This window comes from Spea bombifrons, chromosome 1 (genome assembly GCF_027358695.1).
Source record: "Spea bombifrons isolate aSpeBom1 chromosome 1, aSpeBom1.2.pri, whole genome shotgun sequence".
Lineage (NCBI taxonomy): Eukaryota > Metazoa > Chordata > Amphibia > Anura > Pelobatidae > Spea > Spea bombifrons.
In genome coordinates this window covers 11,215,226-11,359,404 of record NC_071087.1, presented here as the reverse complement: position 1 = coordinate 11,359,404, position 144,179 = coordinate 11,215,226, and the positions used below count along the sequence as shown (strand labels likewise).

The 144,179-nt window shown below is 41.4% G+C and overlaps 1 protein-coding gene across 4 annotated transcripts; it reads right to left on the bottom strand.

The window, feature by feature from the left end:
• Window positions 1-68,179: 68,179 nt before the first annotated feature.
• Window positions 68,180-128,478, bottom strand: FGFR3 (fibroblast growth factor receptor 3). Of its 4 annotated transcripts, none has more exons than XM_053458182.1 (18): window positions 128,371-128,478; window positions 126,770-127,007; window positions 104,984-105,247; window positions 102,685-102,741; window positions 87,542-87,711; window positions 83,819-83,942; window positions 82,525-82,715; window positions 80,305-80,455; window positions 76,643-76,830; window positions 75,198-75,346; window positions 74,988-75,109; window positions 73,981-74,091; window positions 72,903-73,093; window positions 71,140-71,262; window positions 70,438-70,508; window positions 69,469-69,606; window positions 68,883-68,988; window positions 68,180-68,700 (listed from the first exon to the last, which is right to left on the bottom strand). In XM_053458182.1, exons 2-18 carry the CDS (start codon window positions 126,933-126,935, stop codon window positions 68,536-68,538), a joined length of 2,487 nt encoding a protein of 828 aa, XP_053314157.1. In that variant the 5' UTR covers window positions 126,936-127,007; window positions 128,371-128,478; the 3' UTR covers window positions 68,180-68,535. The 4 variants fall into 4 exon arrangements, with proteins under 4 accessions (XP_053314157.1, XP_053314158.1, XP_053314159.1 ...); XM_053458183.1 differs by having other exon boundaries at window positions 75,198-75,343; XM_053458184.1 differs by lacking the exon at window positions 80,305-80,455 and adding an exon at window positions 78,927-79,071.
• Between the last annotated feature and the right edge of the window lie 15,701 nt (window positions 128,479-144,179).

Below are 144,179 nucleotides of genomic sequence, written 5' to 3'. Positions count from 1 at the left end.
AAGTGCCTTATACCCCCTATATGCCACTGTGCCCCATGATATGCCTTTTAACCCTCTAAATGCCACTGTGCCCCATGATATGCCTTTTAACCCTATATGCCACTGTGCCCCATGATATGCCTTTTAACCCTATATGCCTTTTAACCCTGTCTGGCACTTAGAGGGTTAAAAGGCATATTATGGGGAAGAGTGGCATATAGGGAGGTTTAAGGCATTTCAGGAGGCAGAGTGGCATTAAAGGGGTTAAAAGGCATATCAAAGAGCACTCTGCCTCCAGAAATGCCTTACACCCCCCATTTAACACTCCCCCTCCCTCCTCCAAACTTACCGGTGCTTCTGAGTTGGGGGGGGGTTGTATCGCGTAGAGCTCTACACGCAGCCCGGACTAAGCACCGGGGACTCAGAAGCACCGGTAAGTGGGGGGGAGGGGGTTAACACAGGAGGATCCAGGTCCTCTGCATCGCTGCGGGGCATCTGGATCTTAGTCTCATAATCAGACCTATTTGAGGTCTGATTATAAGACGACCCTGATTATAAGACGAGGGGTATTTTTCAGAGCATTTGCTCTGGAAAAAACCTCGTCTTATAATCGAGCAAATACGGTATGTATGTGCGTCAAAAATAGGCAGAGTCACTTAGATGCAAACAAAGGTAAAACATTTAATACGAACAAAAATAAAAGAAGAATATAAAAAGAAGATAACAAAAATAATACGAAACAAGTCTTACAAAACCTTGGAAAGGAATTTAGTTGATGGCATCTGTCCTATGCATTCCTGAGGATGGAGGGAGGGAGTGTTCGGACAAGAAGAGTCTGTGGATGGCAAGTACATCTCTCCTCTACCTCTCCTCTCATGCCTCTCGTACACCAAGCTTATATATCATTTGAAAATGATGTCAGTCTATTGGTCTTCACCTAATTAGGTGTTCAAACATGTTCACTTAGGTCTTACACGCCTAAACCCTATTTTAGGTGGTCACTGTACGTATACTGTAATGCCCTTTTAGAGTTACAACTATACCATGCATTAGCAAGCTACTATCCTATCTATAGAATGCCTGTTCAGCAAATCCTTCATTCCATATTCAAGGTCAAGGAAACCTTGAAGCTTATTATTGAAACCTATTAATATATCTTAATTATCATTTATTTATGCCCAATAATTACATATCTTTGACTATTGCCTATACTAATAATTTCATATGGTCCTTTATCATATTCTTAAGGTTAGAAGAGATGTTAAATGTGTTAGAATATTTTACACATACTCATTCACACAACCTCCCCCATCCCCTTACCTTCACTACAGCTCTCGAAGCCGCTCACAGACTTCAGCAGGGAGCCTCCCTCGTTCTCCCCACAGAGGAGGCAGGACTGGAGCAGAGAATAGACCCTCCCACAAGTAAGCAGCAGGGCTCTTGTGATCCTGGCTGCCGATCTCACGCGGGCCGCACCTCGGGCGGCATGTTGGACGACCAACAAAGTCGCTGGTACGGACATTTAACTTAGCATAAGAACTTATTATAACTTCGGACAGAATGCTGCCCTCTGTTGGTTAGATACATTGAGTAGCTTAATAAGTTATTATGCTACTCAATGTAAAACCAACAGAGGGCAGCACTTTGTCTGATTTTTTTTCTTTATTCTGCATAGCAACTAGTGGTAAGGGGCCGTGCGAGTGAGCCTATTGGTCGCCTGCACGGCCCTTTACCCTACGGATTTCTGCTCCCGTTATCCAACGCAGCATCGCAGGGGTTAACAGGAGCGGAAATCAGGAGTTAAAAAGGCCGTGCAAGTGAGCCTATTGGTCACCTGCAGGGTCTTCCTCTGGCATCTACCAATTGGTGGATGCCAGAGGAAGACCCTGCAGGTGACCAATAGGCTCACTCGCACTGCCCTGTAACCCCTGACGACGAACCTGCGGATTTCCGCTTCAGTCAACTCCCGCGATGCCGTGAAGATAAGGTAGGTTAGATGGGGAAGGGACCGGGGAGATAGTAGACAAAGACGAAGACGATCACGAAGATTCTTCGCGTGTGTCTTCGTCTTCGCCTACGTTTTACCGGCACTGTCTTCTCTTCTACGTGTTCGTTTTCATGTTCGCCCGAAGACGAATGCACAAGTCTAGTTTTCAGCCAAAACCTAATAATAGATAAAAGAGAATCCTAGTAAACACATAATTGCCATAAATGTCACTTAATGAAATTAATGCAGCGCTTGATACCCCAGTGTGAAAAGGCAATTCTACCCTTAGACTCAAACCTGGTTACCTTTAGCAACAAGAACTGCATTCCAATACTTTTTGCTCAGCCTGTCACAGTGTTGTGAAGACGTTCGAACAATAACACACTTTTTAGACATTGTTGGTGTTGTAAGGATAAACTACCGTATTTGCTCGATTATAAGACGACCCCCCAAAATCTAAATATTAATTTAGGAAAAAAACAAAAAGCCTGAATATAAGATGACCCTATAGGAAAAAATGTTTTACTAGTAAATATTAATTCATGTAAACAATTTTTTCATATTTAATAAAAGCTATGATTGAGAAAAATATATATTTTTTTTATTTCCTTTTATTTGCCAACCTGACCCCCCAGTTATGCACATCTGCCCCCAGGGTTGCCACTCTGCCCCCAGAAATGTCTTATACCCTCCTATATGCCACTCTGTCCCATGATATGCCTTTTAACCCCCTAAATGCTAGAGTGGCATATAGGGGGTTAAAAGGCATATCATGGGGCAGAGCGGCATATAGGGGGTTAAAAGGCATTTCTGGAGGTATATATATATATATATATATATATATATATATATATAACTGCTAACAGCAATCACACTCCTATCAAGCCAAGGCAGCCAGTACATGCTGGAACCTGGGGATGATAGGAGTGTGAGTACAGCCTCCCTATGCCATGCTACCACCACCACCCCCCTTACACATCCATGCTATCACACACACACTCATTCACAAACATTTAAATACTCATTCATTCCATTAATCACACATACTTCACACATTAATCACAAAAACCCTCCCCCACCCCCTTACCTGAACTGCAGATCTCTCACTCGAAGACTTCTGCAGGGGCCCGGCTGTGCGAGCAACTTCTCTGGCCCCGCCCCCAGAGGAAGGAGGGGGAGGCAGAATTATGTGACACTCTGCTAGCTTCCTGTTCTCCTGCTGCTAGAAGAGACGCTGCTCGCGACCAAAGCACCGCTAAGCAGCCTGGCCCCAGCGGACATTTCTTGAGGTCTGATTAGAAGACGACCTCGATTATAAGACGAGGGGTATTTTTCAGAGCATTTGCTCTGAAAAAAACGTCGTCTTATAATCGAGCAAATACGGTACTTGTGCATTCATATTCGCACAAACATGAAAACGAACACGAAGTGTTCAGCCCGAAAACTGAAGAAACAAACGTGGCGGCGACAAAATGTACACAAAGACACAACGCACAGAATCTTCCAGTTCGTCTTCATTTACTAATCTCCCTGGTCCCTTCCCCATCTATCCTACCTCATCTACGCAGCATCACAGGGGTTAACATGAGCAGAATCTGTAGGTCCGTGCGAGTGGCTATTGGTCGCCGGCAGGGGCCTTCTCTGGCATCAACCAATTGGTTGATGCTAAAGGAAGACCCTGCAGGTGACCAATAGAGCCGCTCTTATGGACCTTTACCTCCTGGAGCAGGGAGAGCATTGGTCTCCCCAGGCGAAGTTTAATCGCCAGGAGTTAAATGTCTCTACGAGCGACTATATTGGTCGTCGACACTGAGCTCCTCTGGTATCAATCAATGAAGGGCAGCTGCCCTTCATTGGTTGATGCCACAGGAGGCTCCTGCCGGTAACCAACAGCGTTGCTCGTACGGACCGTTACCCCTTAATGTCCAATGACGTCAACGATTGTCTCCTAAACTTCAATGGTGTTGCTGAAATGCCATTGATAGGGAGCATACCACGGTAACCCTGTATTAACCCCTTCTAAACAAAAAAGGGACACGAAGAATGTGCAAGAATATTCGCCCGAACCGAAAAAAACACAGAAACTGGCGAATATTGGTGGAATACGAAGATTTTTTACCCCACGAAGACGAACATGAATATTTGGCCCCAAGTGTAATTATCAGTGTTGTATACTTATGATGTTGTCACACACATGGAACATACATTTCAATTTTTTACAGAACGCAAAGTCTCAAGACTCAAATGTTTTATATTTTTTATTCTACCTTAACTTATTATCTATAACAGTTTTATATGCTGCAGCACTTTTATCACAAAGGGACTTTTAGGTCACTTTTTTGTTGTTTTGTTTGCAGCTGAACCACGTCCATGTTCATCTCTCACAGGCACTGATGACATCCGATTTTTCTTGAGAGGTTTTATTCTGGAAAGCTCAAGGCGGGCACGTGGCCTTGGGCAGCGCTAGGGCAACATCCGGTAATCTGGAATAAATGATTAGTGGTTCGTAAATCGTAGGTGTTAAAGTTTGTGTATACGCATTGTGCTATTATACTATCAGATTAGTATTCCAAGTAGAAGGATAGACGAAAGGTGTCTCTAAGGACCAATGGGTGGAAGGGGAGATAATAGCCGGCTACAATGCCATGAAATAGTGTAATAAATAATCAGTATAAATTCGAAATACGGTAAAACATTTACAGCCCAGGTGATGGCAATTGCAGTGATTGTGCAGAGATACACATTTGTTCAGGAGTCAGTAAAATAATGTTTGATTATTGGAATTGTAAAGAGTATTATGTTACATGTAAAGAATAATACCTACCCTGATTAAGTCACGTTCTCTTTCGCCGATGGAATCGTAGCGTCTGATACAGTCACGGGCTATTTCACTGAAGGAATCGTCGTAGGGCATAATACAGTCTTGAGCCATTTCCATGATGGAATAGTTGTAGCGCATGATACGGTCTTTGGCTCTTTCAATGATGTAATCTTTGAAGTCTTCCGCCTTTTCACCGATGGAATTATAGCGTCTGATATAGTCTCTGGCTTTTTCAATGATGGAATCGTTGTGGCGTCTGATACAGTCTCTGGCTCTTTCAATGATGGAATTGTTGTAGCCTGTGATCCAGTCTTGCGCTCTTTCATCGATGGACTTGTTGCAGCCTGTGGTCGAGTCTTGGGCCCTTTCAATGATGGAATTGTTGCAGCATGTGGTCGAGTCTTGGGCTCTTTCATTGATGGAATTGTTGCAGCCTGTGGTCGAGTCTTGGGCTCTTTCAACGATGGAATTGTTGCAGCCTGTGATACAATCTTGGGCTCTTTCCCGGATGGTATTGTTTTGCACTGGGAGCTCAGGCCGTTGAGATGGTAAATTTGGCTGAAAGGGCAAGTAGCGTTGGCATCTGCAAATAATAGATGAAGATATGAGTTTGTGAAAGGGCAAGATAATTGAGTTCTTATGTGACGGCTGTAACTGTGTTCTAGGATATTGTCTACATGTGAAAAGAATGCCAATACGAAAACCAGGGTATTACCCCAAATATAATAGTGATAATATGGCACACAGGGATGCCGCAAGAACACTAAGAAGCAGGGAAAGTTAAATAAGTTTAGTCTTTTATGCTTCAAACTCAATTTACCTTTTGTCCTCCTCGTACAGACTTGCACTCCCTCCGAAGACGGCTGCTCCGCTTTTATCGGGAGACACCTTGGGGGCAGAAGGCACCAGCGGACGTTCCGCACCACGTTGGATATGAGGTGGGATCAATGGGCTGTAGTTATAGAAACAAATGAACATCAAAGCCAAAGAAAAATCAGGTCAAGCACTATTTTATGATCTTCATTTTAGTGAGTTGAGTGTTTTAAATAACATTGTGTCTGTTAAATAGTTAACTATATTTGATCAAAGTATTTACCTAGGGAATCGGGCACGAAGTTTCTCCCAAGGGATCGGTGTAACCAGCCTTCTTTTTATCTCTCCTTTGCCTTTTTTCCTGTTAAAGATGCAATCGTAAAGTCTCCCTGGTGTTTTTGGGTCTCGATTGCAAGTCAGGACACTAAATGAAAAAGAAAAAAAAGATGATTGTAAAGATGAAACCTGTTTCTGCTATAAAAATCTATATATGATCTATATAATCCGAACGTTTGGGGGCAATTTGACTTCAGAGAGAGAGAGAAACTGTTACAGAGCATAGAAGATTTAAAGCTCTCTTGGAGCAGAGGACACGGCGGGCATCCTGTTGGAGAACAATAACTGATGTTTTTAAGGATTAAAAGCTGTACATTTTATAGGGCATGAAGGGGATCCTGTGATGATTGTTGGTGAACTCTATTAGTGACTTAAAAGCATCTCATATTTCTATGAGCTGCACAGAAAGTGAGCGATGGACCTTTACAGTGTAGGAGTCATTGCTCTGGATCTGATGGCGCTATATAAAACAATAAATAATAATTATAGTAATAGGAGTTAAGGTTCTCTTTTCCAAATATTTCACCCCAACATGCTTCTCTCTTACCTGGCTGAAGGAGGTTGACTAGATGTTTCTTTCAGATGGTATTTTTTGTGGCGTTTAGCATATCTCCTTATGATGACACGAGGCTCATTTGGAATAAATCGCCTTATAATCCAATAAACTAACAGAAAAAAAATGAGTAAAGCATCCTCCATTCTCACAGATTAGTAAACAACTCTCTCTCCTCTCTCGCAAAATGTGAAAGTCAGGCTGAGGTGTCTGTGTTTGAGCAGAGAGACCTCTGACATCACAGAGAATTCCGGAGAGCAGTAACATTGTGACGTAATATGTGCAGGAGAAGCTAACTGCCGTATTTTTGAATATCAAGAAAAAAAAGGAGGCAACTCATATGTATTCCTATAAATAGAGACGGCGGATACTGGGTCCACAGTTTGAGAATCTACCTCTAACAACTCCTCTTCTGCCTGCGTTGGATTCCCATCACTGACCGCTGAGCGGCTGGTGCATTCAGAGGGGGACAGCGCCGGACACAGGGTGGACACGGGTTCTGATCGGGTTCTGATTGGGTTCTGATCGGGTTCTGATCGGGTTCTGATTGGGTTCTGATTGGACAATACACGTTGTGTTACATTTGGGTCAACAAGTAAGACAGCATAACATCCATTTGTATCAATTTAATCATAAACGCAAATAAATTGTCATCAATCATCATTTTAATTTTCATGAATTAGTATTTATAAGAAATATCATTCCGTTTACATCGATGAGACAAACAATCTGAAGAAGTGGTTTTTAGGTCTGACATGTTGGTGTTTGTGTTGGGTCTGCAATAAATGGAGATTAAAGTGTTTGACTCTTATTATTTTTCCGGTGATGATTTTCTGGCGTCTGACTTTACTCGCTTCTTAGCTTCGGTTCTGAGGCTGCCGTTGGCGCGATGCGTTTCCCCCGACAGCTTTGGGTGAAACCCGGAAAGTTCCCAGGTCTGCTGATCTGTGATAATAATATTATGTTTTATTTATATAGCGCCAAATGATTTCCGCAGCGAGGAATCATAGTTTTTATTAAATATGAAAAATAGTTTACATGTGCGTTAATATTTACTAGTAAAACATTTTTCCTATAGGGTAGTCTTATTTTCAGGCTGGGGCATAAAATACACAAGGGGGCCAAAATACAAAAGGGGCAGTTAATGACAAAGCAGTGTAGAAATATTAGAAAGTAAGTGAGATAAGAGACTAATTTTTGATATTTCTTAGTCACCTTATACTGATATGTGTTTCATAAGAAAAATTGTTCCCAATCCTCCATAAATTGTAGCAATAAGTATAATTTGCTTTAGACTGTTGCCCTTTAATGTTGAAATAGCTTTCTTTGCATCCAGGGACTACACCTTCTCTAGAAACTACAAACAGACTCCTGGACCTTTTGTGCTTCTATGGGGACCGGGAGCCGGACCGGACAGAGCAGGACCAACCAGATGAAATGGTAAGTCTAGAACACGGCTTTGGTTTGGCAATCTATCCCCGCTTCTCCGTGTGGTCTGCTTGGTGCTTGTTGTAAAGAAGCTTCTAAATTGCTTGCCATATGTAATTCTGTAGCAGCACAATTTTACCTCTCCTTTTTTGTCTTAAGGAAAACGCAGAAGAGGTCAGAAAGAGACCAGGTCCTTTCCGAAGAACCTCTGAGGTTGTTGGATCACGGAGGTAATCAGTTGAATGTGATATCTAGACTGTGTGCTTCTCAACTAGCATATATAAAAAAACATTCAGTGTACCATAGTACTCAGAGCAGTGGCGTCGCTAAGGGGGGGCAAGGGGGGGCAATTGCCCCCCCTAGGTTATTCCTTGCCCCCCCTGTTGCCCCCCCGCCGAATTTGTAACCCCTTGACTGCCAACGACGGCATGGTGCCGTCGCTAGCAGTCCCAGTCAGGTGCTAACGACGGCACCATGCCGTCACTAGCACTACCTTACCTTGATGGAGGTCTGTGGACCTCCATCACCACCTACCCCGGCGATCTGCCCCTCAAACTGAAGGGCATCACCGGAGCCACCCGATCTGCCCGGTGACGTCTCGCGCAATGACGCGATGACGTCACCGCGCAACTTTATTAACAACTGACAATTGTCAGTTAAAGAGGGATGGGGGCATGCTGCTTAGATGCCTGTATCTCAGGCATCTAAGCAGATACATACCCCCAACATATACCATTGGAAAGGTAATCGCCTCAGCTTTCCAACGGTATATAGATTGTAAAAAAATAATAAAAAATATTAAGTAAAAAAAATAAAAATGTAAAAAAAATGATTTGGGGGTCTCTAAAGGCAGATAAAAAAGATCAAAATTGCCTAGAGACCCCCAAATTAAATTATTTAAACATAAAGTAGTTTAACTTTTTTTAAAAAAAAAGTTTAAGTATTCTAGCTTAATGATCACTGTGGTAGCCAATGTTACCACAGCGATCATATAGCTATAAAAAGTCACATTCCCTTTATAAAAATGGCCGATACTAATTTTTAATCCTATGATCCCTTTGATCATGGGGTTAAATTTAGCCAACGGCAGAGGGAGGCAATTTTTGAAATCCTGATGAACTGCAAATATTATTAAAATCAGCCATTTAGCCTGTGCGGTACGTGAGTAACCATCTCATCCCTGCAGCGCCTTGCATTTTTACTGCAAAACTTATTTTTGCTGTAAAAGTGATTTTTTTTCTCCCTTTACCATCATTTCTTTGGGATTGTAAGGGGAAAGAATGGTGTGTGCGTCTGTGAGTGAATGTATTTAAAGTATGGTGTGTGCTTCTGCGAGTGAATGAAAGGCGTGTGAATGGTCAGTAATTAGGGTTGAAGCCTTGACGTGGCATTACTGCTCACGTAAGAGGTTGAATTATGGCACAAAAAGTACATATTTGCAAAAACGACATCCCTTGGCGCATCAAATGAGGGGCTGCATGTGTTTCTAGTACAAACCTGGAGTGCGCAAGACACAAATGAACATGTCGTTATGGTTAGAAAAAACATATTTTCTAGCCAAAGCGACATATTCCATCATTATTTGTGCACTCAACTTTTGTCCTAGAAATACATGTAGCCCCTCATTTGAAGCTCCAAGGGGTGTAGTTTCTTAAAATGGATGAATTGTCTGAATGAGGGAGAGCATGAGTTAATATGTGGATGAATTGTCTGAATGAGGGAGAGCATGAGTTAATATGTGGATGAATTGTCTGAATGAGGGAGAGCATGAGTTAATATGTGGATGAATTGTCTGAATGAGGGAGAGCATGAGTTAATATGTGGATGAATTGTCTGAATGAGGGAGAGCATGAGTTAATATGTGGATGAATTGTCTGAATGAGGAAGAGCATGCGTTAATATGTGGATGATTTGTCTGAATGAGGGAGAGCATGAGTTAATGTGATTGTGTGTAACATAGATGTATAATTGTGGAAGGGCAAAGATGGCACTAGCAGGATGTTTGAGCCTTGGGGACCAAGATGGCACAGGCAGGGTGTATATGGGACAAAGATGGCAAATCGTATGTGTGTTATCTGGGTGTGCAACCTGTGATCTATCCCTGTAATTTAGGGGGTTTTAAATATACCATTAATGCCGTGTTTTTATGTGAATTCCAATTGATCTATACCTGCAAAGCTGGGTTTCTGTGTTATTCTGTAGATCCATATCTGCTATGCTATGTTTCCATACATTATTTATGTATACCTGCAAATACAGGGTTTGTATGTCTTGTTCAGTTGATTAATACCCGCAATGCTGTTTCCATGTATTTATTTGATCTATACCTGCGATGCTACGTTTCATATATTATTATTGTATGCCCGCAAATACAGGATTTGTATGTCTGATTCTGTTTATTTGATATATACCTTCAGTGCTGAGATCACAAGTGAATTTCAATTGATCTATACATGCAAAGCTGGGTTTGTGTGTTAATGTGTTGATCTATACCTGCTATCAGCAGCAGGGTCTAATATTTATATATATATCGGCAGCAGGGACTAATATTAATATATATATCGGCAACTGGGGCTAATATTAATATATTTGGGCAGCAGGGGCTAATATATATATATCAGCAGCAGGATCTAATATTAGGCCCTTAAATCATTTAGTGCAAAAGTTAAGGTATTGTGTTGTTTAAAGGATTTCAAGGATTAGTCGTACTAAATTGTGGCTTCAGGCTTCCCATGTTGAATGATCAAGTATTGTATTGTCCAATAACAAAAGTATCATTCCATAGCACATTACTTTTGGCAATATATATATATATATATATGTGTGTGTTTTTTCAGTGGTATGATTTAATGGTCAAAATTATTAATGCCCCCCCAGTTTGACTGTGGTATCTTGTGTGCCCCCCCTATATATTGTTTCTAGAGTCGCCACTGACTCAGAGTATGCGAGTGTGTATCTTCATGTTATGACTCTAACATTAAACTTCTCACAGGTGTCGCTGGCTACATACCGGTAACAAAGGTTTTCAAGTATAGCCTTGTCTGTGAAATCTGCAGGTACTGCATTCAACCATGCAGGTCAATGGAGCCAAGCTTACTAATCACAATTAAATAAAAAATACAAATAAAAAAATGGTAATATGTCAAAATAATCCCCCACTGTCAAATATATATATATATTGTATATGTATTTTATAAGCAAGTCCTACAATTAGCACAAAACATGGAAAGAGTTAAAATATTGGCAATGCCCATGGGGTGCTTAGTTTAAAAACATTTATGATTCGATGGGGTAAATCAAATTGGCTTCAAAGATGTCCTACATATGGGCACAAACTGACCAGATGTCCAAATGCCAAAAAATGTGCACCTCATAAAGGTATCCGTGTGCCTCCCAAATAACCCAACAAACCCATGCGGGGGGGAGTATCACTGTACTCAGGAGATGTTACTGAACACATATTGGGGTGACATATACTAGGAGCGGTAAAATCACACCTGTAGTAGAATGTGTGTGAAAAGAAAATACAAAAAAAATTACTACCCTGAAGTTTGACAAAGGCTGATGGTAGAATTAGTGCATGGAAAGGGTTAAAATACTAGCATTTGAAATACCCTGGGGCGTCTAGTTTTCAAAAATATATGGTTTGATGGGGTAAATTGCATTGTTCGGCTTCAAAGATGTCCCAAATACCACATGGGGCAGAATGAATAAAATGTGTGTGGGTGAACAAAACGAGAAAGAAGAAAATTACAGCTAAACAGCAACACTGAAAAATGTTTAAAAGAGTCTTTGTCCCAACGTGTACTACAAGTACTGTCATTAAGGGGTTAAACATTTTTTTTGGAGTATTGATTACAGCTTGCTAATGAGCTCTAACTAGGGTGGCCACATTTAGGACAAAAATACTTTTCACATATTTCTTACATATGCAGCAAGTGGGGCGACAATACTAATTGATGCATTTTTTATTTATTCATCGCACATGGTGGGCCGGCCAGCACTTTAGAATGGCTACTCGTCAAGAACCCTAATGTATGTGTGCCCTGAAAAAATGGCTAAATGCGGTCCCTGTATGTAGCGTATAGTGTAAGAGATCTGCTATTATGTTATTTAATGTACCTACGTCGAAATTTCACTAGGTGGCGCTCCAGGACTGCTCTACAATATCTATGGCTGTAGAATAACTACTTGTTAAGTAATCCTAAAGAAATGCCTGCAAGCAGAGAAGCAAGTCTAAAGAAATTGCACGATGGGGGCACTCGTAATGTCCATGGCGCTCTGAGTCTAAAGATTTGTGGTAAAACGTGTAACTACAATGATTAGTCTCCTGTCTCTCTGCCTATCAGTCACACATCTATGCAGAAAACAAAAAAGTTAAATATTCCATGTTGGAATGAAGATCAGCTCATGCTTGCAATTATTATTTATTGATTTATATAGCGCCATCGTGTTCCGCAGCACAGTACAATATGAAAACAGGATATAGTACTGCATAACATAACATTTTTTTTCTGTAAGTCTGAATTGTTAAGCGGTCCCTGCCCAAATGAGCATATAATGTAATGTACAATTTCCTTTTGTTACATCTGATCAACTAGAGTTATGTACAGCCTCTGTAACCCCCATTCCGAGTTAATGTTGAAGCGGGTCTTTATTTTTTATTTTTTGTTGTTCACATATACACGCACAAACACACACTTTCCCTAGAGTTCTTTGTGCACTCCACACACGTTTGTGTTATATCTTGGATTGTCCACTAGATGGAGCTCTTTTGTAAAGGTGGCTTCTGAGATTTCTTATAGAACTATTTCTCACCTCATCATGAATTTGTGGCATATAACGTTATAATAATAAAATATGGGACCGTAACCGCCCTGTATCAATTTATACAACATATCAATTTATACACATGTTAGGAGGTTGTGGGTCAAGTGGTGATGCCAACCAATATAATTTCTCCTGTTCTGAAATAATTTGTCATTTTACCGGCTTCTTGCAGAGAGGGACAGTGAGTTAAAGAGCCACTAAACTTTAAAAATAAGTTATTTTTATTCACTGTTGGAATTTTTTACAGCTGGGTTCAGATGCCACGTGATAAATGCTCTTGATGGTAGACAAGATAGGTTTCTATATATTATATATATATATATATATATATATATATATATATTACTTATTTAATCTGTAAATATCAATATAAGTTTATTTAGTGAAACAAATTGTGAAACCATTGTTTTGCGGTGATTCCTGCTTCCTCCTATGTTGCATTTTATATAAAAGACATGCGATGAGCTTCAAAGTGTGCAATGTCACATTGTCTTATTCCTACCTGTATAGCATAACCTGCCTTTGGAGTTTAGAGGTGGCTAATTAATGCACTAAAGTGAAACCAGACCTCCCTGAGGACCAGGAGTAATAATAATTGTTTTATCTGCCCGGTTAGAGGAGTCTTTAATTAGTTCAGGGATTAAATAATTATGATAATGTTATGCCTCTCTGTTTAATCAAGCGCCTGTAAATGTGCATCAGGAATGCTAATTTACCCAGTTTATGCTGGTGATGGGCGTCCTGAAGAAGCTCCTTCACCATGTCCAACCCCTGTCCTCAACAAGGAGCGGCAAGTACTTGCGTCTGAAAATCAGCTTCAATGTTTATTGTTGCGTTAATCTTTTTATTTGTTTAGATACCAACATGATGATGAGAGATAGAAGCACCCATAAGGGATGGTGGTGTAACCGTGTAACCAGACCCTACTTATCCCCAAAACTGTATGTAACGTCTTCTTCTCATTATCCATCTTTTTTTTTTTTCTTCTAAATGGTTTTATCTTTACGTGTTTTAAAATAATTTATACTGGGTATGGCATGAACAGATATAATGGAAATCCAAAGAAAACCATGTTCTGAGGTTGGAGAGGAAGCATTTAGGTATAAAGGTAACGCAGATATAAACTTACAAGCAATGTAAATGCCGATGAGGTTCCCAAACACTCCGGTCGTTATTCCTCGGATAAACACCTCACATTGGGTCTTATTTATAAAGAGCAGTTCCAGGGCAGCTCTAAAGGTCGAGTAATCACCATAGAAAACCAATGGAATGTTCCTGCTGATTTCTCCACATTTAGCTCTGAATTGGGCTTCAGCAATGTTGCTCCACGTCCTGAAATATTCAGCGAAGCTGCAGTATATAGAATCGTCGTACATGAAGTAAAACCAGCTGTCGGACTTGGACCTGCATGATCATCTACTTAGAAGAAAACGATCCTCAGGGATGGACCTGTTACCAGGTGGACCCTAGAGTTACAAGTTCAATAAATCGCTTGAAGTCCACTTTTCTACTTAAGAAAGACCCCCCCCCCCGCACACACAAACAATTTAGTGAAAATATAACACAATGCTACCTTTTTGATCTCATGGATGTGTGGCGGGAGTGGCAGGAACATATATTAATAAACTTTGGGTTTATTTACACCTTGATTGGGTTCCAGATTGTCTAGGCCAACCAGTCCATGGGGACAACAGCCCCTCTGCGACATAACAGGCAGCCAACTGCCCCAGTCATAGTGTCCTCGAAAGACAGGGCACCCGCTTATTATCATATCAAGAAGGACAACGATGGTGGTGAGGAGCGGGCTGCTGGATCCACTGGCTCAGTCCTACCGCAGAACTGAAGATATGGTACTGAGTCTGTTATTATTTTTTTTGGGTGGTGGGGGGGTGCAGAGATCAGTTCCTGATATAAATAATGGATGGAAAAGTTGGGAGTTGAAAGAAAAAAATAAATAGTAACCTATATGGAGATAGGCTAAATCTGGAGATATTTCTGTAAGGTACAGTTAATACATAGAATTCAATGCATGACGGAAACCTAATTTTCTCCCCATAATCAAGATATGCCGCCTAGTGAGTTGGTATGTCTAAAATAAATAAATAAATAAATAATAATAAAAAACCTTTTTCCCATAAAATTAAAATCTATATATATTGTCCTGATGAAAGTCAGCAATGACTGAAACGTTGATTTTGTTTGAATAAAGAAAAGTTGTTAACTTGAAGACCTGGAGTGCTCACCATCCTTTGAGAGTGATATATATATATATATATATATATATATCTATATCTAGATATATAGATATATATATATATATATATATAAATAATTTCCATCGGGATAATTTGTGTTGCAAGCTGAACTTCGTATATAAAGAAAAAGGAAAATAATTAATGAAACATACACTGAATTTAAAAAATCACTGAATAGTGTTATCTAACGTAGAATTTCTGTTTCTTATTTAATTTTCTCATTCCTCGCTTTTTTTTTTTTTCTTATATTTTTTTTATATATCCTGTTGAGTCACATGGCTGAACATGAATGATTGCTTCTGTAAATAGTGAGAGGCATTTTCAGCACTCGGGGTCAAATGTAGCACAGAGACGTGATTTATAAGATATTATTTGCCTCCATGTACAAACTGAGCAAAGACAGGCGGCGGTGGGTTAGCGTAATATGAATGAATCCAGTCTGTGTTCTCAATAAACTCTGTCTTCTTACACTTACACGGAGGACTTAACTGGCTAATATTACGAATGTTTTTATTACACCCTCGTATCACTCATCGGGAGCAGCCTGCCTCTTAAATCATACTTACGTTAATTAAACCAATAATGGAGCATAGTGGGCAATATTCTTATACCTAAACCAGTCCGCTTTAATGGTCTCCAGTAAAAAATGTTTTTCATTCATTCTGATAACAGCCCGTATGTCTTCATCTAGAATGACTCCGCCGCGGGATTGAGGAAAGCTGGTTTATATGCGTAATAAACGTTATTCTACTCTTGTACCCCCTGTTTGATTTTGAAATGTTTTTTATTTTTTTATTTTAACTTTTTTTACAAGACAAGTTAAAACCGCCATTGGATTCAGTGCTGCTTGCTGATGATTATTAGAACCATTTAGTCCGTCTAGTCTGCCCGTTATCTCTGCTGTAAATAAACTGTTCAGCATAGCTTCATGCTTATCCCACGCAGGGTTAAATTCCCTCGCTGTAGTAACTCCTGGGAGGCTGTTTCAGTTATCTACCACCTTCTCAGTAAAGTAAAACGTCCTTAGATCTAAACATCGGGCACTCTAGTTTTTAATTATAACCTCATGTTCTAAATTTCTCATCCTTTGAACTCAACGTAAATGTTTCTATCACATCTCCCCTCTCTCTTCTTTCTTCCCAAGTTGTACGTATTAAAATCTCTAAGTATTTCCTGATTTTATCCTGCAAACCATTTGCCATTCTTGTAGCCCTCTGAACTCTCTCAATGTATCAATATCCTTCTGTAGATGGGGTCTCCAGTACTGTACATAATCCTGTAGATGAGGTCTGGCCAGAGATCTGTATAGTGATAGATCCAGCGCCTTCTTCCTGCTACTAACGCCTCTCGCTATACAGCCCAGCACCCTGCTCGCTTTTTTGTTTACTTATAATGTGTATTTTTTTTGACTGCGTTTAGTGTGCTCTTTATTGTTTGAAGCATTGTAACAGTAATTTAGGTTAAAAGGAGGCTCAGGTCCATCAACTCCAATCCATGTATGTGCAATTCATCCAAAAGGAGGGCCAGAGGGGAAGCTGCCATGAGCCCAGGCCTATCTTAAGGACCCTCGTCAGCCTGGAGGTGGAGGCCTGGGCACATGTATGCCAACCCTTTCGCCAATCTCTGGCGGATTCACCTTTGAGGTCTACGTCTCCCCTTACCCTTGTTATTAATCTGGCTGATGGTGATGGGAGTTGTCCATTGAGGCTCATCCTTTTATGTTATGTTATAAACAAGTAATAAATCAGCTAGCAGCATGCTGGCACTTTAATACCCCTCGCCAGTGTACTTTACCTTGGTGGCAAGCAGCCATATTGGGCTACCAACTCCATGACTGAGATCAGATATTAATTTTACTCGTTTTTGGTAAAAGAAGCACGCCTTTCCTTTTTAATGGAATTCTCGTCGTCTCAAGAGGCGATCAGCAGCCTCTCCTACACCACAGAAACATGGTGTGCATTTTGGGGTCCGTTCTGCCAACCATGTATCACATATGTGGGGTTAACCAGTGTTTTCAGCAACATCAAAATGTATCTAAAAACCTTAATATGCAGGCTTTTATTAGTCGTTCTAATGGAATTTATACAACTGGAAATCCAGAAGGACCTAGAACAGAATGACATTTACCTATGAAGCGGCTAACAAGGGCAGCTTATGTTTCATGACAATGGAAACTTCTAAATAGTGTTATACTTGGCCGGAGTACATGTAACGTTGGCACTCATCGCTGTGTAAAAAATGTACAGTAAAATAAATACAATGTACCGTGGTAATCATCATTAATAAAACATCCACTCACAAGAGGAAAAAGCCCATTAAAAAAAATTAAAAAAAAAACAGAAAATTACAGCAATTACCAAAGCACATATTTTCTAATATGTCAAATTTTGGGGTATAACGAATCCTTAAAAAAAAAGCAAATGTAGAAATAATAGATTGAAACTATGTCCGTCTCCTCTGTTGGCAAATGCCGGTCTGTCTATTCATTAAGCCAATGTTTTTGGTGGAGGTAAAAATCATTCCCTGCCAAAGAAAAATATTTGAAACAAAACACCCCGGACCCCAGAAAACATTTTCTCTATTTCACGTCAAGCCGCCAAATTTCAGAAAACATCTGTTTTATGTCACTATGGTTATCGTAACCAAAAATGTTAGCAAAGTATCGTTGGGGGCTTGTTTTCCGCTTACCTAAGGGCTTCTGAGAAGAAGCACTTGTGATGCGGAATTTCATGTGTAGCGCCTCGGAGGTCTCCTCTCAATTATACAGGTTTTGCACAGGTATGGATTTTTGCCTCGTGTTCAACCAATGGACGGAGCAGAACGTTAAAGTAGTTGCTCGCATGATATACCAATCATACAAAGGGCTTTAGAAATACAGATAGCACCACAAAGGCTCATTAAGAGTACTGAAAAGTAAAACGCAGGGATTTAGGAATATTAATAAAAGGCCACTAACTAATGACCTTTGCCAAACCCACATACAACCAAATAAAACCACAATATGGAACAAGACGGTGTGGGGAATATAGGTTTCTGTTTTTCATCTTATGCCACAGCTTCTTCCATAGCTGCCAACATCCGACCTGCTGCCGGGACAGAACGTGGCAATGGAAAGATGTGATGGAATGTGAATAGCGAATGATTCTGTCCACCACAGAATGCTTCTTCATTCACATTCCATCACATCAGACGGAACTGTCAAGTGTTTGGACAGAACTATAGTTCTTTTCTCTTTACCTCGTCCTTATCTTCCAGTCCTTCTTCCCTCGTTTTTACCCTTTGGACATATCCATAGTTCTTTTCTCTTTACCTCATCCTTTTCTTCCAGTCCTTTTTTGCCCCTTCCAGCTTCTCATGCCCTTTCTCCCTATCCTTCCTATCCCTTTATTGTTTTTCTTCTTGCACGGCTCCTTATCACTTTCTACTTTTCGCACATCGATGAAAGGCAGGGCAAAGACTTTTCAGGATTCCACGAATGCTTGACAACTAAATAAAATCACCCTGAAAATCATCTGCACTTGATGCTTTTACGCATTGTATGCTAGAAAATAGTCAGATTGGACGTGGACCAATTAGGTGTCCATTTCTGTTTCATTCAATGACTTATTGCATAGAAATGCGGTTCTAGGTCCATTGTGAAATAGGGTTTGTTTATTGTTACCGTTTAAATACATGTATCTTGAGGTTTTTCCAAGCAAATCAAAATAACTGGGTATGAACTGTTCCTTGGAGCGTCACTTGTCTGAATATTTATTTAATCTCTTTTTGTTTTTGGAACCGGTTTAATATTGCAAAGAAACAGAGGGGAGAGTGAAATGAATAGACCCCATTGAACAAGTTTTTGTTTTCACGTCTAAAACAGGACTACAGAAAGATTTAACATAATAAGCACCTCGGACTGTCGGCTGGAAATTGATTTTGATTAAAAATAAAATATAAATACATCTGAAAAAATAACATAAAACGCTGGCCTCGTATGGGGGTACCTTTCATAACCTAAAAAGGTTTAGTCCAATAAAAATACCACTTAGGTATTGTTATGAACATATTTCATAAGAAATGCAAGAAATCTGGAATTTATGCCTCCCTTCTTGGCCACAAAATAGGACAAAAATGTTTCGGATGCGTGATCCTTGAGTTTGGACATCGCTGATATTGCACAAAAGGTCTTTTGTTTCTGCTGTGTAAGCAAAAGTATCGCCGTGAACTCTTTTTAGTATTAAAATCAGAACATATGGCGGTTCCAAAATATACCAACCTGCAACAAATCATCAATCATTAGATCCTGTGAAACCTTTTAGGAGGATTGTAAAGAAAGAGATATATACATATACAGTATATCGACACACAGAACCAAGCTGGGGATTTAAATCAGCATTGACAATTTAAATGCCCTACATGCCATCGCTCGCTGGATTGCCCTATTGAGTCATCAGGCTGCTGGCGTGCCAGTTATCTTTGGGCTGGTGGGGGAAATCTCTGTTGTAACCGGACAAATACACTATGAAGCACTTTGCACAGCCTCCATGGTGACCTTCATCCCCGCCATACATGCATCGTGCTGGGATTTAACGTCAGCATGGTAGATGCCACCGCAAGCGGTAAGCGGTACGGGGCAGCCAAGATACGTCTCTGCTGCATTCTGTCACTCGCACTGGTTTTTAAGCCTGGGACCGCACGTTCTGTATCACGAGCAGCATTAAAGATACACTATATGGACAAAAGTATTGGGACACCTGACCATTACACCAACAGGGAATTTGATGGCATCACATTCTAAATACATAGACATTAATATGTAGTTGGTCCCCTTTTAAAGCTATAACGGCTTCCACTCTTCTGGGTAGGTTTTCCACCAGATTTTGGAGATTTTCTGTTGGAATTTTTCCCATTCATCCAGTAGAGCGTTTGCGATGTTAGACGAGAAGGCCTGCCTCGCAATCTCCATTCCAGTTCATCCCAAAGATGTTCAATGGGGTTGAGCTCCCTGTTGGTGTAATGGTCAGATGTCCCAATACTTTTGTCCATCTAATATAAATACATTTGTACAGTTTACCAGCTTGGCTTTGCAGTTTAACCAGCGAGAGCCCCTTTGAGTGTGACCATGGACAAAGTGTTAGGCTCAGGAGCTGGAATGCATTATGCAAAAGTAATGAAACTGTAGACTAATTTTAAGCCTTCATCAAAAAGGCACAGCCTGGCTCAATGATCAATATTATTAGTCTTAGATTTAATTTCTGTTTAACCTTTTTATTCTACATTTATTTTCTGAAGGTCACTAGACCTTTCGTGTCTCCTTGTCTGATCCGTTAATTTAATATGTATTTGTAACATCAAGGAATGAGTCATGAACGCAAGCAATCGCGTGTTATTTGGGGTCCATTGTGTTCTATACTCTCTCTAATACTGAAAGTGAAGGTGACATCATTGTAATAGACAGCAATAATAATTGCTATGATGAAATTGGAATCGCCTGTACAAAAATAAATGAGAAAAAAAGTGTTTTGGGTGTCTTTCTGCTTTTTGTATTATTTGTATATATATATATAGTGTATATATTAAGATATGGGTTCTCAGCTGAGTTACGGACTAACAATGTCAAATATGGGAGAGGATCTGGCTTGTTCCCCAGTTCTATACACTAAGCCGTCTGTACGTTATTGTGTTTACACATTGAAACAGATTTAAAAGAAAGCATTTGCATTAGGGGCATACATTGTATGTATAATACATGTATACAAACTAACATTACAAAGTTTGGGGTCACAAATCCAGCACAGACGAGGTTAATGTTGTAAATGACTATTGTAGCTGGGAACGGCTGATTTATATATAGAGGCCCTTTATCACTCCCATTACTCCTGTGTTCCAATGGCAGTTTAAAATAATTTTGAATATATATATATATATATATATATAAATACTCACTGCCTATTAAGAAAAACACACAATATGTTCTCATAAGAAGCAACAGAATGTGGCATTTTAGGCCATTGGTCTGTAAGTGGCATACTACACTTTTGCAATGTGCGGGTATGGGTGGCAATAGAGGTATGTGTGAGGTGCCACTAGGTACAAGGCTTGCCGAATGGCCAGTGTGGGTATTCTGATACCTTCAACCTACCTTCTCAAAGGAACCATCTTTTTTCTCAATCCATGAGATCTCTAAGATACCGACATCTCCACATGGCCTCCATTACAATCAAATCATCCTCTCAAGCAGTCCCTCATCTTCCGTCTCATTCTCCCTCCACCTCGTGATAGATCGTAAGGATGGGAGCAGGGCCTTCTTCTCCTGCAGTATCAGAACATCTAAACGTTAATCATATTGTCGTATAAACGTTGTAGTTACTTCTCTTTTGTATTCATGGGTGCTTTACAAGTATAAAGTATAAAGTATAAAGTATACGTATAAATGTGTTATTGAAGTCATTGCTACATGGCTTTATTTAGATCAGAGAAATCTTCTTCAATAAGCAAATTTACTGAAATACATCCAGGTAACAGTTTCCGTCTAATGAAATAATTCTTCATGGATGGAAACCATTCGTTCCATCTGATTGTTATTAGAAATAGATATTGATTTTCTAATTGCATGAATGCCCTTAGTAGAAGAAACAAACACGATAACGCCGCATGGTATCAGACTGGGACATATGTAACCTTAACCTATTTTCAGCTCCGATAACATGAAAGACAAGCGAACCCAATAACACGGAGCAGAAATCTAAAGCAGCCGCGCGCCGAGCGCGCCAGCCAGTGAGTGACAAAAAGTGAAATGATGGGAGCTCCTGGGAGACGAGCCTTGGCAGAGAGACGAGCTCTGTTCACATATTGAAATGTTTAGGGCCTCCGATGGGTGTCTAGGCCGGCAGGATAACGTATGTGACCTTGGGCCCCCCCCCTTAAAAATCCATACACACATATATGTCATTTTTCTTTGACAAAGTTTTGCCTTCACATTCCGCTGCAAACCCAGTGAGTGAAAAGATAACAGAGCGCTCCCGGTGTCTGTAACGTCTGATTTACGGTCTACAAGGCTGATTGGGAGGACAGCTAAAAAAAAACAAAACACAGAATGAGATCCGTTCCATAAAACTAGACATTCAGTATGAGTTTCTTGAAAAGTAAGTGGATGACCTCTTTTAATAGGACCTGAACAACTGAATAACATAAAAAAAATAAAAAAAAACAATATTATTACTATTATACTTTATTTATAGAGCGCCTACAACTCCCGCAGCGCTTCTTACTGTCCGTACATTCAAAGGGTCTGACAGAACCGACACGCTGATAGACTAAGCTCAAAAGCTTACAATCTAGAGGGGGTAATAGTTCCTGGGCTTGCTGCCGTGTTAAGGTGTATTGTTGGTAATATGTAAAACTGCTGATGGATACATTTTAATAATATTATTGTCATCGTTTAGCTGTATTATCGTCCACAAATCTGAATCCATTGGCTTTGTCCATTACTTTTACAAGGTCATTTTTAATGTTTGCCATTATTTATATTCAGGATATCCTGTGTTTATTCAAAGCAGGTTGAACTTCCCGTCATGTGTGGCTTTTGTTTAGGTATACCGAGTATGTAAAATCCGGCTTCTTAAAACTAATTAAATTTACCATTGCGTAGGACTTTAATATACACTAATACCTCGGTCAGGGAATTAATGTATAAACGAATAAAACAAATCTTTGTATAAACATTTGGGAGGAACATTTAGGAATTATACACATTAATTATATACCTTACAGGGTCTACGCACTTTACAACCATTCACTGACTTCAAAAGGGACAGCAAACATGGCCCTCAAGGACTGGAGTTCTATATACCAAGGGTGTCCAACCTGCGGCCCTCCAGCTGCTGCAGGACTACATCTCCCATACTCCTCTGCCAGCCATTTAGCTGAAAGAGCATTATGGGAGATGTAGTCCTGCAGCAGCTGGAGGGCCGCAGGTTGGACACTCCTGCTATATACCAATGCACAGCTATATATATTTACTAAAATCCATAATAACGAGTATGGAAAATGATGCAAGCTTCATTTTCATGTAAATTCTAGTTTAAAATTAAGGCATAATGTACACAATTTTCATAATTTGGTCTCTCTACACCACCGCAATGTATTTGAAATGTAGCAATCAAGATGTGATTGAAGTGCAGACTTTCGTTTGATGAACGTCTCACAATTGGGTGAGTGGTTTAGGAATTACAGCAATATTCATGCATAGTCCTCCCAATTTCAGGGGCTCAAAAGTAATCGGAAAACAAACAGAATCATTAACCAAGTGATCATTCTTAATAAATGGCTGAAAGCACTTTGCAGTGAATGACTGCTCGTGGTCTGGAACCCATGGACGTCACCAAATTCTGGGTTTCCTCCCTAAGCCTTTAATACAGTTGTCTTAAGTTGTTTGTGGGTCTTTCTGGCTTCAGTTTTATCTTCAGCAAGTGAATTGCAGGTTCAATTTGGTTGAGGTCAGGTGACTAACTCGATCATTGAAGAATATTACACAGCTCTTTGGCAGCCTTCCCGGTATGTTTTGGGTCATTGTCCATCTGTACTGTACTTTGAAGAGCCTTCTTATCAGTTGTGCAGCATTTGGCTGTATCTGAGCTGATAGTATTGATCTACACACACTTCAAAATCCATCATGTTACTTCTGACAAGAGTCACATCATCAATAACCACATAGTGGCCCTCTTCCGTTGGCATCTATACATGCCCATGCCATCACACTGCCTCCACCATGTTTCACAGAAGATGGGGTTTGCTTTGGATCATGAGCTGTTCTTCTCCTTATTATTTATTGTTTTATATAGTGCCATCAAATTCCGTAGCGCTGTACAATGGGTGGACAGAACACAACAAGTAGTATGTAACATAACAATTTGACTTACAGAGACAACAGGTGAGGAGGGTCCTGCTCATATAAATAATCCCATTCGCAATCTCACAAAAGATTTATTTGATCTTTCGGTTTATGAATCTGTGACCTTTCTTAAGGCACCATACATCGAGGTTTCTAATAATCCTCTGATTTCATTTCTATGATACATGACAACATATAACTCCCCCATTTGTTAGTATTTTCTGCTAAGAGCAAAGACAAATATATACAATGCATATATCTAGCAGTCCGATAATCAAGAAGATCTGGAGATCTTCTAAAGTCACTCTGAGGTGTGCTTATGGCCACAAACTAATCAATGATTCTAGAATACTCCACAAGCTGTGTTGTGATTTCTTGTGTCTTCGTGATAGGGAACATCTCAACTTTGCAAGTTGGCGTTCTACCATAAGGAATCCCAAATTTGCTGGGTTTTTTAAAGTTAAGATAAAGTAGTTCAGCTTTCAGGTTGGCTGAGTTGATGCGAGTTGTACTTAGAACTTGGGAAGGGTTGTAAGAGCTGTCGCCAAGCTGCCCCTTAGGTGACACACCACTTACCAAATTTTCAAAGTGCAACTCAAGTTAAGTTGAGTCGAGAAGTTGCGAAGAAGTTATTTGTAAATCTGGTGGACAAGGGAGCACAAAAATTCAAATATTTGAATTTTATTAAAGCGGAAAAAGCTGATAACGTGAAATATTTGAATAGATGTTGCTTTGTGTCGCGCTGTTTGCCCAGTCCGGTTATTCTTAATATTTGGTAGAAAGTAAAACAAAACATACCGCAGCCTAAAGGTTATAAAACTGTTATTCTTGTAAGATTTTAGTGACAAGTTTAACCTTAATGTTTCCATTCCTTTTTATGAGCTTAGAAGGAATACTTGCAGGACATAACATACAGCATGTAATAAAACATATGCTTTTTTGTACATACAGAGAGGTGATTGTAAATCACTAAAACCCCCTTGCGTCAACCAGTGGCTCTTAAGACGTACATTTCTGCAGAATAAAGGTCAATGTGTCACTTACAACGTATCCATAAACCTCCTTATAGATATTATATATATGTCTGTTACCGGTTATATCCAGTAATGTTTAACAAAACGTATTTATTGGCCTTTTTTTTTGGTACAGTAAATTAGCCTGGGCTCCTCGGGAAGGAATACTCTGACAAGCTATATGATGTTGTGAATTTAAACACTTGTGGGCAGCCATAAGTCACATCGGAAAGCAATTCACAGTCATATAACGATGAAAAACAGCGGTAAAAATCCCAGCCGAAGCGGTGCTGATGGGCTAAACTCTGCTTAAAAAAACATTTGTCACAGGAACGTCTGGTAACGAATAAGTAGCCCTATCCATGTCTGTGCAAAGTTATCTATATTACATCTAAATATAAATAAATATATATTTCTATAAGAGAAATCTGTCTATCTGTCCTTTTAATGCTTTATTGTAATGGCTACAGGTAGAATTTGATTTAATAAAAACATTTTCTTGGCTCTCTGTGGTTCTAGCATTTTATTCTTAGTGTTATACCTTTGTTTCTTCTACTACCCGTAGACCATGCTAATAGTTATTTTGCATCCCTGTCCAAATGGACAATGGTTAGACCCCGTGACGACAGCTACTCATACCTGGAAACTCTATGGGTTTGACCCAGAGTCTCCGGGCGAGGCCCTGCTTCCCTGGGTCTACAGGTCGGTGTACACGTTCACTACCTAGCCACGTTCTGCCTACTCCTCACTCACTTTGCCTTTTCCCTGCTCAGTTCTCTCCCACTATAGGTTCTCTATGGCTAGACCTGCCCCCATACACAGCGAGCCACGCCCACCAAGGAAGCCACACCCCCAAAAGAGGGAGAGCTCTGAGCAGTCGACCCTGGGAAGCTCCCTGTGTGCCAGCAAAGTCAAAGGTGGTGTGCTGATCCATTGAGGCACCACCACACAACTTACAGGACTACAAGGATCTGCTGCTAATGTCTTGGTGCCACCTTCAGAGGTCTAGTGGAGTCCATGCTACCATGGATCCGGGCTGTACACAATATTAGGCAGGTGGTCATTATGTTATGGCTAATAAGTGTATTTGTTGATATACATCCTTTGTGGAGACATGACCCCAGGACTTAAGAGGGTCACAAAGTTTTGTTTAATCGGACTGTATTAGAATTTAAATATTAGAATGCATGTTCTTTCATGAACTGTGTTTGTCTGTGTTGAGTGGACAGTATTTGCTCTGTGTTGCAGGATGGTTAAAGAACCATTCCTAGCCACTCACTATTTATTATTAATTATCTAGGTCAAAAGTTGACTTGCTATAAGAAATTTACCCATGTTCTACCCATACAGGAAACATATTTACATTACGAGTATATAGAACAGTAACTACCTTATGCAAACTCTCTTCTCACTCCTACAAACACTATTATGTGAGTCCTTCATAGTCTACAAGTTGGCAAAACGGGACAGGCAATTTTTGGCCAGCATTGTCTACAACTCACAGTTGGTCTTCAACCCGCGCTTCAGTCCTTTGAGTTGTAGTGAAGTAGGATAGCTAGATAGATAATTAGCTGCATTCAACCAACTATTTCCAAAGAAAAGGCAAAATGAATAAATAAATCTGTTCCTGCTTTAAAAGTCTCATTGGATGTCAAGGCCATTTGAAAAGAGTTTGGGATGTTGGCACACAATTTTATCTCTTCACTCAAAGGTGACATGTAAAAATACTGGGGAATGTGGAGCGAATTACCAGCTGTCATATTGACATGATGATGAGAAATATCACCTAAGTTCAAAGGAAACGTTAGGATCCCAAATGGAGCCATGTGTGCCTGAGAGACCATCAGAGGTGTCCGATACATAAAGCTTCCCTGCCCATAAAATACATGCCAATTTTGCTATTATCTGATTGCATTCACAACACATATCAAGTTACATTTGGAATGCTCTGTGCTCAGGGAAACCACATTCTGACTTCTAATACATGTGGAAACATTTAAGACAATAGACTACAATTTTATTTTTTGGAAGGGAGGAATGATGCCAGACCCGAAAGCCAACAATGCTATTAATTTGTTTTTTTAAGACCCCAAATAGAAAGTCTTGGTTCCACACCTCGCTTAAGCCATTTATTTAAGACATGGTCACACAGGTTTTCTAGACGCTATGACTTTGGAACACAAGCATAATATTAGTGTGTATTTGTCACACCGAATGTTCTAGAGTGTAGTGAAACATTTATGGAAGGCGCTGATCTACAGCAGCACCCTTTATATCATTCTAAGACAAGGGTGTCCAACCTGCGCCCCTCCAGCTGCTGCAGGACTACATCTCCCATAATGCTCTTTCAGCTAAGGGGCTGGCTGAGGAGTATGGGAGATGTAGTCCTGCAGCAGCTGGAGGGCCGCAGGTTGTTCTAAGGCTACCTTGCATGTACCCTGAGAAGATGACTTCCCCATGGTGGACTGGCTGGATAAGAGCAGAGATCTGTGGTTCTTCAGTACAGATATCCATCTGTCACCCCTCTTACGCACCAGAACGCGGCGTTGCACAACATTTCATTTTGCTTTTTATGAAAAATGTTTTTTGTTCTTAAATATCTGTTACTGTGATCAACAGAGTAGTGCAATAATACAATATCATTCTTCATCATCAGGAAAAGCCCTGTATGCTTCAGTGGCCACATGATGACTGTGCTGATAGCAGACGGCGTGTTTTACTTCAGATACAATGAGATTTGTTTAATTCTGAAACACTCATAAATTCCTTCCAGAAGCTCCGCAGTATGATAGAAAAGTATTTCTGTTAACAATATATATACTGTATATACACTACTATTCAAACGTGTATTCAACTGTTTTCATGGAAAACAAGGACATTTCTGGCTGTAACATAATTGCAAAAGGGTTTTCTAATGATCAATTAGTCTATCAAACTTAAACTTGGATCAGCGAACACAACATGCCGTTGCAACACAGGAGTGATGGGAGTGGACCCCCCTGAACCAATAGGGAAGGGGGATACTGCTGGCCTATGCAGGAATGCTTTGTGTCCCTCTCATTCATTGGTCATGTTTACAACTTTGTATCAAGCAGGTATATGAACAGTGGTGGCATTCCCTCACTTTCTTTTCAACCAGGCAGGGAGAAGATCTGGAACTTTCCTACCCTTCGGCCCGGAATGGATTCCATAGAAGGTATTTCCGCAACAGCGGCAGTGGTGGCCCTCTTGGTGAATATGATGGTTGTATGGTGGCCCTCTTGGTGAATATGATGGTTGCATGGTGGCCCTCTTGGTGAATATGGTGGCTGCATCTGCCTGACGTGCTAACTTGGTCATCAGCAGACATGGACTAATAATCTGTTTAGTCACAGCTGCGGTTTGTGGTCACCTTGCTAAGAGGACTATATGGTGTCCGCAACTGCGGAAATTGGGAGAGACGAAGCCAGCGTGGGCTGAGTTGTGATTCTGGTTTGAAGCTCTTGGTGTATCCGTTGGGTGTTACTGCCCGATGTGCTAAATCAGCCATCAGCTAGCAGGCGGTAAATGTCCTCAAGCTGGCCTGGCAGTGAATGGGTTCAATAAAGCTGGGGCCGAGCCCTGGCCCACATATTTGCGTTTGGTGTCTTATTGGGGAAGAGTAAAGTTATTTTCGTATATCTGTATGGATGCTATAGGTGTAAGCAGTCATGATAAAGGCCCTCTGTACACCTATGAAGAGATTCCATTAATAATCAGCCGTGTCTGGCTACAGTAGTCATTTACAACATTAACCCCGTCTGTGCTGGATTTCCGACCCATTTCATGCTATTTCAATAAGACAAAATTCGCTTTTCTTTCAAAAACAAGGAAATGTCCCCAAGTGACTCCAAACCTTTGAACCATAGTGTTGAACTGGCCTCATAATTTATATGCATGCAGAACCTGTAACTCTTCATTCTGTCAGTTTACAGTGTAAAGGAGTCTTATAATCGCCCCAATTTATTATGATTTCCAGAATCTTTCCTTATCTACATCACAGACAGTTTTGCATTTCTTAACATTATGTTTCCAGGTAGATCTCCAGAATGTTGATAGTATTGGTATTAACAGTCATTTAAAGGGACCAAGTTACAAAAATAACAGCGTAAAAAAACGTTCATTTCTAAAAACTTTTTTTAAAACTGTTTTTTGGAGATTGTTTCTGTTTGTCGATTTCATTATGTATCGGTTTCAGTCTAACCTCTCCAAATAATTCCAAAGTGATAAATCTGAAACAGTGTCATCCTGATGTTACTGAAGTACGAGTTTCTATCAGAATTAGGACCAGTCAGAACCAAAGACTGAATATCAAAATAGTTTTATTGTAAATGTTGGAATTTTGTCTGAATCAATGTAACGTTGCAATTAACCCGTTTTGCTTAACAGCAGATTGGTTATTTTTCTTGCTAGGATCAAAAGGATGAAATATTTGACAAGAAAATAGACATTCTGACATGATAATACCTTAAAGTATGGGCCAAATTGTACATGGAAATAAACACAAAATAACGTAATTGCTAACTTTGCACCCTTTTGTGTTTTCATTCCCCGGTGCTTGTCACTTAGTGAGTTCCATAGACTTGATTTGGCAACCCTATTTATTACAAGAGTCCCTAGAGCTTAAAGAGACAAACATACTCATAATTATAGTTATCTTACTGCTAGTGCGGGGTAGGACAGTGTGTCCCCGACAGGAGAAAGACCGCCGGTCTCCGACGAGTTCTTCGGCCTCCAACCGTTTCCCCCCTGGTATTGAGGCTTTTGGGTTCGAGTAGCTGTGGGACTTGATCTTCCAAGACCGTGGCCTAACTACAAGGGTGTAGATCAACCAGGTCTTCAGCCAGGAGTCTGTGACCAGGGAAGCTGGAATTAGCAAGTAACAACCCAAAGTCAGGTAGCCGGAATTCAGGATAGTCAGGGTCATGTCGGCTCAAATACGTTTTTATGCTCATCTAGCCCGTAGAGTGTGGCGCTGAAACCCAGCAATTATTATTATTATTTATTGTTTTATGTAGCGCCATCATATTCCGTAGCGCTGTACAATGGGTAGACAGGACATAACAAGTAGTATATAACATAACAATTTGACTTACAGAGACAACAGGTGAGGAGGGCCCTGCTCAAAGGAGCTTACAATCTAGAGATCCACTGGGCATTAACCAGTGTGCCAGGCTATGTAAGGTGCCGGAATAATTCAAAATAATAATATTTTAAAGTAAAAAAATATATGTTGCCTCTATTGGGAAATCTCTTGAAAAAGCAATTACCAGCCCCCCCCCCCCCAAAAAAAACTAGGGGCAGTTTAGATGAGTACATGTAATGATACTTGTGGGTAACACGTTTACTTTTGTAAATGAAAGTTTTTAAGGGAAAGAAATAGTAACAAATGTTTTAACTTAGCAAAGTTTCTACGAAACTCCTTTGTACTCGCCAGTATTGTCTTTTTTGTGTATTTTCCCCCCGCTTTTGATAATGGACTCGAGGCACATGGATAGTCATACGTCATTCTCTGTATCATTACTGTCACGCTTTTGATATACGTTCTAGGAACGAGCCATTTTTTTTTGTACATTTTATTTTCGTCTTCCGCCGAGACAAGGAGCAGAAGGTAATCTTTTGATCTATCTTTTCAATATTAGAAGTAAGCCTCCCCTACAAGAGCAGGTCCACGCTGGCTGCCATCCAAGCCCCTAAACTCATACTGAACTCGGAATCCGAGGGAAGAAAATGAGAAAATGATCGGATGCTTTTGTCCTGTCAAGGTTAATTATAACAGTATGGATTATTCATTCTGTGGAACTCTTGATGCTGAAAATACTTTATTAACATCTTCATAAAGTGATAAATGCGTGTATTGTCCGCATCAGATTGTGCAAAATGGGGAGACAATTGAGTGCCCGGAATTCGTTAAATCCTTGCAGCGAATCAGATATTATTTTTATAAATGATGTTTTGTGAAAACAGAAAGAATACAATGAGAAGCTGGCAGCGTGGCTGGAGAGCACCTCTGGTCGCATTTGTAATTCTCATAGAATAGTAGTAACTGTTCAGTCATCAGTAACTTAATATAGGCTGTGCCCAGGGAAACGGCTGAACAGAGGGACGGGGGGCAATTAAAGCCCCCCGATCCCCCCGGCTGCCCTTATTTAAAGACCACTGACAGAAGCCTTTTTTTGGTTTGTTCCACATATAGCCCCCAGAATCACAAGAGCTTTAGGCAGCATTTCTACCCTGACTCTATCCTTTCTGTGCTTCCTTTATGTAATCCGTTTTGGCCAATCGGTATTTTTCAGGGATTGTAACAATTGCGGAACGACTTCAGTAAAGTACATACGTTCATATCCATATGTACAACACAACATCTGGTGGGCATCTGCCAAAAAATAAAATAATCAAAGATGGGACAATTGAGACGCAGGCTCATGGAGTAGTCATACTATGTAGTTTCCAGTATGCGATTGCATTGCGATATTTATCTGTGCTTGTTCCCAGGCATGCCCAAGTGAAGCACCCCACCAAAATCCAGCACATAGTCCACCTGCTTTTATGAGCCTTGGGGAGTTAGGTTTCTTTTGCCTATTAAAGGGGGGCATAGATATGTTATCTTATGGCAAAGACCTCCATGATTTGGTCTCTGAGGAGTTGACCGAGACGTGTAATAAAATACATTGATAACAGTGACCTGAGATTAAAAATTCTCTCAAGAGGATGGCTAACCCATCTGATGAGTATATTGTCTCAGACCTGTTTACTTTTCTATGTGTTAAGTTTCTTGATCTGTTTATACATCCACTTCGCTTCACTTTTAAAATTCTGTTCTTTCTTTGCTGTTGAACTACTTTGTTACCTTTTTAAATTTAACGTCATGGTTTTATTCTTCTTTTTTTTTTTATTAACAATAGGAAATTTTGGGACTTAATCGCATTATCGTCAAAGGCTGTAGGATCCAATCACTCTTACGGGTAGCTATGTAAATAGGTTAAATAAAACCATGCGCTGATATGATTATCGTGCAGCACCAAAAGCTGTAAAAAAAATACAGTTTCTGTTCTGACAATGATATATATTTCGCTAAACCAGGCACTTGCTGCAATAAGGAAATGTATCCGAAAATGTAATTATGGATAAGTTCCTGTTGCATTATTAATGTTTATTGGAACTCGGTCTAGTCGGTTGCATGAGTTATTGGCTTTGGACTTCTATTAAACCTGCAACAGCTGGAGTCCGGCATCTGGAAAAGGCCATGGGAAGAGCGAGTCTCACTTTTTTTTTTATGTGAGGCTTATTCTTGACGAATTGAGTCAGTGAGGTCTGTTTATTTATATTTAGAAGATCAATTCTAGTACAAAAGTTCGAAAAAGGGAAAGCGATGGAACATGATAAAATTTACATTTTTTCTTATTACCGATACTCATTACAAATAATCCTCAGTTTCTCTTAAGAAAGACAAAGATGACTACACGTTCTCATTGTACTGCATTGATCTTCAGTCCTCAAAGGCAACTTGGCATGGGGTTGGTGATACGAGTTTGTTTGGTTTTAGCAGCATTGGGAGCTGTTAATGTATTTTGTGTTTGTCCAGGTAGTGTCGCAAGGGCAAATAAAGCCTTCATGCTGGCCCCAAAACATATGAGGTGACTACAGTTAGTTTGGGCTTCATATATAATCCCTAGAGCTGCTTCATATTATCTATCATACCCAGTACCTGGAAAGCTTTATAATGCCTATATTTCCTCTCAATCCTCTAAAATATCCTTCTAAATATCTCTCATTTACCTCCTTTACATTTACCCCCATCTCTTGCTTCTTCCATTCTACCTTTTCCATTCTCACAATTTGAATACCTTTCACCCCCGCCCCCTCCCTTGACAAATGTCACCTTCATTCATCCCATCCTTCTACATGATTTGAATCAAATGACTACCATTTCTCCCCTCATCTATGATTTCCCACTAATTCATACCCCAAGCCACCTTTCAGCTCATTCTGTCACACTCACTCATCCCATGTGTGCCCCTCACCCATACAATAACCCCCAGGTTGGCGGTAGTATCCTTGTGCCTGTGGTCAAAAGATAGAGCGAGGCGGACAAACAGCCCACGGAAGTATTAATACTTAATACACACTCGGAGAAAGGTGATTATAGAAGTGGTGGACACAGAACCTTAGAGTATATGTGATGTGAGTAGGAGGTCTAAAGCCTTTGAGATTGGTTCTTCCACCTCCGTCAAGGTCACTGGAGATTAATAAATATAATTATTTAGTCAAAGCAAGATAATGTGGTTTAGGGGAGATATTTGTCCCCTTTTTGCCATAATTTGAGTGGAATGTTATCTATTCCATTGTCCATTGAAAAGTAAGCCTACATCTCATGTTATTTATAACACTCACGCGTTGCACTAGTGATCTAGTAAGATAATGATCACTAAACATGATTAAAAACTGAGTTTTTTTACCAATAAAAAAAACACCTTTGTTATTTATCAATTTTACTAGAGGGCGAGTCTATTTGTGCTCGGTAGGCATGTAGCGTGTGTCGATTTGTAGAGAGAGAAATCCTCTGCTCTGCACACAGCTCGTACTTTTCCTGCGTACAGCTGTCGGCACATCTGGCGTACAGGTGCCAGACACTGCGGAAGCCTCTTCTGTCCCCGAGGAGGCCCAAATTCTATTCCTGACAGTGCATGCGCTTAACAATAAAAGTATGTGTGTGGGGGGAACAGCGTCAGACTCACACAGTGGTCAATAGAGGGCTTGGAAGCAGCTGCAAACACACCAAAATCTGCTAAAAAAATAAATGCAGACACACCGACTTATAGAGAGATTTCAAGATGAAGACAGACGCTGAAAAGAAAACCCTTTATTATTATTATTTATTGATTTATATAGTGCTGTCCTATTCCGCAGCGCTGTACATTGGGGCTGCGTAGGGGCAACCGAGTGTCAATTTATACCTTCAGAGTAAATAATACAATAATACATCTGCTTCGGTTTATTTACTTAACAAGCAAGAGAGCTCAATTAATGTTTGTCTAAGTGGAACCACGCCTTTAAGGAAACACCAACGCAGCTTCACATTTTGCATTTTAATTTATTATATTTATCTAGCCTTATGACGAACTGCTGGAGAGATTTTCATGATGAACAGACAGATAGATTGCCAAATCTGGGAACTTTTGGGCTCCGGCTACCTGGAGCCTACCCTTCCGTGATACGGCCAGGAGTACCCGCCGACATTAGCGGGTGGTCCTGTTGACCCCGCTACCGCGACCCGGAGGATACAGGTCGACCCGAAGAACCCCCGAAACTGGGAGAGTTCCCAGGTATGTATATTGCATACAGGGTAACACATGATTAGTAGGCATCAGTAGGATCTTGCATACCAACACTATGTGGCAAAAAGTATGTGGATCCCCCTCCTAAGCCACACTCATTGCTAACAGGTGTATAAAATCAAACATTGACAGTAGAATGGGTCATACTGCGGCCCAGAGGATTCTGGTCTTGACCCGGAGAAGAGGTGCTCACCAAGCAATCTCCAGGCCAAACCCGGAGAGTTTCCAGGTATGGTGATGGGTACGGGATCTGTAGAGCACAATTTGAAACAAGGCCTTCTTTAACTCGGGAAAATGTATGTGATAGCATAGATGTAAATGTGTACGTGTTTGGGGAGCAAAGGTGGCACAGTCAGGCTGTTTGGGGGCAAAGATGGTTAGATTCCCAAGGAAATGCTTGCCCAGGGTCCAATCAACGATAGAAGCCCTGATTTGTAGTTAGGATTTGGAAGACTGTGGGGTAATGGGAGAACATTCCGCTTTACTGAAAGGGTGGTAGATTCTAGCATTGGCAAAGTTAGTAAAGGAAAGCTTGGGATGTGCATAGGACCATCTTAAATAATCCATACATAAAGGCTGATTGCAAATGGGCTGACTAATACCGTATTGGCTCGGATATAGGCCGCCCCCTAAAAGTTTGGTGCTTTTTTAAAGAAAAAGTTTTTTTATAGACATGCTGCCACTCCCCCCCCCCGAGATATGCTGCCACTCTGTCCTCCCCCCCCGAGATATGCTGCCACTCTGCCCCACCCCCGAGATATGCTGCCACTCTGTCCTCCCCCCCCGAGATATGCTGCCACTGTACCCCCCGAGATATGCTGCCACTGCCGTCCCCCCTGAGATATGCTGCCACTGTCCCCCCCGAGATATGCTGCCACTGTCCTCCTCCTCCTCCCCCCCCGAGATATGCTGCCACTGTCCTCCTCCTCCTCCCCCCCTGAGATATGCTGCCACTCTTCACCCCCCCCGACTTACCAGAGCAGACTCCCGGTTGTCTTGCAGGGGCCGGCGGGGGACATCTACGCAATACGCGTATACAACTTCCGGTGCCGGCACTCAGCGGATGTGCCGGCACCGGAAGTTGTATATGTGTATTGCGTAGGTGTCCCCTGCCGGCCCCGCAAGACACCCGGGAGTCTGCTCTGGTAAGTCTTGGGGGCAGAGGTAAAACGCATCGTGCAGACATTCACCGGCTGTGGCGATGCGCGTAAACAGCCTCTGCTGCCGGCACGTCTGCACGATGTGCTTTAACAATCTCCCTTGCCGGGACTCCCCCCGTGGAAAGTGCTGGCAGGGGAGGCTGTCTGAGCGTATCGGAGAGTAGGATACAGGTCCCCTGCACCGCTGCGGGGGATCTGTATCCTAACCCCGCTGCCTGCCCGGCGCCCGGAACTGCATGTCCCAGGCGTCGGGCGCTAGACCCCGAATATAGGCCTATATATAGGCCTATATTCGAGCCAATACGGTATGTTCTCTTCTGCAAACGCAATCTATGTTATCATGTTTCAAAGATAAAAAAGTAGAGGGGTATATTTATACTTTAAAAGGCAGAATCATTTAACAGTTCTATCACTTTATCTTCTGCGCTCTTCCTCCTCAGCGTAGGCTTTGACTTTAAAATATCTTCTTGAATCATTGACACACTTGAGCTTAAATTTCCAGATTCTTTTTTTTTTTTTTATGGTAACCGCATTGTTCTCTTCTAAACGTTAGTGATGGGTATTAATGCGCATCCTATTGCAACACTGAAAAAACATCCCCTGCTGTTAGGTCAGCACCGGGGTTAAAAAGCCGCCTCCCGTGAGCAGTGAGACAACCAGATACTTGCTGGTCCCAAAGAGACTAAGTGAAGAAGGATGTTCTTCGAGGAAACTGTCAGGGAAATGCAGCTACTCTTACACTCAACACGCCGAGCACATGTCATAACGATTTTTATCAGGAAACATGATCATAAACATCTGTCTCTCGTAATAAATTATCGCCTAAACCCACAACTATGAACCTTGGCGATTCTGGCTACGTTGACTAAATATATAGTTTGTGATTGAGCGTAAAATGGACATATTTCTGCTAAATAAATACATTTTGCACATTTGATTAACAGCTTTATATGTTGTACAGAAATATTGGAATGAAGCTGAAACCTTGAGCATGATTTTTGTCCCTGGGGGGTCTACTGGCTCGCATTTATAACAGGGCTGGTATCCAGCAAGGAGCAACCGGGGTGATCGCTGGGTTTGTAGAGGTCTATCTGGCCAGTATCATCCCTGCCAACAGTCACGCATTTACCAAGACAGTCCTGTTTTAAGGTCCTGTCCCACACACAGCCTAAGCACTGGTAAATGAGCTCCATACTACCTGTGCTGGGTAGCCTAGAACTCAATGCTGCAGGGTCACTGAGAGTATGTGGCCTCGCCCCCTTTAGGCCCCGCCCACTTTGTCCCGGTATCCAGGAAGAACAGGAGCATATACAGCTGGAAGCGCAAAGACTGGTGTTTAATTAAAGATCCTCTCCGGCCCCTATTTTTATTTTAAACGCATACTGAAATCCCTTTTGTATGAACCCTAATACGTTTTTTCTGCATTTAAATCAGTGTAGACATTCTGTAGTTATTGGGGTTAAAAATTAAACTTCTGTCGTATTTAACTCTCTCCCTGGCTACCTCTACTCAAAACGGGGAAGCGCGCTCCAATCTGCTTCCTGAACATGCTCCGTAGCGTTCCCATTGAAATCGGTGGGAGTAGCGGCAGCCAATCACATCTATCCTACCTGAACATCCACGCCCGACTAGTAAGAGGTTAAAAAAAAATGTCGCGATTAAAAGGTAAAAAAAAAAAATATTTTTTCATTATCTCTCTCACCTTCAAAGGTTCTGACCCTCAAAGACCCTCAAAACATAAAAAATATAAAAAATTCGTATTGAGAAATATGATTGCAAAATGGGTTAAATCCTTTATTTATTGGAGTAACATTTAGTACTAAAGAGAAGACCTCTTCTCGTCTTAATCAAGTCACATGGTATTGTATGGTTTATTTAGAAGTGACCACATGGCATAACGTCATACGTTTCAATTGAACCCCTAAAACAAAAAAAACCCTATGCCGTTTCTCCTCTCCCTTCCTTCCTGGCCCTCGCTGGCTATTCCTTTCTTCCGCCGCTCGCCCTATCTTTGCCGTCTATTCTTTTGGCTTTAGACAGCAAGTTCACAATTAAAACGAGCCGGTGCACAATCCCGTGAATGAATCCGGCTATTATTTCCGGATTGAATACCAAACCTGTGCAGAAGAGGGGGGGACCTTTTGTCCTTTCTCCAACTGCCAGCTTCCTAATGCAAAGCCGAACTCGCCGGGAATGCGCGGGGCGCTCCAGCTGCGAACAATTACTGCATCTGGCCTGTGTCAGACACCCTTCTCCAAACCCCGCAGGAGCCCAGCTTTACAAACTTCCGACACCTGCTAAGAAGTATAAATCGGATACTTGATCATTTGACCTTTTTTTTTTCGAGGAAAGAACTTACAATTTGCTTGAAAAGTTTCGGTTGTTTTAAAGGGACAGCAACAAGCGTGTCACGCCACACTGGCATTTATAGGGTTACGTCACTTCTTGAGTGTCATCTACAAGGATGCTCTTCTCTTCTTGCCATTTGGGAGACAGCTTCCGGAAGCTTTGGCCGCGGTGAAGCTGCCTTTGCATGCTGGGATTTGCACTTCTTAGCCTTTGGAAAGGTTTCCTGAGATGTGGTTCACAGCAGATGGAAAGTATTCAGAACTTGCAAAGTAAGCCCATTACTGAAAATGATAGTGATTGAGTGTTTTATCTTCCCTGATCTCACAGGGTTGTGTAGCGGCGTCGTTATCACCGGTGCGAAATGTGTCGTCACACGTGCAATGGACTCACTAACTGTATGTGCAGTCTCACGATGGAGTAAAAAACACAAGAGGCCACCGGTATACAACCGATCTCACCATACAAACCATGCACATACTGAGCAACAATTCACCGTCGCAGGCTAGGGCATCGGGGAGTGTATGCTTTCCAACCACTGGGTGATAGGCGCAGTTAACATGACTTTTTCATTAAATCCAGGACTGATGGCAGCTATGGAGACGACTTTGGAGCGCTATTTTCATTCTATAGGGGATGCTCTGTTAACATTTGAGTCAGTGGCGTAACTAGAAACCTCAGGGCCCCGGTGCGAGAATCTGTTAAGGGCCCCCCCAACCCATCTATCCCTTTCTCACTCCCTACCCCCCCTTCTCACGATCTCCCCTCTCCCTCCCTAACCACCGTTCTCACGATCTACCCTCTCCCTCCCTACCCCCTTCTCACAGTCTCCCCTCTCCCTCCCTACCCCCTTCTCACAATCTCCCCTCTCCCTCCCTAACCCCCCTTCTCACAATCTCCCCTCTCCCTCCCTACCCCCCTTCTCACGATCTACCCTCTCCCTACCCCCCCTTCTCACGATCTACCCTCTCCCTCCCTACCCCCCCTTCTCGCGATCTACCCACTCCCTCCCTACCCCGCCTTCTCACAATCTACCCACTCCCTCCCAACCCCCCCTTTGTAGTTCACTTACCGTCAACTCCTGTATTGGGAGCGTGAGGCATTTGTCTCGGGTGCCGGCGCTTCACTGCTGAGCGCCGGCATATGATGTCATATGCCGGCGCTCAGTGTGAAGCGCCGGCACCCGAGACAAACGCCTCACGCTCCCAACACTGCACTCTGGGCAGCGCTGAGGCAGGCGGCGGCGACGGCGGCAGCAGCGGCAGCAGCGGGGAGCAGAGGCATTGTGGATTTCTGTAAGTCAGGGGTGCCCAAGAGTTGCCGGGCGGTCGTTTTCAGCAACCGCTCGGCACCCCTTGGGCCCCCCTGACTGGCAGAACTCCAGGGCCCGGTCGCAGTCGCGACCCCTGCGACCCCGGTAGTTCCGCCACTGATTTGAGTGTTACATGAGCTCGTTGGAGCAGGCTCCTCCTCATCTGTTTCTGTAAGTCAAATTATTATCTTATATACTTGCCCTGTCTACCCATTGTACAGCGCTACGGAATATGATGGCGCTATATAAAACAATAAATAATAATAATAATTATATACTGCTGTAATAAGTATAGACAGGAGAAGAGATCTGATAACTTCTTCAACCGCAGATCTGGAAAGACGCTTTCATACGGGTATGGCTGATGTAACATTCTAACATACACGCAAGTGACTGCTTACTCATTGCCCGCAGATGCATGGAGGGAATCTGCAGAATACTAAACTTCTCCTAAACATAAGCCATTTTTATTTATTTTTCCTACTGGTTGGAGAATGCTCCGAAAGTACGTGAATGCGCATTATTTGCAGAAAAAAGCTACCTAGGACATTAAACTGTCCCTGTAAATATTCCAACTTTCTGTCTTCACTTTTTCTTGTAAAAGGGTCTCCCCCAACAGATTTCTCCTACAAGAAGGGCTGAACTGGCCCAAATCATTCCATCATTGAAACAGAATGCTTTAACTCTTCCCAACTCCAATAAATAAACACCAATACTAAAGATTAGTCACATTTTAATTATCATTTAACATAAAATTCCATATTTTATCGCTCAACATTCTAGAATAAAGTATTTCTGCTTTATTACAGCGCCCGAATCAACACTAACAGGTTTTCCTTTTTATTAGTTGGGTTTTAAGCCAAAGGTCAAGAGATTAAATCACATTACTGTATTTTATTTTTTGGTATACGACTTTTCTCAACTGCCATTGAAAATGGACCATTTTCGCACTTTATTTACTTAAGCCAGTGTAACCTTTTTTTAAGCGATTATGTAACAATCTCAATGTTAAAGATTTTGCAAAACTGCATAGAAGTATCTACATTTCTTCTGGTCCTGGACTACAGGGGTCTGTTCCAGAAATCAAATAATAATCTGGAAATGAAAGCCATATTCAATAATGTTGCAATGCATCATTAACATACTCATACTCGAGATTAACATACTCGAGAACTCTGTTATGGAGCTGCAGCTTCTCCTAAAGAGACTTTTTTTTCTACAGGTAAAGGATTCATATTTACTTTTAGCATAAATATGAAGCCGGCACTGAGAAGTACATCGACCTGGTCCAGCATTTAGACAAAATCTGTATCAATCCGATAGCTGGCACTAGGGAAGCCTCTCGATCTATAGAACGTTATGTACTCGGACTGTTTTGCAGAAGCCTAGCATTTCGGATTCCCGACACGCCGCAGCTGCTCTGGTAAGTGTGAGAGCAGGAATGACTCAGTCCTCTAACACATGATGTAATGCGATATAAACAGGTTGTAATCATAACAATCTTGGGAATTTGTATTGATTTATTCACACAAACCACTCTGCGCTGCTCATGGACAGCTGTAAAGCGTGTTCTCCTGGTTGTGCCAAGGAGTCGCTGCCCAGAGGAATCCGCACTTTATACTCAACCCGTGGATGACATGACTTGTTAGCCTATAACTTCTACATGCACAGCCATCATGAAGAAGACACTGGCTTAGAGTCCTTTGTGAGCAACTTCTCATGGTTATTCATTCTTACGTATTCATCAAATGTTCATCCTGTAAGCCATGCACCATTTCAGTAGCCCTTTCTTGGACTCCCCCAAAATATTATTATGCTTTTGAAGATGACAATATTCTCAGTGATGTATTTTAGGTAAGAAGGTAAGAACCATAAAATTATGTAATCATATATTGTGAAACATGTGTTTTCTGATGGTCTTAGGTGACCCCTGTGAAAGGGTCGTTCGACCCACAAAGGGGTCACGACCCCTAGGTTGAGAACCGCTGCTCTAAGGTAATGCCCCAGCCTCTCACCACCTCTCACCACAAACTTCCTCCCCAGCTACCGTTCCAGTCTATGGGATATGATGCCATACCCTGGAACTCTGCCTCAGAACGACAAGCAGAGTCAAGTAAGAATGCATTAATGTGTCAGCTATAAGAGGGATCTCTGATATCCCCAAATGGCCCATAGAGAGACTGATTACCCAATAGGGCTATCTCCCTGGGGTTTTGTTCTAAAAGTAGCCGCTACCTCCCAAATCTGCCACCCTAAGCCTAGGTGACCAAAGTCAGTACTTGCTGCTTAATATTCTAGTTGAGATCTGAGACGCTGTAAATTGACGCGATTACCTGCGGTTTTTTTTGCTGCTAATACCTCTTCATCTACAGCCATGCTGACCTTGGAAATAGAAACATAAAGTTTGAGAGGAGACGAGCCGTTCAAGGTCCATCTCTTCTGTAGGACCCTGCTGGCTTTGAGACATGAATTTGAATCTTAGATCTCAAACATTTCACACCACTAAAAAAAACGTGCTGAGTCTACAAAAGAGGGGCAGCCGTTATATGTGATATAAAGGAATTCACGTGCAAAGCTGATCACTGTTGGAGCATTAGATAGGGAGCTTGGATATCCATCTATATTCATTTTTCTATGCTTCATATGAAACCGATTCTGTCTGAAGATCTTCATGGCTTCTATGATTCTGTTTATTCTTCTATCTCCTCAAACCTCGCCTTCTAGATTCCTGTGTGAGATTTAGTAACATAGGGATCCCTCACCCTCCGCAGAAATAATTACTTAATTACCATCTATGAAATCTACTTTAATCTTGATGTGTAAACTGTGAAATTTACATCTAATCTACAAAGAGTACATTTGTCAACCCCGCTAATTTTCCATAATCTAAAAAACGAATTGGTTTGAAAATATAGGCTATTTTTTATTTTCGGAGAGGTCTTCAAACATTTAGTGGACATCTAGGACCCCTCATCCACAAAAAAAAGCGAAAGCCATAAACATGAGTTGACCTGGTTGTGTGATCCGCATATTAATATAATGTCGGGACACGCTTAATTGGAAGGTCGAGCCACCGTTTGCTCTTGGAGAATCCTTTTCTGATCTTAGAAGATGACACTCATCTTCGCGCATGAAACTAGAGAGTCATTAAATGAAATGGTAATTGGGGACCACTGAACAGAAAATTGAACCGGGGGAAATGAAAGGGTGTTTTTTTTGCCCTAATTGTGGCTTTTGGTGGATACCCCAAAATATCAGGGTATGCATGGGGGTGTTCGAAGAAAAGCAAAAGCCCTATTTTCTAAAATAGGATGCCTTTATTTTAGACTCATTCTCAATGCATTTGAAATCTATTATTTTCTTGCATCTCTGACCCTGGAAAAGACACTAAAGAATATATTAATTCTACATTTTATTACTTTTGTCAAAGCAGCCATCAAACATTTAAAACTCCTTTTTTTTACCAATAATCAGGATAAGTTTGTTGATTTTGGTGTGAAATATCATCCTGATATGGTATTCTATTTATGATATGGTATGATGACGTGATGGTAATAAGGTTGCATTATCCCTTGGTCTTTGGAGATATTAACTTTTAGAATTCCTTTGTACATAAACCACCTTGAGTAAACTTGAGTGGTTCCATCAATGAAATGCATCCTCTGTGGACCGTTTTAAGGAGACCAGCGGCACAATGACTTGTTACAATTAACCACGTTTTAAGAACTTTGAAAATTGAAACTGGAATCTTTCACATGACTTTTCACATACATGCGGGACGAGATTTGAGAATGAATACATTTTTTTAAGGTTTCGAGCTGTCTTGATGTTGAGTGTGTTTTACCAAATCTGACACGAGGGGGGAATACCACAGTAATTTGTTACATTGTAATGTCCCTTTACGTATTGCAGGGTTGTAAGTGATGTGTGACCATGATTCAGTCTGACATTCGTCTTGGGCTTTAGTTGTTCTGTACAGAAAGCATCTTCCTTCTGAAAGAGAAACTTTTAGACTCATGCTTGGCCGGTCATTGGCTGGCGAACTCAACCCAAAGGAAACAAAGCGAGCGGAACGAGCCGACAATGGAATTGGCATCATTCAGCCAAGTGGTGTAACTTTCCGAGGTTCCTCCTTCAATCCTTTCTTGTATATGTATCCTTTTTTGGATTTAAATAGTTGTGTTTTGGATTAAATTACATTATTACAAAGACCTTGCCTAGTATAATAGCCATGAGAGAGGATGTCATTACAGCTGCCTTCGATGGTCACACTTGCTCATCAAGGAGTCTTAAGACCATCAAAGATCAGCGAGCCCCTTGCACCACAGGCACCTATGTCCAATGGTAGACCCCTGCTGCATTCGTTATTCCAATAAATGATCTTATATTAGTTTATAGTAATAGGGAGATGTGAGAATAGTGCTGGATGTATTAAAACAGTGACATCAGAATTCCACTTTGTTATATGTTGATGCAATCAGTAGCTTATTATATAACATAATTCAGATCTACATAAAACGTTAATCTCGCAGTCTGCACGGCTATAGATCCGGAGCCAACAATATTACGGCAGAGAGGATTTTACATAGTGATCTACATGTATAGAAAAACCCACATTTCTACTCTGTTTTAGGGGCAAAATTGGATTAGGGAACATGGGATTTTAACTTAAATTGATTGTTAGACTTTTTTTTTTTAGTTGAACAGATGTGGAGGCTCTGGGGAAATTTCAGAAATTGGATGTCATCGGTCAAACTGCATCGCAGAAGCATAGAAAGAAACGAATGGTCCTTTTTCATTTTTGGAAATCTTTTTTTTTTTGAAGTGTTGAAGTATATGTGTTTCTCTGCTTGAGAATGATTAATGTGTTGAGATATATTAAGAAATGGGGTCTGTGTTATACTTTGTGGAGTTTTAGATTATATTTGAAGCACCTGGAAACAATGAAAAGCTTAATTTGTACTGAAATTGCGGGGGGGGGGGGGGGTTGTTGTAAATCCGAAAAACTAAACCTATCAGAATAGAGATACTGATTAAATGAAAGACCAGTGGCTCCAATATACTTATATTTGCAGCAAAAGTAGTAACTTTATCAAGAAATCCTGAGTGTTCACCTACCCGTGATCTCTATAATTTTTGAACCTGGAAGCCTCTTGGAGATTGGAACATGCCAAAAAAATTACAAAAATATTTATGCTGCCAATGTTGGCAAACGTCCTTAAGCAAGCTGTGTATTGTCTCGATAATAGTTAAACGTGTCTGCATTTGCAATGCTTTGGCTTCACGTTTTGCCTTCTGACCATTAATGGAGTCCAGAGAAGGTTTAAATAGTTGGAGAGACTCAACGTCCCACTGATTCAGCTACTTGGTAAGCAATATAGCCATGAAAAATTAGACAGGACTCGCCACATCTTATTGGTCATTATGTTCTAGCAGCAACCCGGGAATCTGAATGTTTATGCCTTTTATGCTTTTTAAGGTTGTGCGCTCCCCTATTTTTGTATATTTACTAATGCCAGCTCAGGCTAGTACTGCCCCCTAGTGTCTGACGTTTGTTTAGGGGGAAAGTGACACTGGATATACTGCAATCACGCTGGGGAAATGGGAATTAAGGGACACCCTTGTTGCTTCCAGCTCTAGAATGTCACGGCACCAAATGCTTTATAGGCACAGTATAGGCAGGACTGTCGGCAGCATGCACATAAATGGGAGGGGTTTCGCCTTGACCACGCCCCATTTCCCTCCATTAGCATGCTGTAAATATCTTCCTAAAGTTATATTATATACAGTACTTCAAACTGCTTTTATCCGTCTTTTTTAGTTGACATTTAATATGCCTGAAGAAGAGGTAGTCTCAGAAGCTTGCAATCTATTATACACCAGCCAATAAACTAAATTTCCTTACTATACATTTGAGTTCCAAAAATGTACATTTTGTTATTTTCCTTACAGGGGAACAAAACATTTTAGATGCCTTTTTCTACAACTGACATTCCTCGGTACAAATTCCGCTTAAAAACAAACCGGATCTCAGACGCATGAAGAATGCAATAAAAAGCAGTCTTATTGTTACCTTACATTAGTTTTGGGTGAAGGTTAAGCAGTCGAGCTGGGATTTCTCCGAATAATAGCATCTCTAACAGCAATTTGAAATATTGCTATTTCCATCCGGTTTATAATTAAAAATAACAGATGTTCACTCTGCACATACAAAGCGTACTTCATTCTTTCAGCTAAGCAGTCATTCATAAACCAGTCAATCTCCCCGCAGTAGTTAATTGTATCAATAGAAAATCTACTTTAGTGAATTCCAGCACGCTGCTCATTTAGACCCATGTGAGTCATAACAGCAAAATGGAACAGCATGGCTCTGTTTTCATAAAGGCAGAAATCGACGTGAACCCGCTGGAAACACACCGCCAGATCTCAGAGTGCTAATATTTTAAAGGGGTAAACATTAATGGCTGCGCGTTGGACTGTGTGTGACAAGAAAGAAAAAAAAATACACAAAAAAATATATAAATTAAAAAAAATAATAATAAAAATAATAAATAAATAAATATATATATATATATATATATATTATACATGGGTTCTAACACATAAAATATTTTTATAGTCATAGAAATATGAACAATTACTAATTTTGCTTTTTTTCTCTTTACGAATGAATATTTTTTCAATTATTATTATTATTTTTTTTTAATTCTGATACTCAAAGATCTCTTTCAGTTGTACCATTAATCCGTATTATTTCACTTTTAAGTTTCAACAATATTTATTAAGGAAGAGTTTTGGCTTCGGAGACTTCATCATCATCATCACATTCTTGGAAGAATTACGTATTAATACAGTAAAGTAACTGCCAACTTTTCATCGTTCCATGTTATATAAATAACGGCCCCTTGTTTCATATAACCATTGGGCAATTGTTTCTTAGAAAGACGTCGTAGCCTGATGTGTCTCTGCATCTCAAGGCAGGTTTGGGATGGGCTGGAACTTTCATTTTTGTTTTTTGAGAATGTTTGTCTTTTTAATGAAAATTTTCTCAAATTTCCACCTGCCTGTTGAGAACGCATCAAAATGCTGAGTTTTTTTTTTATTTTTTTACAAAACAATGTTTTCTGCTAGTTGTTATTTTACACTTCTGTTACCCCATGTGAAATTTAGATGTGCAATATTTTCCATAGTAGCGGTGCTGTGTTTTTTGTGCATGTTTTACTTTTTGGTCAGAAAGTTTAAAAAAGTGTGCAAACCACATACCAGGTATAGTCGAGGACGCTTCCAATATTTCCTCTTTGGGACTACATTCATAAATGATAATGCTTTTTGGGATGCAGGTGGGTAGGTCTACTGACGTCGGTGGGAGGTCCTGCTGACATCAGTAGGGGGTCCACTGATGTTGCGCACAGGGGGAATCCCCATGCACTGAAAATTTGTAAGGTTTAGGAGGGGCGAAGTGGACGGGTGTGGGACCCAACGCCGCTATCGCAACCTGTAGGTTCTTCTTGGTGACCTGGAGACGAGGCACTATGACCAGAGTCACCAATTACATATTTATTCATGAAAAGTCCCAGTAAATCCCTTCTTCTCTAGCCATGTTTCATAAAGCAAAAGCGTCCATCTTCTGGCAGGGGAGGGCTGACAAGGTGGGCACATGGGCAAAAGAGGGCTGATTTGAAGCTTTTGGACCACTACCAGAAGCCTTCTCTGTGTATTTTACTTGCAGTTCCACATATAGCCACTAGAGTCTAGATTGAAAAGGGTTTTAGGGAGATTCGGAACCTTGATGGAACGCTTTCTGTGCGCTCTCTGTGCTTTATATGCGCTAGTTTTGGTAGGTTGCACAGGAATGGAGGTTGCCATCATTAACAAAATGTCTCTGGACATTATATTACTGGGGTTCTAGCGTAATCCCCGGGCTGAATGGTGCCAGCCCTCCCGGAAAAAATAAAATCTGCTTATAACCATAGCCCCATCGCCCCGGGAGAGGTGGAGCTCTGGGCAGCCAATGGGTAGTGCCCGGCTATGCTCATCAGTGATGTCATCTTTAACATATCATAACGCGCGTTGGTATGGCCACTGCAATAAAACATAAGCACATAGCTTAACGTTCCTTTCCCAAATGAATTCCACTTCTTGAATGGCCACTAATTCACCAATTTAATTAAAGCATTTGAATCTTTTTTTTTAATTGGTGTCGAAAAACAGGAAATAGGGGGCGGCTGAGCTCCAAATATTGAACGCTGACATTTCTTACGTGTGCCTCTGTTGTGTGATCCAAATGTTGGCACATTCTATAGACAGATGTTTCTGCACCGCTGATTAATGTCAGGTTCGTTTTCGGTGACAAGTCCGAATAATTAGGCTCTCGACGACTATATGGTGTTTGGATACACAGTGGTTAATTTATAGATTTGAGATCCAGTTCTGGCTTGAGTCTAAAAGAAATTTGAGACACTTTCGGTTGAATTGTGTGAAGTGGTGACAAGGGTGATTGGACATGCAAAATCAACACCCCCATCCATACAGCTGTCAAAACCCTTTACAAAGCAAACAACAAGAGATCTTGGAAAGAATCATTAGAACGTTTACTTAACAAAATATTAAGCGATACGTCTTCATCTGCATTAAAAGTGCCGTTCCTCTCAGAAAAAAAACATTCATTCCAAATAAACCTTAGCAGAAATGTCATTTTTTTTTACACATTTTTAAAGAAACTTTTTAGACTCAACAATTCCTTAGTTGGTGTCATGTGACAATAACGCATTCCCTTAGGAATGAAGCAACACTAGGAATCGAAATTGTAAAAGTGTTACATTTTGTCGAAAAGCACTTTTTAAATATATTTCCCCCTCTGTACACAAGCTCAAAGAAACTATCGTATAAAGTGATGCTCAGGGATGGTTTTAATACCGGGCCGCTGACCAATCACCAGACTGTATTGCTGAGCCCCCAATATGATGTAAAGAATGCATAGCGCCAGGTACTATGGAGGCTGGACCTACAGGTCCTACAAGAAGGGCTGCCAAATGTTTCTTGGAAAAGGTTAGATTAGAACATCCATGAGGTTATTAGATTTCAAGGGAAGCTTTCATCATCCGATCTTTATTGTTGGATTTATGTACATGCTATTTATTATCAACATCTCTCTTCGCTTAATTAATTAGTTAAATTGTATCTTCCTTATTCTTCTGTTGTGCTGAATGCAACAACTGACAACAATCACAATAACTTCACCGTGGAACTGTGAGACTCCTAAGAATTTATTGTTTGAGGGTTGCGTCTACAGTCAGATAAAATGTTACAACGTTCTTCTTTCCACCGAGGGATCATGGGAGAAGAAGGGAAATTTACATGAAATGTGCAAAATGATTGGTTTTGCATGTTAGGCAGGTTCTTCTGGGTAATGAGCTCATTTGATCAGGGCTCTACTTACATTTTTTCCTATAATCCCAAATTGTTGAGTAAAACACTCATTTTATGTCCTATTTAGCCATTCTACCTCTCTGCGGAATACGATGGCGCTATGTCAACAAATAGATAACGGTATCAAACACATTACAACACTAGATCATCCACAATACCTCTAGGCAAGCATTCACTAAGTGGTACGCCGGCCTCATGTCGACTTGATGATTCCATTTTGTCTCTGCAGATGTCCTGCAATATTACCAAGTACTAGATTTCATGAAACATGATTTGTTTCTATATATTTTGTATCCCTTCATTTTTTTTTTAAATGTAGCGTGCGGCCCGCAGGTCTCGGAGCCTCTTAATCTCTCCCCAAATACGTGCCTTGGCTGTTCACATGGGAACCGCTAAAACCTTTCTCCGATAATCCAATGTAGGATCCTCACCTCGAACGGCACGATCCAAGGAGCCGCGCTGTCAAAATTAAAACTCTAATAGTTTGTTTAAACTAATTATTAAAGGTGTTTGCGTAGCAAAAGGATCCATCCACCTCCTTAACAAAAACAGAGCATGTACCGGTTAGAGAAACACCGGATTAATCAGCCTGCGGATAAAACCCGTGGCTAGAAACTGATAGGCAAAGAAGGAATGTTTTTCTTCCTTTCAAAAGTGGGAGTTCATGTTTTGGGAACTTGGGATCTATATTACACCTTGCCTGTGCCAGCATTAATTAAAAAAGAATTAATCCTTCTCTTTTCCCGAAAAACAATTTATAAAGCAATTTTTTTTGCTTGGCATGTGTTATATGATTCCCAACAACTTGATTTAATGAGACGGTTTAATGTTTCGGATCCTTCCTCTATGGAAGAATGTATACTAAAGTAGTCTGTGAGTATGTTAATAGTCATTCTTCCAAGAAAAAAAACAACTTTTTTACAGCAGTTACCTGACACAGAAGCTGTAGCACTGCTGCTGCAGCTGCCCTCCTTTACCATGATCCGACTATTCTTATGAGTGATGGGCAGTTTAAAATCAATGGGAGCGCTTTCCTTTATATATATTTATATATATATATATATATATATATATATTCTGGAGGAGGCTCCTTGTACCCATAACCCCACCTGACCTTGATCTGCCCCTGTTCATATCCCTTCATTAAAGTCGATAGGATCAGGGTGGAAATCCACAGATTATGATTGTAATTAACATATAGATACATATAGATATTTAACCTAAAGCCATTATATAGAAAGAATATATAAAACTCATAATAGAGACAGAAGGCATAGTGTATGGATTATTAGAAGTCACTGGATCGGAAACAGAGAATTATTTTTATTACTGCAAAGTCAAATATAATTCCATAATTCCTAATCAAAGAATAGGTGCAAACTTGGTGCAAGACACCGCTTCTGTGTTTAATACCAGACACAATGAAAGTCGGCTGCTTCAACCTCCTCTATACCGCTTTTATGAGCATTGTCAGAGATGGACGCAGTTGTAAGAAACACCAGGCAATGAAGAAAATGTAAAAATACTAAATAAATTTAAATATCAGATGTAACTCATTTTTAATGTATTTCCCTCAACAACGTTTACTGTAAGTTACTAAATACAACACTTCAATGCAAAAAAATATATGCAATGCCAAGTAAGTTGGGCTGTAGAATAGATATCCATGTATGCGTATTTACTATTGAGTAAAAATGTGGTGCTATAGTGGAAAATAAAAATAAAAATAATAAATAAATAATCTTGGAGCTCAAAATGGCCCCAGTAATCTTCCCCGCCATCTGTGGCCCAAAAGACAAGTGAGAAAGGATAGGGTCTTGGGCTTCCTTCACAAGTGGTGCTCATGGATCACAACAATGACCTTAATTTCCCTGCCAGAGGGCCAGTGGGAGGCTTAAATCTTCCCCAGGGACCACGGGATGCCATATGCTTCTAAATCCGAGGGTTGGACCGGCCTTCCTCCGGAACAGGGTGGCCCAGAACCAATACAGGGTGATGGCTGCCAAAAGACCAGGGCCCAAAATCCTCTGCAGAAAAGTCATCTTGGAGCAACGTGTCCTGGAACCCACTATGTCATGTGAAATGAAAACATTTTAGTGAAAAAAATACAAAATGTGACTCGCATTCAGATAATCTGAAAATGATGATGCTTACGGTGAACAAGAACAAAATAAAATTTAGATATATTTGTCCCACGCCTGTATTTCTCCACCTACAATTCCTGGGGCTACTTCGAAACTTTGCATTTTTGCCTTTTTGGAGCAGGATATTTTTTAGGATGTGACCACATCGGCATAAGTGTATTATATTATAAACAAACTATATTCTAATTCATTAGGATTCTAAATAAATCTTTCTACTTATATAATATAATATTACTGAGAGAAAGTAGAATTCAGTAATGCATAGATATTCACTTTTTGTACATTTAAAACAAATCAGCTCCCTTTGATTCCCGAAGGGGTGAAATATTTAGTCCCTGTTGGTTGTAAATATCTAGCATTACTGTTATGATTTTCAGTATAAAGTTTCATAAATCCATATGTTTATAATTAATTCATGATATTCAATCTGTATCTCCATTTATTGCAATGGAGAAGCGGAACCGATGATAAACGCTATATATATATAAAAAATCCCAATTATTTTTAATTGGGGATCTCTATAGACCTTTCAGAGAAGATTTTTTTTTTAATTCGTATTTATTTCAAGCTATAAACAAAAAGTAAATAATTGTAAACGCTTACCAGTAGTAAAAAAAAAAAAAAAAAAATTAAGGGGGGGTAGAAGAAAATTAATATTTGATTATTTTGAGTAGTGTTGGATTTTGTTTAGTTAAACACAAAAATGTGTTGGTCACATAAAGAATAGGGTTTCTTCTTAGATAAAACATTAACTCAGCACTCCATAACTCATAAGACACCTACCAGTGCCTACTTTTGTGTCACATGATAGTTAAGGATGCCCTAAATAACAATGAATAAGGCAGAATTTTAAATGTTTAAAGAATGATTTCTGGAAAGGCTTTTGGTATTTAGTAGTATTGGAAATTATTTTCTAATGTAGGTAGATAGAACAGCTTATAAATAACTTTTTTTAATGGTCCCCAATCCTAATTTCTATAATTGTACAGCATATATGTGAATGGGAAAGAGTGTATGTTTATGTATGTATGTATATATAAGTGTGTGTATGGTGTCAGAGTAAGTGTCTGTGTGTGTGTATGTACTGTATGTGTAAGTATATGGTGTAACCATTAACCCCTTAACGACAATCCCCGTACATGTACGGGGTTGCCGTGCAACGGGTTAACGACAATGCCCGTACATGTACGGGCTGCCGTTAAATAGCTGCATAGCCAAGTGAGGCTGACCGTGGATCCGGGGAGGGCAGCCCTTGGCAGCCCTCCCCGGAAGAAAAATGACCGCCGCCGCACCGATCATGAAAGATCGCCCGGCTAAAACAGCTTAGGAAGCGATCTGAATCGCTTCCTAAGCATAAATGGTGTTACTGACATGCCTCGATATCGAGGCATGTCAGTAACACTACCCCCCTACCCCGATCACCTTGTGATTGCTCCGAAGAGCAACCACAAGTGCCATCCTGTAAATGACGTTGCAGTCATTCACAGGATGGCATTAACAATAGATTTGAGTTCATAGAGCCCAGCTCACTAATGAGTGATAAGTAAAAAAAAAAAAAAAAAAAAAAAAAAAAAAAAAAAAAAAAAAAATTAAAAATAAATAAAAATAATATGGTAACATATAAAAATCCCCACTGTGACCAAAAAAAAAAAAAGAAATGAATAAGCAAGTCCTAAAATTCTTTATCTTTACAAAAATTCCAGCATGGAAAGAGTTAAAATATTGGCATTACAAATGCCCATAGGGTGTCTCGTATTAAAAAATGCATGAGTGGATGGGATAAATTGAATTGGCCGGGTTCAAAGGTGTCCCAAATATGGGACATGGGGGCAGTAGGATCAGATGTCTAAATGGCCAAAAAATACACACCTCACAAAGGTGGCCTTTTACCTCCCAAATAACCCAAAAACCCATGCATGTGGGGTATCACTGCGCTCAGGAGATGTTACTGAACACATATTGGGGTGTTGTGTGACAGGGACATATACCAGGAGCGATAAATTTATACCTGAAGTACAACGTGTGTGAAAAAAATACAAAAAAATGTACTACCATAAAGTTTCACAAAGGCTGGTGGTAAAATTAGTGCATGGAAAGGGTTAAATTACCAGCATGTGAAATACCTTGGGGTGTCTAGTTTTTAAAAATATATGACTTGATGGGGTAAATTGCATTAGCCGGCTTCAAAGATACCCGAAATGGCACATGGGGGGAAGAATTACCAGATTTGGAAAAAAAGGTTTTGAAATAGCAAAACGCTACCTGTATTTATTGCCCCATAACGTGCAGAAAAAAGCAAAAAAACATAAAAACATTGGGTATTTCTAAACTCAGGACAAATAGTAGAATCTATTTAGCAGGTTTTTTCATTCGTTTTTGCAGATGAGTAAAAGTTTTTTGTTTTAAAAAGTGAGAAAAAGTAATTTTTTAACAAAAAATCCCCATATTTTATCATTTTTTTATAGTAAATTAGATGATATGATAAAATTAATGGTATCTAAAGAAAGCCCTGTTTGTCCTGAAAAAAACAATATATAATATGTGTGGGAGCATGAAATGAGAAAGAAGAAAATCACAGCTAAACAGGAACACCGAAAAATGTTAAAATAGCCATTGTCCCACAATATACTACGAGTAAAAACCCCTATTGTCCTTAAGGGGTTAACCTTAAGTTCTCCACTATTGTTTATCACCGGAAAAACTTTACAGAGGAACAATGAGGATGTAAACAATCTATCGCATTAGAGGCTCAGATACAGTTTGCTAAAACAATGCAGGTAAGATCACAAGAAATGTGTTCCAGCTTCATACTTGGGATTCCAATTCAATATTTGCCTTGGGATCATGGAAAATGAGAAACAATTTATATGATACTTCCTTACAGTGCATTTAGTGTTGGCGGTTCTGGAGTCAGCGCTGGAAACTATGAAGATACAAGTGACATAAATAATAACATTTTCATTTCTGGACTCGATTACGATTTTAGGGACAGGTCCTCTACTTGCTGTAAAATTATTTCCTTACAATAAATATGTCATATCTATCTTTAAAGGGGAACGCTTACATCTCTTACATCTCTGTATATAAAATATTGTGCTGTTTTCTTTTTTAAATAAGTTCTGGTTTTTGCATGATATAATATTTTAAACAGCTACTTATTATATCAGCCATTTATATGTGTGACAAATCTTAGCCCAATCTAGTGGACAAACCTGCAGACGCCTTATCAGAACCAGACACTGACAAATAAAAGTCTATCACCAGGACTTCATTAGCACAGCCATAAAGAATCAGCTCGGCGTTGTGTTTCAGAAGGGAATTCACCCAAAATATCGCATGACTGAGAACAATGATGGCCTCAAAGACATTTATTGAAACCAAATGAAACAAAATTAGCTTTCATTCAGTGCTTAACGGCATTACTACTGTATATAGAAAAATAATGTATCCCCCTTTAAAAGACACCCCCATTTTATCCTTCTGGTTATTATGTGTTGACCTTGAATCTAATCGCACATTCGTCTTCATACTTACCAAATACTTAGACTTATATTTTTTATGAAACTATAAAAATTTGTCAGCTATTAAACGGGCCGTTTCCCCATTTTATCGTACCTCACTGTATTAATAACATTCACAACAATAACTAATATTTCAAATTCTACATTTAAGGGGGAAATTTAGTTATTGTTGAAATTTTTAGGGCAATTTTTTTTTTTTAAAAGGTGTTTGTTTTTTTGATGAGTGACACCTGCTGGTTAGCATAGATAACTGCCTCCGATACCAAGGAAACTTTTTATTTTACAGCATTAATTACGGGCGCAAGAGACAGATTTGGACTTTTACTGCTACATTCAGCCATACTTATGTCTTGTTTTAAAAAATGTAAACAAATATTGATAATTATTATATTATAATATATATTATACATACTATATGTCTATACTGTGTATATATGTGTGTGTATATATATATATATATATATATAGGAATTTGGCCAATAGTACATCCTATATCCTGAAACCGTAACCTAATACAATGTTAAGAAAGAATATTGTCGTAAAAGCAGTTTTCTTCCTTCTTAACGAACCCAATTAAGCCTCTCATCCTGTTCAATTCCAAGCACAAAAAGTAAAATAACTTGCAGAGGAAATGTTTTTCACAGGTACAGTTACATGAAACTCCAGAAAATAGGTATAGCCATCAGCTCTGATTAAGGAAATGGTTATCGTATGTCAGCTAATCAAGCTGGAGTCTACGACTGCGGTTGATTCTTCCAGGAACACACGCATCATTTCAGGAACGCACACATCATTTTTAATCGTGAGCAGATTTCCAAAGTAAATGTCCGTGTAGCCTGATCTGGTTACTGCGGTTAAAACACATAAACACGGTAGCACTTCCTGGGATATAACTAAAATAGCGTGCCATTACGACGGTGCTCGACGGAACCAGTGAAGATACTATATCTTTTGAAAGTATACACGGACTGCCCACAAGGCAACATGGGATTCTGATTAGGGTCCCTGACTACACTTTGAGGGCCTTGTCAGGGGCCGCAGCAAGCATTACAGTAATGCATATTGATTATGGGCTCTCTATTATGAATGAATTCTAATGGTGCAAGCATGATGAGCGGCATAGTATGGGAAAGTACCCTCTGATATCATAGTCCAGCTAAGAGTATCATGCATATGCATCAATGTCTGGTCATGAATGGACAATCTTCTTCTGTATTTTAGGAACAATAAAGCAGATTGGAACAGAGTCCATCAGGATGTTTAGTGCTTCCACCAACCCAGTTGCAAGAGTGTATCGTAAGCCCCTGTAGTGCTGAGGCCAGACCATTCTAGGAAGCCCCCCTGAGACTTTCCTAGACACATTGAGGCTACCACTGACTAGTCAATATTTATAACCAGGCAGGGGCAAGTTGTTTGCTGCTATATCCCTGGCTTATTTTTGTGCACCTAGGGCTTATTTCCTTTATAACTGCAAGTAATTAAGTTGGGATTACACATTGTCAGGGTCATCAACGCTTATGCTTGAGCTTGAGTTGTTGCACTTCCAACAATACCTAACCTTCTTTGTTACGGTACGAAGACAAAGATCATGTATGGATCCAAAAACAATTCTCGAAAGGGGACCTGGTAACTACGTGGAGTCACGTGACATACGCAACATACGTGACACCCTACACTCATGCAACCTTGATACAGATGTCACTAAATCTACTCCCTTTGCGATTATGGCATAAGCCCTATTGCCCCTCATCTGGGTCCGTCAATGATGAGTATGGAATCCTACAATCCACCGTAAAGGCATAAATAGCCCTGTCTGGAGAATATAAAAGGTATTCCTAGAACACCCAGGTACTTTAAGGCCTACTGTGGTCAGCATGCAAATCATTTTTTCCATCGGCCAAGTATGCCAAGTACAGAGTTGAAGGCAGGACAGGTTTTGCGTGTGAGGATAGACCTAAATAAAGTATAATTGGCCTCTGAATTTTAAAATACATTTTTCCTTCAATAGGACATGAATAGAACCAGCAGTATTTTTTGGATAGCCCCTGGAATTCTGAGAAGACACCGTGTATCTTTAAGCAATTTATTTTTCCCCTGACCCGTTCTCTCCGCTAGAAACCGAAAACAGGCCGCCCATTAGATCACCGATCTTCCTAAAACTTCCATAGTGAGAAACACGTGTTTTCAACCTAGAGCATGTATAGAAATTGTAGACAGCGCATGTCCTTATCCATGCTATTCTGCATTTACTTTGTATAACTTAACAAATTATAACTATAATAAAAGAAATCCCCCCCCCGTTGCATTGACATCTAGACAGTCGTAATAAATAAGAAACCCAAGAACAAAAAGGAATCGATCGGCGTTCACCGCTAAATAAGTGTCTACGGATACAGAAGATGTTTAGATCCTCAGCCTGTCGTTGGGAGCGTATAGACATTATTATCCAGACAATTTAGCACTTTGTTTCAAGTACAAGCAATGCATGGAAATGCCGAGTTGTTTTTTTTTCTTTCCCTCGTGTGTTTTTCTATTAAAGACATATTATGGAGCCAGAAAAGCAATGGCTTCCCCTGCCGGTCTCATTTCCTAAAACGGGGATTGTGCTCATAGAGCATGCCCAGTTCCTGAAACACAGAATGGTACAATTGTGCGTGTGTCACGGCTTTGACTAATGAGCACGGCCTGATCACACAGGTTCTTTCTTTGGCTCCTTGGCATTCCAGGCAGAATTATGTACTTTGCGCACACATATATGCCAAATACTTGCGACAGACCTCACAGTCCCTTCTTACCTTTATGAAACCCCATAACTATCGCTAGGCTAAACAAACAGGGATCAGAAACGTATACCCTATTCCGCATCATGAAATAATCATGCTTGTATTTAACGTATAATTAACCCCTTAAGGACAATGGGCGGTCCCTAAACCCATTGAAAACAATGCATTTTGAGCCCGTACATGTAAGGGCTTTGTCATTAAGGGGTTAATATGGTCACCGTGCCATCGGCAATACAAAGTAGCCTGATCTACAGCGATTCTTCAGAAAATATACGAGGCCAGGTTCCTAGGAAGAGAAAATAAAGATGATTTATTTAACTTCCCTTAAAATAGACGTGCAGTAGGGTGACTTTCTTAACGTGATATTCTCTGTATGTAGGAATCGATTATATTCCGAAGACTGTCTATAGGCTGTATATTTACAACGCTCCTAACATTCTACTGCAAGCTTCAACAGAACCTTGAGGCAGAACGCTGGGGCATGATGTCATACTGGGAGCTGTGACCTCAATCCATGTTACAGCTTGGTGGCCCAGTAAGGGAAGACCCTTTGAGCTACTTAACCAGCCCTTGATCCTCAAAGCAGCAAAGTGGGACAGCTCAGTGGGACAACAGGGCAGTGCCCAAAAATCGGGAATGCCCCATGAATAACAGGACAGTTGGCAGATATACAGAACCATAAGAATGCTTGGGCAAAATAGATAGATAACGGGTATTGAAAAAATTATAGTAATTGGTGTTTTCTCCTACTGGCATAATGTCCTCCTGCTATAACGTAGCAGATAAATTATTCCGCATCGGTCGTTCCTGTATGGAGAGAGATCTGGACGTCTACATCTTATCATAAAACACTCGCCATTATTTAACAATTACTCAAATTATTAGCGGGAAAAAAAGCCAATAAATCGCACAAAACATTTTTTTGTCATTTATTTTAAATCGGTATTCTCAAACATTTTGTGGGATTGAATCATCATTAAAAAAAATTGAATATTTTTATTTATATTTATTGAAATGAAAATTTTGAATAATTTTCTTTGAAATAAAAACCAAATTGCGATTTGCCGCTGACATACCATGAATTTGAATATGCCATATATAATGACAATGTTATTTTCCCTGGATTAAAGCCACAATGTAAAAAAAATAAAATGGTACTTTAGTACTTTTGCATTTTTAAGTCAGCATACAGCGAGGTCTGTTCTACGGTTTGTAACCACTGGGGATTTTATTTTTATATGTGTTTTCTTACCTCCTGCCAAACAAAATCCACAGTTTCTGGAATTAAAGAATTAAACTAATACGTGTCTCGGCATAACATTAACCCATCGTCAACCAGCAGTGACAAAAAAACCCGCGTAACCCCTTGAGTGCTGCAGGTGTACGTCTGGCGCAGGTAGACAGTATCATCGCTCACATCGATGGCTACGAAACAGGGGATCATGTCCTTTTTCTTGTTCTGAAAAAGGGGTTAAACAAAGAGCAAGATTAAAGAAAGCGGGACCCCCCCTCAAAAAAAAACAAAAAACAACCATACAATCCAAGATCACTTTGAACACGAGGAATCACGTTTCACGACTGCCCAATTTTGGCTCGTAGACCTTATTTCCGAGTATCATTATTTGCCTTGGTACTTTAGCTTCGGTTGTCGGAAAGCCCTTCTAAATTGGCCGTTTCCTCTAGATGTACGGTGAGATAATACGAGCCTCTTTAGAAAGAAAAGAACTTGGTCGTCTACTATTTTCAGTTAATAGGGGCATTGCGGAACGCTAAACCTATTTGGAACCCCGGAACATTCCCATCTATTATCTAACGACCCCAAATAATTTACTACTCCGACAGCGGAAAGACAAAATTTAAACAATTTCGATTTAATGAAATAAAAATATTTAATGAAAATTAACATTTTACTGGAAGATATCTTACTGGTGTTCAGGGGCGTACCTAGAGTATTTGGCACCCGGGGCGGATCCTGTAAGTGGCACCCCTCCCCAAATGTAAAGACATCTACAAAATTATGTTGGCAAGAATATTTATTGCACCAATTTGTAAACTGTATGTCAACCGTAAACAACAAGAAATCTGAAAAAATAAATTAATAACTTATAAGTAAAATAAATATATTTAAATAACATATAATAGTGCTTTCTTTAATAACCCCCCAAAAAAACAACAAACACAACAAGTTTCTAAGAAGCCCTAACAAATGAGTGACAAACATTACAAATTAAGTACTGGCTAAGCAGCTATAAGACACTATAAACTAAAAAAAATTCTGATATTATAATCAGGAGTCACCATAACATTGTTATAGTGGTATAGCATGACACCTATCACTATATACTGAGCCAGGCAGTGACGGTGGTACAGCATAATGCCTATCACTCTATACTGAGACAGACATTGACGGTGGTGCAGCTTAAGTAATTTCATTATATATTGAGGCAAACATTACAGTGAAACAGCATAACTCCTATCACTATACACTGAGCCAGATACTACAGTGGAACAGCATAACACCTATCACTATAACTGAGCCAGATATTGATGGTGGTACAGCATAACCGCTATCTTTATATACTGAGCTAGACACTTATAGTAGTACAACATAACTATCATTATACACTGAGGCAGACATTGACAGTTGTGCAGCACAACTGCTATCATTATATACTGAGACACGCGCTGACAGTAGTACAACATAACTGTTTCCATTATATACTGAGGCACGCGCTGACGGTGGTACAACATAACTGTTAATATATACTGAGGCCCACATTGCCGGTGATACAGGATAACACCTATCACTTTATACTGAGCACACATTGACGGTGGGGCAGCGTAATCCATATCACTATACATTGAGCCTGACATTTACAATAATGCAGCATAACCCATATCACTATATACAAAGCCATTGATGTGGTGTAGGCCTACCACTTCAGTGTCTGGCTTAGTATATAGTGGTAGGGGTTATGCTGCATTATTGTAAATGTCTAGATCGATGTATAGTGATAGGGATTATGTTGTACTGCCCTCAACTGCAGATCAGGGGAAGACTGTGAGAGTCAGTACAGCCTTCCCTTTTTCTGACTGCACCATGACATTGGGAGGTCCTCTCCCCGTAATCATCCCCAAAGTCCATTTGTCCCCTACGTCACTAAACCACAACTCTCTTTTAATTACTCCCTGTAGTTCAGGTATAGATCAAATAAACAACACATGGAAACAGCACGTGCAACTGAATAAGACATAAATATCCTGTATTTACAGGTATACATAAATAATGTATGGAAACATAGCATTGCAGGTATAAATCAACAGAACACACAAACCCAGCATTGCAGGTATAGATCAACTGGAAATCACTCAGCACTGAAGGTATAGATCAAATAAACAACACATGGAAACAGCACCCCAGGTATTGATCAACTGAATAAGACATACAAATCCTGTATTTGCTGGTAAACATAATGTATAGAAACATAGCATAGCAGATATAGACCAACACATTAACACACAAACCCAGCTTTTCAGGTATTGCTCAATTGGAATTCACATAAAAACTCAGCATTAAAGTTATAGATAAAACACCCTAAATTACAGGCATAGATCACAGATTGCACACCCCAAAGCCAGCGTCCACATTGCCCACATAGAACCTGACCAGCACCCTGCGGTGGGGGTGCAAGGCCTCTGTCTCCCAGCTCTGCCACTGTACGGAACAGTATAGAGTGATGGGAGTTATGATGTACTTTAGAGCATAATTATAATGAAAAAGACATTGGAAATGGTACAGCATAACACCCATCACTCTCACACACTTACCAATCCACACTTACCAATCCACAGATTCCACACATACCAATCCACAGATTCCACACATACCACACATACCAATCCACAGATTCCACACATACCACACATACCAATCCACAGATTCCACACATACCACACATACCAATCCACAGATTCCACACATACCAATCCACAGATTCCACACATATACCAATCCACAGATTCCACACATATACCAATCCACAGATTCCACACATACTAATCCACACATATACCAATCCACACATATACCAATCCACAGATTCCACACATACCAATCCACTCTCACTGTCACTCAGTCTTAATGAATGATTTCCTACCTTCTTTTCTACTTCTTTTCTTCTTACAGCAGTCTTTTCTTTTTACAGCAGTCTTCCTCTTCGCTCCTCTTCTTCTGTCTTCTTCCGGGTCAGAGGGCACTGTGGGCGCGGCTTCAGTGCCGCCGGGGTTTGTTGTCAGATCCCGGCGGCACTGAAGCCGCGCCCACAGTGCCCTCTGCACAGCAGCAGTTGCCGCGCGGATCGCAAGGGAGCAGAATCGGAGGTCTTTAACAGACCTCCGGCTCCCTTGAGTGATTTTAAGCCGGTTCAAGGGAACCGGCTTAAAATCACTCAAGGGAGCCGGAGGTCTGTTAAAGACCTCCGATACCGCTCTCTTGCGAGCCTGCTCCTCCAGCGGCGGACATTACTGTCCGTCTCTGGAGGGGTGCCGGCAAGTTGGCACCCCCCTGATGAGCGGCACCCGGTGCGGACCGCCCCCCCCGCCCCCCGCTAGGTACGCTACTGCTGGTGTTAATGTTACTTTTGTAATATTATGCAGGATAGCAAAAGTAGATGCAGAAAATAAAGCATTAAATAATACAGTTTAAAACATCACCTGTACGTTCTATGATCAGATATCCAGCCACTTATAATGATATAAGTGGCTGGATAGGACAGGCCGTACGTTACATTTTTATCCGCACTTACCGTGTGGCTGGGCATATCTGGCTGGCGGCTGCCCACTGTGTATGGGGTAGTGTTGGCTGAAAGCCCATCGGACATTTGCCCAGTGTGCCAGGCGGCCAGTCTGCATCTGGTATACACAACGCAGAGAAAACGGGGCCCTTGGGCAGAAAAGCTCACAAAGGCCAGACCTTTACAATGCATAATTAGTGCCGTCAAATCCCCCCAAAATTCTGAAAACAAAATTGATTAAAACTGTGAATTCTTTGTGACCATAGAGACCTTTTTGCCCTTTATCTCTCCCAACAAACAAGGCACGAGAAATGATTCTATATGTTAAAAAAGTATGATATTTTTTATTATTTCAAACATTTTAATTTTTTTAATTAATATTTCTTTGTTGTTTATTAATGCTTTATTATTCTTGATAACAGAGGGCTGAAATGATCTATTATCACTAACGTTGTATTTGGATCGTGTCGAATGGGAATATGTTTTAAAAATATATATATATATATATATATTTTTTACACTAAGCAAGAAAAGAGTTCTACAAAAGCCCTTATATAAAATATATTATTTTATTATTGTACAAAAACTTATTAATAAAAAACATATATAAAGTATTTCATTATATAGACAACAGAGGTTGACAAGGGGAAGTGGTGGACAATATGGGTAAGGAGCATATTGCTCTTAGGACAGTATTCATATCATTGTAATGAACTGTATACTTTGCATTAATGTCGTTAGTGCTTTATATATTTATCAAGTGAAGAGGTGCACTCCATAGTGAGTATTATTAATTATGCACTTTTTGATGGTCATATATTTGATAGATGCACTCTATACAGAGTAATATTCAATTACATCTAAATGACTCAGCACTTTATGATTCTTATGATGATTTATATGCACTTGAGACACTTTATATATATATAGCCATATTTCCTCCATGTGCTCTGATTTTCTTCTTTAAACCTCTGTTGTCTATATAATGAAATACTTTATATATGTTTTTTATTAATAAGTTTTTGTACAATAATAAAATAATATATTTTATATAAGGGCTTTTGTAGAACTCTTTTCTTGCTTAGTGTAAAAAGTTTATAGGAGTTGCCCCCTTTTTGAGGATGAGATCCTTATACATGCCACAATATTTATAACATTATGTTATTTGTGAAGAGTGTGGTTGGATTCTTTTGTGTTATATATATATATATATACATATATATATATATATATATATTTTTTTTAGAACATCCCGAAATTTGTATTTTTGTATAATTTGCTTTCAAAAAGCATTATTTTTTTTAAGGATTTTGTTTTTATTGTAAATTAAATCATGTAATATTTGCAAAGATCTGTTTTTGCTAATTGTGGAGCGGAATAAACTTTCCATTAGGCTTCATAGTAAAAGGTTTTTTAAAAAAAATATAAAAAAATAATTAACATTAACAACTTTAATTCCCTGTTCAAAAAACAAGTACTAAGAGCAAGTTATTTCCACCCATCTGGATATATATATATACACACACATATATATACGGGGGCAACATCAAAAAATCCAGAAAACACAAAAAAGATAAATAAACTCTCATTGAGTTAATATGCGAGAAAAGTGTTTTTCTGTAAACTTTTTATCAGACAGTGTAGGAATAGCAAATCCATCCGCTTCTAAGCAGAAAATCAAATGGTTTTAAAACATCAATACCAATTAGCTCATGAACGTATCGCCAAGGAAAATCAATCTACCTTCTGTTATCTACCGACAGCGGAATTAACTGCTCATTTTATTGACTTTGAATATAAATCCAGCAATTTTAACCTTCGTTCTCTATCCTAATTTTACTGCCAGCCTCTCACAAAGCGTGATACCCCAAATCACGTATAGTCACAGTTTTTAAAGCAAGCAGTATTATACATTATTAATATCAAGGTATCCTTTCTCTTTTTTACTTTATGCTCGTTTTCCAAATGCATAACCTTGCATTTATCTATATTACATTTAATCTCCTACGGACCTGCCAGGAAATACGTCAACGTTTTATTAAAAAAAAAATTGTTTATTGCTAATTTCCTCCAATTTGCTTGCTCTGTCTCCGTTTATGAACGAAACTACTGTTAATAATATGCTTCCACTGTGCTTGGCCTCAACTTACTTATTAGGTAAGATTTTCTACACCATTAGCACTATCGCTACTTCTTCCCGATAACGTGCGGACGTAGCTCTTGTAAACAGTGTGCATGAACCCCTCGTGTTGATAATTATATCAAAGTATCACAACATTATCATACATTACACCTGCCCTTTATTATCTGTCATACTAAATAGATACAGCTATCATAATAAGACCCCAGGCACAAGCATACACTTCTCATCAGATGAGATAAGGAGTTTCTCCAAGCCAATGCGGTCTGGGTAACTGGGGCCAATCAACCTTCATGTCCAATTTATGATAGACATTCATCTGTTTATATATTGTATTATATTTTATATTATATATTATATATGGCTCTAAGTTCCTTAGTGATTCTCAATCCAGCTCTCAGTCTTCCAAGTTTCCAATTTGTTTTGAGCAAACCCGGGACAGTTGTTGGTCCACCAAGGTGAGTTGATGGTAACTTTACATTGTAACAGAGTGAATAGTAATGCAGCTGCAACCGATCTCTCTATAGAATGGATATTAACCCCTTAATGAAAAAGGTATCATTACCTTTATGTACGGGCTCAAAATGCATTGTTTTCAATGGGTTTAGGGACCGCCCATTGTCCTTAAGGGGTTAAAATCTGAAAAGGGCAAACACGTCATATAAATATTCACTGGAGCTTACAAAGGTTGATTTGGGTAAAGAGGAGTCCTTGGTTCTTTGTGTTTGGTAAAAATGTCTAAAACAGCAAAGTCTAGAATATGAAATAAAAAGACACACGACATAATAATTAAAAAAAAAAAAAAAAGAAAAAAGAAAAGAAAAGAAAAAGGTTTTGGACGATGCAAATTTTAATTCAATTCCTAACCGACAGGGTCAGGTTCCAGAAAAGAATTCCCACTCCGTATAACAAGTTATATTTGTCTTTATTGTTTGGTAAAAGTTAAGTTTGCCATGTTAACAAAAATAAAACAAAAAGATTAAAAAGCAGAATGGTACTGGGTTTGGCATTTATCTCACACACCTCCACTACAGCAGCATCAGTCAAACACATATATTACTCAAATAAAACCGATCAATTTTTCCCCCTAACAAAATTCAGCTAGCGCATGATAAAAAAAAAAAAAAAAAAAAAAATGAAGAATGCAATTTCAACTGTATATAAAATGTAAGAAATTTCCATTTGTTTCATTTTTGAAAGATAGAAGATTCAGGCTATAAAACTATATAAGCATTCAATAAGAAAATGTTACATCAGTGTCTACAACTGGTATATCTTGTAAAAACTCAATAAATTATATATAATATTTATAACATCTAGTACAATCAATGCACACATTTGCACATTTTTATTTATTTCATTTGTTTTTTTTTTTTTAATTATTGGAAAACAATGCAACTTGGAATGTACACAATTAGCAGATATCTGTAAGAAAATATTTTTTAAATAAAAAAAGTCAGATTGGTTATAAAATGTAAAAAAAAAAAAACAAAAAAAAAAACCCTTCAGATTTACTGCAAAAAAAAAAATTGTTTGAAAAATGTATCCTCCCTCTATCAGTAAAAAACCTAATATGGCACATAAGGGGAAAAATAAAATAAAAACTCTTAAACCAAAAGTAATTTTTTTTTAGAAAAGCACTCTGCTCAAACATCTGCTATTCTATCCTGATTCACTCGCTTTCTGCGCATGTAAAACTATAGCTAGAAATATAAGTTCCCCGTGTATAAATGACCAGTTTGTAGGTCTGTGATAGAAATTGATAAAATTTGCGATATTAAAAATGAAATTTTTCAGCAGGATTCTTTATAACTCATTTTATTAACAACCTGTTCAGTAAGTGCCGAAGAATTATAACAGATTCCTTGCTTAAACAATCCAAATTCTGAGGCAAGGATTCTCAGTTTTTGTATAAGAGAAATTTATATTTTAGCTACCAAAAAAAAAAAAAAAAAAGAAAATTCAGATCAAAATAAAATGGTTTAAATATTAGACATTTTGTTTTTTCTGCTGCTTCTAGAGATCCAGGCAAAAAAAACCCCCCAAAAACATTATATGGAAAGATGAAAAAAGAAGGTAAAGTAATTATTCTCCCCCAGAAAAAAGGAAAAAAAGGTATTATTAATATTGGCCACTTTGTGTACTGCAAGAGCATCATTTTTCATTGCAATCCAGGATAAAACCAACTGAATGCCTCCTAATAGGTACAAAAAACACCGCAACCAGCACAGTAGCCCCATTTTCAATGTCACCAAACATGTTCAGTGGGTATCGATAAAATATGATGATCAGATGCCCCCTTTAGCTCGGGATTCTCATAAAAATACATCATGCAGGGCAACAATGGTAAATCATGCCCCACAGTATATATTTTTAGATTATCCCTGGTTAAAGAGAATATCTGGTTACCATTTATATACAAGGCTGTTTTGGTTTATAATTGTTTTTTTTTTAAAAGCTTTCCATATTTCAGAATTGGACAGTTTTTAATAGCCTTGGGAATCGCCTGTTAACTTATTTTTTTCCTCCCCAGGAGACGGGGGAGACACACATTGCTCAGCAAATGAATGCTCACCCTTCTATCATTCCAATAAAAGAATCTCACAATGAAAATGCCAATTAAAAAAAAAAACAAAAAAACTATAAGATATCAACTTAAGAACTTGTTACTGTAAAAATAGTTATTTTCGATCCTGTACGGTTTGCTTCAACAAAAATGGGCAAATATATACATAAAAATGTACAATAAGCAATTTGAATGGTGGCGGGTTAGTGCTGTTTAACCCGCCAGCATTAAAATACAATTATTAAAGGGTAATATACATTTTTTTATTTAATTTTTTATATTTTTTTCTCAAATATTCTGAATGAATGCACAAAAAAAAATAAAAACAATAAAAGCAGAATATAAAAAGGTATTTTTTTGGCTGTTAATAAGTTAAAACTTAAAATCTGTGAATGTACGATGTTTACAGTAAGGCTAAATCTATTTATGCCATAGAACATATATGTTAAAGTCTATAAATAACTTTACAAAATATACAAGTTCAACAAAAATACAATTTTTAAAACAAAACTGTGACCATATATATATAAAAAAGGAACATATGTATTGACCAGATCAGTGTTATCCCAGATTGCAATCATTTTATTAGCTGTGAAAAGGCAATTCTCTGAGAATCTCTGTGAGTGGATTAGTATTTGAAGATAATTCTGTATTTTTAATATATATATATATATAAATATATACACTATATATGCGAGAATATATACAATGTGTTCCACACCAAATCTTTTTGAAATGAATCGAAGACTTCTGCTAAATTTAGGCTCCCGTTTTAAGTTATGTAATTAAATGGAGTTAGGAATATGATAAATATATATATTTTTTTGTTTGTGCAAGGAATAATCTTGCTCATTTTAGCTTCTTAGAAATTCAGAGTATGCCGTTTTTCTTTCCTGATAAGGAAAGCAGAAAACCCTAAATATTTTTACATAAAAACTGTGACATGATTCATCATCTTAATATCTTTTATAAAATAAAAGAAAAAAAACCCCAAAAAACAATGTTTCTGGTCTGTGACGGCCATTTAAATTTTACCTGGCTTCTGATTGGCTGAGAAGCCGCATAGTCAAGTCTCGTAATTTTTACATAGCTATTGGATCTTCCCTCCATGTAATATGTTACATTAACTCCTAAAAGCATGTTATTCAAAATATCCAATCCTCACCGTTACGTTTCCTCATACGTCATGAAATCGACCCAATTGCCTTCCCCCCCCCCTGTTTTAAGTGGTTTCCTAGTCCACTAAAACACATTTTTTTAATAGAAAAATGATGCCGTTAAGTGCTGGAATGGTGAGCAATACATTGTAATGAGTTGCTCGACCCTAGAACACCAAATACATTTAAAGTGGTTGGTAGACTTGGACGTTTAACTTACCAGATCTTTTAATTAAACTATACTAGCATGCATGCCACAACGAGTGAGCGAACGCCACAATGAGTGAGCGAACGCCACAATGAGTGAGTGAACGCCACAATGAGTGAGTGAATGCCTCAATGAGTGAGCGAACGCCACAATGAGTGAGTGAACGCCACAATGAGAAGCAACGGCTCTTCATGGCGTGTTCTTGCTGGGCTTTTTTTTCTCTACTTAACCAAATTAGAACGATAAGAAAGGAGAGAAAAGAAAATCAGACGAGTAAAAATAAAAGTCATCAGATGCCCAGAGGCAAGAAAGCCTTTAAGATCCACTCAAAAAGGTTCAGGAGCTTGCATAAAACGGACATTCCTATAAATCTATTTTTGTACATTCGTTACATTTGTGTTTTCCTCCCCAAAAACTGTCTTTTCGGTTTTGTTTTCCTTTGCATCGCAGGCACAGGATGGTTCTCAACAGTGGACCTCGGAAGGCCATTTTGTCAGACCCCCCTTTTCAACATTGTCTTTAAAACATATATATATCTTAATTTATATATATATATTTATGTATCTTGGCACAAGATTAGTTCCTTCGGGCCAAAACAGTGCTTCTTGACTTCGTGAACAGCAAGTAATCTCTTCGGCTCAAAAACGCAATCCATGTCATGACCTCGGCGCTCTTTTGAGTCTACCTTCCACCCGCGTTGTTTCATTTGTTTGTTTACTATTTGCCGGAGTTATGTTCGGATCACACCGCTGTATTGCTGGTGTTTGGGAAGACACGGTTCGTCGGGAAGAACGTCGTGCGCGAAGACAGAGTCGTCCCCGGAAGAGCAGGTGCTGTGACTGTCCTGGCAGGCGGGGGAATACTGCTCGAACGGCACCGAGAGGTCGAGGTACTCCTAAAGCAACGACAAAAAGTAACACGCTTTAGGACCGGCAACGCGGTCTTATTCACAGAACAATCATTTATTAGTATTCTGGAATTATCCTAAACATTTAAGATGTTTTTTTTTTGTTTGAAGGGGAGAGAGATGTAGTGGGGACAGGAAAGTCATAGGTCGTGTAAGACAAAGATACTCACATCAGTAGATGTTACAGTGAGGACACGGTCAAGGTCTTCAACCAGCTGCTTGAAGGTTGGCCTTTGCGATGGGACTGCGTGCCAGCACTCTCTCATTATCATGTAGCTAAAGAGAAGGGAAAATCATTATTATGGAGGTCGGGTTTATGAGAACTCTGTCCATAGATCCAAGGAGCCAGCAGTTTACAGAAGCAAGAAGACCTCGCTATTGTCATTAAGGTCGATCTTGGACTTCCCGTTGGCCACGACAATGATATCTGAGCATTACCGTCCACAGCCTCCCTGTCTGTATCCAAGCTGTTGCGCCACAATGGATACAGATTTCAGAATGATTGTATTACTCTCACACATGGAATAGTAGCGTTGAGGCACGGGTTCATTTCCAAGCGCGCCCGGACCATGAATGATAAAAAGGTATCAAGGAGGTGATTTTACGATTACAATATATCGGCAGCGTTGTGTTTAGTTAGCCGGAGGTTGCCAATCCCCGGTGTTACTTTTTATAAACGCTTCCCCCAGTATCGGATCCTACAAGACAGAACCACATAAAGGTAACCAGCCTGATGAAGAGCTCAATATAACTTACAGCTCGTGAGTGCAGTTTGCCGGCTTATCCATCCGGTGTCCTTCTTTTAAGAGCTTAAAGAGTTCTTCTACTGGGATCCCAGGGTACGGGGAACCTCCTAGCGTGAATATCTCCCACAAAAGCACTCCGAACGACCATCTGGGAATTGAAATAAGAAATTTAAAATTCACAAGGGATGTCCCCCCTCCTCTTTTTTTCCAGCGAGTTATTTGTATGCAGCCATGCGTGGCTAACATAGCCATCAATGGCATAACTAATTGCCAGTGCCATTTTCACTAGTTACTTGAGAAAAAAAAAAGGGGGTCCTGGTCCTGGGTCCTGAAATTGAAATGAGCATTTAATCAGATGGGTGACAGCCCATCCGTTATTCCCCCCCTATTCATCGTTTGGGGCTTCCAGAGGCTCGGCTCAATGGAACAAATCTAATTATTAACGGTTAGATTCACAGAGCTGAAACAGAGCACCGCGGGGCATGAATACAGCAAAGTGATACCGACCTTGCGCTTACAATCAGGAATATGCAAGTCAATGAAAATTAATTAAGAGATAAGGCTCCTGAATATGTTATCCTGCGACGAGGACCGTTCTAGATTGCCAGGCAGCACCTGCAACCTTCCAAAGACCAGGAATCGTTGAACGCGTTCTTTTCTAACCATCTTTTTACGAGCCGGCGTTTATATGATATCTTTTTCACATACGCTACATCATTCCATGACTTCACAACACCTCTAACATTTTATTTAACGTAGAATTCAAAGTGATCTGTTTAACGCAACCCAAATCTTCTCGACGCACGAAAAGCTTTGCCCTCCTGTAATTCTATTGTAAATATATAACTCGCATTCGAATCTATTCCAATCAGCAAACCCACTAACGCTCAGAAAGACAGCAACACGTCGTGTTTTCTCTGGCAAAGTGCTTAGCGCTGCGCTTCTGCGTTTATACGTATCGGGAAACGTTCATGCTTACACATCGCTCTGATGAGTGTACACCCGGTCGAACAATGCTTCTGGGGCCATCCACTTCACGGGCAGCCGACCCTGTAATTGGGAAGATAAAGCAGACTGTTCCATCAGCAAATTCGTGCAGCCAGATCGGCACCGGCCCATCCACTCTGCTAATCCAGTCTCTGGCACTGCCTCCGGGCCACCGCTGACTGCAGCTGGGCAAAGAGAATGGCCGTCGGGTAAACAGATTAAGCCGCGAAGAAATGGCTTCACTCTAGCTGGCTCAGTTATTAACCCATCAGGGAAGCCGTCTATTTGAAAACACCTAGAACTCTGTTTTCAAATAGGGCAATTTATTATGTTTGGGGGTTTCAAAAACGGACCCTCAAAACCATAACCAACAGCTATTTCTTCCCTCGACCGATCCCTTTAGCCAGAAATATCTAATCGTGATCGTGAAATATTTTACACTGAAATCATACGTGTGAACAAAAAAACTACAATAAATACACTTTAAACACCACAAACGTGCCGCACGGAATTTTGAATAAAGAAAGGATATTTAAGGGAGGCAAACACGTTGTTGGATTATTATAAACAGGGCTGGTGGGTCCGAGAGCCCAAACCCCAGAGAATTTTGAGATGGGTTGTTTCATAGCATTGTTTTGGTGATAAAACGGATAAAATAAAGCACGGCGTATTATTCCGAGGGGACGACACTCACGTTGGTTGTCTTTTTGTAGTAATCGATGTTGTGAATATCTCTGGCTAATCCAAAGTCCGCAATCTTCATCACATTGTCGTCCGTTACCAACACATTCCTTGCCGCGAGGTCTCGGTGGATGCACTGAAACAAACGCAGGCGTTCAATTAACATCCGAAACAAGGCTGCTTGGGGTCAGACAGAGGAATTAACAGAGTTTTCATTCTGTATACGATCAGGCAACAAATAAATTACTTTGAAAAAAACGTTAGGTGAATAAACCCGATTGTTCTTCAGTGGTACAGAATTACAGAGTCATTCATCCGCAGAATGCTGAACCGTACGGTACGACTGCCGCCATATTGGTTCAACCTCTGGCCAACCGGCAACGATGAGATCTCTTGTTACACAGAGATCTAGAAAGTGGACGGCAGATAAGAACCCCTCGTCTGCTCGTTCTTCCTGACCTTAATCAGCCTTTGGTCTCGTCTTAGATTCAGGAAAATTTGATGCCAATCCCATTCTTGTCCAACTTAGCATCTCCCACATCAGCAAGGAGGCTGTTCCACTTATCCACCACCCTCTCAGTAAAGTAAAACTTCATTAAATCTAAGCCTCTGATCCTCTTGTTCTAATATTTCTCCTCCTTTGAAATAAACGTCTCTCCTGTGCTTTGTTAAATCCCTCTAAGTATTTAAATGTTTCTATCACATCTCCCCTCTCTCTCCCTTCTTTCCGAGCCGTACATATTGAGATCTTTCCGGATAATTTTACCCTACATTCCCTATTTCACCATTTTAGTCGCCTTTATTAGCCTCAACAGGTAAAGGAATCCATTAGCGACCTTCCGATGGCCTAAATTAATAGCTTCGCATACCGACTATCCCAACATAATGCACATTAATAGAAACAGAAACATAGAATATGATGGCAGATTAGAGCCATCCGGCCATCTTTTAGCTGTATGCCTATCCCATAGATGTTTAACGATTACACTCTAATGTCTATATAAAAGACAGCACAATTCTCAACTGGCATTTCATTTGTTCTTCAGTGTAATTATTTTGAAGATATTAGGTTTATAAGGAAGTTAACAGAAAGTGAAGATCAGCCAATGAAGATGGCAAAACCTGCATATTCATTCATTTATTTCCTTTCATTCATTCATTTCTTTCTTGAACTCCCCTCTTTTCTCCCTTAAAGGACGGACGGTGAACAACAATAGAGGAGTAATAATTATAAGTTAAGGGGATTCTTTAGCAACGTGAAGGATTTGGAGTACATTAAGCAACACCTTGGCCACAAAATACTTGGAACATTAAACCCCCAGGATTGCTCTGTTAAAGATTAGTCAGGAACAAAAGCACCCAGTATTTATTCCGAGCGAAACGCCAGCGACATATGCCTTTATTCAATGTCAATGGCATGGCCTACCATCTGAGAGGCTGCCATAGAAATGTGAATTTTGTAACTCTATCCGCTGTAAGCTTTATTTGAAAGCGGAATATAGCGTTGGGTTTCTAGTCCGTGCCGGGAAATCCGAAGACGCAGAAACCAGAGAATATGATGGCGGATAAGAGCTGTCTGTCCCCTCAAGGACAACCAACGTAAAGTATGAACAACAATACACTTTGAGCGTCTCTGAATCTCGTTACTATTAATGAATATGTGAAGCATTGGGGGTGCATTTACTCTACGGAGACTACATTACTTTTGGGTATATCACACATCCGTGCCCGACAGATCGAGGCATTAAATCGTACTCAATAAGGTAAGGAGCTCACTTTTTGGGACGCCAGATATTCCATCCCACGGGCGACCTGGTAAGCGCAGGATACTAAATCTTTGAAGGTCAGCTGCTCGGTGGGGATTTTGCACGTATCGAACGAATAATCCATTCCCGGCGGGCGCCGCGCTCGAAGATACTCCCTCAGGTTTCCTTTAGACGCGTATTCAACCAAAACATACAGGGGTCCTAAACAAAAACAAAGTAGCAATAAAATAAACTAATGAACGTACCTTCAGTTATATAAACGCTAGATTATCATACAGACTCCCCAAAACAGGGCATGTCTTGGGGTAGTTTAAACAGCCCCCTTCGTCCGTTTAAGAAAACAGAGTAATCTGTACATCTTCTTTTCCAGAGTCATCTCAGACTTTGCTTTTTCACCGGGAGGTTAATCCTTCACACACCGAGGGTTTTCTCCTGCATGGATCTCCGTTAATGACCGATTCTCAGACCCAGTGGATCGGTTTACCCAAAATTGTTTGGTTTCCTAGGATTTGGGAGATGTGAACAACTCTGAGGCCAAACCGTATCCCCCTCAAACCCCCCGGCCGTTACTTATTCTCTGGCGAGGCGACGCTGAGATCTGCCACGTTCTTCCTGCACTTCACCGGCAGCCACCTCCACCTCTGACAGGCTAATTTATTATATATTACATCCGTTCTTTCAACATTACATTATCCAACAAATAAGCTGGACATAAAAACCCTAAAAGACTGTTTGCAGATTTACTCATTTCTCTACTGTTCAGCTGTAATATTATATATATATATATATATATATATATATATATATATACACACACACATATATACATGAAGGTACACTAGAGGAAGCAAAAGAGAGAGCATGTTATAGATGGAGAAGGATAGACCATGCCCTCTCAGTAGTCTTCCTGCTCAAGAACTAAGAATTAATGGCGCGCCATACATGCTTCAGAAGATAAAACAGTGAGCCACATTCTTATACAGGGCCCTTTAAATTGTTCTGACAATTTCCATTCCCACTCTCCTCATCCTTAGCCATGCCGATACATTTCCTCGATAATTAAAATAAGGCAGGACTGACGCGCATACCATCTTGCGTGCAAGCGCCCAGGAGATTTATGATGTTTTTGTGTTTTCCGATCATTTTCATCATTTCCATTTCGGAAACCAGGTCCGAGAGGTCTTTGTCAGTAGCATCGTCTGCAGGCAGAAGAGAGGAAAACTGGATAAACGAGGCATAAGGACCACGGGAATTCTGAATGGATCAATTAGCCTAATAAATGGTCCTTTAACTTTCGGATAGAATGTTCCATACTATATGAGCTGGATTAAATGCTGTAGGATTTATTTATCCCAAGTACCTGAATAGCAACACTCCCATAGATTGCAATGAGAGAAGGGTTAAAATAATGTGCCTTTATCTCAGTTAATGAACCTGGGGGCCAATATAACGTTTTCTATTTTTTTTCTTACAATCAATGGGATTTGTTATTCTAATCCTCGTAACAGATTTACAGCCACAATGGAATCCAGACCACTAGATGTAGACGTAAGACCCAAAATTCCTATCGGAAAAGAAAAGTCGCCGCAAAAAAGTTCCAAAGTCCCAACAGTGAACAAAATGTGTGCCTGAAAGCTTATTCCTTCATAATCCAAAATATAGAACGATTAAAGTACCGAGTGGCGTCCAGCACTTTACAAAATAATGATTTGTCAAAATTGGAAGATTCTTTTTTTTTTTTTTTTTAAATTAATGACAAATTGAAAGGAATAGATTGCGGAAAAAAAACTTGTATCAAGAGGTCCATGACCCCATTTTTCTTGGTTAGTACAACTACCGAGCAGAACAATGATCTGCTGAATTGTGTTTCTCAAATAAGCTAGAGCATGGGTGTCCAACCTGTGGCCCTCCAGCTGCTGCAGGACTACATCTCCCATAATCCTCTTTCAGCTAAGGGGCTGGCTGAGGAGCATGGGAGATGTAGTCCTGCAGCAGCTGGAGGGCCGCAGGTTGGACAATCCTGAGCTAAAGAGTCAACTGATTATAACCAGAAGATGAACAGAGATTTCATTGTACTCAGTATGACGAGCTCTACCTTTAAGCATCTTCACAGCTACAGTTAAGGCTTTATTGGGCTTTTCCTTATCGATGCCTATGGCTTCAGCCATCACCACCTGGCCAAAGCATCCTTCTCCGAGTGGCTTCCCAAGCGTCAAACTGAAATAAAGAAACTTGTTGACTAATTGTGTGAATCTTTTATAAGGTCTCACCTCGCCGCGTTCCAGGGGTTAGAAACCTTACTCACCGGGACCTTGGCAGCTCCCATTTGGGATCAGACGGCAGGCCGAGCTCCGACACGTTGGCCAGCATGGCCCCATCGCTGGAAGACAGATGGGTAATCCTCACCAACGGTGTGTTGGAATTCATAGAAGAGTTGGATTCCAGAGACACCTGCTTAAATAAAGCAAGCAAAAAGTGCATTATTGCCGACAGCTTTGCTGTTGAAAACTCAATCAATCAATCAATGAGGGGGTGTAAAAAAAAAATAATTAATAAGCAACAAGCCAAAAGAATCTTGAGAAAGTAAAAAAGCATCAGGAACCTCAAGCATTCTAGCAGCTGTAGACAAGAAACCAAGTATTAGACGGAGGACGCGCACTCTTAATAATAAGAGCCGTCACCCTGACTCCCAGAAGGCTAATCAAGAGACAAGAACTGCCACTAACGGGGCTCACTGGATATATACAAATAAAACTGATGTATGTAACAAAAAACATATTAAAATGGGTCGTGTATAACGGTTAACCATGTACTACCTGATATCTTTCTAAGAAAGACTACAACCAGTCTCTTAAAGAACAGCCAGAGAGCACAATAATACTTATTCTTGACCTCAGTCCAGCGACGTACCAATCCAACCTCAATTTATGTCATTCCTCTTTGAAAGCAGGCTTTAAATTGGACAGTGTCCTTCACACACATCCAGCGTGCATTTAAATGTCATTAAGATCATTATCAGGCGTACTACAAACGTGTTCTGGGAATCAATTCCCTCCGCGGTAAATAACCAACACATTCCAACATGTGTTCCCCGTCCTCCTGTCCCGCAACGGAATCCGAGCCTCTTAAATGTAACAATGTGGGACCTCTGGGATTTCACTCAATGCCCTCCTGTCTTGTATTGTGTGTCAGTGACATGTAATCATTTCTCGTTCAAAAGCAAAGAAGAAAAAAAAAATATACAAAACTAGGAAAAGGACTACTTAGCGGGCCTAGCAGTTCCCGGTGAGAGCTAGAACTCCAAGAAAAGAGATAAGGAAAACACACTAGACACGTTTACAAAGAGATGCTATATTTCAACAAATCATTTCTATGATGAGATAGAAACCAGATTATTTTTGCGGAGATTGGTTTGACTTTCCATTAAAAGTAAACATTTTTAGAACCTGTACGCATCTCCCAGACCCCCAACTGTCGCCCCACCAAATCTATAGATGAATAGACAAATCTACATCTCACATCTTCAGAAAATCAATATCTTTCGCCTTGTACCCTAAATAATAGGTATCCTAAACCTAAAATTGCCGTCCTTAAGAAAACTCTGAAAATACACAAAACACTAGAAAAAAAGATAAAAAGGTGAAAAAAGAATAGTTTGATTTCAGTAAAGATAAGGAAGTTCCAAAGAAAAGAAGCAGTGGAGAGGATAGGATAGGGTGGGCTGGTAATCTTGTATCTACTTTCTGTTACCTGTCTCTTCAGAGGGAATTTGGAGACCTTTTGCACGGTCGGCGTGTTGATTGCCTTCTTGGAGGGGACTTTCATTCGGTACGTGATGATGATGATGATCAACAATATTAACACTATGGCGACTGTGACAACTATGAGAATGTTGATGGAACTGGAGGGCGCCGTATTCACTTTCTCCACTGGCTCTGCTACAAAAAATAGAAACAAATCACCAAAGATAGCGTGTAAAGGCATCGAGTATGATGCGTCAAGAATTATTATTTTTTTTAAATGTAAAAAAAAAAAAAAAAATGTATAGTTTGAAAGCTTCTTAAACCAATTCCATTCATCCCACTTTATAACTGAAATCACATTTGTTTTGTTTTTTAATTTAAAGGGACATTAGGTGTCCCTCACAAGGGTCCAATTGTTGGCAGATATATAACAGATTACAGCAATAATCACAGACTGGTCTAGTATGGCTGCTAGAATTTTTTTGGACTTTTCATTTTTTTCCCCCTGTATCAACTAGAAAATCTGAATTTGTCCCCTGTTTAAAATTTGTTTTCAGAAAAACAAAATGAAAATATGGCCCTTTATTTGAGATAATAATAATAATACATTTTAACAGACAGCTGCTTCTAGCAAGACTGCCGAATGAGCCATTTAGAAGTGGATGCTATATGTCTAAAAAGTTACCTGGCAACCAACAAAATGTTCCTGCTGATTGGCCAGTCCACAAATCGCCATGGTGACTACACATAGCCCCTATAACATGAATTCTCGGCCCGAAAACAGGCAGAATTCACGGGTGAGCAGTTTTAATACAGGATTTTTGAGGCATTAAGTAGAAAAACAAAAAAAAAATTGCGTTTTTTGTGCGTTAAAAGCTAGCTTTATAGCTTTTATTACAAGATGAACTCCACTTAAATAGATTACTGGATTAGCAGTGCTTTAAAAGGGATAATGGAATTTGTTTTAGAATACTAATGTAGGTATGTGGTTTAGGATAATCATGTTTAATACAATAAGAGTTAATAAAACAAAATACGAGATATTTAAAACAGAGCAATAATAGACTAAACAGATACATTAAAGCAAGAAGTAAAGTCACACCATAGCAAAGTTATTAACCCATTAAGGACAACGCATTTTGTCGTGAAGGGGTTAAAGAAGAAGACATACAGGAAAAGGAGAGAAGCGTGCGGCTCGTCAGAAAGGGAAACTGTCACCGTACCATGAGATCGATGGAACGAGGGGCGAGAGATTTTAGGGGGCATGGTTGCCATGAGTTACGGCATTTGAAGGTGTATAAAAGTTTGGGGCATTGTAACATGACTGCCGATACAGCAGAATTCTGATGTAAACACGTGAGCAGCTAATGGCTTCAATATCAGCGATTTATATTACTTTTTTTTTTTTTTGAGAATTGTGATAATTTTTTATAAATTTTCCTTTTAAGATATTGCCGCTCTTACTAGCCAGAGCCGGTTGTGCGCAGTCGGTAGTGGTGAATGGATCGTGGATCTCACGGCGTGGCGACAGCTTCCCCGATATTTGGGGAAAAAAGGCAACATAAAACATTTATGACGAGTATAGCATGTACAGAAATGCCAAAATCCAAAGTCACACTGTCCTATTTATACGGCTAACAGCAAGCTATTATTATTTCGAGAATGACACATAATGTACATGTGTGCCTATATTACATATTATATACATATATATAAGCGCATGGGGCTATAAAAGGATATGGTCCTTTTTGATATCATGAACAAGGGGACTTTGGAATACAACTCCCATAATCCCCAGCCCTAAATCTTGGATTTATCATGTTTTTTTAATTCCTTAGATTTTATTTTCCCAAGATACTAAGCGAAACGGTAAAACTCTCGCTCTCCGGTATATCATATATATAATACGATATGCGTTATATATATATATATATATATATATATAGTATATATAATGAGCGTGTATTGATGTTTAACAACGTGTTTCTAAGGCAGAACTAATGAAAACTAAAACCTTTTCGAACAGTGAGGTGGTCCAGAAACTCCTGCGTAGCCTCAGCTGTCAGCTATATAAAACAGGACCGTAGCATGATCGAGTAGACAGACGCCTAAAACATTATTATTTTTTTTTTAAAGCATCAAAGGAACGAAGTTAAACAAGCCTGACCGGTAGCTATACACATCGCGTCTACTTTATTCCGCAGGACGCGGGACTTCAGTTTGGCATTTCATAGGTACATGGTACATAAATCACCGAAATCAAAACACGGAGGAGAGCAAAGACGGAATACCTGGTAAGACCGTCAGCCAAGCAGTGTGATAGGAATAGCCTATAGAATTCCCAGCAAGGCAAGTATATTCCCCAGCGTCCTCAAAAGACACATTGCGCAAAATCAGTATCTCTACATCCTTATCGGAGGTGTAAACACCCGTAGGCTGGAAAAAGGAAAAGAGAATAAAAAGAAAAAAAAAACTAAAGTAAAAAACCAAGGGACAGATCGGAACACACAACCAAAGTGGGGAGGAAAAAATAAACATGGCAGGAAGCAGAGATCCCAGCAAAATGCATTGACGCTAGAAATTCAAGAATGATTTGAAGCAGGGAACACCGACTATTATCACCTGTAAGAAAGGCAAAACGATAAAGACACCAGAAACCCGTCACCAGGCTAGGCATACTCTGTCCCGCCAACGAGGCATGCAAGCAATTACGGTCTGAAAAATGGACCCACAACGCAGCGTTGGGAGATGGTTAGGGGGTCATCAGCCCCTTCCACTGCAATCTAGAGCGCCCCCTTCTCACTGAAGGGTTAATGAGGAGACGTAAGCATTTGGGGGGGTTTAGATGAATCACTACACTAGTGTCTCCTCGCTATGGGGTCACTGCCGCCTTACGAAGCCAAAAATAAAACTATTTTCCTAAATTGGTAACAGGGAAGAGCATACACTACTGTTCAAAAGTTTGGGGTCACTTAGAATCTCCTTGATTTTGGGGGGGGGGACACATTTCGTCCATAACATGAAATGGATAAGAAATCCAGCGCAGACGGGGTTAATGTTGTAAATCACTATTTTAGCTGGAAACAAGTGATTTTTTTTAATGGAATATCTTCATGGGCGTACAGAGGCCCTTATTCACTCCCATCACTCCAATTGTAATTATGTTACGGCTACAAATGTCCTTCTTTTCCATGAAAACAGCTGAGTGACCCCAAACTTTTGAACAGTTCAGATATCCGTTCTGAATTGGAAGCGTTAACCAAATTGTTCTTGTGGGAATGCCACAGATCTGTCCGTGGCGGCTCAAACTCCTGGTACAGCTCATAATAGCCCCTTTTGATCAAAAAATTACAGAATGCGTTATCACCCCCCCCCCCCATCCCCCGCCCTGGACTCTGAAATGTGCTTTGATGCTGACTTTGTTCCAATACCTGGTCGGCCTTGGAGGGACTAAAAGGTTTTTCGCTGGTTGTGGGTATTTTTCCATTGCAATCCCTTCAAGAATTTGATTTTGATGAGGAAGAAAAAAAAAGCGACACAAAGGGTCATCCTGCGACAGTCTCCAGAGATCCCCAAAGTCGTAGAGCGATTGCTTGCGGTCTCCCCTTTCAATTGAGGGAATCACCGCTGCAATGATTTGCAGACCTTGGGACAGAGTGTATGGTTTACCTGCCGTTGGTTTGTTAATATGGAGCCAAAAGGATGCCTCGGCAAGGCCTATGGAATTGTTGGCTCTACACAGATATTCCCCTTGATCTTGTTCTGTCACATTATATAATTTTAGGCTACTATCAGCCTCTGCCGTGTTGCTGATCTTGGACTGCAAGGATAAATAAACACTTGAGCTTCAGTAAAAACAAAAGAATGGTCCAAGCCAAGATGGCGTCTCGAGCGTAACTTGATACCACGCCTTGGCCCTACACAGAAGAATGAGTGATCGCATAAGCTTTCGGGACCTCAAACATATCTCCAGGTAAAACTATTTGGGGGAAAAAAAAGATTTCCGTGGTCTTGAAAGCTTAAGCGACTCGTTCTTATACAAAGACACACACATTGCACGTCATGGGATTGAGGCTTATATTTAGTGTGGAACATTTTGACGCTAAATAAATAGAAGAAAATATGAATAAATTCTCCCTCGTTTTTTGAAGGATTATGCAACTTTTAAGGGCCCCATGTAGTAGTAACTCCAGCAGCCACGCATGGCAAATAATGGCACTTTCAGAATATTAGGGTTAGAAAGGACTGGGGCTATAATGAAAAGCACCATCCACCTCCTTTCTGTCTGAAGGGTTAAATGAAATGGCTCGGTTAGAACCTGCGAACTCGGGGGAGACTCCGCCATTATTAATTATTTACACGTTCGTTTCTTCAGCACAGGGGTGTCAAGCTCCGTCCTTAAGGGCTTAAACTCTGTCCGTGGTTTAGAAACTCTCTAAGAGTCTAATAAATACCCAACGCTGTGTTTAGTGCGATCATGGGGGCTGGATTTTCCACCAGGGACACTAGGCATTTAAATGGAGGGGCGTCAAAGGGGTGGGGGCTTAATGGTGGTCTTTCTAACTATACATAATTCCTGCCCTGGTTTTACCAAGCCATGCACATATCTAATCACATATAACCTCATTTTGCTCTAGCCCCCCCCCCGTTTTACCTTCGTAAAGCGCTGGATGGCGATGCCTAGTGGCCCCCACAGCTCGGGGTTTACTTAATATTATACTTTGTAATAAAGTTTGAAAGAAACCACTGACTTGAGTATTACAAAAAAAATGACAAAATAATATTCAGATAAAAGAGAAGTTAAAACAATGTTAGAAAATGTTCATTTTAAACAGTTTTTTTTGCACATGTAACATTTTAACCAAAATGTAACAAAAACAAACTAAATACGGTACATATTTTATGTTAAGGTTTCTCGGACTGTTCTGTTGACAGGGCGTCGGGAAATGGATTTTACAAGCGGGTCGCAACTCTCTCCTCGCTCGGCGAATGCTGTTTCAATTATCAGGATTCGGAAAAAAGGGATTTGGAGACAAAACAGAAAAGATTCTGCTCTGCAACTATGGCGGTCCTGGCCGTTCATAAATTACCAGGAGGTTTTTTTTCTCCCCCCACATCGGCAGAACGGACTTATATCGTGCAGGGAAGGGTGTTCTGTTAGAAATAGGTCACGAGCCTCGCTAAATCATCAATAAGATACAGTATGGCTCCTGTGTTGATATTTAGCCTACGAGGATCTGTAAGGACCCCATCCATGGAAAATAAATAAATGGAGTTCTGCAGACTCTTCTAGAACGCCAAAAGAGTAGTAGCCTGGGAAGTGTTTATTGCCAACGTACAGCCAGACTCGAATGGTCAACATCAACAGACATTTCCTGCCCATAAACAAGTAGCGGCGGACAATTTGTCATTAGTGAGAGACCCCTAAACCCCCTATTTATAGACCTTTACGTTCTGAAAATATTTGATGATTAACCATTTCAAGTCAGGGAGGGAGAATTCTGTATTAGCCTTTTTTTAACGAATACTTGTAGAATCGTTCAACCTTTGTCACCGTTATTAGCTATTACATCATATGTGTGATTTTTCTGAGGTCATGCATTGCTCTCTCTTCTGACACTGAAAGGACTAAAAAAAACCTTAAAAAGGACCATAAAGAAATGAACTTGAAAAGCTAAACTGAGTATTTTAAAATTTATCAAAAAAATAGAATCTGAAGTCTAAAACGCCCTTCATCGAGTCAAAAGCAATGCTTTATATGCCAGTCACTTTTGTTATTTTAAAATCCAGATTCATTACACAAAGGTGTGTCTCATAACTTCTGAACACTCTTTGTGATGGACTCCGAACGCGACTGTCACTCCGCTGAAAGCGAGATCTGTCAATTACCTGCAGGATGGAGACGTAAGGGTCCCCGTCGGGTCCGTACTTGCTGCCGTTAACTTCCACGTGCTTTAACCACTGTATGTGCGGTTGAGCGTCGCTGTAGACCTTGCAGCGGAATTCGACATCGCTCCCGATCACCACGGTCTGATTGGCTGGTAATCCTGCCTGGAGGATGGGCCGATGGGAAGACCTCTCTACAAATCAATCAAGTCGGAGATTTCAGTCACACAAAGTGATTAAAAAAACAAAAACAATGTTTCATACCCAATAACAGTGATTATGAACTATAACGCACTTGCTGTAACAAGTAACTCTTTACAACATTCACATCTTATCTAGGTTTGCTAGATAAACCATTGTCTTGCTGCATTGCGATAAACAATAGAATGCTGTCTCCAAGAGAGTTCCATGTTAGGTTATTATAAAAAGTGAAGCACTTTCTTTCAATGTAACATTATTGGGGGGGTGTAGAGGAATCCAAATTAAAATGTGATCATAAAATTCCACTTAGATAAACAAAACAAAACAAAAAACTACTGCCAGCACACAACGAGTAGTAGAATTGAAATGGGTTACACATAAACACACGTGTCCTGTACTTGTATGATATCACACTGATGAAGCGGTATCTGCTACCATCGGCGTCTTGGAAAAGAACTACAAAGGTTATTTTTCCCTTAATTACATTAAAAAAGTCTGCTTTGCTTCCCCCTTAAAATGAACTATTTGTGAAACAGACTTTGCCAAGTCTTTTGGCCGGTTCCTTTACCTTTCGTTGGACCCACATGAAAGACTCTCCTAGATGTTGTTATACGTGAGCTTTTGAGACCTCAAAAACCCGTTCTTCTGAGGAGACGTTGTGCCAGTCGGAGCTCGAGCACAAACATTTCTGAGGACCTTGCAAGCTGGTCCAGCAGTAGACCTTATAACATGCCAGCAACATCATTATGCTCTGGACTTGGTTATCCACGGCCTACTGCTGCCAGGAACATGATTTCCTTACCCAACCTTAGCAGAAAGAAAAAGCATAAACAGCTCTACAAACAAACCAGATATTGTGCGGCTAACGCAGGTACACAGGAGACCTTCAAACAAGTAATGGAGGACGGGAGGGTCATAAACAAGGCAAGTCTTCACAGCCCCTCATGCGGATGAATGATCCGGTTTACATTTCCATTATGAAAGGACTATATACACAAGATGGTGCTCCACAAACGAGGCTTGTGTTCTACTCTTGACGTTCTTAGAGGCCCTTTCCTGTCTGTCGGCCAATAGAAAGAGCCCATTGAAGACTCACCCAACACATCAAGCTGATACGTTTGTCGGATGCTTCCATACTTGTTCTCGACCACGCAAGTGTAGTTTCCCTTGTCCGACGGCACCACGCTTTCCATTACAAGGCTCCACTGTTGGTGTCGAAGCTGAAAAAAAGCCACAAATGGATAAGAAAAACATTCTTTACCATTTTGTTTCATTATGAATAATGAAATTCAATTAACAGCCTTAGAAATATTATAAAACCTGTAATGCTGCAACAGTTACCCTCTGGGGTATAACTTTAGAAGACGTGAAAAGATTCTTGAGAAGAATCAGTGGTCTGAATCTATGTTGATAATTAACAAAAATTGTATTCCAAAAAACTGTTACATATCACAATGTTTATAAAAGCAGCAAGTCTTATCTTGTATATCTTAATTTTTTTTATAGGACGTCAACTGATGCTCTAACATCCTCTCATACACATTTTCTCTTGCACTGAAACAAAATTGGGATATATTGGGAAGTTTGTTTTGAGACCAACTGTAGAGTAAAGGTAAGTGCAGCCACATGTCCAAGGAACAGGTCAGACCAAACATCTACAAGATCAGCACCCATCTCGAGTTAAGACATGGACGTGTGCAATAAGGTGATGGTGCTTAAAAGATAAATAAGTATGGCACATTGTGCCCCCAACCACAACTTAAAGTTTCTCCCGGAACCTCAGAGGTTTTGATTCGGACAGACTCACAAAGCAAGAATTCAGCGCATGCCCAGCGAATACCATTCAGAACACACCCGAGGCATAAATATTGGGGATTCCGTCACTCAAAGTAACACAGGTTATAAAGACCCTCTTCCAGACTACCTCACTATAGATATGCGGAGGTTGGCGATTTGTATACAGGTGACCAAGTCATGGAATTTTTACTCATGGAAGACATCTGATTGCCAGTAATTAAGTCAAAGAACCGGTAAGGAACTGTTCCGATGTCGCCCAACATGACCTACAAAGGCACATTCCACATTCTGATGTACGTTCTGTTTTCATGTGGCTTACTGTGCTCCTTAGTGACAGGCGTGCATCTCTAATTCATTTCGGTCCTATCTGCTCTTTGAAGAACTTTAGATTCCCTCAGCCCTTGGAAACGGCCCAAACAAACCCCTGTTGATGTTTAATCTAACGGCTAACACGGTGGATCCGAGGACCGGCAGAGCCTTGGGCCACTGAATTATGGGAAGTCTGTAGGGTTTATTATTCCTCCGTTGCTCTGCACTCCTTGGAAACAAATATAAACGCTCACGTTTCAGATCTTTTTTTTCAAGGTCAATTACTGTACCTGGATTTACTGTGATAAAGATTCTAATGAGGATTTACATTTTTAATGTTATTTGGGAGATTTAAGGTAAAATACCAGAGAATAATCAGAGAAAGAGGACCCTGCATGCTTACAATCTAGCAGGAACGTGGTATAAAAGAGGGAGAGAGAGCGCGTAGACGGATGTGGCGGTTGCGTTAGTGGCAGATAAGTTCTATCGGCAGAGAGTTTCACGTCTCTGAAGAAGTGGGTTTTGCGATTTCTTTTGTATGTTGGGAAGGAGGGTGGAAGCTGAAGGTTCGGTGGATGTTAGTTTCAGAGGTCCGGGGGCAGCGCGAGTGAAGTCTTGTAAGCGGGGAAAGAAAGTTGATAAGTGATCCTTAGTCCATGGGAAGAACGTAAGGATAGAGTAGAGAGTACTTTCTGGGAGTGCAAATATGTGGGGTATTATAATGAAGTGTCTTGTTATTCACTATGAAGCCAACAGAAGCAAAACAGTTCAAAATTCAGGGATCACCTGTATGAATTTAGACACTCAGAACATACATAGATCAGTCAGAAAGAAACAAACACTGATTAATTCACCGGTACTCATTCATTCACTGGGAGGAAAACCTCCCTAATGGGAACACTTACAGGACCAACACGATACGAGGGGCTGCGTTCCATATTCTATGATACAATGCGTCTTTTTTTTTTTTGTTAGCGTTTAAATAAGTTTCCATAATCACCGGAGATAACGTTACCTCATTTAATGAAGCCAAGCTCCCTACTAGTACATGCGATGTATTGTTTCGTCTACAATGAATACACGTTTACCGGCATAATAAATAGCGAGAATCAATTAGTCCGCAGTAATGTGCCGTCTGTGTCCTCCGATGATTAGATAAGGGAGAGACATTTCTAGACGGCTTATCCTCTTCCCCCCCTTTCGCTCTCTCTTCCCTGATAGGCAGTCAGAAGACGCTTTGTTTAGACATTCCTCGAGTCTTAAGAGATCTTAAGAAGAAAGTGAGAAAGAAAGAAAAATATTTCCACAGCCACCTTCACTTTGCAAAGCGGACAAGGGAGGTCAAAGGTCCGGCATCACGTGCCTACAAGCTGACCATGGCTGACCAGGCGCCAGACCGCAGACCTTCACGGAAACAGCCGGGCTAAGTCCATAAGACAAGACACTTAACCCTTCAAGGTCCATCGTCTCATCTACCCTCTGAAATAATAACCGAGCAACTCATAAGCAAGCAGCCAGTCTAAACGACTCAACTGAAGAAACACTCAGTTTGATGACCAAAAAGAACATATGGTGGCAGGAGGACAATTTTCACAATCACTTGATGTGCTTACAAACAGGTGAATTCCAGAACACTATACCCAGGAATGGCCAGGGCTGGAAAGGCATCTCAAACGTACCACGTAACTGAGACACTAGAAGTAAGTAAGTGAAATAGCCAATAATATGAAATAACTGTGTATACGGAGGCCATGGCAGTTAATATGAATATGCAGAAGTTCAAGATTGTATCAGGAATGAAACTCTAATCTCAGGGCAAATGGGCAGGATCACAAAGTCTAGAATGGACTCCTATTATAACCAGTTTCTCATAGAAGAAATCCCCTGCTTGAATGCAGGTGACAGTTTAGGATATCTTTACATAGTTACAAACTACAACAGTTCCCACCAATGCGGTGTTAGAGCTTTTACTTATGACACAAGAAACATCATGATAGGCTATTAAAAAGTTAACAAAAACAAAGTCCTAGGCGACATTTACATATAAAAAAAATGTCTCTTCCTTTATGCTCTGTCCGTGGTCTCTCGGACTAACGGGACCCCCGAAGAAACTATCCACGCTGCCTACACGGCGGGGCCACCCGTGTGAACTGGGAAAGGCGTACGAGGGCGTCCTTTTAGAAAGTAAAGCCCGTTCCTGTAGGTGGCTGTGTTTGGCAGCGCTGTGATGTGTGTGTGTGTTTAGAGGATTATGTCGAGCCTGTTGGCACCAGATACAATGTACCTCCTATCCCCATCACGTGGATCATGTGACCAGACTCTGACCTGAACATTCCGGAGTAGCCAACTTTTACATCCATACCGTCAGAGCATGTGAACGGATTAATACCAGGAATACTGCGGCGGATCGCTCCCAACGGTATGTTAATCAATCTCGAGATAATCTCGGATTATCACAAACCCCCAGCATTTAGAACGGCTTTGTTGAGCGGTTAGAGGAAAGGGCGAGGACCGGGCCTTTATAGGACTTTCTATGCCATTATGTGCCCTACTGGTCATTGGAGTAATACGAAAATATATTCCATTTACACAATTTATGAACGCCATTTATAATACAAAATAAAAATGATGTTTAACAAAAAAATAAGTTAGCAATAAAGAATAAACCCCAAAATAAAGTCTGTTTTACGAGCGCAATACCAACATCACGTACTTTAATGCCGCCGATGCGATGTTCGCCTTTGAACTCCTTCCCGTTCTTCAGCCAGTAGATGCTGGGCGTCGGATTTCCGGCGGCCGGACAGCGGAAGCGGATGGTGCTGGCGGCGGGAACCGCAGTGAGCTTCTTCTCCATTTTCTCAGGCTGCGTCCAATATGGAGGCTCTAGGGTAACAACAAATAGTTTGTCATGCAATGAATTACCAAACACTTAATACCTACAAAGGTATAAATCAGAACCCGACTAGTTAATTATCCTCACCCCCAGCTCAATGCATATTCATTTCCAACATTCTCATCCATTCTACCACCACTAAGACAGCTCAACCATGGCAGGCTCCCTCCATTTGCCCCAATGACACCGTATATGTAAACTGTATGACACTGCGGAATATATTAGTGTTTAATAAATAAAGAGTAATAATACTAATCTGAAGTTTTAGCATAGGGCAGCACAGCGATCCTCCACGAACGTTAACACTTCTATGACCGGTTTTGTTAATAATAATGATAAAAATAATAATAATGAAAGATAATAAAATAATAATAATAAAAATCATTACAACAATAATAATTATAATATCTTTTAATATCAACTTAATGTACAGCGCCCCCTTTATATCCTTACGCACCGGTAGTAAAGCAGAGATACTCTGCCATACGAGTATACTACAAATATTTACACATTGTGCAACGGAACTTATCGCACATTTTATTTACCGTCCTCCTCTGGCACTCCTAACGCCTAAGGACAATATTGATATAAGGTAGCTCAATTCTGAAATGATAAGATGCTGGATGCTAAATATTAGAGTTTCGCAGTAACACAAACTACTGAATTATAGCCAAAGCCTGGTAATTAGAGCACATCGGATCATACGGCGGCCATCGACAGCAACATCGACCGAAATGCTTAATAACGCAAGAATTTCACCTCCCACCCCAACTGACCAAAAACCTCGTTGCTAAAGTATTCAAAATGTACAATTTATAGAGGAACGCATCCTATGATGAGCAATGAAACGCGATCGTGTAGCTTTAATGTGCGCGCGTTCTAATTTTTTTTTACGTCTTGGAAGGCTGGCTGCGACTGGGGGTGATGACACGGATAACATATTTGCGCACTTGCCAGGGGAATGAAGTCCTATCAAAGGGAATTACCGCCAATGGAAAATACTATAAAAACAAAAAGCGCAAGAAGAAGAAAAAAACTGATTGGCAGCGTGCATTCGGTGGAGTTCATAGGAATCTGCCCTGAAGCATTATGGGAGTTGTAGTCCAAAGCTGTTAGGGGTGCTAGAGATTGCACTCTAGCCTTTGTACAGCGCCACGGAATATGATGGCGTTACACTAAACAATGAATAACTTAACTGCAGACCATTTTTTTTTTTTTTATTTTTTTTATTTTTTTTTTACGGACTTGTTATTTTGTACTACACCCGGCACACTTTCACTTATTTTTAAATTTTAAGGGAAATATTTTAAACAAACTATATTTCAAAGGCGAGAACCGCGTATCTCAGGATAGTAAGTCAAGGGAGAAAAATATTTTTCCTTTCCAGATTGTGTACTGAAGCAGGGATGGCATCTGGCTAGGAATGATGGTGAGATTATACCGTATATTGCGCATGCCCGGCTGCCCTCCTCTGCGCACACCGACAAGCGCTGCCGGAAGTATCATTTACTATTGATAAGCCTGTTCGGACTTGGGATAAATCAATATTTAGAAATGCCAAGTTATTGAGCTGCAATGGAAATCCCTTTTTCTTTTCTCCCACGATACAAACACCTATAGAACACCAGTTAGAGTTCAAATGTTACTTCACAGAGAGTGTGGTGGATATGCAGCACAGTCTCCCAGCAGAGGTGGCAGAGATGTACGCAGCGAGGGAATTTAAACATGCCTGGTACAGGCGTATGGTTATCCTGAATCACTGATCAAGGTCTCGGCCTTTAAATCTGGAAAAACAGCCAGTCTATGGTTCAGCTGTAAGATTCTAAGTTATGGTCGCCGACCAAAAAAAAAAGCACAGATAAGAATAAATTAATGATTTAAAACAGAAAAAAAAAACACAACAGTCCACACCCCTTAACTTATACATATCTGCTTCAACTTAAATGTGATCTTCCCTATCAGTAGACGTTAAGCCGTCTCTTCAAACACACTTACAGGAACAGAGACCTCTGCCCTTTCTCCTAGAGCCGCTATTAATAATACGAAGCAGATACTTTCTCCCGCACCCCAGACACGCAGCCACAGCGTTCCCGATAAACCGTCGCTAACTTCTACAATCTGACGGCTACATTTAGAAAGATCGCTGCCTTTCAGGGCCAAGAAGCTCTGCCAGCTCGGTATCCACGTGAAACAAACAAGGTTTTGCGGAACGACACTAATGGTTTTTCCGCCGAGCTTTCATCCTTCGAACATCGCTTCGAACACACAGGAGGAACCCTTTAAACACGGGCTCCGTGCTCTAATAAAACGAGGCGGAACCGGCCGTTCCTCGGGTCGGCCACCGAGCATTTGGTCAACGCATTAGCCCACACACCGGTAAGCTCCGACGGCCACGCGCGCGCCCTCCTCCTCCTCTTCCCCATGTCAGAAATTTATGGATCCTATTAGCCACCATGTATTTAATACAAAAATAGATTTATGTTTGCATTCCTGTTTTCCCTCATAAAAGCCCAGAAACACCGGGACCATCTGCCACCTGCCAACAAAAACTCAAAAGCAGATGGTCTACTAGCAGCGAGAATATTCCGTAAATGATACATTGTATAAGCCATTGTTGGGCTCGTACGCTCCTCTCATGCACGTCGCTGATCGTTCTTCGCGTTCACTCCATTCATGACACGGGGATGCGCGTAAAACCTTATTCCACATGATAGGTGCTTTTATTTGCCGGAATCTCTCGCTATATTTTTGGCAAGTCTCCCGCAGTTGGCTCTGGCACAGGCTTAACAACACCCCGCTGCGATTGGCGAGCCAGCTCTTACTCATCCAAACCAAGCGGCTCTAAGAGGTACATTCTGCTTGTATATACTTTGAGTGAGCACTGCAAGCATAAATAGATTGTAAGCTCAAGAGACCAGGGCGTTCTAGGGTTTTTTTATGGCGTCATTAGCACCTTTTACTTTTAAAAGCCTGCGTTCACATTAGCATCCGAGATAATCGCATAACTCGCTTATCATGGCAGGAAGATCATCAGTAATAACGTCATTAATCAGTAGACATATCCCTTTTTAATGTTTCGAATGTCACTGTGAGTATACATTGTAAGCCCGTGTAACTTATTCTGAATTGAAGAACGCAAACAATATACTAAAATAAAAGAAAATAAAAAATTAAATTAAAAAAAAAATAAATAAATAATAAAAAAAAATAAATAAAATCGAAAAAAAAAAAAAAAAAAAATTCACAACCAGAACATTTTTATGTTATGTTAAAAATCCCTTCTTTTAAGACAATGTATCTTTAAATGTACTACTTTATATTTAAACACTTTTATAACTAAATGTTGCATGACAAACCTCATTTCTAGTATGATATTTGTTGGGAAGACTTCTGGAATTACCGTATATATTGTAGGGGACAGCTCACGCATGGGGCGGCAATGACAGTTTCACACAGGTTTCCAACGTAAAAGCGCGTTTATTTAGATGTTGTAGTCACAGAGCACCTTGTAAACAAAACAAACTATAAGCCTGTCCGGCTCTAACTAAACAGCAGGATACCTCTCTAGCAGCCTAAGGTCTGTCACAAAGCAAAGTAACCAGTTCTGTATGGGGTAAAGCTTCATACCTGGTGGGCTGCAGCGCTGGCTGTAGCTGCTCCTTCATTCAGGTTCTCCCTCCCCTTGCAAAACAGCCCTCTCTTTTAAGGCTTCCTCCCCAGTAACGAGCTTAGGAAGCCTCACCTGAGAGCACCTGGGTTTGCTACCATGCCTGGCTGAGGTAACCAGGTGAGATATATATCCCATCAACCACTCTCCCATACACTTTACCACATATCCCCCCCGTCGACTCCAGACCAGAGGTCTGGACAGCGTCAGCAACCATACAGTACACCCTGGACAACGCATCCGCATTCCCATGTAACTTCCCTGGTCTATGCTCCACTGTAAATCTAAAGTTTTGCAAGGAGAGAAACCATCTCGTCACTCTTGCATTCCTCTCCTTATTCTGTTTCATCCATGCCAGAGGAGCATGGTCAGTTACCAACACGAATTCCCTGCCCAGGAGATAATATCTCAGAGACTCCAACGCCCACTTGATGGCGAGACACTCCCTTTCCACTATGGCATAATTTTCCTCGGCTGGGGTCAGTTTCCTACTCAAGAACAGCACTGGGTGTTCTTCCCCATTAACCACTTGTGACAAAACTGCCCCCAAACCTCTAGCAGACGCGTCTGTCTGAACCAGAAACGGTTTCCTAAAATCAGGGGAAACGAGCACTGGCTGGTCACACAGGGCAGACTTCAGACTCTGAAAAGCCCTTTCTGCCTCGGGGTTCCACTTTACCATCACTGACTTACCACCCTTTGTTAAGTCTGTCAATGGTGTGGCCATGGAGGCAAAATTGGGCACGAACCGACGGTAGTACCCGGTTATGCCAAGGAAAGCCCTCACTTGTTTCTTTGTTACTGGCCTAGGCCAGTTCTGTATCGCCTCAATCTTATTGATCTGGGGTTTAACCAGCCCCCTACCAATGATATAACCCAGGTATCTTGCTTCCTCCAGACCCACTGCACATTTTTCAGGGTTTATGGTTAGGCCTGCATCACTAATGGAGTCTAACACGCCCTGTACCTTACCGAGGTGACTTTTCCAGTCAGACGAAAAAATTACCACATCGTCCAGGTAAGCAGCGGCATAATCACGATGTGGTCTCAAAATCAGATCCATCAGCCTCTGGAAGGTAGCAGGGGCCCCATGTAACCCAAATGGCATCACAACATACTGGAACAGGCCCTCTGGAGTGGAAAAGGCAGTCTTCTCTTTAGCCTCCTCAGTCAACGGTATCTGCCAATAGCCCTTTGTAAGGTCAAGTGTTGTAATGTACCTTGCCTTCCCAAGCCTCTCAACCAGTTCATCCACTCGGGGCATGGGGTACGCATCAAACTTTGAGACCTCATTTAATCTCCTGAAGTCATTACAGAACCTCCACGTCCCGTTGGGCTTTGGGATTAGCACTATGGGGCTTGACCATTCACTAGTAGATTCCTCAATAACACCTAATTCACGCATGCGCCTGACCTCCGTGGATACCGCCTCTCTACGGGCTTCTGGTATCCTGTATGGCTTCAGGTTCACTTTACTGTGAGGCTCAGTTTTAATATGGTGTTTTATGAGGTGGGTACGGCCCGGTAGGTCCGAAAACTTGCGTCTGTTTTCCTGCAGGAACTCCCTCACCTCCTGCTTCTGGGGCACTGACAGTGCCTCTCCTATTGTTACTGGGGGAACTGGTTGCCCCACTTCTTTGACCCCTGCCTGGGTCGCCCCCAAAGACTCCCGCTCTTTCCACGGCTTGATCAGGTTTACGTGGTAAACCTGGAAGGGTTTTCTCCTGCCCGGTTGATGGACCTTGTAGTTCACCTCACTCATCTTCTCTACAACCTCATAGGGACCCTGCCACTTGGCTAAAAACTTACTTTCGACGGTGGGCACTAAAACCAGGACCCTGTCCCCAGGATTAAAGGCCCTCAACCTGGCAGATCTGTTATAAATTCTGCTCTGGGCCTCCTGCGCTCTTTGCAGATGCGTTTTAACTATAGGCATCACCGTCGCTATTCGCTCCTGCATCTGAGCCACATGTTCAATAACACTCTTATATGGAGTGGCCTCGGTCTCCCAAGTTTCTTTGGCAATATCTAACAAACCCCGTGGATGTCGGCCATAGACTAACTCAAAGGGGGAAAACCCTGTAGACGCTTGGGGCACCTCCCTGATAGAGAACATGAGGTAGGGTAATAGACAGTCCCAATCCCGACCATCCCTTTCTACCACCTTTTTTAGCATATGCTTTAGGGTTTTGTTAAACCTCTCCACTAACCCGTCTGTTTGAGGGTGGTACACTGAGGTACGGAGGTGAGTGATTTTAAACAACTTACACAGGTCTTTCATGACCCGTGACATAAAGGGCGTACCCTGGTCAGTAAGAATTTCTTTAGGGATCCCCGTGCGAGAGAACATGTAAAACAACTCCCTAGCAATATTTTTGGAGGCCATGTTTCTTAAGGGTACCGCCTCTGGGTACCGGGTAGCATAATCCAAGACAACCAAAATGTATTGGTGTCCCCTAGCAGATTTGACAATGGGCCCTACCAAATCCATGGCAACTCTCTCAAATGGTACTTCAATGATGGGAAGTGGCACCAAGGGGCTACGGAAGTGTGGTGTTGGGGCACTCTTCTGGCATGTGGGGCATGACTCACAATACCTTTTTACTTCTTCATATACCCCAGGCCAATAAAACCTTTGGAGGACCCTCTCTTGTGTTTTATTAGTCCCCAAGTGCCCCCCAAACACATGGTTATGGGCTATGTCCAGCACCAGGTGTCGGTATGGTTTTGGCACCAGAAGCTGTTCCACAATTTCCTTGTTAACTTTGGTGACCCGGTACACTAGATCCCCATTCATGGCAAAATGCGGAAATTTCTGGTCAGCTTCGGGTTCCTGTGGTACCCCATTTACTACCGTGACATTTGCCCGTGCAGTTCCCAGAGTGGGGTCTCTCACTTGCTCGGTCCCGAAGTTACCCCGAGACATTTCTAAATCTAAGACCTGTTGGCCGGGTAGGGAAGTTTCTTCTTCTTCCTCCCCAGCTAACACCTGCAAGGGGAAAGAATCTTCACTATACATTTCAGGTGGGCCTAGATCCTTTTCATCATGCCCCTTACTGGTATCATTGTTCCCAATGGCCGTCTCACCTGACCCATTATTTACAGGGAGGGTTACAGACTCTGCCGGAGTTTGTTCCCCAGCTGCAGAAACGTTCCCCCTTCTCCACAACTCCCAGAACAAGGGGAAATCGCGGCCTAAAATAACCGCATGCATAAGTCTTTTTACAACTCCGACTTCGTAGGTCACAGTTCCAGATGGGGTCACCAACTTAATGGGGGCCACAGGGTAAGCTACAATATCCCCGTGGATGCATAGCACTCTTATGTGCTTGTTCGGCACGTAGTCCATAGTCACAAGGCCAGCCCGAACCAAAGTCACCAGGCTACCCGAGTCCAAAAGTGCCTTCACGGAGCAGTCACCTATCTTCACCATACAAAAATGCGGCTCAGTCTCTGATTCTGGAATGGCTGCACAAACAGGTTCTGCAAACAGGGACTGACGCCGACTAGTGTCACACACCATGGGCTCTGAGTTAAGAGGGCAATAGGCGGCTATGTGTCCCCACTCATGGCACCTCCAGCACTGGGGGGTCCCTGGCCTCCTTAGTAGGGAGCCCTTTCTAGGATTGTGGGGTCCCAGGGGTTCAGGATCAGTCTTTTGCCCTTGCCCAAACTCTAGAGCCCTGCTCTCTCTCACATTTTTCCATACACCTCCAGCTGGAACTCTCTTACCCAAAGATGTCGCGGGTCTGACAGTCTTGGAAGGTGTTGGTGCCGCAGGGACCTCACGGAGGAAGTCCTCGGTTGCTATGAACCTTTCCACCATGTTGACAAGCTGCTCAGCAGTTCTGGGGTCTCCATGCCCAACCCACCGTTGTAGCTCCGCCGGGAGGGCGCGGAGGTAGTGGTCCACTACCACCTTTTCCACAATCTGGGCTGGTGTAGTGGATTCTGGTTCCAGCCACTTGCGTACAAGATGAATCAGATCATACATCTGGGACCTGGCAGGCTTGTCCATGGTGTATTTCCAACAGTGGACTCTCTTGGCCCGAACAGCGGGCGTAACACCCAGGCGAGCAAGGATCTCCATTTTTAGTTTTGTAAAGTCCCGGACATCCTGCTCCCCGAGGTCATAGTAGGCCTTTTGCGGTTCACCAGTCAGGAAGGGTGCAATCACTTCTGCCCACTCTGCAACTGGCAGTCTCTCTCTCTCCGCCACTCTCTCAAATACGGTGAGGTATGCCTCAACGTCGTCGTCGGGTGTCATTTTTTGTAAGCCCCGCTGAACGGCCCTCCTCACGTTAACAGTCTCAAGGGGGCTTGCCTCCACTTGTTGGGGCTGAGCCACAACAGTCTCTCTGAGCGCAGCAATCTGCTCCATTAACAGGCGATTCGTTTCCTGTTGTTGGGCCATAGTCTGCTGTTGTGCATGTTGCTGGGCGTGAAAAGCCTCTGCATGAAACTTCCGTTGCTGTTCCAAGGCCTGCTCATGTCTCAGGTTAGCCTGTATCAGCTGCTTTATCACTTCCTCCATTGTGCCGGATGGGCCTTACAGTGCTGCAGCCTTCACTCAGGACGTATGCTTCCGGCCCTTTAAATGTCCACAAAATTCAGATGCTGTGTTTTGTCCTGCCGTTGCTCCTAGCACCACTGTGCCCGCATTCTCCACCAATTGTAGGGGACAGCTCACGCATGGGGCGGCAATGACAGTTTCACACAGGTTTCCAACGTAAAAGCGCGTTTATTTAGATGTTGTAGTCACAGAGCACCTTGTAAACAAAACAAACTATAAGCCTGTCCGGCTCTAACTAAACAGCAGGATACCTCTCTAGCAGCCTAAGGTCTGTCACAAAGCAAAGTAACCAGTTCTGTATGGGGTAAAGCTTCATACCTGGTGGGCTGCAGCGCTGGCTGTAGCTGCTCCTTCATTCAGGTTCTCCCTCCCCTTGCAAAACAGCCCTCTCTTTTAAGGCTTCCTCCCCAGTAACGAGCTTAGGAAGCCTCACCTGAGAGCACCTGGGTTTGCTACCATGCCTGGCTGAGGTAACCAGGTGAGATATATATCCCATCAACCACTCTCCCATACACTTTACCACAATATGTAATTGCTAAATGATACATTTTGTAGATCAGGTTAAAAATAGTTATTGCTATTGTCCCAAAACAGGTAAGAGTGTGGTGAGTGATTAACCCTAGCGGCACCAGAAAGCATTCCCATTCCCTTATATCAACTATTACAGTATCCACAAGTGGGGCAGCACTCAATTTAACCTTTTCATATCCTCTGAGCAAAGAGAAACCGCAAAATGACAGCGCATTCTTGGTAAGGACTCTGCAATGCATCATGAGGTTTCTGCAACATTTAAGAAAGGGCTAGAATTCTGTAAAGGATGCTAAAATGTTACTAGAGGGGAAAAGAAAGACGGTGATTTATGCCTCGTAGCCGGGAGAGATGAGCTCTTCTCTCCGGGACTGTTAACGCATACCATTAATCAGAGGAGTTACCGGCCTACAGGAACGTGTCATGGAAAAATAGCCATAACTCAGGTTCGGAGAATCCGGACTAGAATATATAGGTATCTTCCAGCAAATGATATTCCGACAGCAGCCATAAATTACAAAGTTCAGGGGCCGAGACACTCACAGGAGTTATCACGCCTGTCACTCAGCCTTATCGCTCTGTAATAGTGCATTAGGGGTATACAAGGAGTTAAAACCACTCCAACACTAATGTATGTAGAGCAGAACACGTCCGACATATATTGTTATCTGGGAGCTTAGCGTGTACAACAGCTTTGTACAAAGTCCCTGTAAAGTGACGCAGAACATACATATACGGGGCATAATATAAGGATACGCAGGCATAACGCGTACACTCAATGGTAAAAGAGCACGCCGAAGAACGTCACTCGACCAACACTCAAGCACCCACTGACAAGACAAAGCTCCGAAGCAAACGGGGCAAAGAAATAAATAAATCTGGCTCCAGGAGAGCCGAGATCGTCGAATCGCAGTGGGAATGACAATTCGGGATGAAGGGTTATGAGAAAAGTCCAAAGGCTGAGAGGGCATGAGAGGAGGACTAGGTATTGTTTCTCCTCCTCAACATTGTCAATGATTGAGTAGTCTTGGATAGTGAGTGTAGGTGAAAAATGGGGTGGGGGGGATGGCTGTGTCAAAAGCATGTGGGGGCAGAAGAACGGCGCTATGGGTTAGTCCTCCTCCCCAATGCAGTGAGTTATAAAAGTCTTTAAGCCAACGGAGGGCCGGCCTGTGCCAGTCTTGGACCTGTTCCTCAGGATTATGGAGTAATTACAGAAGAGACTGATGGTTTGTAAACCTGTTTTTAGGAATAAAATATAGATTTTTTTTTAAATTTATCATGGAGTTCATTTTTTTTTAATGTGTTTTTTTGGCGAGGCATCTCAAACACACATTCTTCCGTTACGTGCCCTATTTCCATGAAGGCACAGGGAAGCCTTGGACCACTGAGTCACTGTTTGCTTTCGCAGGTCTGTAAGGAGTCTGCCAGCGACCGGTACAATGGACGAAATACAGGAAGGGTGCAGGTAAATAAAAGATATAACCGTCTCCGAGAAAAGAAAGCGGGGAGGGCCGAGACGCAGCCTTTGGAATGTCATTAGACGGCAGCGTTGGCACGTAGTGGCCGCAAGGCCAACAGAAAGAGTCACTCTCTAGAACCGCGGCTTCTACGCACACAATGCAGGGAACGTTACATCTAATTTATCTTTATTTGCAGAGTATTAATACGGCATTCTTTGACAACGGGCCAGGGAATTTTTTTTTTAAACAAATGTTTATAATAATTTGCTTTAATTTGCTTATATAGGAAGATAAATAGAACAATTCTACGATTCTAGAACTGGAGATTGTGGATACCTGTATTCTCCACGCGTTACGCTCCAGTTGGTGAATACTAGCACAGGAGACACCTGCCCTATAGAGGAGCCCGCGGAAATAACATGGCGAGGCTGCGACGGCCAAGACGAGCAGCGACCCTTTTAGCGAATGTGTCTCTTTTCCCAAACTCCACATTTTATAGTTTTATTAACTAAATAAACCAATGAATTTGTGCTTACAGATTAAAATAAGCAAAATATACATATTAAAATTCCAACCCATTCTGTTGGGTGGATCTGCACGATTATTCCTCCCCATTGAGTGATCTCTACCTTATGCTTATTATTTGGTGCAAACCTTTGTAAGGTTGGGTAAGGAAAAAATGAATACAAGAGACGAGAACATACAGGAACGCTTCCAAACCCCCTTCCAACAACAACAGAAGACAATAGCAAAAAGAAATTCCACCAACAAAATAACGAGCCTGATTATCTTAAAACCAATTACACTGACGGACGAGCACTATGGGCAGATTTAACTAATAAATGTAATTATGCCAAAATTTGTCCGTGACAATTCCCTTTAAACATGATTGTACGGAGATAAGCGGGGGATCGGGAGAAGTCCATATGAATCGTGCTGTGATTCCGAGAGCAGGACCGGTCAAGCACAATCCTCCGAGTTTTTGTCTTTTTTTGGTTGATTTGGGTAATTTGAGCTTCTGGATTTGGTTACAGATCAGATGTCTCAAAACATATATTTTAAATTAATTGGCTTTAAACAAATATTGCTTAAAAAAAGAATCTGCTTAGCTGATCTTCTTGGTGCCAATATTGTTTCTTTAAAGCATCTTTTGAAGATTTAGGTCAGAAAAAAAAAAATTAAGTGCGTCCCCCCCCCCCATGCCGGGATAATGGCAGCTAGTGTATCAGGCAGCCCACTGGATTCCTACGGCAGCTTGGCTCGGAGAGAAATGCTACCTTGTTTCCAATCAGGAGGTTCTTAACAAATTAATAGCTACCCAAAAACCACACGCCGTCATTCATGGTAAGCGCTGGCTCCATCCAACCCGCAATTACCGTCCCCCCCATCTCCCTCCGAAGACGTGCGGGGAGACGATTTAGAAAGGGAATAGTGTCTTAAGCTGCATAACAACCAAAATGACGTGGGATGAGCGTAAAAGTTTCTGCCAGCATGGAGGGCATTACAAGTAAGCAAGAAAAATTAACCCTTTGGGCAGCAGGAGCCTCTCATTTCTAGGCAATATTCCATGTACTTCGCTGACACTTAAAGGGTTCAAAGGTTTAAAAATACCACGCTTACGTATTCATGTAGCGCTAGTTTGTTTTATTTGGAATAAACAGATACAACTGCATGTTAAGACAGGTTGAGTTGGCAGAGGCAACTTGCTATACCCAGTTAATCTTATGTGTGTCTTTTGGAAACCATACAGGTTTCAGCATTCGGAAAGATGGATTTTGTTTCTAAGGGAGCAACCATTGTAACATTTGTAGACATTAATAAAGCGCACATCACTCCGTCCACATAGAAGTGATATGTAATGAACTATAAACAGCCGTTAAGGAAACAATACCACCGGCTGGGTATTCTCCATAGCACGGTCTAAATCCACCGGCCTCTGTACAGATACCTCAGTAATGTCGTTAACCAGTCATGGGACTCTTCCTCAAAATGTCCCTGATTTTGAAGAGAGGGAAAAGAGAAAGAGGGAAAGGAGAAAGAGGGAAAGGAGAAAGAGGGAAAGGAGAAAGAGGGAAAGGAGAAAGAGGGAAAGGAGAAAGAGGGAGAGAAAGCATAGAGGGAAAAAGGGAAGGGAAAGAGAAAGCATAGGGGGGAGAAAGGAAACAGAGAGAAAAGATAGGGGGAAAAAGGGAAGGGAGAGAAAGGAAAGGGGGAGAAAGGGAAGGGAGAGAAAGGGAAGAGAGGGAGAGAAAGGGAAGAGAGGGAGAGAAAGCATAGGGGGGAGAAAAGGAAGAGAGAAAGCATAGGGGGGAAAGGAGAGAGAGAGAGAGAGAGAGAGAGAGAGAGAGAGAGAGAGAGAGAGAGAGAGAGAGAGAGAGAGAGAGAGAGAGAGAGAGAGAGAGAGAGAGAGAGAGAGAGAGAGAGAGAGAGAGAGAGAGAGAGAGAGAGAGAGAGAGAGAGAGAAAAGGGGGGAGAAAAGGAAGAGAGAAAGCATAGGGGGAGAAAAGGAAGAGAGAGAAAGCATAGGGGAGAAAAGGAAAAGAGAGAAAGCATAGGGGAGAAAAGGAAGAGAGAGACAGCATAGGGGGAGAAAAGGAAGAGAGAGAAAGCATAGGGGAGAAAAGGAAGAGAGAGAAAGCATAGGGGGAGAAAAGGAAGAGAGAGAAAGCATAGGGGGAGTAAGGGAAGAGAGACAAAGGGGAAGGACAGGGAAAGGGGAGAGAAACAAAAGAGAGAAGGTGAGAATGAAAAAGAAAGAGAAAGGGAAGAGAGAATATGGTGGGCCCTAATTGTTGAACCTAACAAGTTTGCTGTATATGTATTTTAACAGTATTTTTCCACAAAATCAAACTTCTCCAATCTATTTTCTTTTGGAAAAAGTCCTTATATAGATTTGAACCTAAGCATGTATCGTTTATTCCAGTTCACTAAAACGCTAAATGGGATTAACCACGAGCCAGTGAGAGTGGTTACAAGAAGAAGAATTATTTGTGAATGCTGCTTCACCGAGCGGTGGGGACTAATGCCAAAAAGAACACATTAAACAAAATATTTCAAGCATAATGAAAAGGGCAGAATAACTGTACAGTACTGCTATCAAAAGCTCGCAAAACACACTCCCGCAGCAATAAAAGGCCACACTTGGAATATACCGTCAGCATGATCTAAAAACAGATCTAAAGGGTAATAAAATGATGGAAACGTTACAGAAATCCGGCTCATGCGTAATCTAATAGCCACGCACGGAACTGGGTTAAAAACAAAACAAAAGGTTGTGGGGCTTAACAAAAATACTTTTCTGGGTAACCTAAAAAAATGCACATGATTGATTGGCACAACTGACAGCCTTTGGAGGACATCGGTTACGGAGCGTTGCTGATCTGTGCTCACAGCGCCTAATAACTGAACAAACTTGGGACTGACGGGAGTCACTTTTCATCCTAAGTGCCGTTTATCCCCGGGAACTCTCCAATTGACCTGGAGTCTCCAAGTGAAGGTCTGCTTCCCGGGGTCTCTGGGTCATTGTCCTCTTTCTCCGAGCAGAGGGGAGTGGCATTCAGATTTTACCCACTTCCCTTGCCACTCATGAGTGTTTAGAGCTAGCCCCACCCCCTAAAGGGCCAGCCCCACTTACATGGTTGGCTAGCCCCTTTCCCACAAAGCCACTCCCCTAAAAGAAGGGGAGCTCTGAGTAGCCTGAGCTGGGCAGTTCCATGCTGCTGATGTTGGAAGCCTCTTCAAGTATGGGAGCTGGTGTGGGTCAAATTGGGCACTTTGGCAAAGGCTTAATTGAATATAGAATAAAACATTTTATCGCTGCCGGAATAGCACCAGATGATTAGAACCCTCAAACTTTTTTTGAAAATGTATTTTTCTTTTTGTTTTGTTTCATTAATCCCAGAAAACGATGTATAATATACATGAATGGAAAAGCTAGAAATGCTACAGTAGCCCATGAACAAAAATACACGCAATAATGATAATGTAATCCGGATCCGGTTCTGACCTTGGAAACTGGATTTTTTTACTGCACTTTGCAAATGTACAAAAATAAATAAAATATACATATATATATTTAACAAGGAAACATCTCATAAGAACCACATCTTATCTGGTGACAACATAAACGCGTGTAGACAAAATGATTTCACTTATGGATGGGAATCCCAGATTTGGTTTCAAAGCCTAATGTGCGGCAACATCTGTCCCTAATTTAAGACCTATTTTAAGAAAAAACACAACACCCCAAGAACATAGGTAAGAATTCCATGTATTGCACAATGTTATAAAAGTGCATTAATAATTACAGGGATTTTTCACAGAAATAAGGGAAATAATACAAGGAGGCTCCTGCTAGTCTCCAACATAAATGTTCCTACATACTTAATATAATTTAGAATACGATAACACAAGGCTCTTTTCACAGAGGGTAACGTTGTTAAATATACAATTTAAATATCTATCTCGACATTGTAAGCTGCTATGAGCCTCCTTAGCCCTTGTTTCTGTAAGTCAGATTTATAAACTGTTATAAACTACTTGTTATCTCCTGTTTACCCATTGTACAGCGCTGCGGAATATGATGGTGCTATATATATAAAAAAATATACAAAATAAAATTATATATTTATATCAAAGCTTAAAATGTTCCAAAGCATAGGCATGTTAAACAGTATATACGGTAACCAGTAGAATACATATAAACCAGTTTATATACAGGAATCAAATTTACCTCTGTCCTCAGGCTCCTCGTCATCATCATCTTCATCATCACCAGATGATGGCAGATCTAGAAGGAAAAAATAGGCGTTTATTGCTTTTTCAAAAGCCAACTTATTTTCATTTAATAAACCCCCATAACATACATGCGGAGGGGCAATATCAAAGTTGCTCACACATCAATCCTTCTGCATGTAACTGGTTAACTTTTTTGAAACTGGTTTAATAAAAAAAAAAAAAAAAAAAAAAAAAAACTTGGGGGGGAAAAAAATAGAGCGGGGACTGTTTATGGAGAAATAGGTAAGAAGCCAAGTATTAAACGCCAACCCTGTGTTTCATAGCACATTATGGTTGCTAAAAGCCACAGTAACACTCGGTGTCATGCAATAACCGGTGAGTCAGGCTGTAACCACTGGAAGCATGCGCGGCCCGGGACCACCCAACAGAGCAGCAGAGGGATTAGAAACGTGTTTATACACATGTGCATAAACATGTGGCTATTAATAACTGGCTTAATATGCTTATGTATGAAAAGAGACATTGAAAAAAGACCCCATTTCACTAACGTTTTATTTATTAGCTGAACGCAGTATACTTTATGCAACCCAAAAAAATTCTGGTGCAAACGTGGCTTTATCACCAAAGAACCCAACGAATCAGTCAGTGGGAAAAATTCGCTGGTTGCCAAAGCGTTAAAAATTATTCTATGTGAAAAAGCGGTGCTAAGCACAACAAATAATTTGGCTAAGGAGCATTCTCTCTTTGTGCAACTTCTGGTCCATAGTTTGTAATAAAGACGACTTCATTTCTAGAAAAATATTTAAATAATCCAGTTTATTATGTTTAATCCTTTGTTATTTTTTTTCCAAGGGATATTATAATTGTGTGTATATATATATATATATATATATATATATATATATATATATATATATATATATATATATATATATACACACACACATACACACACACACACTCATGCTTACATACATATATTACACACACACACACACTCTACTAGGACTACAACAGAGTCAGCAATAAGCAGATCTAAACTGTCCAAGAATTTGATCCTTGATGATTGAAGAAAACAGTGTTAAAAAAGGGACGTGATACTTTTCAAAACATTTAGATTATTGTTTTTTCCTCTATGAAAACATTTATTTCCCTCTACCACCTTCCTGGACCCACAGCTGGTTTCTATTCTCCCACCACCAGCTGCCCAATTTCTGCCTAATAGTTGCCCCTTGAACCTGAAAGCATTTTAATGCAATTTTATAGCCACAAACACATTTAAAGGAACCCACAAGTCCTTTGGACTCTTCTCCTGTTACTGAGATAAAGGCTGTGTGTGTGGGGGGGGGGGGGACCTCTGAAAAGTCCAAATGCTTTTTTCACTATTTAACTGATGTGACCTCAAAACGTCTGTCGGAATCTCAAATAATGTGTGATTCAAAGCAGATGCACAACAAAGAAGCGGAGGATAGAAGAAATCACCATCTGAAACCTTTATTTTCTTCTTAATCCTGGGTCTCCCCTGGAGATCAGTCCGGATGACGACGGTCGCTGAGAAAAACAAACGCAATACCCACTCGGACTGGACATTAGAACTTTAAACCTCGAGGTAATTATATACAATACGGGTGGCGTTTATCTACCGCACGCTCAGTTGGTTCTAATAATTAATTGCACGCTCGGCTAATTACAGTCTAATTAATGTGTTGATAGTAAATGGCTCGCAGCTCCCCGTGTGTTTGTTGTGCTGCCGGAATGCTATGGATTGCGCAAAATACATTCCGATACCGTGATTTTAGGAGGAATTTTACACTTTGTAACATCTAAGTAGTCATATCAACGACACAAGAAGCCAGGTCACGATGACCAGAAACGATGGTCAATGCTTATTTTAATATCTTTAGAAACCTGTCTGATTTTGGACTTCCAACAATCGTAAAATCATCCATATACAGGAAAACCTACTCGCTATCAAGTCATTCAAGTGGAATCCATGTCGGCAACTACATTATTGGACAGTTAGGGCCAAGGAGAAAGCAGAGGTTTACACAAGCAAATTAACAGATTCATCAGAATATAGAATGTTCCTTGACGTCGGTAAAACCACATTGAATCATGGAAGGAAAACCATAAAAAGGACATGGCTACTGGCAGATTTGGTGGAAGCTCTAGGACATCAAGTCATCACGAACATATAGCAGATGTACTATAATGCTAAAGCTACAAGGTCACCGGCCAAAACTTTGTACGAGAAAGAGAGTGCTTGTCTTAAAATGATAGCAAGCAGGACATACCTGTTACTCTGATGGTGAAATTGCGGAGGATCTCGGCAGAAGGCCACAACTGACAGCTGTAAACTGCAGAATCGTCGTAGGACACATTAATTATTTTCAGCATGTTCTGTCTCGTTCCCGTCCTGTTGTTCGTAAAGATGGCAATCCCATCTTTGAACCACGAGGTAGACATGGAGGAATCTTCAGCGCTGCAGGACAACTCGATGGTGTCTCCAATTCCAAACACAAGCTCGTCGACCTGGGCTGGATCTTCAGTAAGATAGTCTACAAGAGGACGAGGCATGACGTTTACAACCATTCATTCACAAACACAAAGATCTCCAACCTAAGTCAGTAAAGAAGAAGAATCGACCATGGCAATACATGCTCTCACAACCCAAGCTTCATCTACTACGACAACAATAAATATTCATACTCTAGGTCATCTAGTTGGTCCATAGTTTGGCCAAAACACTCAGTTGAGCCGATCGCATCAGAAGTCAGCACTTTAATAAGCCAGAAGAGATGGGTATCTGCTGCTACAGCTTGTCCAATGTTCTCTTACCAGAAAAGTCACAATTAACGTTAAAATTATGCCTTGAAGCAAACAGTTCTCTTTATTGCTTCCTTAAGATAATAACACAAGTAATATTGTTTACTTGTAAACATTTCCCTAGGACACATCTGAATGGTCTGTTTACATAGATCAGCAACACTAGGGTCTAAGACGCTATTAAAAGAGCTTTGCCTTGTGATGACAAGAATGGACGGGAGCTGAGAACAACGCTTTGCGAATGTGAATTCCTTCATCTAATAAGCGAGAAAGCTCAGGCCTACTGATCGCGATCGGTTAAGATTTTCGCTTGGGGTGAAGAATTTTTGTTGTTTTTTTTGTTTGTTTAATGTTAAAGTAATTAAATCACAGAAACTCCGCTGACTGCTGAAAAGCCGCCTATACCGAAAACTAAAATCACGAATTTGAAATCCGACTCCCTGCCCGAGACGGTATTTGACTCAATGAATGTCCTGAGGGTCCATTCAAAGTGTTACATAGTTAATGAGGTTAAAAAAAAAAACAAAAAAACACAAATCCGTCAAGTTCAAGATTTTTGTAGGAAAGAAGGCAGAAAAACACAATTGGCACATTTGTATTCTGGGATTAATATTACTTTTTTTTTTTTTATTAACCTGTATGATCACGATTTTGTTTTCAAATTATAAATTAATCATTGCATTAAAAGCCCGTTTGGTAATAACATCATATCTCTCAACTGTTTTCTCTCCGAAATAAACAATTCCACTGAAAATTCTGCAGAGAAAAAAAACAAACCTTGCATTTTTGATCTATGCATTGCGCTAACCAAACTGCTAGCATATGCAAGGGTCAAATGATAGCTATATTTAAATGTTTTTTCCCCCCCAAACACTTTCATGCAGGCTGAAATTATCTGTGATTGTTTAAAAAAAAAAAGGTGAATAATGAAATAGGTTCTCCTTATACAATATTTCACAGCATCCGTTCTAGAAAGCTATATGGATCATTTATATCTCTGGATCGTAAGCTTTTGAGCAGGACCCTTCTTTTCCTAATCTATCGCCTTGCGTTGGTTTGTCAGACCCTTTGAATGTACGGACTACAATTTGTTGGCGCTATATCAAAAGATAATGATAATAATAACCAGACCAGTAATCAATGGATGACCCAACTCTAGAACCCACATGGTTACAGTAACCCAACAGGTGTCCACCGGCTCGAGCAGCCACCTAGTTCCAGATATACATTTCTGCCCCCGGTTCCAGGCACCTTTCATGATCACGGTTTTCTCTCCTTTGGCCATTATGGTTTAGTTACTTCCAATTCTTCCCTAAACCCAACCTGCCATCACTATCTCCGGCGGGAGGGAAGAATGCGCAGAATGTTAAAGCGGGCAGAACGCGCAGCCGGAGCCCGAAATGCCTACAGGCCGCACATCAACCACATGCTTGTCAGCTTAACTCAAAAATTGGCAAGCAAGTTGCTTCAAAGCCTCCGTCAAAACACATGCTCCACTTTAATTAACTTCCCTTGATTGGAGAACAAGCCTTTTCAAGTTCTTCTTAAATTTCCTCAAAAAAAAAAAATAAAAATAAAGAAGAAAAAAAAAAATTTCATATTTAATTAATGTTCAGTTTTTAATTTGTAATACACTTCTGGCACCATTAGCTAAAATTAAAAATAATTGAAACCTTTTTTTGGCAGACCTATTAAACAAAAGTGGTAGGGGGTGGGGGCGCGTTTCGTGAAGGGGCGAGAGGGACCTGTTTATGTACGACCTGCTTATTTTACTTGCAGACGTGACCTTGCTCCGAAACGAGCCCCGCGTCTATTGGGAAGAATCCAAATAAACAGAGCTGCGAAGCAGCGAACAAGAATATTCCCTTCTCAAGCCTCGCGTCGAACACTTTCGTCAGGCGTCGATATTTATACATATTTTGGGTCTGCCCGGAAGGCCCGTCATCGCACAACCCTTAGGATCAAACTTGTCAGAGTAACAGAGTGTTACCCGAGTGATAAACACTTTCTCACTGCAAAATGCCCAATTTTCTTTTCAATCCTTTTTTTTTTTTTTTTTTTTATATTTTTTCTACAGCTCCACATTCCTTAACCCTGCGAATGCCAGAGGGGTAAAAAGAACAACTGCGGAAAAAACAGAGTGTGTTTGTTATATATCGCCTTTAAAAGTTCTATATGGACCACTATATTTTATTAATGTTAAAAACAGATTTTGTATTATTTTTGCACTTAATAATTAACATTTTTTTTTAAAAAGAAATACCCCCCCTCCTGTTCTGAGGGCAGGTGGAAGAACAGCTGGGTGTAAAAAAAAGAAGCCCTGGGCAGTTAGATCATTCAAGTTCTGACAACGTTGTTTTAAAGCGGGGCATTTCATCATAGGAACCAAAAGGCTCGAGACGCTGCCAAGCAAGAACGGAGGTATCTGGCCTCTAGCATAATGGACAGGTTAAATCAGGCACGGTCCTGGTGGCAGAAACATAGCAACATCTGTGAGCAAATATATATATACATAGTGTTAGAGAATTATCATTACGGAATTCTCCTGTTAAAAATGTTTTTTTTTTTTTATTATTAAAGTCATGGGGGTAACAAAGTCCTGGTTCCGGTCGCGCTTCTCCGTTGGGCACAGGCCAGTACGTCCAATATTTTGGTTGATTTAGCTCATCTGTGGCCTGTTTGAGAGTCATTTGCCTCGAGAATGAAAGAGCTATAAGCGGTTTGTTTTTATAAAACAAGCCCCTGCCTGGTGGGCAATCCTGTTCTTTGAGCGGGGATAAGGACCACTTGTGACGATGTCTTTTCAGAGAAGGCATGACGTCTACAAAGCTCTGCGAGAGCTACACGGACAGACAGCCGTCTGCAAACGCCACAGACTCTCTTTATTAACGGGTCTAAAGAAACAACACAGCTTGCTCTTTCTAGAGAAACGAGGCCACAAAAAAAAAAACATTCTAAGAACAGATATTATATAGAATATATATATATATAAATTTTTGCAGTAAAACCGACCAGGTGTGTGTGTGTGTGTATATATATTCACACATACACACACACAATTTTTTTTTATTTTATATATATATATATATATACATACATGCATACAATATATATATATATATATATATATATATATTGTATGTATGTGTATGTATATATATATATATATATATATATATATATATATATACATACATACATATATATACACACACACACACACACACACACACATATATACCTGGACCTATAGTTCTTTCTTTGAAAGCAGAACTAATTAAAGCTAGCTTAATACAAACATACCAAGAATGTTCTCGCCATGGCTAGAAGAAGAGCTGCTATTTATGATAGATTTGCCAAAAGATTCCAAAGACACAACATGAGGCAAAAAACACCTCAAACTGGTCTAATCACCATAGCAACCAGCAGGCCTTTTCTGTTGGCTTGAACATTCTATTCGTTGCTATGGCGACCAGACTTCCTTTGAAACTTTGTACCATTCTCTCTTTTTTTTTTTTTTCTACTATTGACACTTCCGCTCCCTCTCTCGTGTACAGCATCGGGTACCACGGCCCGTATACTTCTGTCCAAAATATCGCAGTCTGCACCGAATGAGAAAAGTACGTCCCGAGGATACAGCGCCATAGCGATCATTCTTTATCGTTTTCGCACGTTTTCCTTTGTCACATAACGTTCTAACATTGCAATACCTTCAGGCACCTGTGGTAAAGAATACTTAACACTTTGATTGCCAGAGGGCAGTGAAATACATCACATAGCAAAAAAATACCTTAATTCCTATTTAGCCTTAAGGAGCCTACAAGAATTCCGCGCCGGACACCTAGCGCTCCGTATTTCCACCGGATGACAGAGGAAGCAGTATCTCTTTCTGCTTTGAAATGCGGAAAGGAATAAAAAAAATATATATATTTTGTGTGAAGAAATCGTTTTAGGCGACTCCAGGGAACGTGCAGCCCCCGGGCCTGAAGTTGATATGTTTTCCGAGCATTCGGAATAACTGAATGGAAATGCGAGCAGCGGCACCCCGTATTATGCATATTACATCAAATGTATTCTTCAAATAAACATCGCCGTCCCGAAAGCACTAAGGGAGATGGAGATGAAGGCTGATGCGTTACTGGATACGGGATATAAAACCTTTGGGTTTCTACAATCTCCAATTTTTGAAGAGAGGCTCAGAGTCTTCACTGTACAGCCTCATGGACTATGTATAATAATACTAATACTAATAAATAATAATAGCATTAGAAAGAAGATGTACAGAACGCCCAGTGTCCAGGTCTTTAAGAGGGGCCGTTAACACTCCTTCCGTTACACACGGGCACATTTGTGTTTGTAATAAAGAGGCTGTAGGGTAGATATAAAGCAATCCCTCCAGTATCATTCCATCAGGGTTAATATAAGGCTTTAAGGTTTGAAGCAGGGCTCGGCTGTGATTATAACTCACAGGGTACCCGTTCTCGTATCGCTGAACAAGCAGATGGCGGCAGTCCCCGCAGCGGAGGCCGTATTGCCAAAAAGGTTTTAATCTCACGTTAAAATATTCATTTGTATCGTGTCTCCTGCTGGACACTGTAGCTGGCTGTTACTTTGAATAAGTTACCGCCGCTAATGTTTGTGCCGCTTTATTTCTCGGATACTTGTGAATGAGCTGATAGCTATAGAATATGTGCGGTATATATCATACAGGATGGTTAGGCGCCCTGTGACGTATAGACGACGCACAAGTGCCAAGACCTTTATGAGAGTGATTTAATAGATTGTTACATCACTATAAATGGATCATTTCACAGTTTTTATGTTATATTTCTCTTTTCTTCTGGTCTCCGGCTTCTGTGTATTTTTTCAGTTTTAGAACAGATAAATGTATGACTCAATTCAAAAACCAAAAGGTAAAAACAAATAAGGAAGCTGACACACCTTGCCAAGTTAGTATGGCGCATGCCACTGCGTGACTGCACTACAACCCAGGCACATGCCACTGCGCGACTGCATTACAACCCAGGCACATGCCACTGTGTGACTGCACTACAACCCAGGCGCATGCCACTGCGTGACTGCACTACAACCCAAGCGCATGCGGCTGCGCGACTGCACTACGACCCAGACGCATGCGGCTGCGCGACTGCACTACAACCCAGACGCATGCCCCTGCACGACTGCACTGCAACCCAGACGCATGCCCCTGCACTACAACCCAGACGCACGCCCCTGCGCGACTGCACTACAACCCAGGCGCACGCCCCTGCGCGACTGCACTACAACCCAGGCGCACGCCCCTGCGCGACTGCACTACAACCCAGGCGCATGCCCCTGCGCGACTGCACTACAACCCAGGCGCATGCCACTGCGCGACTGCACTACAACCCAGGCGCATGCCACTCCGCGACTGCACTACAACCCAGGCGCATGCCACTGCGCGACTGCACTACAACCCAGGCGCATGCCACTGCGCGACTGCACTACAACCCAGGCGCATGCCACTGCGCGACTGCACTACCACTCAAGCGCATGCGGCTGCGAGGCTGCACTACCACTCAAGCGCATGCAGCTGCGCGACTGCACTACAACCCAGGCGCATGCCACTGTGCGACTGCACTACAACCCAGGCGCATGCCACTGTGCGACTGCACTACAACCTAGGCGCATGCCACTGCGCGACTGCACTACAACCCAGGCGCATGCCACTGCACGACTGCACTACAACCCAGGGGCCAGGCGCATGCCACTGCGCGACTGTACTATAACCCAGGTGCATGCCGCTGCGCCACTGTACTATAACCCAGGCGCACCCCGCTGCGCGACTGCACTACAACCCAGGCGCACCCCGCTGCGCGACTGCACTACAACCCAGGGGCCAAGTGCATGCTGCTGTACTATAACCCAGGGGCCGGGTGGATGCCGCTGTGCGACCCTACTATAACTCAGGGGCCGGGTGGATGCCGCTGTACTATAACCCAGGGGCCGGATGGATACCGCTGTGCGACTGTACTATAACCCAGGGGCCGTGTGAATGCTGCTGTACTACCGTGTTTCCCCGATAGTAAGACACCCCCGATAGTAAGACGTATCGGGGGTTTCAGAGGGGTCGGCTAATATAAGCCGTACCCCGAAAGTAAGACATATGTCTTACTTTCGGGGAAACACGGGGGATTTGCTGGAGCAGCAATAATGTTTTCCGTGGTCCATCAGGACCAGGGCCGGCCTTTGGGGTGTGCGACCTGTGCGACCGCACAGGGCGCCACACTCCAGGGGGCGCCGCCGCGGGGTCCGCCGCAGCGCGGTCCGACGCCACTGCCGTCGCGGGGTCCGCCGCAGCGCGGTCCGACGCCCCTGCCGCCCCTCCAGAGACGGACAGTAATGTCCGCCGCTGGAGGAGCAGGCTCGCAAGGGAGCAGTATCGGAGGTCTTTAACAGACCTCCGATACCGCTCCCTTGTGATCCCCAAGGCAACAGCTGCTGTGCGCCGGGGTTTGCTGCCAGATCCCGGTGCACAGCACTGAAGCCGCGCCCACCGGTCTCCGTGCCCTCTGACCCGGAAGAAGAGAAGACAGAAGAACTAAGAAGAAGAGCGAAGAGGCGGCAAAGAAACTGAAAGAGGAAAGGTAGGAAAGCATAGAGTGACAGTGAGAGTGGATTGGTGTATATGTGTGGATTAGTATATATGTGTGGTTTGGTATATATGTGTGGTTTGGTATATATGTGTGGTTTGGTATATGTGTGGATTAGTATATATGTGTGGATTGGTATATGTGTGTGGTTTGGTGTATATGTGTGGTTTGGTGTATATGTGTGTGGTTTGGTGTATATGTGTGGATTGGTATGCGTGTGGATTGGTATATATGGACAATTTTTTCCCAATATAAGACATACCCCGAAAGTAAGACATAGTGGGGCTTTTAGGGATAAAAAGAAAGTAAGACACTGTCTTACTTTCGGGGAAACACGGTATAACCCAGGGGCCGTGTGAATGCTGCTGTACTATAACCCAGGTACTGCATGGCGAACTACTGACAGTCTACGATAATTTGAACACATATCACAATATCTGCTCCAAACACCTCATGAAACGCTCCTATCATTTGTAATTAACCCTTTCTCCTCTGATTTATATTCATGCAAAATCCAAATCCAAAAAGCGTCATCGGAACGTTCTACCTAATCTTCACCTGATGCAGGCAGCTGGCTCAAGATAACCCGTCCTGAACAATGTCCCTAATCCCGCGTCTCCTGGAAAAGCCTCGGCCATTAAATAGACGAGAAACAAAAAGAACAGCCTCGGAGCCGGGAGAAGGAACCGACCTTAAGATACCGGCCCGGACAAAGCCCTGGAAACCGCACAATAAGCAACATTTTACAGGCCGGCTAATTAAAAACGGAAGCAAAGACCCTTCAGAGTTAATGTCGAACAAGAAGTTTTTAGCCTATTCAGACCCGACCCCCAACCGGGAGCATATTCAGAAAGAATTCATTGTCATTCCAACTACGACTGTCCTAGTTTCAAAATGAAAATTACCCCTTACAATAGTGATATGTATAATATATATATATATTTATTTATGGGGTTAATGTTCTTAACGAATCACCTGAAAGCCACCATTTCTTTAACCATCATCATGACGGAACCTGAGCTTCATAATTCAATAAAAAAAAAAAAAAAACATAGGTTCTACTATTATTATTATAAAATTATTATTATTGGATTGTTTTAGATGTACATAGAACCTTGAGGAACCGAGGCCCTATCTGGTAACACCAGGAGTAAGTAACAACTAGAATAAGAGTTTAATTATGCTTCTTCTGTACCAGTATACTTTAACGTTATGAAGTCATTTAAAAGCTGTCATTTTCACCGGCCCCTATTGTAACCCCGCTACGGCATCCATTGGTGCTATGGAAATGCATCTATAGAATATTCTGGTTTTGTTGTTGTTTTTTTTTTTTTTTTTTTTTTTTCTTACTAATAAACACTTCTCTTGGAAGATGGAGATTATAAAATCTAATAATAATAATAATAAAATACGGAGTGAAGAAGCCATCGCAAGACATACGAGACCACAAGATAACCTGGATCAGTACGGAAGGGAACTTCTCTGGGGAAATTGCAGAAATACTGTACATTTAGCTCTTTTTTCATATCATGAAACAAATTGTGCGTTTAACACGCGCTGTGATGCAATTTGTCTCAATTAATGTGAATTACTGTCAAATTATGTATTATTAAATACGCTTACAACTGTACTTTCTTTTAGCTAGAGGAGTAACAACATCGAGCAATGGGTTAAGGAACACATTATTAGTCTGTAGACCCCCAGGATGCTGGGAATTGTAGTCCACAGCAGATGAACCATTTAAGGCTGTTTATCCTGGAGGCAAAACTCAGGTAATAATCCAAGCCGTGTGAAAATGCATTTATCTCCCCGGCCAAAGTAAGAGCAGAAGCTTTCATTCCATTTACGCGTCCGGGCGTTCCGGCGTCGTGTTCCTGGTCCTCGTACTTGCCCCGCTCTGCCCCCCCCCCAGGATTTCAGAGCTTCTAGTCTTTCCGTTGCTGCTTTTGGCCGCGGCGCCTTTCGCTACCGTAACAAGAGCAGCTGGAGGGCCGTCAAAAAACTGACTGCGGGCAGAAAGTGCATTTAATCATCCAGGAGAGGCTTCTCTTAAACGCTCAGGTGGAATGGTTAACCCTCCATGTACCAGAAGGGAGTGCGGGTCAAAAAAAAAATAAAAAAAAATACCATATATAATTACATTCCATCTATCTATCTATCTATCTATCTATCTATATATATATATACATATACACACACACACACACGTTTTCTCCATAGGATACACAGAGCCTACTGGGTTATCTATGACGTTAGGATGCCGCGCAGGTGCCGGAATCGCTGGGAAGACAGACGTATTCCTAGAAGTGCTGAATAATCCCATGATTAAAACCCCAGGAATACAGACTCATCCAATATTTCCCGTGATGGCCTTGGATATAGACGTTCTTAATCTTTAATATTGTGTTATCGACAATATCAATACCAAAACTAATTCCATATTCTTTTACTCCAAAATAAACAAAAAAAAGTTCCATGTTACAAAAAATATACAGGAAACAAATTAGGTGCGGCGAACATTTAAATTACTTGAAAGCTCGGGAAGGGTTACAAATAATTTGGCTAATAAAAGATATAACCGATAGCGAGAAAACACGGTGGAAATTCAGGATTTGTAGATATAGAAATAAAAACCTTAATTCAACCTCTAAGACTTTTGCCTGAAAACACTCTTCTTCTGCTCTTAGAAACAGGTTTTGATTTCGGCGCTGGAATGCGACAGGAGCAGCTTAAAAAGAAATTATGTTTGTGTGGGATGGAAAGCGTCAACGATCAATTTATGGGTTACGTCAGCATGAAGCGTCGCCTTCTCCAACGCGGTGAAAGAAAAGCACAGTTACCTTCATGACAGCCCAAATATTCCTAAGTAAAATAATACAATATAGGGGGGAAAAACTATACTGATTGCATCCAAAACCAACAAGCCATCGGTATATAAACACCTCAAATCAATTAACACCTCAAATCAATTAACACCTCAAATCAATTAATACATCAAATTATTATTTATTGCTTTATATAGCGCCATCAAATTCCGTAGCGCTGTACAATGGGTAGACAGGACATTACAAGTAGTATGTAACATAACAAATTGACTTACAAATCAATTAACACCTCAAATCAATTAAGTGGTGTTGGCAATCCAGCCTGCTTCAATTGATTTGATGTATTAATTGATTTTTACAAATATGTAATGCTGTTTTCTAAGCCGTTCATTCACTTAAAAGAATGTGTGAAGACCCGCACAATGAGGAAACAAGCGGCTCCCCTTTTCTTGCCAGGACTCCAAAAGGACATAAATATAAATTATGCACTCTCCAGGGGTTACTCTAACTTGCAAAAAAAAAAAATATATCAAAACTATATGAATGCATATAGCCGGGTCTAGAGTTTCAAGATCTGTACAAAAATGTTATTTAAACTTGGAACACGTTGAAGAACAATAAGTGTATGTGTGTGTATATAAGTAAGTGTGTATGTGTATGCAAGTGTGTATGTGTATGCAAGTGTGTATGTAAGTAAGTGTGTATGTGTATGTAAGTGTGTATGTGTGTATGTAAAAGTGTGTATGTGTATGTAAGTGTGTATGTGTGTATGTATCTCTACTCATTTGCATTCAAGCCACAAGAAGCGAGTTATTTCTTCTTTTTGTTACGCCGATATCGTATCCAGTCTGCCAAATGTGTTTTTGTTTATCACACGGCAGGGGTCAGCTGGCTAAAGATGCCCCAATGGGCCTTTCCTTACGTAGATTCCAAAGGAAACTTCTGCATAAAAAGGGCCTCCATATTATGGTCACTGGTAATACCCCTCATCCACTTGCTGCAGTAAAAGCTTGGCTGGCCCTGTTTAATGTATAGTTTAATCACAGAGATGTATTCAGTCTCCTCATCCATTGAATTATGCATTATACAGGGCAAGCTCAGCCCTTGCTCACAAAACTTGACAGTGATGGCCCTGTAAAAACAGTGCCAACTTTCCCTTTAGTAAATAAACCCCACTGGCCCCGAGTATAAGCCCACACTCACACTGTCATATTACCCTGAGTATACCCCCACACTCACACTGTGTTATATCATCTTGAGTATACCCCTGCACTCAAACTGTTATATCATCCTGAGTATACCCCCGCACTCACATTGTGTTACATCATCCTGAGTATCCCACCGCACTCACACTGTGTTACATCATCCTGAGTATACCCCCGCACTCACACCGTTTTCAGTATCCCAGTGGTAACTGGTGTTCTCTCATTTCTGCTGGATGTCTCCAGAGCTCGCTCTCCCATGATAAGGAGCGGGTGGTAATAAATCTTTCCGATAAGAACCCAATCAAGCAGACTGTAGGGATCCTTTTAATTAGAGACAGGGGAGGAATTATGGACTGCATGGACTACTGATCAATACAAGCAGCTTAACCCTTTAATGAAAAAACAGCCATTTTTTCCCACAATACTGGAATTTCACAAATCTTTCCAATTTTTTTCTTCCACGTTGATGTGAATCTCTGGCACTGAACGATGTGAAACATTCCGACTGTTAAAGGGACACGAAGGGTTCTTGGAGTTTTACGCACTATGCTGTATAGAGTAATGCGCCATAGCGCTAACGAGACAACGAGGTTATTGTTAACAAGTTCATTTTGTTTACAAGTTCATTTTGTTTACAGATTAGACATTTGCCGCTTTTCACACCTCTCAAAAGACAAATATACCAGAAGATTGGCACGTATTGTTTTAACCCCTCGTCACAAGCAACAATTAATTCTTTAAAATGGCCTTGGGGTAAAAGTATTAAAAGGAATCCCAAGGAAGAAATATGCGAGTGGAGTTACACCGAGAGTAGCCTCTGGTCACACAGGATAACATCTACAGAATGAGCAGCAAAAAAAAACAAAACTTCAAAAGGCGCCACCCACTATGCTAAAGAAGCCACTTTTGATCCATACATTTAAATACCCTGACCCACTGTGCTAAAGAAATCACTGTTGACCCATGCATTTCAATATTCTGACCCTCTATGCTAAATAAATCACTATTGACCCATACATTTCAATATCCTGACCCGCTATGCTAAATAAATAACTATTGACCCAAACGTTAAAATATTCTGACCCACTATGCTAAAGAAATCACTGTTGACCCATACATTCAAATTTCCTGACCCTCTATGCTAAATAAATCACTGTTGACCCATACATTCAAATATCCTGACCCGCTATTCTAAAGAAATCACTATTGACCCATACAATTAAATATCCTGACCCACTATGGTAAAGAAATCACTTTTGATCCATACATCTTAATACCCTGATGGGACAATACCAAGCTGCTGCGTCTGACACGCTATGGTAAGGAAATCACTTTTGACCCATACATCTTAATACCCTGATGTGACAATACCAAGCTGCTGCGTCTGACCCACTATGGTAAATAAATCACTTTTGATCCATACATCTTAATACCCTGAAGAGACAATACCAAGCTGCTGCCTCTTCCCAGTTTATTTATGCGAGACGTAAAGAGCGTTAACATAAATGGTAAACCGAGTATCCAGACCCCGTGTTTCTCATCCGTTTGCTGACATTGCGTTTACAAAGGACCTGATTTAAAACCAAGCTACTTCTAATTAGCTTTTAGATTATTTAAAGGGACAGTGCACGTTCCCTGCCGCCGCCGTTCAAGAATATTATAGTACCGGGAATACGTTAATTTGCGAGGTAGAAGCTCCGGGCTCCGACGATTCAGCGGCAGCAAAGCTCTCCAATTGAAGCCAACGGGCGAGCGTCCCACACGTTGGGCTCAGGGGTCCGAACAGAACCCGCCTGCAGTGTTTGCGCTGGAGCTAGCGGGCGGTAAGTATATGCAAATGCAAAAGCGTCCCTTTAAACCAACCAAAAATCAGCTTTGGATTCACTTTTGACATTCCGTGCCCCCCGCGCCACGCTTGTCTTAACCCCTTCGAGACAAAGGCTGATTTTACTTTTTGTACCCTTTGTGACAATGGCCTTTTTAACATTTCTGCGCTGCTTGTGTTTAGCTGTAATTTTCTTCTTTCCCGTTTACTGAACCCACACACATTAGATATTGTTTTTTTCAGGACAAGAAGGGCTTTCTTTAGATGACATTGTTTTGATTGTATCATATTATTTACTATTAAAAAAATTATAAAATATGGTGAAAAATTTAGAAAAAAATGACTGTTTCTAACTTTTAGTTGAAAAATCTTTTACTCATCTATAAAAGGTAATGAAAAAACCTGCTAAATAGATTCTACTATTTGTCCTGAGTTTAGAAATACCCAATGTTTTTATGTTTTTTTGCTTTTTTCTACCCATTATGGGGCAATAAGTACAGGTAGCGTTTTGCTATTTCAAAGCCATTTTTTCCAAATCTGGTAATTCTTCCCCCCTTGTGCCATTTCGGGTATCTTTGAACCCGGCCAATGCAATTTACCCCATCAAGTCATATATTTTTGAAAACTAGACAGCCCAGGGTATTCCAAATGCTAGTATTTTAACTCTTTCCATGCACCATATCTACCACCAGTCTTTGTCAAACTTTATGGTAGTCATTTTTTGCATTTGTTTTGTCATACACATTTTACTTCAGGTATGAATTAAAATGTTCTCGTATATGTCACTATCACAAAACACCCCAATATGTGTTCAGCAACATCTCGTGAGTACAGCGATACCCCACATGAATGATTTTGCCTGGCTGTTTGGGGGCAAAAGGGCCACATTTGGGGCATGCGCATTTTTCAATGTTGAACTTTGGCATTTGGGGATCCACTGCCCATGCCCTATTTGGTACATCTTTGAGCCGGGCCATTTCAGTGTGCCCAATAAACCCATATATTTTTGAAAACTAGACACCCCAGGGTATTTCAAATGCTAGTATTTTAACTCTTTCCATGCACCATATCTACCACCAGTCTTTGTCAAACTTTGTGGTAGTAATTTTTTTGCATTTGGTTTTCCACACACATTTTAATTCAGGTATGAATTAAAATGTTCTCGTATATGTCACTATCACAAAACACCCCAATATGTGTTCAGCAACATTTCCTGAGCACAGCGATACCCCACATGAATGATTTTGCCTGGCTGTTTTGGGGCAAAAGGGCCACATTTGGGGCACGCGCTTTTTTCAATGTTGAACTTTGGCATTTGGATCCACTGCCCATGCCCTATTTGGTACATCTTTGAGCCAGGCCATTTCAGTGTGCCCAACAAAACCATATATTTTTCAAAACTAGACACCACAGGGTATTTTAAATGCTGGTATTTTAACTCTTTGTATGCACACATTTTACCACCAGCATTTTTTCAAAGTTTGCAGTAATATTTTTGTGTGTGTATTTTTCCCCCACACACCTACTTTATGTATGAATTTACAGCTCCTGGTATATGCCGCTGTCACACGACACCCCATAATGTGTTCAGCAACATCTCCTGAGTGCAGTGATACCCCACATGCATGGGTGTGTCATTTTTTGGGGGAACTAAAAGGCCACATTTGGTACGTGTGCATTTTTCTAATTGGAAATTAGATGTGTGGCCATCCTTCCCCCCGTGTTAATTGGGACGTTGTTGAACCTGGCCCATTCAATTTACCCCATCAAATCATACATTTTTTAAAAGTAGACACCCCACGGGCATTTAATATGCCAGTATTTTAACTCTTTCCATGCGAGAATTGTTTTAAGCTAATATGCTAACTTTAGGACTTGCTCACAAAAATATATTTTTTATATATATATATTTTTTTTTTTTATTTTTTTTTTAAAAAAATTTAACATTTTTTTTCAACTTGGAGGTTCCCCTGATAGTGACATCAGTGGGAAATGATTTTTACATTTTACTGTTTTTTTACTATTTTTTTCTAATTATTATTAATTTTATTTTATTTTTTAATTTATTTTTACTAATCACACTGTGATTAGAAAGCTGGGCTCCATTGACTTGCATGGTGAATGCAGTACCTGTATTCAACCTGCAAGTGGAGCCAAAGTTCTCTAGATGGTCTGGACCATCTAGCTAAATTTTAAAATTTGTTGGTTCCTGTTACAGGACGGCGGCCATCTTCCTTGATGGCGAAGATTGCCGGTAGCTGCGGCTGTGACCGCTCTCCGGAGCGGTCACAGCCCATCAAAAGGTTAGTGTTTGGTGTCGCTGGATGCCTCCTGATCGAGGCATTCCAGCGACACCATTTAAGTTTAGGAGGCGATCGTCGATCGCCTCCTAAACGCTTTTAAAACGGGCGTCCGCCGCCATACAAAGTATGGCGGATGTTGACGCCCCGTGGAGGGGCCAGAGATGGCCCCTTCGTGCCGATCGCGGCGTTGCTGAATGCCTCGAGGTCGAGGCATTCAGCAACGCTTTTTGGGTGCAGAAAGCGATAGTAGATCGCTTTCTGCACCCGTTTAAAGACGTGCCGGTCCTGGCACGTCAATTGTCGTAAAGCACATGCTTTTCCGTGCCGTGCCAGGACCGGCAATTGTCGTTAAGGGGTTAAACAAAGACCCCTTAAGCAGTAACAGTAATTCAGGGACACGCTCAGTCCTTCCAGACATCCTCAGTATCCCACCCAGACATCCTACCATTAAGACGACTTGCGTCTGTTCCTGCGCGGATTGACCTAATTATTTGCTTTGTAAAAATGACTAAAATTAGGGAAAAAATCCAGAAACTGGTTATTGGAACAGATAATTACTTCTAGATTTTACTGGAACTGGAAGAATGTGGTTGGGGATTAATAATTCAGTCCACAGGAACCCAATTTAAAGAGGCAATAATCTGCGGCCTCCGCTAGGCACCATCTTTGGCCTCTGAACTTGCGCGATGTCATGCGAAGGTGAATTCCTATTAAAGCCATGCCTCCCAACAGTCCCACTTTGCGTAAAACAGTCACTCTCTCCCGCCGAGCTCTTCCGGGCCATGTATGCATAGAAGGCGCTCTGATGACTTCCTGCTGTTTACAGGAAACCATAATCATAAGCGGCTACTGCATGTATGTAACAAATGAGGTCATATCCAAACATGACATAGGAACACGCGCATCCCTTATAACAGTACCGGCACAGGACGCCGGGAGCTCCGGTTACTGTTTATTTATGATTCAGACCCGACGTGCAAGCGTTTATTTGGCTTCCTTGGCTCGGTGCCCCCGCCGATGCCGCTGGAAGAAGCAGGTGGCAGCGACAGAAATTAAAACATACGCAAAACAGGAGTTTCTGCCATTAAAAGGCACGCCTAACCCTTTCAGTACCAGGGCGTTCAGGGAAGGCTCCACATCGGGTTATAAAGCGATTATGTTTAGATGATAAGAATGGGGTACTAATAATGAGTTCAGGACTGGTGGGGAGGGTTGTTAAAGTGGGGGGAGGGGTGCACAGAATCGAGTGGATATGCCTTTAAGAGATAAATGTTTTAGCTGCAGCCTCAAGGCGCGAGAAGGTGTTTTATTTCACGGCATAGCTAAGAGAACCAAAGAAGTCGCCAGCACTGACCCCCCCTGGCAATCAAAGGGTTAATCCCGACCGGTTTACGAGGGCCCCAGCCAAAGGCACACTTTCCACGCCATCCGAGTCCGTGATCTGAAGTGAAATATGTTACCGGAGACGTCACTTTTCCTACGGCCGTTAAGTGATCAGTAAATATATACATTTTCCTCACAAACCAACAAAGAGGACGTAACGTCGGGGTCCTCGCTTATCCGCTTATCACTTAAACCGATTTTATTATTTATCAAACGAGCTTAAAAAAAATAAGGCTTAACCCTTTCAGCAGTCAGGAATAAACATTGTTCCGCGCTGACAAGCCGAATAAACAGCATTCTGACTGTATTCATAGGGGGCGCTATCTATATATATATATACACACACACACACACACACACACACACACACACACACACACACACACACAGAAATGTATAGGTCAAAAAAGTATAGGACAAAACTCAGGTTTGTATAAATCAAAATTTTGCAACACGCTAGTTGATATGTCCTGTTTTCCCTTTTGTGCAGCGCTGCGGAATATGATGGCGCTATATAAAGCAATAAAAAATAAATCACAAGAAGCTATAAGCATGGATCAAATCCACCAAGTTAACGTATACCAATGCAAACTATGCCCCCCTCCCTCCTTTCTCCTGTTATTCCTCCCCAATAATACAGCTTCCCATTCTTTGCTTTCTCAATAGAGTGACCGGCAGCCCCAGGTACTGAAAAGAGCTTGCCGACCTCTCAAACCATCTCGGCATCCATTTAAATATGCCGCGCTTCTCCGTTCCCATTCATAAAAACAAGGAGAGAGAGAGAGAGAGAAAAGTTCAACATTGTTCTCATCGCGGCAGCTACTGGGGAGGAATAAAAAAAAGATGCAGAAGAAGAAAGGTCCAGATGAGGCCCTTGGTGTTTTCTACTTGGACTCTATTCAACAAGTGCCACCATCTGCCTTCTTCCTGCGGGGGTCCAAAGAAAAAAAGCGCCCCCCTTCTAGATTCACTAATGGGCAGCATTGATATCGGCAAACACACTCATACCTCCACAACGGCCCCCCTCAAAGTGTGTTTTATGTACCGGGGGGCCGAGCACAAAGCAGGGGCTGATATAGCGCTCACAGCCCCGCGTGGAGAATTACAACACTGGGGGGGATCCTTTCCAAGCCCCCTCTACGGAAAATCAGGGCTTGGAAAGCGCCCCCCCCTGGTCCTTTAATAAGAGGTTCTAGGAAATCACCCCGGATCGTACTAGTATTGACAGGTCTAGAACCCTGCAAGCTTAAACCCCCCCCCTTCATGCCCCGCTGGATACAGTGACAAGCGAGGGGCTAGTATTAATACAATAATCTAGGGCAAAAATGGCATCCTTCACATTCACAACGGCCCAAAAACAGCAGAATTTCACTCATTTTCCACATGTTTCCAGAATAGCAACCAACACGGCCGATATTCACAAGCAATTTTATAATTGGTCATTAATCAAACATGTCTGTATTGAGCCAGACCACAATATCACACCCAATTCTTTCCGCTAAACGTTCAGAACTCGGGAACTGTCCACATAATATCTAGTCCGTTATCTCATGCAGCGGCGGCGGCAGAGGCGGCGGCACCCGCAAACACTTCCCGAATCCTAAAGCGAATGAATCAGTTACTATCTGATCGATCCGTCGCTTGGAAATACGTTCAAAGGAGGAGAAACGTTCGAGGAGGAGGCCAGAGTCTAAAACTAGACGGTCGGAGGCTTAGGTGGATCATAAGGACGTTTTACCGTACTGAGAGGGTGGTAGATACATGGAAGAGCCTCCCAGCAGAAGTAGTAGAGGCGAACACAGTGAGGGGATTTAAACCCACATGGGATAGGCATATGGCCGATGAATCGAGACGAGACCAACGACTGATTAACACCGGCATCTCTACATCAGGAAAAAACAGGCCGAATGGGCCTGATCTGCTGTCAAACATACAGAAGTGCGGGCGATACACACACACACACTGTACATACACACACACACCCAGTCACTCATATACACACACACACACACATCCAGTCACTCATATACACACACACACACACATCCAGTCACTCATATACACACACACACACACATCCAGTCACTCATATACACACACACACACTGTATACACACACTGTATATACACACACATCCAGTCACTCATATATACACACACTGTATACACACACACTGTATACACACACACTGTATACACACACACTGTGTAAGTTCCATTAGTTCTCTTATATAAACACAGGCAGAGGCAGCAGCTGAAGAGCATCACTTAGCGACAGTCACTTTAAACAAAGAGATGTATACTTCCCCAAATCCTACTGCCCCCCCGCCCCCCTCCGCCTGGCCGGACACTAACACCGGCCGGGATCAACCGGACCCCGGGAACAGCATGCCAGGAACCAGCAGGGTGGATCACACACATCTCGCCGGGGACCTTGTGTTCCAGTGCCATATGTACCAACACACGCCAGCTCGAGATATTAACCCTTTAGTAGCTCATCATGAAGATTCTGTGATGACAGCAGAGCAGGAAGGTGTCGGTTCCAGGTCGGTTCCAGACCGGTTCCGGACTGTGTGACCCTGAGAGGTGCGGGTACCGGTCACTCATCCGCCCCAATACCGTCTACCCCCCCTCAATACCTTCTACATCACCCCCCCCAATACCTTCTACCCACCCCCCCCCCAATACCTTCTACATCACGATTACCAGCGACAAAAATAAATAATCAACTCACGCCGGGTACAGGTTTTATTTGTACATCCATAGATCACATCGCTATATATATAATATATACACACATATATATCACACACACTCACATATATCAAACACTCACATATCACACATACATACACCACATCACACACATATATATCACATACACACATATATATATACATACATACATACACAGTATATAATCACACATACATACCACACACATACACTGTATATACATACATATCACAAACACACATATATATCACATACACACATATATATATACATACATACATACACAATATATAATCACACATCACACATACACTGTATATACATACATATCACAAACATATATATATATATATATTATATCACACATACACACACTGGATATATATGTATCACACACACATCCGATATATATCGCACACATACGGCTGGACGGTCCGTGTAGTGATCGTGTTCCACGCACCCTGGGAAAACACCTGTGTTTGTACATAAACTGCACCTATATTTGTGTAAGACGGACAATCTTTACCCAAATACCTTACAACGGACTAACGACGCGGCACCCGCACACGGCACACGGCACCCGCTATCACGCTGCACTTGTTAACGACGGTCATTAATCCATCGGTTGCAGGTGGATGTAAAGCAGAATGCTACGGTATAAAAACCCATGCCTCCCCCCCTCGCTGTAAAAGTACAAACACTCACCCCCCCCCAAGCGGGTTAAAACTATTGACAGAAACGGGTTAATGTCACTTTACGGAAAGGTTAGTAGATAAGTGGAGCAGCCTCTCAGCAGAAGTGGTAAAGGCTAATACAGTGAGGCTGTTGAGACCAAGAACTGATTTAGGTCTTAGAGCAGGAAAAGAACAGGTCGATTAGATGGGTTAACAGAAAATTCGATGCTGACTAAAGGTAATGGGAGTCGCAATTCAACAACAAGAACAGGGGGCGCAGCTTCCCAGCCGAGATACAGCGCGATCAAAACAGCACATTCTACACGAATCGAACAACACGCGGCGAGGGGATTACATTCCTCTATCCTGCCTGAGCATCATGGGAGTCACAGCCCCCTGGCCTTTATTCCACCCCGCTTGATTCCACTCTTTGATGCATTAACCCTTTCCTGCAGTTGCTGGTTTACCAAATACAAACCGCTAGATTTTTTAACGGGACTTCTTAATGGAAAATACCAAAAAAACACGAATTCGAGACAAATCGCACAGCCAAGCCAGAATCCCAAACAACACGCGGTCAGGTGCACCCCCCCCCAATTAACCGGCGGGGAGGAACATACCCCATTGTACAGCGCCACGGAATATGATGGAGCCATATTACACAATAATAACGTTCAAACACCGCGACGCAGAACGAAGTAAAGAGGATTCCCGGAACAGCCGCCTTCCAAAGCCTCCTGAGAGCGGACCCTATAAACCCCCGCCTCAAACCCCTCAATACGTCAATTCCAGCAAAGCCACCTTCACGGGGCAGCGGATCAAACAACCTCGGACTACAGAAGGGCAGTAATGACATCAAACAAGCAACAAGTGGTTTGAAGGAATGTTCTGTCCAACGCAGCTTAAAGGGCTGTGAAACGCGCCGGGTATTACGAGTAATCATAACAAAGAGGCTCAGGCTAGCTCCAATCATAATGGGGAGGAAAAAAAAAAAAGGGCGAAGATTACTTTTTAGCCAAAAATGGTCAGCGTGTGCCTCCTCGAGAGACTTCACTAACGCTCCTTAACCTTTCGAGAGCCAGCAGGGTGAGCGATCCACCGATATGGCACGCAGCGCTCCGATGCTTCGATGGACGAGCACCGGAGAGTTAACCCTTCAGGGGGTCATCCGACAAAATGGACATATTAACTCTTTGCAGGACTGATGTAGCTCTGCGGTGCCCTGCCCAGCATTCCAGCGCCCAAAGGGTTTAAGCGAGGCAGACCTTCCACTAATCGGTAAATAAGACCCGAGAGAGAGAGAGAGAGAGAGAGAGAGAGAGAGAGAGAGAGAGAGAGGTGATCAGCGTCACCACGTTACCTGCCCCCATACACGTTACCTGCCCCCATACACTACACGTATAGGTCCTTTACGTCACAGCGATGACGTATTGCGCGATGGACGCTAAACCCGCCAGCGAACAGAAACAGAGAGCACTCTGAATGCGACGCACAGCAAAGAGTTAATCTACAACTCAATTCTCCCAATGCTGAATGAACTCCCCGGCGACCGCTCGGCGACGGCTTTACATTTCACATCCACGGCAAACGAAGCAGCAGCAGCAGCCCCTCCACACAGTCACACACGTGTCAGCGAAGACACGAGTACACTCCGCATAGCGTCCCGCTCACCTGCTGCTCTTCTCGCAGTCCTGTCCTCTTCGGCCTCGGCAATCGGCAGCCTGGCCGCCGGGACTGCGCTCACCAGGAAAAAGCAGAGCGCAAACCACAAGGCAAGCATTCCCACGGGGATCCCGCGGCACGGGGAAACGCGGCAGCCCCCGACGGCCCTAGACATCCTCCGGCCGCATAATTCTCTCCGGCCGCCTCTGCACTGAAGTCCGTTCGCTCCTCTCCTGCGCCACGGAACCTGCAACCGACACGCGTTTCGGAACGTTAATGAAATGTAACAAAAAAATCCCCAAAAAACTCATTTTATGCATTAAAACGTATGAATTCGATAACACGGGCAATGGAGACCGTACAATATAATAAAACAGAATAAGATGAAAGGGGGGTGGATAAGTGGAACAGCCTCCCAGCAGAAGTGGTAGAAGTTAATACATGGGATAGGCAGAAATCTATCCTGAATCTCAGACGCGTCTTTACAGCAGGAAAACGGTACAAGCTGATCCTTTACAAGTTTAACGTTAACGGACACCAGATTATCGGGGGGTATTGGGGTTGTTCTCAGTCCCTCGGATGTCCAGCACCTGCGCGGATGACGCCGGGTGCGATATTTATGTATACATTATCGGGGCTCTTAGAATCTACCAATCTATAAAGCGGGAGGCGCTTATCCAGGACGACCACAGGCAAGATTAACGACATGGAACACATCATACAAACAACACGGGAAAAACACGGAAAAAGATTTTCACACGGCGAGAATTAACTTTATTTACATGATAATAATAAAATAAAAATAAAAAATAACTAATTATAAATTATTACTAGAATAATAAATAATAATAATTATAATAATGAATCAGCGTAACGCCTGCGGGTCTATGAATGAAATTAACTCTTGCCATCCCGTTGCACACGAAAGGACGTATATATGTAGGGATCGGGGATTGCCCCCGCAGTCTGTCACTGTTGGGTAATTGTAACATGTAGCGTGTAGCGTGTACAGGTGACCCGGCGGCTCCAGTGGGTAACATTCATTAGCCGGCCGTCCGCAGCATCCAACGACAGCGCCGAGCCAATCGGTGCCTAACCTAAAACCTGACCGCACCGACTGGGGATACAATATGTCCGATACCAAGTACACCGACACACCGTCCACAAACACATAAAGATCACGCGTGTGCGTGTTACTGTATCCCACGGAGACGTCAGCCACCCATAACTGTACAGCGCCGCGGAATATGTGGGCGCTTTAATCATGAATAATAATAATAATAATAATTTAAAAATCCTTTACGCAGACATCATCATCATCTCAATAACTTGCCTCCCATTGGATGATAATTATTAATAATAATTAATAATAATTGTATCCAGACTTCCATCATCTCTTGAAATTGCCATTTTCACTGAAGATTCTCCAAAAAATGCAAAAAAAAAAGCTCCATGTGCAGACTTTGCTTATAAAATCTCCAAATGTCCCAAAAATGATATAATAATGCAAATAAAAGGCGCATGCAGCAAGTTGTGGATGCAGGGCACTGCCTTACAGAGGAAGCGGAGAGAAAGTAGCAGGGAGCCCATGCCCGGGAGAGAACACCTACCTGCTAAGAGCCTCTGCCGCCCGCAGCCGCTCCACAGCTCGCACCTAATCCACAGCCCGCGGGATGCTGCTCATGAGTGGGTGAGCGGGGCTGGGAGCAGAGCTCCTGGTGCCCAAAGCTTCTCCTCCCGCTTCTCCACTAGCAGAGCGCCGGGGGAACTGTGCGACTCCTCCCCCTCCACCACCAACTCCAGCGTGCTGGGCGGAGAGCCGCGGCGAGGCCACGCCCCGCGCGAACACGCCCCAGATGTGGAGGGATACGCCCACCGAGCGTGACGTCATCGCCCCCTACTGTGGTTAAGTCGTGTGGCTTCTGCTGGGGGGGATGAGTTAACCCGTTCAGGGATAGCATTATGGTTTTTGGGTTATTTTACGGATATTTTGGGGGTGTTTACATGGATATAGACGTATTGGCCCAAAGAGCTTATGGAATCATCAGCCCTTTTTATCGGGACAATAATTTATTATTTTTACCCCGTTCGCCGCTACTTAGGCATTTGCGCTGTTCCGGCAGAACACTTTTGGGGTATTTTAATAGGAGTTACATTTTAATTTAGTAATTTTAGATTAGCTTTTCAATAATGTATTGAGACCTCAGAGGTCTCTTTTTCAGAAGAAAGCATTCTGTTGAAGTTGCCATTCTCCCGTTTGGCTGCAGTACTAATGTGTCCTGTGCCTTTACAGCATATTTGTGCAGAGAATGGTCTAAATATCCGTTTAGCATTTAAAGTGTTAACTGCATCTCTGAAAAAAGTGTCACCCCTGTAACGTTTAAACCATTGGAGCAATTAATAATAATATATATTATTATCACTATTATTATTTATATTATTATTATTATTACTATTATTATTTATATTATTATTATTATTATTACTATTATTATTTATATTATTATTACTATTATTATTACTATTATTATTTATATTATTACGACTATTATCATTATTAATATTATTATTACTTATGATATTATTATTATTATGTTTATCATTATGATTAGTATTATTATTGTTATTATTATTTATATTATTACTACTATTACCATTATTAATATTATTACTACTTTTGATATTATTATTATTACTTCTATTATTATAATTATTAATTTTATTATTTTTTATATAATTACTATTATTATCATTACTAGTATTATTATTATTATTAGAGGTGCATCTGATCGGGGAGGGCTGGCAGGTAGGAGTGGGGGGCATAGAAAAAGCTGATGAAGTCACATGATCTTTTTGGACCTCAGCTATGTCTTCTTAATTCCACGTGAAGAAGAGACCTCTGAGGACCCGATAGGTTACATGACTACATTTTTTTTTCTGTGTTGGCACAAGTGGGGGGGTGAATTCTAAATAACAAATGGATCTTGGTATATATATATGTCCTGTATCACACTGTATAGGTCTTTGCGGACCCTCGGGTGGGTTTCCTGCATGATCAGGGCATCATGGCAGCTCCTTGCTGGGCTCCCTCCTTTACAGAAGAAAATACGGAGCCCGTATTCCGTAACCTTTGGAAATGGATTAACGCCACTTTGTCTCTCCGATGCGATTCATTACTGTCTACTCCATGCGGGTTTAATCTCATAGATACTGTTGGATTTATATTTCCTACCTGCCCCCCCCCCCGACACACACTTTTATACTTTGAAGGAATACATTATCAAAAATCCATGGCAACCGGCGCAGATGTCGGAGTCTTTGAAGGCGCATACAGTTAATGTGTACACCTTTTTATTCCGCACTGCCGTGGATGAGCTGGTTGGTAATATGCACCGCGGGCGGATCAGATGTGAATAAAAAGGGAAAACCAGGAGTAAATATTCTTTTTTTTTTTTGAGGGGGGTGATAGATACATGGAATGGGCTCCCAGCAGAAGTGGTAGAAGTTAATACAGTAAGGCAATAAAAACACGGGCAGATTAAATGGGTTTTATCTGCCGTCAGTTACTACGTATCCATTGCTATTCCAGATTTGGCCAAATCACTATGAACCAGAATCATGTCGGGTCTTTTGGGTGGGGGGCATTTATTGGACGTGCTTACTGCCATAATTACGCGGACAGGTCGCCATGCGGTAACCTCTCCCACCCCTTACAGGTAATGGTTAAACATTTTCTCTACAGATCAGTAAATCTCCGTGTAATATTATCCCCGGTAATTGCACGCTGTATTATATAATTATATAAATCCTATAACGCCATAAATTCATCATTATTTGTTAAATGAACAAAAGCCTGCACTTTTTGGTCAGCTCTTGAGTATTAGGTATGGTAATGGCCTCCTGAAATACCTGATGTGGGAGAATGCAAAGCAGTCAGAGCAGAGCCCCCATCGGAAATGTTGGGGTCTAAGCCAGGCTGATAATGAGGGTGATGGAAGTTGTAGTCCACAAATTGGGTGCATCAGAAGAGCATAAGACTAGCATACAGGGGAGGGCTGGCACCAAAGACAGTTACAGCCAAGTTGCCCCATTGGCCCCTTGCCCCCAACAGTAACTCACGCACTGACATGGATATTTACACACACTCTCAGATTTATACAAACTTACATGCTCACGTATACATATATACATGTTTATGCAAACACACACACATTCATGCTGAAACACAAACACATATACATACACATTCATGCCCACACACATTTATACACTCATGATCACACACATTTACATACTCATGAACACACATATACACACTCATGATCACACACATTTATACACTCATGATCACACACATATACACACTCTTGCTCATATACGTATACACATTCATGCTCACACACATATACAAATTCATGCTCACACACATATACACATTCATGCTCACACACATATACACATTCATGCTCACACATGCACCCTCTCACTCGCCTGCAGCTCTTCTGCATTTCTGCCTCCCTGTGCTGGTCCAAAGGGCTATTTTTGCTGGCAAATATGTGAAAATGTATCATTTAACCCTTTATTTTCCACATGCCTATCTTGCCCTATGCTTTGTGCTGTGGTGCAGTGAAATGAGCGTATCATGTAGTGTGCGGGTATTTCTATAATCTAGAGGGGAAGCTGAATACATGTTGGTGATTTTTGTGCACTTTTTCATAACCAGTTTGGTATTTTGGTCAACCCAACTTCTCTAGTGACAATTACCATAGCAAAACCATACAAAATGTGGCTTTATTGTAAATTTTTTTATATATCATTCATACTAAATGTTGGACTATACATCTAAAAGTGATATCAAAAGAAATCCCCATCTGTCCTTGAAAAAAATCTGGAGGTTTTGTAGTGCCATCAGAAATGGGTTAATGGAAAATTATCGATGGGATTGGGCCACGCTGGGGCCTGATTGAAAGGCCTAACCGGAAAGGGGTGGCTCAACGGCAGGGGGAGGAGTCTTATGGGGAGCAGGATTTATGGCGCACATGTGCAGGATTTATTGCATATGTGGGTGTGGCTTGTGATATCTGTGGGCTGGATTACCCATGTAGGGGTGGATAGTGGGGTACAGCGATGTGATTTGTGTCCACCTCCTCTGAAATATACCCCCTGCCGCCTTCTAGATTGTAAGCTCTTTGATCCGGGCCATCCTCATCTTTTATTCCTGTCCAAATCGTTGTGTGACGCACTAATTCTTTGCCCATTGTACAGCTCTTCGGAATATGATGGCCATATATAAAATCCAATAAAGCAAGAATAGCCACATGTTTTTTTGTATTTAGTTCTGTATCGTGAGATATTCATCCAAATAACAAAAGAGCCGCGCGTCCTGCGCGGCACAAAGAGCCGCGCTCACGCTGGCATCACCCTGTAAACCATCGCACATCATTCCCCGGAATATAACACCAAACATCCGCACAAGGTCATTTATTTTGTGTTTAATTCACACCAGTCGGTTTCCTTTGATATCATTACGCCGCATTTCACATGCAAATTATGTGAATTAATGAGCTTATGATAGCCAAAGACGGGGAAAAAAAGAGAGGTTTTTTTTTTCACGACCTGTCATAATTCAGCTCTCGAATTTCCTGGAACAAGAAGCGATGCCGTTCCATAAAGCCGAACGCGGATTAGAACAGCAGCGAATGTCATTCAGCCGCCAGTGCTATAGATCCATAGATGCGATACTTCCTATAGAAAGAATAGAAACGCTTTCCTGCGCATCCTGTGTTTAATCCCAAGATTTACCGGCTATTCCGTGACACGTGACGGCAGATCAGACCCATTCGGCCGCCTCGTCTGCCTTTTTTCCTGATGTACAGACTCCCAATCTGTATTAACCTCTACCACTTCTGCTGGGAGGCTGTTCCATTTATCTAGAGTCCATTTGTAAAGCTAAATCAGTTATCACGGAAAGTTTAGTGCATGGGTATAGATGGTATAGATGGTACGTGTGACCCCGATGGGGCCAAGGTTACTTCAGCGCTTGGAAATCTGTAATTACAAAATCGGCTTACGTTTAATATGAATCCTACCATGCCTAAAGGCCAAAGGTGGGGGGGCACTTTTGTTTGGGGGGTTTTAGTTAGAGGTGGGGCTTTATGAAGACATTTTAGGTAAATGTGTGGCCTATTGGAAGCGGATAACGTACTTAGAAGAAATGTGGTTTATTAATACAATTTAGTTCAGCTCTTTAGTAGGTGAAGAAAATAAACTTTAGCAGGTCGGCCATTTTTTTATTTCCTCTGAAGGTTTAAAATACTCAGGAACCCGGACACGGCGCCACGGAAACTTCCTGGCTACCCGGAACCCCCCATTGCATCCCTCTGACGTTGGTGGGACAGGTGCTGTTGTTGATAGGGAAGTGGGCAGGGAGTGGGGCGTGGCTTAACGACGCTCCCCTGACCCAGAGTTTCCCTGTGGTGACCCGGAGACCCCGAGAAGTGGTGCTTCACCCGGAGTCTCCGGGCAAAACTCAGGGGTGGGTCCCAGGTACGGAGAGGACCCGCTCCGAAAAGGAAGGCTGGCCTTGTGCAGGAACTAGCCCAATGCCTGTAATAAATAAATGCCTGGGTATAATTACAGCCCCTGGCGTTAGACTGCAGGAATAATTCTAGCGTAGGGTTACGCGGCCATCGCCATTCCACGGGGTGGGGGGGGGGGGCGCTGTGCCTTGAGGGGCTCGCTTCTTACGTGTCAAAGTTATGTTTTCTTTTTATGGCTGGCAGACGATAAAAGGGGGCCGCGGGAATTGGCCATGAATTAAAACCAAGGCTAGAAAGAGACAGCCTTGAGGGCGCGTGAGCGCTTGTTTCTGTCTGGTCCATCCGAGGACAGACAGGCAGCATTGATAACAGCGAATTGACAAAGCGTAGTATAAACTCCCTGTCAGGCCTCGCTCCGCCGCGTCTCTTACCTTGTATGGACACACATTTTCTTATATACCACGCGGTTTAGTTTACAGTCTCGCGTGATGGATGTATAGATAAAACTAACTCCCGGGGGGGGGGTCTGCGGGGGGGGGGGGTCAGGAACGCATTTTTTGTTAACGCAAATTAAATAAAAATAAGAATCCAGATAAAAGAAAAAAATGATAGGGTTTGATATTGTTGTTAAAAAAATATTAGTTATATTTTACATTAATTAAAAATCAGAAAAAAACCCAGCTGATTAGTAAAAAAAAAAGTATTTTTTTTTTTTATTTTTTTTTTACATTTAACTCTTTAAGTGCCAGAGGAGACCAGATCCACTCATTGTACAGCGCTGCGGAATATGATGAATATGGATGTACATCAATAAAAAATAATACACAATAATTCACTCCAATAAACTGCCGGCACTCGAAGGGTTACGCAACTCCAGGAATAATGTCATAATGTCACCTCCTACATTTAAGAACTGAAATCGGTTCTCCTTGAAGCTATAAATCGCAAAACAACCCAACCAATTAGTCTGGCGGGTTGAGTTACTGGTAAAATAAGTTCGTTTCTATGCATTTTGGAGAGTTTTTTGCCGCAATTCTCCACCAATGTGATTTTTTTTCTGGCTATTTGCAAAAAAAAAATGTAGATCTCGCTGCATCTCTGTATTCTCTGTCAAACACTCGAGCTTAGTCTCTGGAATGTACGCCAGCAGTAATAGGAGTTAGGATTAGTTTTTTTAAGTTATATTTTAATTCATTTAACGTACAGATTGCACGGTGTGGGACACAATAGGCATTTCATTATATTATATATATATATTTCCGTGGGCAATTTCAACATTTTGATGACAAGAGATGAAAATGTAGGCCTAGTATATATATATATATATATATATATATATATATATATATATATATATATATATGTATATACATACCCCTCTCCTCTTTTACTGATACTGTTCTCTCTCTGGAGTAATAGGTGGATTTGTAAAGTCTTCTGATTTCTGTACGTGATAAGATATATTTCCGTATAGAGACATTGTAGCATGGAATTTGACAACAGATAAGACCCATTCTGTCCATCAGTCAGACCTTAATCAGTCCTTGGTCTTCAGGACCCATATGCCTATCCCATGCCTCATTGTATTAGCCTCTACCACTTCTGCTGGGAGGCTGTTCCGCTTATCTACCACCCCTCGGCAAAGAAAACATTTAGAAAAACACTTAACGTTTCAAATGACCACTGAGGGGAAACTTCAGTGTTACGGGGCAGTAATGTACAGGATTTACCAAGGTGTTGTAGATGACTCTATGACCTTTATAAAGCTATTAATGTGAAAGCCGACCGCAAGAACCACATCCATAAAAAGCCAACCACTTATGAAGTTGCGCATGGCTTCACCCACAGTGTACCAGGGGTCACTTGACATTGGGGGCAACAAAGCAGTCCATCTCCTCTTCTTTTTTTTGTCCCAATCCCGGCACTTACCACGTTTAACTTTAAGCAGTTCCAATAAAATGTAAATTGGCCAAGATGGCGGGCACACATTGCTGGTTGTGAGGATTGTCCAAATTTAGGACTGTTGGTAGTTATGAATTCACCAAAAGAATACCAATGAAGGGTCTAGTTCCTCTATTCGCTTTTTACTCTCTGGGGACTAAAGCAGTAAAAAAAGGACAATACGGGAAAAGTTTTTCGGCAGAACTGCGAGAAATATTATGTTTTTAGGCAATGCCCTGCCTTTCCAGCCTTTCCTGCCCTTCCAGGCTTTCATCACATCGGCTCAGGCAGCGAAAAGGACAGAAAAAAGCAAATACAGAGCAGAATTCACACAATGACATCACTCAACGGACGGAACGTTCTCATGATAATAAAGCGCTGTCCATTTTTTTTTTGACCTCTGCGTTGTGTTGCGTACACGGTAGGTTATATTTTTCAACCCCTTGATGACAAAGCCCGTATATGTACGGGCTCAAAATGCATTGTTTTCAATGGGTTTAGGGACCGCCCATTGTCCTTAAGGGGTTAATTGACTGTTTACGGAGCTTTTATAAGCATGACAGACACAGCGGCGTGTAATATATAGATGAGTGATAAAGAGTATCGGATAAGCATGACTGATGGGGTATGCATGGTGGATTTTGGCTGGGTTCTACTCTATGCCTGACCAAGGGCAGAGCCCCATCGCCCGCTCCACTTACCTCCGTGGCCCCTGTAATTTATGCTGAATGTTGGAATATGATGTCAGATCCCGGCACTTCGGCTAAAGGACACATGCCAACGAGCAAGTTTGCTAGGGAGGCTAGGCACAGTCCTCCATGGTACCCAGGTACAGGGGAGATCTCTCCTAACCGGCCCATGGAGCAGTGAAGAACTGGAAAGTCTGGTTGCCAATTGGGCAATCTGCTCCTGGACATGCAGCAGAAGGACTGAAGCCCCCAGGAACATCAACCTAGGCTAGGATACTCCTCTGCTAAAGGGTACAACATCATATCATGTGCACAACATAAGACCCTCTTAATAGAAGGACCCAGAGCTGCCTTGTGCTTTGAGAAATGCAAAAAAAAAGTGAAAACGGGAGAAGCAAGGAGAGAAAAGGAGGGAAGCCCCCAAAATTTTAGCTATGCTCTGGTCCTAGTGTTCTCAATTTTTTTGCTCATTCCATCTGATTTCTTTTCTAAGAAAGAACAGAATTGAGAACCATAGCCTTTGTCAGCAGATAAGAACCATCAGCCTGTCCAATCTATCCAGTTTTTCAACTTTTTTTTTTTCTTCGCTTCTTGCTCCTTGGCTCGTTTAATGTTCACGCTGCACTGACTTCTACCACATCTGCTGGAAATTGTTTCCACTTACAAAAATAAAGCGTTTCAAATCTGGTCTAGGAAGCAAACCAGACCACGACGCTCAGCATGCTCGGTCTTCTATGCCCTGAGCATGATGGGAGTTGTAGTCAAAGACCATTTGAGAGCCAAAGGTTTGCGAATGCCTATGAAAACACTGAACTTGTTTGGTTGATTCATGCCCACGCTGTCATCCACTACGACACAAGGTGACACCGAAAAGGTTATCTAAGATAAAAATAATTCAGTGATCGACATGAGCATAAGCTTTGATTTAAACGGCACCGTTCAATACGACTGGAATAATTAGCCAATAAATGTAGATTTCAAGCTCCGAAGAGCTCCAGGGACCCAGCGCTATATTAATTTGTTAGTTTAATGGCCCTTAATTAGACCTCATAACCCGAGATGATGAACACACAATATTTCTGAGTTTATTAAAAGGGGCCGCTACCCATCTGGTGGGACCATCTGTATGCTTTACGGCGCCGCATGCCGTCAGAGGTCCTTTACATGGAGAGCTGGACGAGGCTTCAACGCTACAGCCGGGGAAATAGAATCCCTTACCAGCCCTGCGGCGAATAATGCAATAAAGATACATATGCATAGTTACCGACTGCCCCAGTTTGGCCAGGACAATCCTGGTTGGTCAGTTTGGGTATTTTTGGAGCGTCTGTAATGAATGAAATGACTTCTCCCCCAGGTAAATGCGTTATAGCAAATGTTTTCCAGGGGTGAGTTTACTTTTGACAGCTGTGTTACTAGATGACTTCTAAGCACATGGGTTAAGGAGAGCTTAGCATGACGTCGGTCATCTGCCGTTTGATCCATACCTTTTTGGCTATACATTACCAATCTTTGAGTGTGCTCAGCTCTTTTCCAGCATATGACCGGCCTCTACTTAAATCCAATGTTGAGGGGGCACGAGTCTCTGTGCCTGTGAGTGTTTGCAATTTAACCCACCTTCCTCCCCGCAGCAGTACTACTTAACCCAGACTCAGGGCTGATGCTTGGCATTTTAGGAAACCCTAAACCCCTGTTTCAGCGGTTGGTCCCCACAGGGTCCCACATGAGCCCCCGCACTAAGGATACAGTCACAGGGTTAATGTTGCTCAGAGTCTTTGCTACCCTAGTGGCTATGTGTGGAATTGCAATGAAAACACACACTAGGCATCTTAAATCAGAGCAGCATAGGCTGCAATATCCCCCTTTCCCCACTTTTGGGGTTCCCACCTCTGCTACATAGAAGTTTATTTGTTATGAAAGGATTAGTTAAGATAAAAGAACACATGGCAACAACCTATCAATGTCTGCGTTTGTATCACATGATAAATATTCCCTAGAAAAATGATGTATAAGGAAAAATTATACACAATTAAGTAATACATTTTTTTACTTTTTGGGGGGCATTCATTAGCACAAGGAATGATGACTCTGATGCTATATTAAAAGTGTCAAATTCAGCAACGTAGGTGGGACAGCACCTTTAAAAAATATCTCACAGCCCTCTGGCTGTAGGAAAAATAACCCAGTGATAAAATATCCAAACTAATATAAGACTGTAAATTATATGAACATACATCATATGCGTGGGCAGCCAGCAGTTGACTATGGATGTTGGGAGTTGTAGTCACTGACCGGAGTGTCGCAGGGTGTTAATAGCTGGGTGATAAAGTAGCTGGGTGTGAAAGGATGTGGAGAGCAAAAGTAGGCCAGGGTTAAAAAATAGAAACAGATGTATCAAACAAAGCATTCCTACTTTCTCTTAGGTGATGATGTGTCCCAGTTCTGGCAGCGTTTAAAGATCGCGACATAATGGGAAGTGCCCGGCAAGCGTTTTGTCTTTAGTCCGCACAAAGGAAAACTCGGCACTTTTTCTTTCTTTTTCTTTGTATATATATTGCAAAGGCGGGAAAACATTATATTTCTGCTGTTGTTGCAGTTGTCGTGTGATTTTGTAATTTCGTGTTATATTGCTATGAAGTCGGGCCAGTTCAAGGTTCTCAGGGGCTCCAAGAGTATTTCCACAGGGCCACAGAACACAGTACATATGATGCGTTACGTAAAAAAAAAACGCAAAATCATATGTGATTTCACACATCATGTGAAAAACATACTGCCCAAGTGTCCCTTTTCAGATGGAACAGTCCCTCTGTTTTTTGTTTTCACTCTTGATTCTACCAGGAGAGCAAATAAAGTGCACAGTAACCCAGAGAGAGCAAACGTAACTATAATGAAAAGCATAGAGTATTCCCCAAATCTCTCTTTCTAGAAGCAACAGCCCCTCTTTGCGACTGGGATTCCTCTGTCCCTCCCTCTTACCTCCCCCGATGCCCCTCTTACCCCCCAATGCCCCTCTTACCTCTCCTGATGCCCCTCTTACCTCCCCCAATGCCCCTCTTACCTCCCCCAATGCCCCTCTTACCTCTTCTGATGCCCCCTCTTTTCCGGCAGCTCAGAATGGTTGCGGGTTATGAGTCTATCACAGGCTTCTAATACCCTAATAGTCAAAACAGCATGTTTAGAGAGAAAATTGTGTAAATAAAACACATTCTTTGTCTTCCAAATGCCTTAATCAGTTACTCAAATAGAGAATGGGCCAACACTTTGAAAATTGGTGAAACACTAAATTAGATATATTTTTTAATGTGGATTTTCAGGCTTTGACGGGAAATGCCATTCTGGAGCGGGGTCCCTGAAGACTCGGCTTTTGATGGTGGAGGTTGACCCTTCAGCAGTGACCTCTCCTTGAAGACTCCAGTTCAAAGTAAGAATATTTGTAATCACACACTAGTTGTGTTTGTGAATGAATTTTTGCCATTTTTTGGTTAATTTTGTATTATATATATATATATGTGTGTGTGTTTTTCATGTAATTGTGGATTCTTCAGCAACCAGGAATCCCAAATGTAATTTTAGCTACAAATAAAATTATACTATTTCCTATATACTCTATTTTTCTGTTCCTTCTGCATTTTTTTTTACCTCTGTTAGATTTATTGCAAGGGATGCTTCTTTTTATTTTAACAGAAAAGCAGAAATCTGAGCAATGCATCAAAACAAGCTGGCCCCAGCATTTTCTCACGCTGCTGGCTCGCCCGCTATTATTTACAGTAAATAGGTCACCGACACATAGCAGGGCAGCTTTAAAGCAGGGTCCCCCACCTTCCTGGGCATTCATCTGTAGGCCATTCCTCCCACTAATTCATTATTCACAGCGGCATTAGAGGTGATCCATCAAAATCACTTGGCTGCAAAACCAACACCGACCACAAAGCCACCTGCTTTCTGCCATGCCGTTCACGCCTGCCTAGCACTGACTGGTGGGGGTTTCTAAAAAAGAACCCTCCAAATTTGGTTTCCCCCTTAGTTTTTCAAAAAAGAAAAAAATGGAGAAGAGACAGAAAGAAGGATGAAAACGGCAAGAGGAGAGAAAATAAAAGCAAAACAAGGAGGGAAGAACAGACAGAAAGGAGAGAAGGGGATAGAGAGAGTTAGTGACCTTCTCTCCAAACACTGACAGTTTTGTGGGTTGTCTCCTCATAGTACAAATCTCCAGTGCATGCACACATGCATACTTTTACTCTGCCTTCTTACTCCTGCACATCTTCACCTCTCCCCATACTAAACTTCTTCCTACTTCCTCACGTGTTCCACGGCACTGCCATCTACTGCGACTAACATGCTTTCAAAAATAACCCCCGACCAGTAACCCCAGGCCACCTTAAAGCTAAATCCAGGACCCTGGGCTGTCCAGGTAAAACTAGCAAAGGTTCCAACCCTAGTATGTGTGTACGTGATATCATTGCACCAGGTCACATGAAGAACCATGGATTAGTTAATATGATCTGGATATTTCATATTATCTAATTATTAAAACATGAAGATGGGATGTTAGCAGGTATAGCACATGTACTGTATGTAGAATGTGTAATTCGCAGGACTTTCCCAATTTGGATCCCAAGGTCAACAACCCAATTCCCCAGATCTTGGGGAAAATTGCAAGTACCACCTAATGCACGGGTGCTTGAAAAACGTCCTCACACCTTTGTGCAGGGAGGCAGATTTTCAGATCTTCCACTACTGAAGCCGCAGGTCTGATGAAGCCAGAACCTTAAATGCCTGCATCCCAAATAAATCACCCGAGACAACAGTGCTCAGTGCTGAACCGCCACGCTGAAATTCGGAGACAGCCTTTAAAGAAGTGAATAAGCACAGAAATCATTAAAAGGAATACCCCTATTTCCCAAACATCAGGATTCATAATAATCCAGAACATGCGCAAAAAAGCTTTACTCCTCTCTAGAAGAGACTGGGACACTATCTCTTGTGCCTTTGTCTTGCCAAATGTTTGTTGCCTCCAGTAATCGAGGATTACGTTGAATAAGGAGAAATATGTTATCATTTACTCTTATATTCAATTTGTGGCCGCTGATGCAAATCCTCATTTCGCTGAACCTGGAGGTTTTCTGCGCCATCTTTAGCGATTAACTGGGAAAAATCAGCTCAGATGTGTTACCGAGAAGATATGAGATTTCTGAGAACATAGGAGAATAGAGTCTTAACTAAATGTAGATTTAGCTTTACCCAAATGTGTCTGAAATGAAATATTTATTGTTCAGACAGTTAATTAAAAGCTTGAGGTCACAATTCCCTGCTATCATTAAGCGAGTGCTATACCTTCGCCAGCCTCTAATAGCCAATAGCAGGATTTACATTTTTTAATTGAAAACTTGCATAGTTTAGCCCAAATTCGATGTGCTGTAGAACGCCAATCCTACAGAAGGTCTGCATCGTTCCAGGTGCTCGACCTGGACTGGCCATGCCGAGCAAATGCCACCGGCTGAATATGACCGGCAGACACCACGTGAGCATAAAAAGTATCACACGGCTGGGCATATCAACGTTGTTGGCCGCACTTACATCATCAGGCAGCCACTGGCCTCCAGGCCACCGCTTTATCTCCAGTTCTGCCTAACCTGGTGTTACCATATGATATGATGTATACGCAACAAACTTCGTGTCCCGGTTACGGCTGATTTCCTTAAATAAGACATACCGGTAGAGTTGTCCACTGTGATGGCGGCAGTTGCCCTGGAGCCTTCTGCAGACTAGAGTGTCTCTGTTTTTGTTTTCTCAGCCTCCTATCCAATATTTGCCCTTGATTAAAGAGGCGAATGTGTCGCTGATAACTTCTGGAATTTTCAGGTTTAGGAATTTCTAAGCAGTTGTCACCAGGAATGTTTTGTCGGAGCCAGGAATGTTGGTAGAAAATGCATCTTTTTCAATACTTTTGTATCGGAATCAGGAGCAGGATCCAGTCATTGATCAATCCTATGAATTAGTAAGAACTAAACGCTTTCTTCCAAGTGTTGTAGATATGTGCAGTACACGTATAGGTTACTTGCTGAAGATTTAGTATGAACAACGCAATAGTTAATATTTTCATGTAAAAATAACTAAGACAGATGTTTCTTATGGCCATAGGTCACTATTCTAACACATTGCAATTTCAAAATGACTTCAGCCAGGAGCGTCTTTAATGTTGATTGGACCCTGGGATTTACCCAGCACGCAGATCAGATGCACAGGGTTTGCCATCTTTGTCCCCAAACAGTTTGTCTGTGCCATCTTTGTCCCCAAACATACATATCCATGCTATCACACTCAAACATTCATACTCATTCACACATACCTGCTTCTCCTGGGCGAGCAACACAGAGGTAAGCTGCGGGCCTGTGCAGAAGTAGTGGGCCCAATCACGACCCCTACGACCATGGTTGTTGCAGTGGTTAAGGGGCAGCTGCTATGGGACCCCCAAGAATGACTGGGCCCAGGGCAGCGGCCCTTTTTGCCCCACTTTAAAGACGGCCCTGCCTTCAGTGGAAAAAATATTATTTCTTAATTTATTGCCTCTAACCCAGGTGTTAATAATTAATAATTTGGTTGGTGATTTTTTTAGGATGATATAAGGGGCAATTTGCAGAGGGGGGCCGGAAGCTGTTAAAACATTACATTTTGTAGGAACACAAAATATTACAAAAACTGTAGACTCCATAGCCAGGGAGGGATATGTATGTCAAAAGATGTTCCCAGAATCAACAAATAGATACAATGACTCCTAACCGGAGGAACAGGCTCTCCGAGGATCCAGAAACAGGCTGTTTGGACAGTGTCTGCAGATATGGCAAGGATAATGTATTTATTCTGGATGGTGAGATGTGTTTCAACAGGCAGCTGTTACTCCCAGACCTCACAGGAGTAAACGCGGGTTCCCCAGCCTTATCAAACACCAGATACATTTGCATTTGTTATGACAAGGCTGTCACTGCCCAGGCCACTAGCTTTGAATGAACCAGACCCTTCAACTCCCTCCAAAAAACAAACCTCTCTCTAATCATAAAACACTCATGAAAATCTCAACATAACCAGCTTCACCACCAGCAACAATGGTCTTCCGTTCTCCTTGATGTCTATTGTACCCTCCTAAGACAATCTTGGGAAGCTGCTGACTTCCAAAAATGAGTTCAATATAACATCCAGTGACTTAGGAGCTTTAGTAAAATAGATCACGTAGAAACAAGGCTGCCAAGCCCTATCGAGATACAATTTGTTGTATCCCTTAATAAAACAACCCATGTATAGTGATAAACGTATCTCCAATAACCAATTACTTTGTAGCATCTTTGTGTACCTCCCAACATTCCAAATGCTTACAGAAGGACACTTTTATTAAAGAGCATCACGTTAGAGGACTATCTGGGGCACAGGCCTTCACCATGACTTTTTATGTGTCTTTGAGGCAACTTTAAGGGCTGTAGCACACACTCATACCCACCAAACATTATGATCTTCTCCAAAAGAGGGGCATCAATAGAGGAAAGAGAGACAGAGGGATTTGGATCTCCAAGAGAAACTGACCCCTAATAAAGAGGTATAACTTTGTATAAAGTAAGTTGCTTTTACCCACAATACATTGTTTAATGATTGTTTGGGACATCAGCACGAGTGGTGTTATTTGAGTCAGTGGCTGTAAGAAGGACCAATGGAAGTCTACTGCGTGATGTTGGATCCATTAATCTATTTTATAGGAGGTGCTGATAGCTCATATCTCTCAGCTGCTCCTTCACTGGACAGCAATAAGATGGAGTGGAGGTGCTTCACCATATTCCAGTGCTTTCGGACACCGAGGCTGTATAGCAATCGGGTGATCAGGCTGCATGTAGTTCCCTTGCTCAATGGGCCAGTTAAAATGGAGATCACTGATCTCCTCAACCAGCCCATTAATACTATGGAGGACTGAGCTTCCATAGTTTGTTCCTGCCCATGTCATTAAGAGCTGAGTGCCAGGACATGACTTCATATCCTGTCACTCAGAGTAAGGATGGCGGCATGTGGGAGGCTGGGGAGGCAGCGCCAAAGATTATTACCATACGGCTCAGCTCACCACCAAGGATTATTTCTTAAGCCTCCATCTATCTTGGAGAACTGGCCGGATAAATGAGCTACGCTGCTCTATTCACTATATTGCATTTTTTATAGAACACCATCAGATTTCATCACAATATAAAAATACCAATAACATTAAATTTGCCAAAA

What these genes read in the sequence shown, in the direction of transcription:
- FGFR3 (XM_053458182.1), bottom strand. Translation starts at nt 126,935, where the DNA reads ATGTCTAGGGCCGTCGGGGGCTGCCGCGTTTCCCCGTGCCGCGGGATC. An exon ending in GACTGCGAGAAGAGCAGCAG is followed by an intron (nt 105,248 to 126,769) that starts GTGAGCGGGACG and finishes GTCCTCTTGTAG; the next exon opens with ACTATCTTACTGAAGATCCA. An exon ending in GGGCGCTTGCACGCAAGATG is followed by an intron (nt 73,094 to 73,980) that starts GTATGCGCGTCA and finishes GTTTTTGTTTAG; the next exon opens with GACCCCTGTATGTTTTGGTT.